At 43.5% G+C, this 144179-nt stretch overlaps 1 long non-coding RNA gene across 4 annotated transcripts; it reads left to right on the top strand.

Annotated features, from left to right (window-relative positions):
• Positions 1–28663: 28663 nt before the first annotated feature.
• LOC117367484 lies at positions 28664–130075 on the top strand. Of its 4 annotated transcripts, none has more exons than XR_004540770.1 (7): positions 53752–53869; positions 61685–61908; positions 88133–88381; positions 105973–106044; positions 112474–112624; positions 127688–127820; positions 129526–130075. It is a non-coding gene; the product is annotated as an uncharacterized LOC117367484 (long non-coding RNA). The 4 variants fall into 4 exon arrangements; XR_004540772.1 differs by having other exon boundaries at positions 112471–112624; XR_004540773.1 differs by lacking the exons at positions 53752–53869; positions 61685–61908 and adding an exon at positions 28664–28808.
• The last annotated feature ends 14104 nt before the right edge of the window (positions 130076–144179 follow it).

Genomic DNA, 144179 nt, shown 5'->3' with positions numbered 1-144179 from the left:
GGGTAGAGAGTACTGGGGTGTTTACCATAAGATACAAGATATCAACAAAAGAACAGTTACAGGATGTTTACATTAAGATACAGGATGTTATACTAAGTTATAGGATGATACAATATGAACAGTTACAAGAGATCAATGCTGTTTACAGCTAGATATATATAATGTGCGTAAGATGTGCTTACATTCGCTGAGTGCTGTTGAGCGCAATTCTCTATTGTGTGTCTATGCTTAATAGAATCGCGCTCAGCGTGGTGCTGCTGGACATCTCAACAATGCCAAACTTTTAGGCGTTCTTTAAAGAATTTGCCCCTAAGGGCCTGATTCTGCAAACGTGTGTCCCAATGGTAGGTGATAGTAGGTGTCCTATCACCGTCTCTCAGCCAACTGGGATACTTTTTTTTTTACTGAGAAGGACCCCTACATTGTAGGCACGAGTCAGGCGACTGTGGAGATGTATAGGGATGCTTAAGCATGCTCAAGGTGGAGCATGGGCATGGTTTTGCCCAGATGTGGCCTTGGGCATGCTTAAGCATCCCTGTGCATCTCCATAAGTGCAAAATGCTGGCCTACATTTAAGTCGTCTATTCAGCAATGCCTCTTAGGCATCCACTGAGATCCTAAAGAGAATTAGATCCTAAGTGTCAAAGAGGCACCCAACATGAAGTACTCAAATGGAAGTTTGGCGCCCAAATAGGGGAAATTGACAGATTGGCGCCTAATTGCACTTAGGCTCTATTCGAAGTGTTTCAGTGTGTAACTGTAGGGTATGGGCAGGTCACTTTCATAGACTCCAAATATATGGCATACTGTATGTTGTGTACCTAGATGGCAATATCTACACTGCCTTTGGGTGTAAGTGTTGCTGCCTAAAGTTAAATGCCAAAATGTCAACCTGAACTGTATTCTATAATATAATCTGGGTACCCAGATACTATTACAGAATACCATCGTAGCACACAGATTTTAGGCCACTAATTTTTAGTGCTCTTTACAGAATGGCTCTCCCTTAAGAGGCAAATCTACAGGGTGGGTGCCAAAAAACTATGCTCTAAGATTGTGTTCTATAACAGTGTTTCTCAAGTCAGTCCTGGAGTACTCCCTTGCCTCCCTGGTTTTCAGGATATCCACAATGAATATGCATGGTAAAGATTTGCATGCAATGGAGGCAATGTATGCAAACCAATGTAAGCCAGGGTAATGTAATGCCATGTGCCTATGGACAGGGCCAACCTAAGATTCCAGTAGGCCCAGGTGCCTAAGTCCCCTCCTACAGGCTGGGCCTTAGGCACCTGGGTCAATCTGGCCCTTAGGCCCCTCCCCAGTGCATCCTACAATGCAGATCCACGTCATTCAGATAAAGGCAGGCCTGCTGGACGGATGGAAGACCCATCCGTCTGGTCTTCCTACAAGGGAGGTCCAGGGGGGTTTGGGTGGAGTAAGGGGTCCAGGGGGGTTTGGGTAGGGTGGGCAGCAATGCAATCTACAGAGGGGTGGGGGTTCTGGCATGAGAGATTTGGCATCCCTCCTGCTACTTTCATTCGGGGGGGGGGGGGGGGGGGGATGTTCTGGGTAGGAGGGACTGGGTATCCCTCCTGTTGCTTTCGTTTGGGGGAAGGGTGTTCCAGGCAGGAGGGTCTGGACATCCATCTTGCTGTGTTCATTTTGGGGGGGGAGGACAGGCGGCCACTAAACTTATTGTGGCATGGAAATCCTTTGCCCGCGATAAGATCAGCGGCTGCGTCTACTTACAATGTAAGCCAGCATTTTGCTGCCCTACATTGTACGCGTCTCCCACTGGCCTAGAGAGATATGTTCGGTCGCCTAGGTCCGTCTAAGGCTACTTCCGGGCCAATCCATGCCTGCACCTAGCCTTAGGCGGACTTGCACACCTCCCTAGACTCCCAGAGCCGCCTCCAATGTAGGCGGCCTGCCTCGGGAGCTTTTTCTTTAACAACGTGCATCCCGATTGGCTGGTTCGACAGCAGTAGGACACCTACCGCTGCCTACAATCGGGACGCCGTGTATAGAATCCGGGCCTTAGTGCCTCCTCTTGAGGTGTCGCGAGGTACAGCTACCTCTAGCGGATGGCCACATTTCTGCACTGCAATGCATTAAACAGCTAGTGTAGATTTAGCGTAGAGCTTTTTATAGTATGCTTTAGAGATTAGCATGGGTCTAATGCAGGGATCTCAAAGTCCCTCCTTGAGGGCCACAATCCAGTCGGGTTTTCAGGATTTCCCCAAAGACTATGCATTGAAAGCAGTGCATGCACATAGATCTCATGCATATTCATTGAGGAAATCCTGAAAACCCGACTGGATTGTGGCCCTCAAGGAGGGACTTTGAGACCCCTGCAATAGTCTATGTCAGGAGTAGGCAATTCCTGTCCTCGAGAGCCGGAGCCAGGTCAGGTTTTCAGGATTTCCCCAATGAATATGCATTGAAAGCAGTGCATGCACATAGATCTCATGCATATTCATTGGGGAAATCCTGAAAACCCGACTGGTTTGCGGCCCTCAGGGAAGGACTTTGAGACCCCTGGTCTAATGTATGGTAAACCCAATGGTAGCTGCTTAACACAACTTAGCTGAAGGACCCCTATGCGTCTTTCTATAAATATGTGCTTCAAATTGCTCGCCGTCAGCAAAGCAAGACAACCTTTTCTATTGACATTAGCTATTTCTAGATACACATCCTCTGCTCGGATGGTGCTTATACTTGAAATTAATTTTTAATGCATTGTTTATCAAACAGCTTGGAACCCCGCTCCATTGGCGCCATTTTTAATCAGCGAGCATTTACTCAAAGCATCTCTCTATTGGGCCATCATTTCTAGACAAAAAAATCCTCACTAATAAAATCATAATTATCTTTTATTAAGGACTGCTGACATTGAAACTTTTAAACTTCGGTAATTAAAACTCCAAATACATGGGCAGTGAAAAAAAAAAAAATGACCTGTTACTCGGTTAAACTCAACTAATGAAACTCAATAAAACTCAACCAATTAAAACCTTAATTACATTCTAATGGCTGACGGATCTGGCATTTATGGGGAGTTAATGCTCTAGCATCTAGGTCTTAGCTAGAGAGATCCTGACTTCGGGGCTTTAAGCATGACAGAATAATTTCTACTTCAAAAATGAGATTAACAGCATGTCAACTTGTATTGGGGTAAAAAAAGATCATATTATTAATGCTGCCTATATCACTAATAACGCATGTGTTGACAGCTTCCAGTTTGTCTTGCTAGCAGTGTTCAGTTACCAGGGCAGAAGTCCTAAAATGTTCATCGCGAAAGAAAAAAAAAAAAGCTCATTTCATAAAAGGAAAAAGGAGAAACATTACTGAGTTGCTATAGATCAGCGGTCTCAAACTCGCGGCCCAGGGGCCACATGCGGCCCGCCAAGTACTATTTTGAGGCCCTCTGTATGTTTATCATAATCACAAAAGTAAAATAAAACAGTTTATTGTCATTTAGCTATAAATGACAATATTATTATTAAGACTTAGCCAAAAGGAAAGATTTATAAACTATAAAGAGTTTTGCCTCATGCAAAATTGTCATTTCTTTAATAAGACATTAACTATTTTTTCTGAGGACCTCCAAGTACCGACAAATCCCAAATTTGGCCCTGCAAAGGGTTTGAGTTTGAGACCACTGCTATAGATGGTCTAAATGCAGTATTTAAAATAGCTTCTTTCTAACATTCCTTTTTGAAGATTAACATGGCATGGAATATATCTTCATATCTGCTGTAGCTCCAAATTCATCTTATCTTCACTTGTGAGTGTTTTCTCCCTTTGGATAAAGTGACCAGTGCTTCTGTTACACTGCAAGGTTATACATACAGTAAATGGTGTTCAAAATGCACTAGAGGTTTTAAAAACACACTAACTCAGGCCCTCTTTTACTAAAACTGCAGTAGAAACATAGAAACATGATGGCAGATAAAGGCCAAATGGCTCATCCGCAGCATCCACTATCTCCTCCTCTCCCTATTGGCTAAGGCTTTTTACACTTGCATTGTGAGGTCATAGAATTTTATAGAAAAAAAAATAACTATTTGCAAGCAGAATATCAAAAACTTATATAACCACCAAAAGATATTCATACAATAAACCCCCTTACCAGAAACTTTAGTAGAGCAGGTATCAGAAAAATACGGAAAAAAAGACCTCAATGTTCCTTGAGAAAAAACTCAGAGAACTACTATGACAAATACAAAATTGTCATAGAAAACACATCTTTGGTCTAAGACATGGGTAGGCAATTCCGGTCCTCGAGAGCCGGAGTCAGGTCAGGTTTTCAGGATATCCACTATGAATATGTATGAGATGGATTTGCATGCACTGCCTCCTTGAGATGCAAATCTATCTCATGCATATTTATTGTGGATATCCTGAAAATCTGACCTGGCTCCGGCTCTCAAGGACCGGAATTGCCTATCCCTGGTCTAAGAAAAACTGTTAGAATTCAATAAACATAATTCACAAGAAAAGATATTTCCAAAATTCTTTAAATAAGATAGGAAACCCGTGAAAAAAAAATCACCCAGTGCTGTTTCTTTCAATCTGGGAATTCTAACAGAGTTTTTCTTAGACCAAGGATGTGTTTTCTATGACAATTTTGCATTTGTCATAGTAGTTCCCTGAGTTTTTTCTCAAGGAACATTGAGGTCTTTTCTCCGTATTTTTCTGATACCTGCTCTACTAAAGTCTCTGATAAGGGGGTTTATTGTATGAATATCTTTTGGTGGCTATATAGAAACATAGAAACATGATGGCAGATAAAGGCCAAATGGCCCATCCAGTCTACCCATTAGCAGTAACCATTATCTCTTCCTCTCTCTAAGAGATCCTACGTGACTATCCCACACTTTCTTGAATTCAGACACAGTCTCTATCTCCACCATCTCTTCCGGGAGACTGTTCCATGTATCTACCATCCTTTCTGTAAAAAAGTATTTCCTTAGATTACTCCTGAGCCTATCACCTCTTAACTTCATCCTATGCCTTCTCATTCCACAGATTCCTTTCAAATGAAAGAGACTCGACTCATGTGCATTTACATCATGTAGGTATTTAAACGTCTCTATCATATCTCCCCTTTCCCGCCTTTCCTCCAAAGTATACAGATTGAGATCTATAAGTCTGTCCCCATACGCTTTATGATGAAGACCAAGCACCATTTTAGTAGCCTTCCTCTGGACCGACTCCATCCTTTTTATATCTTTTTGAATGTGGTTTCTACTGTGGCCAGGGGCACTAAATGCTCTGACGCTCATAGGAATTCTATCTGCGCCAGAGCATATAGTGATCCAGGCCGCAGTAGAGATCTCTACCGAGGCTTAGTAGAAAAGGGGGGGTGGGGTGTTGAGTATACCCTAATGAACCCATATGTCTAGTAAAATCGAGAGGAAGAATTTCAACCACCTAACCAAGTTTTTACTGTTCTTTAGTTTTATGAAAGCTCAACAGATGAATTTTGAAGAAAATTTTGAGTCACCTAGTAAAGGCTATTTTAATTCAATAGATCTCTGGAGTGGATCTTGGAGCTTTATGTTAAGGCTGAATGCTTGAAGAAAGAGAGGGAAGAAGATGTCCAGTGAACTATGCCAGGGGCTGGGAGAAATGATCTCCTCCTTCCATAGTCAGGACCAAGAGGAGAAGTTTCATTTTTCACATGCGCTTGTAGCCCTTGAAGTTGCCCTGCACCAAGCCCACCCACGGATCTAGTAGCAGTATGGGCTAGTGCAGACATGGGCAACTCCGGTCCTCAAGGGCCAGAATCCAATCGGGTTTTCAGGATTTCCCCAATGAATATGCAGGAGATCTATTTGCATGCACTGCTTTCAATGCATATTCATTGGGGAAATCCTGAAAACCCGATTGGATTCCGGCCCTCGAGGACCAGAGTTGCCCATGTCCAGGGCTAGTGAATCCAGTAATCCCATTTTTCTATTTCTGAGTCCACTAGCAATTCAGGTGGCACCAGTTTTACAAATGTAGTCACTGGGGAAGGCATGACCAAGGATCATTCTGAACCCCCTAGATCTCTAGATAGAGGCTGGAGGAGTTGGGCGCTTTGTTGCTGAGAGGGAATTCTTTCATTTCATAAAACAAAGGTTAGGGAATTTTGGTTGATTTTACCATACCACATATGCCAGGGCTGCCCAAGTCCGGTCCTCGAGATCTACTGGCAGGCCAGGTTTTCAGGATATCCACAATGAACATGCGTGAGAGAGATTTGCCTGCACTGCCTTCTTGGTATGCAAATCTCTCTCATGCATGTTCATTGTGGATATCCTGAAAACCTGGCCTGCCTGTAGATCTCGAGGACCGGTCTTGGGCAGCCCTGACATATGCCCTTCACCGCTATTCCACCAATGATTTTGAACAGGTGTGTGTGTGTGGTGGGGGGGGGGGTAGTCTTTTTGTTTTTATTTTTATTTCAGTTAATAGGCCGGTTCCTTTAAGTTGTTTCCAGGGAAAGTTAATAACAATCCTGAAAGTCCTTTTCATTTCATATGAATTACCCTGCTTGCCAAATTTATTGCAAGTTACATTATTCTTTATGCATAATAATGTGCTACATTGCCTGAATTTTTAAAAATCCAGGTTAGAGGACATTTCATTTATAATAATTAGCCTTTGCTGTTGCCAAATAATGTATAAATTGTACCAAAATGAATTTTATAGGCATTAGACATCATGGGGAGTGTGTGGAACAGTGGTTAGAGCTACGGCCTCAGCACTCTGAGGTTATGGGTTCAAATCCCATGCTGTTTCTTGTGACCCTGGGCAAGTCACTTAATCCCCCACTATCCCAGGTACATTAGATAGATTGTGAGCCCATCAGCAGAGATAGGGAAAATGCTAGAACAACCTGAATGTAAAGCACTTAGGTTAAAAGTAGTATATAAATGCTTAAATAAATAGCAAATAGACCCCTTGGACAGCAGGCACTCTGAGGCAGTGAAATATTTACTCTACCTAAATGTAAACCATATCAAACTCAGATTTGAAAAAGCAATTAAATCTGTCATAAGGCAGGGTGCTTCCTAGAACAACTAGAAGCATGCATATTATGAAATAATGTATGTACCATACACTATATACTCAAATATAAACCAAGATTTTTGGGACAAAAATGGGGGTTCTCAGTTTATATTCAAGCCACCTTGCGATGATGGTGCTTTTTTCCTCCCTTCCCCACCCAATGACCAACGCTGTTACCTCCCTCCTCCTCCATCCTCCCCCGATGACCCATACTATTATACTCCACCCCCTCCGATGACCAGCACTTCTATTCCCCAATGACTGACATCACACTTACAGGCCCAATGTTCTGGAAACCATAGCTGACCTTCTGTGCTGGTGAGGTGAAGGGCCTTGAGCATCTGCACATGCTCAAGGCCTGCTGGCTCCTGCCATCTCTGGGATTCTCAGAATCTAGCAAGTCTTGAGCATGCACAGACGCTTAAGGCCCTTCACCAGCAGAGAGCGTGGGTGACGGTTGCCAGAGCATCGGGCCTGTAAGCAGGGTAGGATTAATTCGTTGAGGGCCCCTAGGCACCCAAGTACACTGGGCCCCTGCCCGCCCCACCCCACTATGCGCCCAGGCGGAAACAGGAAGCTGCGTCAGAGGGAAGTTTTGGGCAAGCAGCACCGCTTGCACAATTACAGTTCCCGTTGCCTTTCTTACTCACGTTGCTTGCTTGTCTTACTTTCCGTCGATGGTGGGGGCTGCGTTGCCGATCGGGAGGGGGGGGCCCATCACCGTTTGGAAAAAACAATGTTGATGTCCTCCTTCATCGGGCCCCTCTGACCATTTCGGGCCCTAGGCACGTGCCTACTTGGCCTATTGGTTAATCCTGCCCTGCCTGTAAGTGCGATGTCGGTATGGGGCAGGAAGGAGAGGGTATTGGAGGATAGGATTGCCCAAGTCACTGTTCTTCGATTCTCCAACGCTGCCGGTGGCCTCCTCTGTACTTCCTGTTTCAGCTTGGGTGGACTGCAGCAAAGGTAGCATGGAATGCTGCTACTCTTTGGGATTCTAGAATCTTGTCACTCTCTGGGATTCCGGGATCTTGCTATTCTTTGAGATTCTGTATGGAATGTTGCTACTCTTTGGTATTCTAGAATCTTGTTACTCTCTGGGATTCCGGAATCTTGCTATTCTTGGAGATTCTGTATGGAATGTTGCTACTCTTTGGTATTCTAGAATCTTGTTACTCTCTGGGATTTCGGAATCTTGCTATTCTTGGAGATTCTGTATGGAATGTTGCTACTCTTTGGTATTCTAGAATCTTGTTACTCTCTGGGATTCCGGAATCTTGCTATTCTTGGAGATTCTGTATGGAATGTTGCTACTCTTTGGTATTCTAGAATCTTGTTACTCTCTGGGATTCCGGAATCTTGCTATTCTTGGAGATTCTGTATGGAATGTTGCTACTCTTTGGTATTCTAGAATCTTGTTACTCTCTGGGATTTCGGAATCTTGCTATTCTTGGAGATTCTGTATGGAATGTTGCTACTCTTTGGGATTCTAGAATCTTGTCACTCTCTGGGATTCCGGAATCTTGCTATTCTTTGAGATTCTGTATGGAATGTTGCTACTCCTTGGCATTCTAGAATCTTGTTACTTCGGGATTCCAGAATCTTGCTACTCTTTGGGATTCTGCCAGGTACTTGTGACTTGGACTGGCCAGTGTTGGAAGCAGGATACTGGGCTAGATAGACCATTGGTCTGACCCAGTATGGCTGTTCTTATACATGTTCTCCTCTAGAATATTTGGTGACGGGACTAAATCGCGCGAGACAACAGCGCGCCGACAACTGAGCGCAAGGTTGATGGCGCGCCGAAGAAAAACACTATTTTAAAGGGCTCCGACGGGGGTGTGGGGGGGAATCCCCCCACTTTACTTAACAGACATTGCGCTGGCGTTGTGGGGGGTTTGGGGGGTTGTAACCCCCCACATTATACTTAAAACTGAACTTTTTCCCTAAAAAACAGGCAAAAAGTTTGGTTTCAAGTATAATGAGGGGGGTTGCAACCCCCCAAACCCCCCACAACGCCAGCGCCATGTCTGTTAAGTAAAATAGGGGGGTTCCCCACCAACACCCCCCGTCGGAACCCTTTAAAATAGTGCTTTTCTTCGGCGCGCCGTCAACCTTGCGCTCAGTTGTCGGCGCGCCGTTGTCTCGCACGATTTTGTCTATGAACCAGTATATTTTGTTCTTCTAAACACCTCTGCTCTGCTACTTCAGAAGGGGGATTAATAGAAAAAACCCCACAGTCCTCTGGAAAGGAATATCAAAGTTTTCTGGGGTCACAAGTCCTATGAATACTTATGAAGTCAGCACCCATGCAATAGAAAGCATAAGACATGAGCATTGCCAGTAAATAAGGGCAACAGCTTCAACAGATATCCACACAGTTGAAATAATTACTGAAATTGTTATCCATGGCCGGTACAAAGCAAAAGGAAACAGCTTTCTTTCTATACTGAGTTCCAGTCACAATTGAGTTCCCCCTCCCCCCCTCCCAAACACAGCCTTGCTCCATTGTGACCTGTTCATTTTTCATTTCAAAGATTAATAACAAGTATCTTAGCAACAATGCATGCATTGTCAGCCCATGCAAGACGCTCGGCAGACTCAAGGTTGCCGTTTCGAAGCTTAAGCCTGAAAAGCAATAAAACATGGGCTATTTTGCCTCTAAAATTGATTAGTATTTTTTTTTTATTCTAGAAGCAAATACCGGGTTGAGAGGTCCTTTTAGGCTCAACTTGAAAATGTAATAACTCTCTAATTCAAGAAAGCATACAAGCGTGGAAGACAAATTACAAAACTTTCTATTTTCTCTCTCCCTAAAAAATAAATAAGTAAATAAATAACATCTTGTAGGTAGTGCTGCCCGATTCAGGGAAAAAAATGTTTTGATTTGATGTGATTTGGCCTATTGAATCTATTTGCTTTTTCCACTCAATTGAACTTTTGGGGTTGTTTTTTTTTTTTTTCAAACATCCTGGCAGGTTTATTTTGTAGCCTCTTCATCAACCCCATCCACTTTTGCCCTCTCCAACCTATGCCGGTGCTGTGGTATAAACAAAAATTTAAAAAAAAAAAGATTTTTCCTCTTTCTTTTAGGGCCTAGCTCACGCTCGCTGTCTTAACACCAGCTCTGGCAGGATACACATTTCAAATCTGACATATTGTAATCACAAAATAGAAAATAAAATTATTTTTTCTACCTTTTACTTTCTCGCTTTTTATTATTCATATCAGGTTGGTCCCAGGCTCTGGTTTCTCTTTGTATTCTATAAACTTGCTTGCTAGGGTCAATTACCCATTTGATGTTTCCTTCTTTCTCCATGCTCATCATCCTTCTTCCATCTCTGGATCTTCCCTTCCACTGTCATATCCATTTGTTTCTTTCCCACTGTCTACCATCTCTCTTTCTCCCTGCCTTGTGCCCTGGGTCAAACCTTTCTATTCCCCTCCATGCAGCATCTCTCCCTTCCTCCCTTCCATTATCATGTGCAACATTTCTTTCTCTCTCCCCATGCATCATCTCTCCCTACCCTCCACCCTCCAACATTTCTCTCTCTTCTCTATGCACGTCTCTCTCTCCTCCACCATATGCAGGGTTTTGCCTTATCACCCCTTTCTACCTCTTTGTTGCATCTCTCCCTTCCTCTCCTCCACCCCATATCCAACAATTCTTCCTCTCTCTTCTGTACCCCATGTGCAGCAGCCTTCTATCCATCCTACCCCCTCTTCAGCTCTTCCCTACCAATACTCTCCCCCCTCCCGGTGAGACCTAACATACCTCGGGCCTCTTAAAGCAGCAGCAGCAGTGGTGGTGGTTGACCGGCAGAGGCAACACTGTGAACAGGCTGCTCAAGGCTTGCCCCACCAGGGCTTCCCTCAGCATCATCATCAGTGAAGTCATCAGTGATATGACAGAGGGAAGGCCCAGAGGGGCAGACCACGAGCAGCATGTTCAGAGTGCTGCCTCTGCTGCTTGCTGCTTTAGGAGGCTCAGAAGTAAGTCAGGTTTCACGGAGGAGGGGGAGGCTTGGTCACTGCTTTGGTGAGTCCAATATTTTGGGAAAGCAAATCGATTCAAATTGATTCACTGAAGTGAATCGGTGAATCAGGCAGTGCTACTTGTAAGTGCTTTAATGTCTTTATGCATTCTCATTGCCTGAAAAAAGTATAAATAATTTCATCTCTTCACGTTGGGCCCTTTTACTAAGCAGTACTAAAATATGTCCTGCACTGTCCTTAGTACGGATCTTTCCCAGCACTGTCACTTTTAGCGCTGCCAAGAAATGGCTGGTTTTCCTATTTCTTCCTGACATTGCCACAGGGGGAAGTCAGAAGCACAAATGGATGGTGGTCTGGCACATAGCTGAGGAAAGGGTTTTGGGGCTGCAAGAGAGGGGGAAAGGAGGCTGGTAGGAAAGGAAGGGACTGGGTTAGGGTTACCAGACGTCTGGGAAAACCCAGACATGTCCTCTTTTTAGAGGACTGTCTGGGTTCCAACAGGGATTTCCAAAATCCAGCAGTTTGTCTGGGTTTTGGAAGTCCCCCGGCTCAGGGTTACGTCTGGAGGCCCTCTGCACATGCGTGGATGTTGACATGATGATATTATGCATGGGTCATAGGTAGTTCTAATCAGGATAGAACAGGGATAGGAAAATGGGAGGTAGCTGAAGGTATAGAGGGACAGGGGTAGCTGCATGAGGAGAAGTCTAAGAGGCAGTGTCAAGGGTGTAGACTAAGAACATGAAGAGGAGAGTTTGCAAGTGCACAATCACCATTTTGCCTGCAGTTCCAACTGCTCTAAATTTTTGCTTCTACCCATTTCCTTTTCTTGCCTGCTACACAGGAACCAGCCTACTCCATGGTGCTTCTATCTATCTTAGCCTAACAAAGAAAATCCTTCAAAGACTCCAGCGGATTCAGAATACCGCTGCTAAGCTTATCTTCGCAAAAAGCAAATTCGACCACGTCGCACCACTTTTATCCAAGCTCTACTGGCTTCCGATTATCTCCAGAGTCCACTTCAAATGTGCCTGCCTCACTTTCAAGATCCTACACGGTATTCTCCCTCCCTTCATTCCTCTTTCTTGGAACTCCTCTAACCCCAATTCTGCCAGATCCACCCAAAAACTGAAACTTTCCTTTCCGTCTCTAAAAGGCGTTTCACTTGTAGGAAAACTAGGTTCTTCCCTCCCTTTCAGAATTACTCAGCTCTGGAACAACCTTACCTCCCCTCTTAGGAATCTGAGCTCCCTCCAACTCTTCCGTAAACATCTGAAAATCTGGTTATTCTCAAAAATGTAACTCCTCCTCCCTCTCTGGTTATTCTAGTCTTCTAAATTTTCTCTTCATTTTGCCTCTTCCCTCCACTGGAGTTCCTTTCTCTTGTTAACAGTGTCAAGCTTTACGAATGTAGAGATGATGCAGTATACAAACCTAAGGTTTAGATTTAGATTTAGGATCCTGAAATGCCAAATCAGTCTGCAGATACACCCTGTTGCTAGATGTACACTTCTCAGCACAAAAACAAAAAAACACTGTGGATACAGATATTCTGGAGATAATTTATTATACCCTGGCATATAAAAACATGAAAATTCAATGAAAAAAAGTACAATGATAAAAAATACTTCTTAGTACAGGCTGATGTTCAGAACCCCCAATGCTGGCCCTAGAGCCAGTTAGCGCCAAACTAGTGCCAGTGTTCGGCTGCACACATATTCAGAGGGCAAAAGCACAGGGGAACAGCGTAGGCGCTGAAGATCAGCATAGACAGCAAGTAAATGCGGTTCAATGAGCTACTTAAATAGTCCCTTCCAGTGCTCAGAAGCAGCGCCCTAGAAGAAATTCTGCCCTACCGCAGGAACAAGCTGGCGTTAGGATTTTGGAAGGCTGAAACAGGATGTGTCTGATCTATAATCTGAAGGAAGCTTGCGATTTAGCAGACGGAGTGGAGAGCTCTTCCTGTTCCTCTGTGTGAATGAAGCCCTGCTGGCTCTGGATTAGCGATTGCTGTTGCTGGAGGAGGTTGCTGGGATTTGCAAAATCCCCGCTCACCTGTTTGTTTGTCCAGTGGGGACAAGTGTTGAGACGATCGCAGACAGCCTGTGGCAGATTAGAGCCTGTGGTACTGCCCGGGCATGCTCAGAAGGGCCTTGCTTACTGTGCAGCTCTTGCACACATGAGCAAGGCAGGTTCTGAAAAATAACTTCTCAATGTTCATCACTGATAGCTTACATACGATTTGTATGCTATTAGTGCTGAATGTTAGGAAGTTTTTTGTGTTTTTTTGGGGTGGGGTGGGGGGTTTGCATTGTTCCCGCAGTATTCTCCTACATTGTTCTGAGCATTGGCCTATAGATTCTGTAAGAAAAAACTGCACATGGGTTGAAACATAGGGAGAGAGCTGTGCCTTGTGCTGCAGATCAATGTAAGGATCTAACCATGCTCTTACAGCATGTTGCAGTGCAGGATTCAAAGAAAACCTCTTCAATGAATCCCAGCTCATTAACAGATACGCCGGAGGCATTTCAAACAGAGCATTGTGTGTGAGGAAAGGCGGATGAAGAGCAGAGCTTTCCCCTAGCTTGTGGGGATTTTGAGGCTCAGGATTTAAATTTTGAGCATTTCTTTTTTTTCCATTTTCACTAACTGGAGCAAGAGAGAGCTTTGCCAGCAGGACTTTTGTGTTCAAGGTATGAATGTTGAGAGGTTTTTTGTTTATTTTTTTCCCTTTTTTCCCCCCAATAGCAGAAATAAACAAAGAAAGGGCCCAGGTATTCCACAGTCAAAGAATGGAAGTCCAGACACAAAAGGAAAAAACTGTGGAATGCAGTGATCTTAACAAGTCAAAACAGGTCTAAGTGCCAAAAAGGGGCCGCTGAGCTGATCGTGGCCTACCCCCTACGGCAATGATCGCGGCAGGAGAGATGGCTCATCTCCCCTGCCGCGATCCACCCTTCCCCCCACAACGATCAGGGCAGGAGGGAGCCCAAGCCCTCTTGCCTCGCGGCACTCCCCGACATGATCAGGCAGGAGGGAGCCCAAGCCCTCCTGCCCTCGACGCAAGGGGCCCCTCGAACCCCCGATCGCCCCCCCGCCGGGTTGGGCCCATGTGTCTAAGGCCCCGCCCATAGGAGGGGCCTAAGCCTACTGGGCCTATTCCGGTTGGTCCAGGCGTCTCAGGCCCCACCTGTAGGCGGGATTTGAGCTGCCTGGGCCTATCAGATCCTAAGGCCAGCAATTCAGCGGATGGCTGCCCTGTCAAACAGATGGGCTTGGCACCCGTCCATCCGACCAATGTTTTTTAAGGTACAGGGAGGGGGGGTGGGGGTTGGGGTGGGGGGGTCGTGGGGTCGGAGGGGGGTTGCGGGTCAATGGGGGGGCGATCAGGGATTCAGGGGGTCCCTTGCATCGAGGGCAGGAGAGCTTGGGCTCCCTCCTGCCCGATCGTGTTGAGAGGTTCGGGGGTGCCACAGGGCAAGAGGGCTTGGGCTCCCTCCTGTCCCGATTGTGTCGGGGAGTTTAGGGGTGCCGTGGGGCAAGAGGACTTGGGCTCCCTCATGCCCCGATAGTGTCGGGGAGTTTGGGGGTGTCGCAGGGCAAGAGGGCTTGGGCTCCCTCCTGCCCTGATCGTTGGGGGGGGGGAAGGGTGGCTTTCCTGCCGCCATCATTGCTGTAGGGGGTAGGCAGGTTGCTGGGGCCACTGAGCTGAGCTGATCATTGTAGGGGGGGGATTCTGATCATTGGCCCCGATAATTGTAGGGGGGGGATTCTGTAACCGGTGTTGTTTTTGACAGACACCGGTTACAGAATCCAGCTTTTAGGTGAAGGACTAGCTCCTCCTTCGCCTAAAAACCCTTGTTTTGGATGTTTGGGACTTAAGCTTTTTTTTAGGTTGATTATATGGTGTTAATGTAGACGTAGTGGTGGTCTGGGCATTTAAACAGCTGAGCGTAGAGGCAGGCCATTATAAAAAAAAACCTCCTTTTGGACTTTTTTTGATAATGGACATTTTCCCTGCTTCTGCTTTCAACGTTTAAGGCCTTAGGCCAAAAGGGGACTTTTTTTTTATTATGCCCTTCCACGCCTGCCTGCATACACGCATATAAGAGAACTTCCTGCGGGTTTAAAGCGTGTTCTGTTCTATAATCAAAGTATGTTCTTGTTCCATAATCTGGCTGCACAAATTGAAATGATTCCTTTTAAAATGTCTACTCATAGGGCAAGCAAGTAAACTTCACCCACCCATCCCCATTTATTTTGACCTCGCTTGGGCGAAGAGCAAGCACATGCACATACACAAATCGCATCTACAACCAACAAGGATAATCTGTGCATGCGTCTCGATCGCTCTACAGCGATCCATGGGATCGCATGTGGGCCTGCGTCGGATCAGATCATTTGCATGAAGAATCTGTAGTGAATCGGTCGCTCAGCAAAACTCGACCAAGAATCGCCCAATAACAAACCAGATCGGTGAGTTTAGTGAATCTAGATCACTGTCAAATAATCCAGCAAAATGCCATAAAGGCCCTGAATTCGAAAAGGGGACAGCAAGGTAAATACTCCAACGCTCATTCTATTCCTATGTGCGTCAGAGCGTTTACCTTGCCGGTTCACGGCAAGATGCTCTTCTGTGGTCTAGTAAAACCCAGTAATATTTTTCAGGAACACATCCTGATTTCCTTAATCTGCATCTTGGCCTATGTTGATATGGGAATTTATTGGATTACCATATTTGTCTGTCCTCCTAATAAGCTTTGAAAGATTCATCTACTTTCATTCAAAGTTGTTCGACAAATAGCAGAGCATCTGGTGACCCTCGGTTTGTACTTTTCATGTGCCCTTTTTCAGTTTCAGTCTAGAATTCAGGGGTCTCAAAGTCCCTCCTTGAGGGCCGCAATCCAGCCGGGTTTTCAGGATTTCCCCAATGAATATGCATGAGATCTATGTGCATGCACTGCTTTCAATGCATATTCATTGGGGAAATCCTGAAAATCCGACTGGATTGCGGCCCTCAAGGAGGGACTTTGAGATCCCTGGACTCTAGATAGACCACTTCAATTCAGTTCTACATCTCAAGGAGGTCAGAGAGCTGATACCTGGTGCTATGAGCCATCATCCCCTTCTCCTCCCCCAACTTACTCAAGCCTAGTCATATTGACAGTCCCTGATCAGAAGCCATGAGTGTTTCTTTTGGAACCTAGCAATCATCTACAATGGAATGACTCGGAGTCCTCTTGAGGGTTAACACCACTTCTATGGCATTCTCAACCACTGAAGACCCAGGAAATGAAAGATCTGACCTGATAATCAATTCTAGATCTCTCCACGTAGTATATTTTAGCACTCCCTGTATGTATATTTCTGATTGCTGCACAGAGAAATTATTTTCATATATTTATTTTGTTTTTCAGGCTTTTAAACAGATTCCACAGCAATTAGTATTTGTGTGTTTTAGGGAGGATAGCATTCTGTTTTCTAGCAGCTCTGGGGCTATTTTAAGCTAAGAGAATGTACTTGGAAGTTAATTTAGTGTGTAATCACATGAGAATAGCAATTACATGATTGCATTGGCTCTGTATCAAAACTTGCTTTATCCAAGCGATATATCTAAAATATCTTATGGTGGAATCTATGCATTACGATATATGGTTTGGTTTAATTACCACAACACTTAACAATAAAAATAATGGCCTGATAGTCAGCAGATAGAGGTAGAGCCAAGACAGAGTTGGAAATTATCCAGGTATTTTTTTGGTCTAAGCTTGCCCAGTTCGTTGTTGTTATTAAGTCCTGTCAAGTTGGCGTTGAGTCATGGCGACCCTCTGAATTGTCTTCAGTCAAGTGGATAATCATTGACAGAGTGACATCCATGGTAATTGTTTATTGTATTGAGCCATTTCAATGCTGGTCTTTCTCTTTTGCGTTGACCTTCGACCTTTATATGCATGATGACTTTCTCTAATGTCCAAAGTATGAAATTCAAAATCTTATCATTTCAGCTTCTAAGAAAAGCTTAGATTTTATTTCCTCCAATCCCAATTGATTTCTTCTTTAAGCAATCCAGAGTATATGTTTATGTTTAAGATTTGATATACTGCTCCTGCATTTTACTGACCTAAGCAGTTTACAATATATCAAACTAAAATGAAATGAAGTACTTGAGAAAAACTACCCTATCTGTCCCGAAGGCTCACAATCTAGCTAAAGTACCTGATAAACTAAAAATAAGTAATAACAACATATAATACATTTCTAAAATCAAGAAATAGAAAATAGAAATATGTAATATTTTGCCATTCAGTAGCCCACACACAGTTTGACCTCCGGAGTTTGCTTCCACACAAGCCATAGCTTGTTTTGCCTGATTTCTTTCTCAACTTGGGACCCCTGATGAAGGTGTGTTTTCTGAAACATGGACCATATCGGGTCCCCTGGTTTGTTTGTTTTTAGATGTTTATAACTGCATTCTATTTATTGATATAATAAACTTTGCCTGCATCATTGTACGCCCGTCTGCAGTTTTCTTTGTTTTGTCTTCGTACCCCTGACTGCAGACCTTGTTGGTTCCTCTTCCGTTGTGTATTCTTCTCCAACACCATCATTCAAAAGTATTGATTTTCTTCCTATTTTGCCTCATCACGGTCCAACTTTCACATCTATATGACATTTTTGAAAATACCATGGCTAGGATAAATCACACCTTTAGGTGCTAGGGGTTCAGCACCACCCTGTTGAATGATGGTGGCATTGGATGCAGGAGCAATCAGGCATTGCACCTGCCTTTAGAAGGTGGGAGGGTGGAAGAGTGTTCAAGGGATGTTGGTGTGGGGGAGAGGGAGTGTTGGGAGTGATATCCAGGGCAAATGGAGAGTCTAGGGGACTGGAAGAGCATCTGGGTGGATGTTCAGTGAGGAATTGGGGCGGGGGGTAATGTCTATTCTCAAAACTGTAACACTTCCCCCCTCTTAGGCCTCTCACCTTCCCCCTTTACACCTAACTCTTTAATCTCTCCACTGTAGTTCTTCTCTCATCTTTCTTCCTGTAAACCGTGCCGAGCTCCGCATTTGTGGAGATGGTGCGGTATATAAACCCAAGGTTTAGTTTAGTTTAGTCTGGACAAGCCAGAGGAATGTCAATGAGAGCTTCTTAGAGGTCTGCGGGAGATGCATGGAGGTTTCTTAACGCTTTTATGAATGTAAGTGCTGGAACAATTTTATAGATTTTTTTTCAGTGTCAAGCTTTATTTGATTGTTTATTTTGAAGATTTTTGGTTTTATTTACTCCTTCTTTTTGACTATTTCTTTTATACGAATCATTGTAGTTCTTTTTCATTCTGATATTATTTTTAAATCCCTTCATGGTGTCCAGTTCTCCATGTTTTCCTCTTCAAAAGCAAATCAATCGTCTCAACACCCAGACCGACATAGCACTGTGCTGTTTGAGGCAAGATGGTGGAAACGGAGTATACCAGCTGATCACCCACTTTGGAATTAAACCCGATCTCAGGCTGCAAAGTAGGAGGAGGGAGACACCTCCCCCCCACCCCTGACTTCAGCTCCTGGAGGCGCATTGATTGCGAAACGTAGAACTATGTCGGGCTAAGTGCTGAGACGATTGATTTGCTTTTGAAGAGGAAAACCTGGCGAATTGCACAAAGACTTTTAGCAGGATTTGCAGAATGAATGAATGAACTTTGGGATGATTGAAAGGAATGGGAGGGTTTCATTTAGAATAGTTGGGCGAATGAAAGGGTGTATATTATAAATTATATTATGTTATAACTTATTAAAAAAAATAATAAATATTTGAAATTTAAAGTAATAGAGTTGGTGTAATACATTACATTACATTAGTGATTTCTATTCCGCCATTACCTTACGGTTCAAGGTGGATTAAATAAGAATTGTCATGATATTGCTGAAGAACATACGGTGGATTATATAAGAGTTGTCATGATATTTGGAAATATAGAAGGGATTAAGTGAACAACTTTTGATTTTGCTAAGATAATCTGGTTGTGTTATATAAGTTTTATGTATCTTTTGAAAAGTAGGGTTTTTGTTTCTTTTTTGAAGGTTTTGTAGTCTGTGGTCGAAGACAGCAGATTGGTGAGTTGTCTGTACAGTTTCGCCGCTCTGGTGGCCAGTAGGTTGTCTACAGTTTTCTACGTTTGACATTTTTGGTTGGCGGGTATGTGAATAGTGTGTGCGTAATAACAAATTTGAGTAGGCACAATGCATATTCATTAGGCGTATTCTGAAAACCAAGAACGTTTGTGGCCCTCGAGGATTGCACTTGAGCATGCCCAGTGTAACTAGCTGCTGGATCCTTCACTCTCATAAGAAATCAGAATCTTCAGTGCAAAGGCACTTGTATTGCTCGGCGATATATCTAATTGTTCCATCTTTCAGAAGCTTTATTATCATATTCTTTCTCTGCTTTCTAAGGTCACTGCTAAATTATCTTGGAGTCTCTGCCTTGCAGACGAAGAAGATCTTTAATATATGCACATGCTGCAGTTCATCAAATATCTTCTAGCTATACAACAATTTGTAAAATTAATTTGTGGCATGTAGGTGTATTGTACTGAAGAGATCTGGAGCTGAGCTGTTTCCCACAGGGCTTCCTCTTCTCATCAGGCAAAGATATAAGCTTCGGCAGATGAAAACAGTTTAAAAAATTCAGCCTTTAAAAAAAAAAAAAGAAAGTTTGACAGTTTTTAATTTCCCTTTTTTTCTGCTGTAAGCATATTACATCTTACTGTCTTTCATCAAGACCATAATAGAACACACAGAGACCAGGCAACCGATGTTTAATGAACCCACTGCTCAAACTGCACATTAACACATAGGTTCTATTTACTAAATTACGTATGTTAATCTGTGAACTGCTGTGATGAAGAAAAACAGCCCCTCCCAAACCTCCCACCAACATATCTGTCCCCCTCCCGAATCTCCCTAACATATGAAGCATCCCACCTCAAACCCCAGACCAACACAAGCAGCCCCCTTCCTGAACCCTCATGCAGATCAGCCTCCCCCCTCCCCCCAAGATACAGTAGACCTCCATAAATCCCATACCAACACAAGAAGCACTTCCATCCAAAATCAGTCCTCCCCCCCCCCCTCAGAGGGTCCCCACTGACCTACTTGAGAGAGCCTGTTCGTGGCGGCTTTGTAACATATCACTGGACAACTGTTAAATTATTAGACACTGGCAGCAATACAAGCTTTAGTGTTTCTCCTGAAGAAGCCCGTTGGCGTGAAACGGACTTGGCCTCCATCGTCAGTTACAAAACAGCATGCCAGATTCTATGTCCTATGTTATATTCTGATTGCTGCTAACTCTTTAAATTCCTATACATGGGAGAGATAGGAATTGTTGAAATATATTTAAAAATATATAAATATTCATAAAAATAATATGTTTGAAAAATTAATTAAAATTAAGTTATTGATAAATCATTGATAAATTTTCACAGAGGTTTTGATCAATGATGATACCCTAACCCCAAAATTGGCGTCCTTCTACTGATTTTACCCCAGGGGTGTATTGAGATCTTTTTACTCTGTTAATATTATCGTGCATTTTTATCAGCTGAGTGTTCTACATTGTATGATAGTCAGAAGATATTGGATTTTGAACACTCCATTAAGGTTTCCACTTTTTGGCTCAGGTTTCAAAATAACGACTGCTAAGCAGTGACCTTCCAGCATCTTCCTCCCTCTCTGCATCTTTGTAGCCCAACTCGTTCTCTTTCCCTACCTTCATAACCTCACATCTCCCTGTCCCTTCCATTCCACTCCCAACATCTTCCTATCCCTTTTCTCTTCTCTCCTGCCCCCTTCCTTGTGGTCCAACATCTCTACCTATGTCCTGCTGACCTTCTCACCCTACTGTGGTCCAACATTTCTCCATCTTTCTTCCCTCCTTCATCCCATGCTCTACCATCTCTTTCCCTCTCTTGTACCCGGGTCTAATATTAATATTTTCCCCTCTCTTCCATCCCTCCTTCCTATTGTCCACCATCTCTTCCTCATCCCCTCTGTCCCCTGATCCAGCATTTCTCTCCCTCCATCGACCTCTCCCCCTTTCTGTGTGCAGTCTGGCATCTCTCTCCCTCTATTCACCCCTATCTATTTTAGTCTGTATAGGTGTCACCAGCAGCAGCAGCAATTAGCATACAGAGGCTGCAGCTCACCCCGAAGCCTTCCCTCTGCTACATTCTGCCCAGGCAGAAACAGAAAGTTTCAGCAGAGGAAGTGACGCAAAGCACATGGAAGGCTTCCAGGTCAGATGTAGGCAGATCCCAGGTCAGATGTAGTGATCTTCATGAAGAACAACACCTGTTAAGGTAGACCAGGGAGGAGGGAAACGCCAGTCTTAGCGACCTCCCGTAGTGGTGTATCCCAGATTGCCTTCTCCCTTACTGTCAGCCCTGACAAGAGTCCACGACTGCTGAATGGACCTGAGCCCAAAGTGGGTGGACCTAGGTCCACTCAAGGCTACGCCACAAGCACATAAGTGTACACTTCTATGTGTAAGTGCTAGAATTCTATAATTTATAGTGTTCAAAAAGCACTTACATTTAAATAAAAGGGATAGTCTATTAGCAGTTGCCATGAAGGTCTCTTTGTAAATTTCAGAGACAATTTGTGGAAAAAAAAAATGTAACACTATCCTTCTGGGTTTATAATTCCTTTAGAAATCTCACCTTTGGCGGCACGAGTCAACTTCAAACTGCAAAACTATTAACCCAATCTGAATGAAGTTAATTGTCTTTCACAGGTATTTTTTATTTTTTTTTCTTTACTATTTGATGGAGTGTGAGAGTCACCAATTTCAGTTGTTCTCGGTAAACGAAAATAAAGCAGCGAGGAACAAACAAATTGAAATTTAGGGCTCATTTTACAAAGGTGCGTTAGGGCCTTAACACGCGGAATAGCTCGCACTAAAATGCCGCTCCATTGCCTAATTCGTATCCACCATCATAATAGGGTTTGATTAATGTTTGCTGATACCGTATCATGAGCAGCACAGCCTGCAGGAGAATCCAGGTCTACCAGCATTTAACTGAGAAAACCCGTAAGTCCTTGAATTGAATCTACGTGGCAAGCGTTATTGATATTTAAAAGCGAGATCGTTACTTGGAATGTACACAACATTACTCGGGTTCTTTGTAGGAAGCCAGAATTCAGAAAGGAGGGATTGACCCTAATCCAACGAGCAAATAAAATATTCAACTCAAATCATACTGGAGGACAATTAGAAAAAGTCTCTTGTGTTAGCTTGCTTCTGTTGTAGTGCTAGCATGAGAAACCCACAACAAATGGAGTGTTCATGTTAAAAAAAAATCTCAGTCCTTTACTTTCGGAACCTGGCCCTGGACTGAGCACTGTGCCATTATACAGGAGCCCCAGGTATAGATGGCCAGACCAGAGGCAGGATGACCAAGCCTCTTGACAGAGAAAGCCAGTGACTCCTACCATGTTGACCCTTGCTAACCAATGCTTGGATCTCAGAGTGAAGAAGGCAACCATTGAGTCAATCAGGCTCTCCTTAGCCATCTTGGGGGGAAAAGGGCAGTAGCAGAGACTGCTGAAGGAGAAAAAGAGGGAAAAGTGCAAATTATTGTCTACATAGAGTTATTTTTGATGCGGTTATTTATTAAGCTTGGAAAAAAAGGACAGTGTCGGAACACTCGATGAAGTTACAGGGAAATACTTTTAAAACCAATAGGAGGAAATATTTTTTTTCGCTCAGAGAATAGTTAAGCTTGCCAGAGGTTGTAGTAAGAGCGGATAGAGTAGCTGGTTTTAAGAAAGGTTTGGGCAATTTCCTGGAGGAAAAGTTCATAGTCTGTTATGGAGAAAAACATGGGGGAAGCCACTGCTTGCCCTGGATCGGTAGCATAGAACGTTGATACTCTTTGGGATTCTAGAATCTTGTTACTCTCTGAGATTCTGTATGGAATGTTGCTACTCTTTAGGATTCTAGAATCTTGTCACTCTCTGGGACTCCAGAATCTTGATACTCTTTGAGATTCTGTATAGAATGTTGCTACTCTTTGGGTTTTGGCCAGGTACTAGTGACCTGGATTGGCCACCGTGAGAACGGGCTACTGTGGTTGATGGACAGTTGGTCTGACCCAGTAAGGCTAGTCTTATATTCTTACGTAAAGAAGCATGAGTCAAACACAGAGGATCTCTGAGGAAGAGGAAGGGTTTGAGGAGCAGAGCAATTGATGAGGCTGGACAGACCAGATGCTCTTTATCTACCTTTCTATGGTCATTAGGATTATAATAGTGCACATTATAGCAGAGTATTGCTATTTATAATGTCAATACACTGCAAATTAAAATGGCTTAACAGCAAAGAGGACAAGAGGAGATGGAACATATAGACAAAATAGAGTAACAGGACTTTAGATAGAGGATAAGGTGACAAACATGAAGAACAACTGCATATGAAGTCAGAATAGATGATCGCAATGCTGTAGATCTCATCTGAAATGCATGTGGTAGGCACAAGGCCAGATTAAGTCCATAAGACCATAAGAGTTGACATAAAAGAAGAGACTGAAGGTCCATCAAGCCCAGTATCCTGTTTCCAACAGTGGCCAACCCAGGTCCCAAGTACCTGGCAGAAACCCAAAGAGCAGCAACATTCCAGAGCTCAGATTGTGATGTCATAATGCCTCATTCCACCAATGCCTAAGAGACAGTCTCAACAGTGATGTCACAATGGCTGGATTGTCCTATACTTGGCTCACATAAGAACATAAGAATTGCCGTACTGGGACAGACCGAAAGTCCATCAAGCTCAGTATTCTGTTTCCAACAGTGACCAACCTGGCAAGATCCGAAGGCAGCTGCCATCCAATTAAGTGCAATTAACATCAATTTTAAGATGTCAATTGCTAATTATCTGCACCAATTAAGCATTCTAAACAATTAAGTTAGGTGCCTAGATTTGCTAGGTGCGCTGATCTAAGCACCTGACATTAAGCATCATTTATAGAATTTCCCTAAAACAGCACCCCCCAATCCTACCCTCATCCAGCATCAGCCTAATCTCATACCCCAAAGCCCTGATCAGCATCAGCATAACTTTCCCATCCTCCCAATCCATCCCAAATCAGTGTGAGCATAATTTCCCCCTCCCTCCATCTTTCCCTGCTTTTATGAAGGAAGGCACTGGTGGACTAGTAGGGCAAGAATGATCTCCTGCCTCATTACTACCTGGGTTCAAAATGGTGCTTGTGACCCTCTAGTGGTAATTTCATGATACTTCCATTAGGAGTCAATCCCCCAACTAAGAAGGCACCATAGAACAATGGACAATAACAGTTTTATATTTATGGTTATCTTTACTTCAGTATACCATATATCAGCCATAACACCCAGGCTGTTTACAATATTGAAAAAAATAGATCAAGTCAAAATACTATTTCATTCCCAGTTTGATATGCTTTTATTTATTCCATATAACTTCTGCCTACTGCAGTTCTACATTACTAGCCATATTGGTTCTGGACAAGGCAGTGTAGGTTGTGAGGCCTCTTTCCCGGATCAACAACAGAGATCTTTAGTATCCACTTTGGAGGCCACAAAGAGAATAAAAAGGTAACGTAACTTAGAAAGATTCTAGAAAGAATGAAGAGAGAGAAGAATTCAAAAGTCCAAATTGAAATAGTGGCGTAATAAGGGTGAGGGGGGTCCAGGGCAGTGGGGCACCACCACCACTGCGCTCACGCATCCTTCCCTTTCCCCGTACCCCCTTTGATGTCACATCCTAGGCGCGGGTCCCGTAAGTGATGTCAGAGAGAACGCCAAAACGGTACGAGGGAAGGAAAGGGGTGTGGGCGGCAAGGAGAGGAGCGGGCGGGGAGCAAATGGGTGAAGTGAGCGAGTGAGGGGGCAGAGAGGAGGAGGGGTGCCACTGCGCCCTTAGGAAGACCGTGCCCAGGGCAGACCGCACCCCCCTTACTATGCCACTGAATGGAAACACAACAGTTTAAGATTTTATGCAAATCTTGTCCCTGCGTCTGTTTCTGTCTCTGCCCTGCTTCATTGAAAATGCCGTATCCCCCTTTTTACAAAGCCGCAGTAGTGGCTGACGCATTGCAAGCACTCCCTTTAAATCCCAATGGGCATCGGAGCGATTAGCGCATCGGCAGCCGCTACCACGACTTTATAAAAGGAGCCCATAGTGCACAATCATTTTCTGGCATTAGAGAAGTCTCGATGGAAAGCCAGAATTAATTATCCTATACCAAATAAATTATTGCACACTAAACTGCTTTAAACCGATAAAGGAGTTGTGCCACCTACACTCAATAACTGGGAAAAATGCCAAGTCCAGTATTAAACATGTATTTAACCAGGAGGGAAGAACGGTATTTTAAAGAACTGACTGAAGGTCTGTGAGGAGACTATGGAATGGGGGAAATAGAGCTATAATTTTACACCTACTGCATGCTACGAATAAGATGGAGAACTGCTACTGTATTACCCCATAATGTGTGTGATTAATTCATAAAAGATGTGTTATTGTATGTGGGTTGTGCAGAATAGCAGTGAATGCCGACCTCTTCCTCTGAAAGCTAAGTTTGAAATAAAAATATTTGAAAAAAATATATATATTCTGACATTTTTAAAATTAAAATTATTTTGGAGCTAGTCTGCTTTCATTCCTTCACCAAGCTTTCTAATAGTGAATAGTAACATAGTAGATGACGGCAGATAAAGATCCAAATGGTCCATCCAGTCTGCCCAACCTGATTCAATTTAAATTTTTTTCTTCTTCTTAGCTATTCCTGGGCAAGAATCCAAAGCTCTACTTGCTACTGTGCTTGGGTTCCAGCTGCTGAAGTCTCCGTCAAAGCTCACTCCAGCCCATCTACACCCTCCCAGCCATTGAACATAGAACATAGAAAGATGACGGCAGAAAAGGGCCACAGCCCATCAAGTCTGCCCACTCTATTGACCCACCCCATTGAGTCTGAGTGCTAGTGACCTAGTTCCTTAACTTGACTCTCGTAGGGATCCCATGTGGATGTCCCATTTATTCTTAAAATCGAGCACGCTGGTGGCCTTGATCACCTGCACCAGAAGTTTGTTCCAGTGATCCACCACCCTTTCTGTGAAGAAATACTTCCTGGTGTCACCCCTAAATTTCCCTCCTCTGAGTTTGAGCGGGTGCCCCCTTGTGACCGAGGGTCCCTTGGGAAAGAATATGTCGTTTTCCACCTCGGCACGAACTGTGACGTACTTAAATGTCTCAATCATGTCACCCCTTTCCCTGCGCTCCTCTAGAGTGTAGAGCTGCAATTTGCCCAGTCTTTCTTCGTATGAGAGACCCTTGAGTTCGGAGACCATCCTAGTGGCCATCCGCTGGACCGACTCAGCTCGAAGCACATCTTTCCGGTAATGTGGCCTCCAGAATTGCACACAGTATTCCAGATGAGGTCTCACCATGGTTCTGTAGAGTGGCATTTTGACTTCAGGTTTGCGGCTGACGAAGCTTCTCTTGATACATGCCATCATTTGCCTTGCCTTGGATGAGGCCTTCTCTACTTGTTTGGCAGCCTTCATGTCTGCACTGATGATTACTCCCAAGTCCCGTTCCTCTGAAGTCCTAGCTAGTGTTTCTCCATTCAAGGTGTATGTTCTGCATGGATTTCCGCATATACTAAAGGAAACAGGTTGCACAAATTAAGAGCCATGCAATATCAATGTGCATTTTAATTCTAATTCTGTGCCATCCATGGCTTTAGCCACTTGCTTGAGCCTCTTTGCTGAATTTATCAGCTCTAGAAGCCATTTGGAACTGGAAAGAGTATAGTTCAGACTATATGTCGACATGCTGACCACAGTAACTTTCATCTAATGCTTAAGCTTACTTACAGTATGGAGCCAATATCCAGCCCTTAGTAGTCTGTGATTGTTACATTATTGACCACTATGGGAAGAGATTACTCTGGATATTCAGTGCTGAACCTATTTTTGGCATCAGCACGCAAAATTTGGATATTGCAAGTTTCCAAGTTTCTTAAAAATTTTGTTATCCCACCTATCAATGGATAGGCCCAGGTGGTTTACGAATCTAAAATAAGAGGCTGGCCAACGATTCAAACATGCGCATCCCGATTGCCTAAAATCGGAACGCCGTTTATAGAATTTACTGCTTATCTTTTTAGTTAGATGGGCGATCTAACAGCTGACAGTGATCTAACTAAAAAGATAAGTGCTTTAAATTATGATAAAGTCTTAATACAAGAAAGAAAAAAATGTATAATTTATACCATCAAAAGGATCGATGACGATTCATAAGCAGTCTTTCTGTACAAAACAAGGAAGGATTACTGCAAGGGTTTCCGATGATCCCCCCCAAATGTATGAGGTGATATAAAAGAATTTAATTTTTTCTAATCACTGCACTGTCTGAAAATTGTACCTAAAATAATTACATTTCTTCTCGGTTCTTTCTTTTTAAATATATGTGAACTACTTCACGAGGGGGGTCTGAAGAGTGTTTCTCTGTTACACAAAAACTCTTGACTGGCCTTGACTGGCTCATTCTCTGAACTTCCTGTATTGCTCTTTTTTCTCACAATATTGCATTCTGCGCAATATTTAACACTATCTTTTACAAAGGTAGAGGTTTCTACTGCAGGTCATTGAAGTAAATACTCTGACGCTCACAGAATTCCTACGAGCGTCGGAGCAATTACTTCGCTGACCCACGGTAGAAAGCTCTACCACAGCTTTGTAAAAGCTGCTCAGGACCGCCAAAACTAGGCAGTGGCCTAGGACAACCTTCTTTGAGGTGTTGGCACAAAACAGAATCAAAGTAAAATACAGTGGAACCTTGGTTGACGAGCATAATTCGTTCCAGGAGCATGCTCGTAAACCAAATTGCTCGTATATCAAAGCAAGTTTCCCCATAGGAAGTAAGGGAAACTGCTTTGATTGGTTCCACCTCCTCCCCTCCCCCCCTCCACGAGGCTACCGGCGCTGCTCCATTCTCCCCCCCCCCCTTGAGGAATCCGACGCTGTTCCAAACCCCTCCCCACGATCCAGCTTCCCCCCCCCGAAACCGGCATCCCCCCCCCCTCCCCGCTCGCGTTGCCCCCCTCCACCGCGATCCTACTTTCCCCCCTCCCGAGCAGTCAATGACACCCTTTACCCGACTTGGCACCAGTGCTGGTGCCCGAAGATCCTCCCTCTTCTGGCGCGGCTGGGCGGTGCGTCGGAGATCCTCCTTCTTCTGGGCTGGGCTGGACTGGCTTTGAGCATTTGCGCATGCTCAAAGCCTTCTGGTCTCGCTCTCTACGAGATTGAGAGCGAGACCAGAAGGCTTTGAGCATGCACAAATGCTCAAAGCCAGTCCAGCCCAGCCCAGCCCAGCCCAGAAGAAGGAGGATCTCCAACGCACCGCCCAGCCCAGGCCGCACCAGAAGAGGGAGGATCTTCGGGCACCGGCACTGGTGCCAAGTCGGGTAAAGGGTGTCATTGATTGCTCGGGGGGGGGGAAGTAGGATCGCAGTGGAGGGGGGGCAATGCGAGCGGGGGGGGGGGGCGCTCGTACAGTGAGGCAAGCTCGGTTTACGAGGCACCAAGTTTGCGAATGTTTTGCTCGTCGAGGTACCACTGTAATAGTTTTGACAGCTACACAAACTCTGAAGCCTATCGGTTGGTCCTTCTATGCACAAGGAATTTTCAAATAATCCACTGACCCAGGTAAATAGCTTTGCTCTCATTATGTATAAATAAAGTACAGCTTATTTTTTTAAACATTTGATGTTCAGTTATGCATTTTCACAAGATTGCTCTGGGAGGGATGAAATTGAAATGATCATGATTGGGTTCATCAGAATCTCAGGGGAGTGCCTAGAGGTTCTGAAGTTAATTGAGGAGGTCACGAGACTAAGGATTCACTCAGGGATGCTAATACCCTTGCGCTGGCCTCATGAAGCAGATGAAATCAAGCAGCCTATAATTCACACGCGGTCCTATGTTTCAAATTGAAGTTAGCCAAAATGTTTCAGGACAGCAGTCAGAGATAGTCACTCTGCAACTCGCTTTACAAATCTTATAAATGCCTCGTACCAAGGGTTACCAGATTTTCCCGAAGGAAAATTCGGACCCATGGTCACACCCCTAGGCCTCCCCAGTTCCGCCCATGTCCCGTCCCCGCCCCACCCCCGCCCTTTAACCTAATAAAAATATTTAAAACAAATGACACTTAGAGAAGGCATGAGAAGTAAAAAATCGATAATAATTCCTTGTGAATCTCTCCATGGCCAGAGCTCTCTTTATTGTTCTCGCTGGGGCGCCAGGGTGTGTGGGAGTCCTTGTACCTTTGTTCCTTTGTTTTGTTGTTTTTTGTTTTTTGGGGTTTTTTTCAGTGTTGGAGTTTTGCTCCTAGTTCTTGGCAGTGGGTTTTCAGAGTCCAAGCCTACTACTCTAAGATTTTTCCTTGCTTTTGGATCGGGAGGTTTGGGGTTGGGAAGGTTTGGGTGGGGATGGTTGGATCTGCTGCTTTGTATTTGGATTTTTCTACTGTTCTTTATTGTTGGCATTTGTGGGTTGGATTTTTGTTGTTTGACAATAAAAAATTGATTCAACCTAAAATCGATAATATCATAACATTAATGGACATCATTATCAGAGGTAAAGAGAGTAAAGGTGAAATACTTTAGCGGTGATTTATAGAGGAACAGAGTTCAAGAAATGTTGATAAATGATGTGAGAAATAAAAGATACGATGTGACACCTAAGGGTCAGTGAGAAATAAAGTGAATGTGAGACATGATCCAAATCAATTTTCAGAATCTTACAGGCCAATAAGCAAAATAATATTACCAAACTTTGGGGATCAGAATTAGTCCTAAAGCTACCAAATGAGTTACAGTAATTACCATAAGCAGCATATATATTGTTTAAACTAAACATTACCTGCCAAAAAGATATATTCCACTCAAGCTACAAATATGTGGTAATTAAAGGGAGCAGTCAGAAACAATCCTTAAGCTGTACAGTGAGTAAAACCAAAGCTTGAAGCAACATGTAAAACCCAATTTAGAGGTTCAGCTCAAACATTTTCACATTATAAAGCAGAGATTCAAACACAGTCTACCTTGCAGGGCGGCAGGGGTTACACCGCTTAAAACATGATAGTATTTAGGATACAAAGTGGTCTCCAAAATTCAATGAATGAGTACTCATAGGGTACCTAAAACTTCTAGGTATGACTATTGACTGAGGCTGCACCATGCAACCACCAATTAACATAACAATACAGAAATCTTTCGCAGTTATAAGAAACCTTAGACAAGTCTGAAAATTCTTCCAAAAAACACAATTTCAGCTCCTAGTACAATCTCTAATCCTAAGTATCCTAGACTATTGCAACATCCTCTACCTCCCCAGCCCTGCAATAATGATTAAACAACTACAGACAATTCAGAATACAGCTCTGAGACTCGTCTATTCATTGAAAAAACATGATCACATTACTGAGGCATTCATCAATTCTCATTGGCTTCCAATCCAGGAAAGAATACAATTTAAATTCTACTGTATACTATTTAAAACTATAAATGGAGACAGCCCAACCTACCTAAACGACCGCCTCATCCAAACCACCTCTACCAGGCATAGAAAAACACCCCCCCCTTTCACTTACCCCCCAATCAAAGAAGTAAAACGGAAAAAACTATACAACGGACTACTGGCCACTCAGGCAGCGAAGATAGACAACCAAGTCTCCAACCTATTGACAACAACCCCAGACTACAAGATGTTCAGAAAGGAAATAAAAACTATACTCTTCAAGAAATCCCTTAATAAAGCTTAATATCATGATAAAGCTTAACCCCCCTCTTACCATCCCATCCCTAACCCCAGATTCTACTTTTCCCTCTCTTGGAAACCTTCTCTGATCTAATGTTGTAACCCTTCTTCCATAACTCTTTTTGTAATCCGCTTTGAACCGAAAGGTAATGGCGGAATAGAAATCTGTAATGTAATGTAATGTAAATAGGGCTAACCCGAGAACACAGAAAGAAATCTCAAAGTCCTGTTTTACTTCAGCAGGAAAGTGAAAGCACAAAGCTGGGTATGCCTTCTAACGGCTTTTAAAAGTCAAAAAAAAAAAAGTGTATGAAATAAGAAGATGAACTAAAGTATCCTGGGATACATAGGGAGGAGCCTAAGGCCCTGATTGGCTCAGTCACCTAAGGTCCCTCCCCTTGGGAGGGGCCTTAGGCATCTGAGCCAGTCAGGGCCTTAGGCCCCTCTCGTGCATCACATGAGGCACCGGGGAGTGGAAGGCCCACCATTTTGGACTGGCGTGTCTCTTGGAGCAGAAAGGAGCATCTCTCCTGCTCCCAATGTCTTACGAAGGTATGGGGAGGTTCTGGGGTAGGGGTGGGGGTGGGGGTCAGAGTAGCATCCAATGACAGGAGCCTTTTGGGGGAAGGGAGGAGGATAGATGATGGGTCGGAGGGTGCCTGGGGGGGGGGCTCTGTTGACAGGAAGGAGTGGGCATCCATCCTGCTATTTTTTCTCATGGGGGGGTCAGCATGGCAGGAAGGAGTGAGCATCCCTCTTGCTGATTTTTTCTGGGGCAGGGGGATCAGTCCCCAGTGCAAGTTCGTCGGGGTATGTTGGGGAGGCCCATCATTGGCGGGGTCCTTTTTTTTTTTTTTTTTTTAATGAGACAGATATTGTGTGTGTGTGGGATAGTCGCTCTCACAGCGATCGAATGGACGGGAGAGACAGGAATTATAATGAACCTCCAATCAAATCATTTGCATGCAAACTTTTTTGTGCATCAATAGTTCTTTTGAAATCGGCCAAAATTCTGTTCCGAGTGGAGCCATGCCACCTTACCGACTCTGTTTAGTGCATCTAGTTCTTATAGGGTAAATAGGGCTAACCCGAGAACAGAGAAAGAAATTTCAAAGTTCTGTTTTACTTCAGCAAGAATGTGAAAACGCTGGGCAGGCCTGCAAGCGGCTATTTAAAACTGAGAAAAAAAAAATGTATGAAATTAAAAGATGTTGTTTTACAAGGATAATGACTGGAAGCCAACAACAGGGATTTGATTATACAGTACATATAGTTCAAACTAAAAATTGCCAGCAAAAAAGAAAACCTCAACAATCGGAAGCCATCCTTAAGCTGCCCAGTGAATAAAAAGTCACCGTCTGAAGCAACATATACACAATTGAATGTCATTTCAAGAAGGTTTAAAAACATGTTAGGAGGTTTAGCTCCAACTTTTCCACATTGCAAAGCAGGGCAAGCTATCTAAACTTACTGGTGTTTACATTAAAGCCCTTTGGAATTAAACAAAACAAACCCCCCAAAAGCACAGATTCAAGCACAGCCTAACTTGCTGGGTGGGAGGGATTATGCAGTTTAAACCAATGACGAAAAACCAGCAGCAAATTTGGGTTACCAGACATCCAGGAAATTAGGATTACCAGACATGTCCTCTTTTTAAAGGAATGTCCAGTGGCCTGGATGGACTTTCCAAAACCCGGCAGCAAAGCCCCGACGAGCTCCAGCTCCATCTGGAGCAGGGATCTCAAAGTCCCTCCTTGAGGGCCGCAATCCAGTCGGGTTTTCAGGATTTCTCCAATGAATATACATTGAAAGCAGTGCATGCGCATAGATCTCATGCATATTCATTGGGGGAAATCCTGAAAACCCGACTGGAATGCGGCCCTCAAGGAGGGACTTTGAGACCCCTGATCTGGAGGGACCCTGATCATGTGTTAATGATGTCACATATATCCGCGCATGCTCCAGGTCCTCCAGACACAGCCGGAGCTCATCAGGGAAGAAGAGAGGAGGTTTTTGGGGGTGGGGCTGGAGGCAGAACTGGGCGGGGCTTGATCAGAACGGGGTGAGGCCGGGGGCAGAACAAGGCGGAGTCATGTATCCGGGGTTTTTCAGCCTGAAATATGGTAACCTTAGATATAATCATATACAGTGTTCCCCCAGTCATTCGCTGTCAGTGGTTCATAGCCCCGGTCATTCGTGATATTTTCCGACCGCGAACCACCGACAAGGAGAGGGCAGCAAGAGAGGCAGGAGAGAGCAGCCGGAGCACCGGCAAGTGCAGGAAATCACTCGCTGTATGCTCCGACCGCCTCTTCCTGTACTAAAGCCGGGCCTTACCAATCAGAAGCTGCTTTGACATGCAGCTCCTGATTGGTAAGGCCCGACTTAGTGCAGGAAGAGGCGGTCGGAGCATACAGCGAGTGATATCCTGTGCTCGCCGGCGCTCCGGCTGCTCTCTCCTGCCTCTCCTGCTGCCCTCTCCAGTCTCCCCCATGAAAAACCGTATTCAAGAAGGTGTAAAAGCCAATTGAGAGGTTTAGTGCCAACCTTTCCATATTACAAAGCAGGGCAAGCAATTTAAAATGGCGCCTTAGGTTAGGTGCTGGTGGGCGCTCTACTGGTGTCTAACTTAAGTGCAAAATGCCGTTAAAAAAAAAAAAAAAATAACAGCGGTTAAGGAAAACGCGTAGGCGCCTGCATCATGGCGATGGAGGCGCTTGACTGCGCCTAATGCCACTGTAGTTGAAGTTGTGTCGCTCGCGGCAGTCGACAACATGCTTCTCACAACCCCGTCAGCTCTCCCTCTGATGTCATCTTCTACGCGTGGCACCTGGAAGTGATGTCAGCAGGAGAGTCAACAGGGTTGCTGACTGCCGCAAACAACAACTTCAACTAGAGATATGGGGGAAGGGTGTACACGTGGAGGGGAGAAAGAGGATGAGGCTCCCCCACCAACATGGAACCCAGGGCGGATCATCCCCCTCGCCCCTCCTCATACTACGCCACTATACCTTGTTAGTTTTCATTTATCTAAAACGATAATGATTGATTGCGCTGAACCACAAATTCTTTCCATTCTTGATGCTCTGAGTAATGATTTCCTGTTGGGACCCGAGCTGTCTATCCGGCATCCCACGTCAGTCCGCTTTTGCATCGGTTTATGCGGAAGTATATTTCTCTGCCACTCCATCCTATAAACCCATCAAAGTGGCTGATTGTATCAGTAAAGGCGTCTATGGTTTATATTAATCGCAGCAAGGTAAGTGTATTCCGCAAGTGTGAAACCATTTTCAAAGAAAGTATTATCTGTCCAAAATGATTGACTAAATTAGATAAACTGTCTATTATGGATAAGAATAAGGAAGGGTTTTGCACACATCCTGCTGGAAGGGCTAAATCCACCATTTATACTTCAAGCTGTACCAGATTGAAAAAGTATGCTCTTCAATAATATCTGGTAGATATTAAGAGCTTGGGTTGTTTTTCATTTATTACTTTAAGAAGCAGTTTGAAAAGGTATTTTTATGGATAAAGCCATGTTTTACATATAAAACCTTTTATAAAATTGCCTTGAGTATACAGCTGTAAATTTAGCCACATTTACGGGGGGGGGGGGATTCATCAATGGATGTTGCCCGTTAGCGTGCACAAATGAATTAGTGCGCGTTAACCGCTAAAGACGCCTTTAAAAGTTAGTACGCATGTAACGCAACTGCGCGCTCTAACACGCTCAGCACCCTTCGATGAATTCCCCCTCAATGCAAATAAGTTTGTCTGGTCACGAGCGAAGGTATTTATGGATGTGGGGTTAGCAGAGAGTTTGGGCTTCTATACATCCGTTATAAAATATTCAGTGCTATTTCACCAGCTATCTCCCGCTGAATATCCCGGCTAGATCGCGTGGTCGACGTTGAATCTGGAAATCCCAACGCCAGGGCCATATCTAGCCACCGGCGTTGAATTTCCAGGCGATGTTCAACAGCATTTGACATAGCCGGCCAAGCTAATATTCATTGACTGACTGGCTAAGTCTAGCGGCCAGATAGACCCACCTAAAAAAAAAAAGCAGGCCGATCTTTGTCTGCTATGACTTAGCCAGCCGGCCTATGAATATTGGCTTGGTTGGCTATGTCAAACGCAGCTGAACTTAGCCTAGAAATTCAATGCCAGTGGCTGGATACGTCCCCCGGCATTGAATTTCCAAGTTTGCCCCTGACCGCAAGAGTTAACTGGTTTGCCACCCGCATTCCGAATACTGAGCCCTTTGTATATAATTTAGACCTGGAAATTTTTGTACATCAAAGTTTATATTTAAATACGTGTATATGTATGTGAAAAACATGCACAAAAATTTGGTGTTCTAGAGCATTGGTTCCCAACCCTGTCCTGAAGGACCACCAGGCCAGTCGGGTTTTCACGATAGCCCTAATGAATATGCATGAGAGAGATCTGCATATAATAGAGGTGCCAAGCATGCAAATCTGCTCCATGCATATTCATTAGGGCTATCCTGAAAACCCGACTGGCCTGGTGGTTCTCCAGGACAGGGTTGGGAACCACTGTTCTAGAGCTTTATGAGCATATGTGGCATCTAAATGTGGGTACTCACCTTATAGATTTGCCCTCAAAATGGGGAAAAAGGAAATCAGACTTCTAGTTATCTGTTACACAAGTACAAAGTAGACCTCACAGGCACCTGTGAGCCCATTGTTTAACTCTTTTATATAATACTACAATGAGTCGGCAGTTATGCACTGATCTTTACGTGTACCTACTCATGTCATGTCAATAAGAACATAAGAACATAAGAAGTTGCCACCACCGGGTCAGACCATTGGTCCATCGTGCCCAGCGGTCCGCTCCTGCGGCGGCCCGTCAGGTCTATGACCTGTAATGTGGTTCCTGTCCATTTCTGTAACCTACCTCTTCTTTTTATCTGTAACCCTCAATCCCCTTATCTTTTAGGAACTTATCTAAACCTTCCGTGAAACCCTGCAATGTGCTCTGGGCTATCACAACATCCGGAAGCGCGTTCCATGTGTCCACCACCCTCTGGGTAAAAAAAAACCTCCTAGCATTTGTTCTAAACCTGTCCCCTCTCAATTTCTCCGAGTGACCCCTTGTGTTAGTGGTTCCCCACAGTCTGAAAAATCTGTCCCTGTCGACTTTCTCTATGCCCCTCAGGATTTTGAAGGTTTCTATCATGTCTCCTCTAAGTCTTCGCTTTTCCAGGGAGAAGAGCCCCAGCATCTTCAACCTGTCAGCATACGAAAAGTTTTCCATACCTTTTATCATTTTAGTTGCTCTCCTCTGGACCCCCTCAAGTACTGCCATGTCCTTCATGAGGTACGGCGACCAGTATTGGACACAGTACTCCAGATGCGGGCGCACCATTGCACGATACAGCGGCATGATGACTTCCTTCGTCCTGGTCGTGATACCCTTTTTAATGATACCCAACATTCTGTTCACTTTCTTTGAGGCCGTCGCGCACTGTGTTGATGCTTTCAATGTTGTGTCCACCATCACCCCCAGGTCTCTTTCAAGGTTGCTCACCCCTAGCAATGATCCCCCCCATTTTTAAACATAGTAAACAAAGGTACACATTTTTAAATGTTGAACTTACTGGCATAAATTACAGTATTCTATAAGTTATTCGTCTAAGTGGGAGACACACCTACGATGGTTTTAAGAAAGGATTGGACCATTTCCTGGAGGAAAAGTCCATCGTCTGTTATTGAGAAAGACATGAGGGAAGCCACTGCTTGCCCTGGATTGGTAGCATGGAATTTTGCCACTCTTTGGGGTTCTAGAATCTTGTTATTCTCTGGGATTCCGGAATCTTGCTAATCTTTGAGATTCTGTATGGAATGTTGCTACTCCTAGGGTTTTGGCCAGGTTCTAGGGACCTGGATTGGCCACCGTGAGCACCAGTTACTGAATCTAGTCCTTTTAAATTCTACTGTATAATTTATGTGCACAACTGGGGCTGATTCTCTATAGTGTGCCTTAGCACACCTACATTGTAGGCATTGAGGCGCATGCAGTCAATCAATCGCTTGGTGCGCATAATAGAATTGCGCCTACAGTTTTGTATAGGCGTGTGAAATGTAGGCCTGCATTTTGCATCCTTACATTTCATGCACCTACCTCACGCATTCAGAGGCGCATAGCGATGCCTATGCACACGTAAGGCAACTTCCGGCAGGAACCACACCTCCGCCTGCCATACGCATGCTTAGGCATCACTATGCACCTTTATACTGCTGAGGTAGGTGTGAGGTAGGTGCGTTAGTACACCATGCCTAATTTTTTTTTTTTTTTTTTGAAACGTGCTCTACCATTGGGTAGTTAGATGGTGGCAGCACGCCTACCGCCGCATAACTTTAGCGCACGCTATAGAGAATCAGCCTCTTGGAGTCTAACTTTAGGTGACCTGTTATAGTATGAAGGGGGCATGTATGAAAGTAGGTTGTTCGTAGCAATGGTGTAACGAGGGTGAGAGGCACCCCTACCCCACCCTCGTCTCCACTAGCGCTCCTTCCCTGATCCTGCCTGCTGTGCATGTCTTCACTTCCCTTCCCTTCCCCCATACCTCTAGCTGAAGTTGTTGCTCACTTCGGTCAACCTTATGCTTCTCACACCCCATCAGTTCTCCCTCTGATGTCATTTCCTAAGGCGGCACCCGGAAGTGACATCAGTGGGAGAGCCGGAGGGGTAGCGAATAACAACTTCAACTAGAGGTATAGGGGAAAGGATGGGGGCACGCGCAGAGGAGAAAAATGGAGAGAGGCAGGGGATGGAGAGGAAGAGGGGGTGCCAGCGCCCCCACTAACATGGCACCCAGGGCGGACAGCCCCCCTTGCCCCCCCTTACCATGCCACTGATTCTTAGGTGTGTAGTTTGTCATCAGTCTAAAACTCTATACATACTTCCATACTACTGTATATACAAACTTGTTTTCATTAGAAAGAAGCCTTCTCAGGGTGAGGAGAAACATGGTAGAGTTAGCGTGTTCTGTAGTCAAGTATGAAGGGGCAATTTTCAAACATATGGGTAACATATCTTTTGAAAATAGCTCACATTGTATGCAGGTATGTGCATTGTCCTACAATTTGTGCACACAAGCAGATTTTCACAGAAATGCCTGTAGCTTGGAGTAAAGTCAAGGAAAACCACAAACACAGTCTCAACCCTATTGATTTGTAAAGAACTACATCTGTTAGCCATTCCCTCTGGAACCCCCCCCCCCCCCACACACACACACACACACATACACACACCCTATCTACCTCTTCTCCCTTTGTATTTCTCTACATGAGCAGGATAGTTGTCCAGTGACTCTTCCATAATTAGATTGAAAGCTTTTTTGAGCAGGGACCGTATATAGTGTTTTAATGTATAGCACTGTGTGTGTCTGGTAAAACTATAGAAATAATAAATAATAGTAGTAGTTTTACATTTTCAATATTATACATAAGGGTTTAGGCAACAAAAAATGTATCCACAGGAAAAGCTGATACACCTGATCACAGTTTCTTCTTACATATTGTTAAAAATTGCTTTTTCAAACTACGGCAGATAAGATCTATTGCCAAATTTCTTAATTCCTCCTCTTTAAAGATCTTAATCCATTCATTCATCATAGCAAAAATCGACTATTGTAATGCCCTATTTTTAAATATTACTCAAAAAGAAAAAAGGAGACTCCAAATTGTTCAGAATACGGCCATAAAACTAATTTATAACGCTAAAAAATTTGATCACGTATCCCCATTGTTAATAGACGCGTATTGGTTACCAATTAACCATAGGATTCTGTATAAACTGATGCTTTTAATCTTTAAGTCTCTTACATTTAGCGAGCCACAATTTATATCTAAATCACTTATCCCATACAAACCCCAAAGATCTCTGCGTTCTTCCGATCAAAATTTATTAATAGTGCCCTCTTTGAAAATCATTGGAACGAGAAGAGCAGATATGTTTACTGTTGCAGGTCCACAATGGTGGAATTCCCTTCCCCAGTATATTAGAATGGAACGTGACATTTCAGCATTTAAAAAGTTTTTAAAAACTTACTTGTTTAGGGATGCTTTTGATCTCTAAAATTCCAAATTTTTCAATTCTATTTTAATTAATATTTATGAAGTGTGCTTTGAATAATTTTTACCCTACCTTTTGTACTTCCCTTTTTTTCTATACCCTTATTGTAACTCTACCCCCTTTCCTATCTCTCATGTTAGTCATTATTGGATTTTATTGTTATTATGCTAAAGTTTTCTTATTATATTATGTACATCGCCTAGAAATTTGAAATAGGCAATTCATCAAAAGTGAAATAAACTTGAAACATATTGTACACACATGCACTTCTTGGGTCCTTAGTTTGTTCTGGTACACACACACACACTTCTTGGGTCATTAGCTTGTTCTGGTACACACACACTCGCACTTCTTGGGTCCTTAGTTTGTTCTGGTACACACAGTTGATTTATAGGCTGATTCAATATGTTGCTGAAAACCGTGTTGCAAATTTGGGAAACTCAAAAGATGATGAAAAATGCTTCAAGAAGCAATATTGTGGATCTTAACAATCGCTTGTTTCCTATATTTCTTCCTCAAAGTACTTTCCTTTTATAGGTTAGAGCAAGCACATCTTAACAAAAATCAATAAGCATCTCACATAACAGAAGAGGATGGGATTAGATTTTGGATTTATCTTGTGCCTTTTTCAGTTGTAGTTCAAGGTAATCTCCCTCCATGTCGAGTGGGAATGTGAAGCCTGAAAACTTTTGTTTCATTTTACCCATATCATTTATATGAATTTTTATTTCATTCACATTTGTTTGTGCAGGGTAAGGTGTGCTATATCGTTAAGAATGCACACTATTAATGACAGATTAAAACAAAAACAAAAAAAAAATCAGATTTTCTTCCTATTATTTCTGGCAAAAAAAACTGCATGAAAGGATGTAGGAAAACTTGTTGACATTTCTCATGTTGTTTCAAATAAATGTGCATCCCTAATATATGGTAGGGTATTTCCCTGTCCGCAGACGTTTACAATTTAAGATGGCAATTCTATACTTCAGAAGGGGCAGAGGAGTTATGATATAGACGTTTAAATACTTGAAAAGCATTCATATAGAACCAAATCTTTTCCAGAGAAGAAAAAATGGTAAAACTAGAGGGCATAATTTCAGGTTACAGGGAGGAAGACTTAGGTGCAATGTTAAGAAATTCTTCTTCACGGGGAGGGTGGCAGATGCTTGGAATGCCCTCCCGAGGGAAGTGGTGGAGAGGAAAACGGTGATGGAATTCAAAAAAGCGTGGGATAAACAAAAGGATCTCTAATTAGAAAACAAAGGATGTAAATTAAGGAACTACGGCTGGTATTGGACAGACCAGCACAGTCTGTGTCCCATATATGGTGATTCGGTGTAGGATGGGCTGGGATGAGCATCAATGTTAACTCCACTAATATGGAACATGAGGATGTTACTGGTAGATATCTTACATACAACGGGATGGTTGGATAGGCTGGAGCGAGCTTGGACGGCAACTTGAGCATTTGGAACCTAGGACAATACCAGACTTTACAGTCTACGGCCCAGAAATATCAAAGAAAGGCAATTTAATCTAATTATGTTTTTTTTAATGGGTATAAACTGATGGGCAGACTGGATGGACCATTCAGGTCTTTATCTGTCGTCATTTGCTATGTTACCTGGCAGAAATCCAAAGAGTAGCAACATTCCAGAGCTGAGATTATGATGTCATAATGCCTCATTCCACCAATGCTTAAGAGCCAAACACATCAGTGATGTCACAATGGCTTGATTAAATGGCAATTTCAGCATTCGGAACCTAGGACAATACCAGATATTACAGTCTGCGGCCCAGAATTATCAAAGAAGAGACAAGTTAATCTAATTATCTTTATAAATGATCTGGACATAGGTATGACGAGCGAGGTGATTAAATTTGTGGATGATACGAAGTTATTCAGAGTAGTAAAGATACAGGGGGATTGCGAAGATCTGCAACGTGACATAATCAAGCTCGAGGAATGGGCATCGACATGGCAGATGAGGTTCAACGTGGATAACTGTAAAGTGATGCATGTCGGTAACAAAAATCTCATGCACGAATACAGGATGTCTGGGGAGGTACTTGGAGAGACCTCCCAGGAAAGGGACTTGGGAGTTCTGATCGACAAGTTGATGAAGCCGTCCACACAATGTGCGGCGGCAGCAAAAAGGGCAAACAGAATGCTGGGAATGATAAAGAAGGGGATCACGAACAGATCAGAGAAGGTTATCATGCCGCTATACCGGGCCATGGTACGCCCTCACCTGGAGTACTGCGTCCAGCACTGGTCGCCATACATGAAGAAGGACATGGTACTATCGAAAGGGTCCAGAGAAGAGCGACTAAGATGGTTAAGTAGCTGGAGGAGCTGCCGTACAGCGAAAGATTAGAGAAACCGGGCCTCTTATCCCTCGAACAGAGGAGATTGAGAGGGACATGATCAAAACATTCAAGGTACTGAAGGGGATAGACTTAGTAGATAAGGACAGGTTGTTCACCCTTTCCAAGGTAGGGAGAATAAGAGGGCACTCTCTGAAGTTGAAGGGGGATAGATTCCGTATAAATGTAAGGAAGTTCTTCTTCACCCAGAGAGTGGTGGAAAGCTGGAATGCTCTTCCAGAGGCTGTTATAGGGGAAAACATCCTCCAAGGATTCAAGACAAAGTTAGACAAGTTTCTGTTGAACAATAACGTGCGCTGGTAGGGCTAGTCTGAGTTAGGGTGCTGGTCTTAGACCAGAGGGCCGCCACGTGAGCGGACTGCTGGGCATGATGGACCACTGGTCTGATTCAGCAGTGGCAATTCTTATGTTCTTATAAGGGCGCACCTAAATTCCAGAAATGTCCCTGACTTGCCCATGCCCCTCCCATTGTCACAATTCCTTTGGAATTGCACGCTATGAAAATTTAGGCATGCATATTATACATTTTCTCAGTGGACAATTACGGATGCAAAAGCTGGACACTGCGGAAGCATGACAGAAAGATTGACTCATTTGAGCTTTGGTGTTGGAGAAGGATTTTATGCATGTCCTGGACCGCCAGAAGAACTAACAAATCGATTCTGGAAGAAATCAAACTGGCCACCATGAGAACGGGCTACTGGGCTTGATGGAACCATTGGTCTGACCCAGTAAGGCTATTCTTATGTTCTTATGAAGTTACGACTGTCTTATTTTGGCCATACTGTCAGAAGAGAAAGATCATTGGAGAAGGACATCATGTTTGGGAAGATCGAAGGAACCAGACGAAGAGGCGAACTGCAATCAGGTGGCTGGACATGTTGAAAAAAACCATGAGGATGGCGCTGTAGGACCTTTCTGGACTACCATCTAACTGATTTCTTTTTAGATCCGCAATTCATCAAGTCACTAGGATTCGAACACAAGTCAATAGCACCTAAAGAAAGAAGGATTATACATTAGGAACTAGAGCAGATCCTCTTCACTGCCATTTTAAGTGCTCGGTAGTTACAATAATTGTTAGAGCCTAACTGGCTAATTAGTTTATGTGCAGATCTGTGATCAACACCCAAATTTGGGTGACCTATATAGAATCTGAAAGCTTGTGCACACCAGAAATAGAAGAGTACCTAGCACTTTTGTGCATACGTCTGAAACTCTAGTAAACTACAACTTACATGGACGAGCTTTCCGCGCTCCTGCCCCGTGCTGATCCCCTCCCTGAATAGCAGCCTCAGTGGTGTACCGGGCATGAGCGAGCTTTCTTCCCTCCTGCCCTGCGCTGAGCTACTCACTGAATGGCTGCCGTAAGTTCTCACGAGTCCCACGAGAACTCGGGGCAGCCATTCAGCAAGCGGCTCTGTACCTGACAGGAGAGAGGAAAGCTCGCTCATGCCTGGGTACACCGCTGTGCCTTGAGAACTCGAGGCATCCATTCAGGGAGGGGCTCAGCACAGGGCAAGAGCGCAGAAAACTCGCTGGACCACCAGGGATTCAAAAAGGTATGTGGGAGGGAGGTAAAATATATTGGCAGACTCAACCAGGACAGGAGATGGACGGAATCCCTCCTATCTCGGCCTACTCCACCAGGCCATATGGCATACCCGGCGGAGGCCTGCAACAAGTCTGGGCGATGATCCGAATGTAAGCATTTATGGGTCATTTTATTGGCCCAAAAATCTCGGTTTATATTTGAGTATATATAGTAAGTTGACATATCTTGGTTAAATGCAAACGGCCAAGCATTTCTTTTAGATCTTTACTTCTGCTATACACTATTTCTTTAATATTTCTCTGTAAATCCTAGATGTATTTTTCAAACAATCCCATATTTCCAAAGCAGGTTCAGTATCCTCAGGGCACCTGTAAAGCAGTTCAATACACATGTCAAATATTGATCCATCTGCTTTCCAACAAGTTCAGTATTCAACAGAGTTACCTGAAATATATGATTATCTGCGTAAAGATTTGGTCATGAGTGGCAGACATTTTAAATGTGGAATTTATAACATTTGTGAGATTATGATCCAACTGACATATTTTTTACCAATTTGGTGGATCGGCAAACTTACGTCTTAGAGCATCTTACGATGTGTGAAGCAGACCTTGTTGTGTTTGTAATAAACTACTAGGGCGAACATCATGAAAGTTCAAAATCTGCATGTATGAATATCATAGCAGCTTGAAGAGACAATGAATTGATGCTTCTATGATACAATATTACATTAAAAAGGTCACACTTTTGAATTACTGCAGTGCTTTGTGATAAATTAAATCTCTTTAAATTCTGTGTCAAAAAGCAGCAATGGCTATTTCACATGGGCATGGTAGAACACAATGAAGTTTGAATATTTTAGTTTCATAGATTTTTCTTAGAATATTCTTTTTTCTTTAAATTGTAAACCACTTTAATAATTTGTGTGCTGAACAATATATCAAGTAAATCAATCATTTCATAGCAAACCAAATCTGTTTCTGATTAGTCACTTTTCTGACAAAGTCCTATTTAAATGCATCCACCATCTTTGTTTGGAATCTATGATTTTGCACCCAGCTAAGAGTGAGCATAATTTTTAATATGCTGATATAGAAGTGAAATTCTAAAAAAATAAAAAAAATATATATCTACTAGTGTTTAAGCCCGTTACATTAACAGTTACTATTAAAGCCTACTTCCCTCACATGTCCCCTATTTTCCGGCCCATCTCTAGCTCCAGCTCCAAACCCATTTCCCCCTCCCCCAGCCCTCTTCTCCCATCTTTTCCCTTTCAGCCTCAGCCCGCTTTTCTCACCAGCAGCATTTCCCTCCACACCCCACTTCCCTGTACAGTAGCAGCATACCCTCCCCCTCCATTTCCCTGTGGAGCAGCATTTCTCTCCCCCACTCCACTTCCCTGTGCTGCACACCCCTTCCGTGCTCCCCTGTCCCTCTTCCCTGCTCCCACAGTCAAGCAGCACCTCTTCCGTGCTTCCCCTATCCCTAGAAGACAAACTCACCGAGCACGTCCGCTGTCCGGTGCCGGGCCACGAAGCAGGCATCGTCCCAGTAGCACTTGCTGCCCGCGGAAGAGGAGCAGAGCGCGGGGAAGAGGGTGGGTGAGCCTGTGAGAGCCGGTTCCTGCGCATCTGCCGTGAGGTGAGCCAACCCACTGCCATCTTCCACTTTCGACGTCGTGGCCCCCTACGCCCACGCTCCGTTAATATTCAGATGCGATCATCTCTCTGCCTCGCAGCGGGCTTGCCGGCTCCGGCCAGACAAAGTTCATTTTTTTAGTTCAAAGCCGATGCTGCGTCTCCTCTCTCGGTCCCCGCCAGAGTCGGAAGTCTTCTCCGACTCTGGTGAGGTTCGATAGAGGAGCCGCGGCAGGGGCTTTGAACAAAAAAATGAACTTTGTGTGGCCGGAGCCGGCAAGCCCGCTGCGAGACAGAGAGATGCGTGGTAAGCGCGCATGCGCACTCTGCCGGCCACGGAACTGCAGATCAGGCAACATGGCATTAAGAGTGCGCATACGCGCTTAGCGTTTTATTATTATAGATTTGTAGAGATGTTGGTCCTAAAATGTTATCTAATACAGCCATTGTAGATGGTCTGAGTCAAATTGATTTATAGTCATTTGAATTAAATCTCAAATAAGTATTTTTTTTGGTTAACATAAGAATCGCCATTCTGGGACAGACCGAAGGTCCATCAAGCCCAGTATCCTGCTTCCAGCAATGGCCAACCCAGGTCCCAAGTACCTGGCAGAAACCCAAAGAGTAGCAACATTCCAGAGCTGAGATTGTGATGTCATAATGCCTCATTCCACCAATGCCTAAGAGCCAGCCTCATCAGTGATGTCACAAAGGCTATACTATACTTGGCTCACATAAGAGTTGCCGTACTGGAACAAACTGAAGGTCCATCAAGCCCAATATCCTGTTTCCAACAATGGTCAACCTAGGTCCCAAGTACCTAGCTAGATCTCAAGTAGCAAAACAGATTTTATGGTGCTTATTCTAGAAATAAGCAGTGGATTTCCCAAAGCCATCTCAATAGTGGCCTATGGTGTGGGGTTTAAAAGAAGGTGTTTTATGCTATGACTGGGATTTTAAAGTATGTTTGAAGATTTAATAGTGTTTTATCAACATTTCTGAGACTTTTTCCTTCCTTATATAAAAGCTGAAAGATTTGAGGCATACTCACATTCTATTCTACTAGTGGAATAAAATGTTTTGTGGGGCCTTTTGGTAATGTTATAACCCAGATTTGCACCTAAATTGGTGGGCCTGTGTGGTGCAGTGGTCAGAGCTATAGCACCCCAAGGTTGTGGGTTCAAATCCCACACTGCTCCCTGTGACCCTGGGCAAGTCACTTAATCCCCATTGCCCCAGGTACATTAGATAGAGTGGGAGCCCACCGGGACAGACGGGGAATAATGCCTGAGGACCTGAATAATTTGCAATCCATATAGAATTGTAGGATATGCAGAATCTAAATTATTTAAATAAATACAAAATTCTGTTTTAGGCCGGTAAATGAGCTCTGATAAAATTAATCACAGCTACAATTGTGTATGGTGAAAGCCAGCAAGTACTTTTACAGTCGATATGCTCAGGGTGGAGTCACAATTTATACAGCTATTTTATAAAGTGTGCTCAGGCATACTAACATTTCCATCTTCTTTTGTGCTTGCATGACGTCTGTGCCTTTATAGTATCGCTACTAGATTTATTCTTGTATTTTATAACAATAATAATAATAATAATTTTATTCTTATATAGAAACATAGAAAAAAGCAGCAGAAAAGGGCTATAGCCCACCAAGTCTGCCCATTCCAAGTATCCCCTCTCCTGAATTTACTCCCTTAAAGATCCCACGTGAGTATCCCATTTTCTCTTAAAATCCGTCACGCTGCTGGCCTTTATCACCTGGAGTGGGAGTCTGTTTCTATAACCATAAAGCCCTATGACCTCACAATGCAGATGTAAAGAGCTTTAGCCAATAGGAAGAGGAGATGCAAATGTTAAGAGCCTTAGCCAATAGGGAGAGGAGGAGATAGTGGATGCTGTGGCCATTTGGCCTTTATCTGCCATCATAGAAACATAGAAAAAAGCAGCAGAAAAGGGCTATAGCCCACCAAGTCTGCCCATTCCAAGTATCCCCCCCCCCCTGAATTTACTCCCTTAAAGATCCCACGTGAGTATCCCATTTTCTCTTAAAATCCGTCACGCTGCTGGCCTTTATCACCTGGAGTGGGAGTCTGTTCCAATGATCCACTACTCTTTCGGTGAAGAAGTACTTCCTGGAGTCACCATGAAACTTCCCTCTCCTGATTTTCAGCGGATGCCCTCTGGTGGTCGAGGGTCCCATGAGCCAGAAGATATCATCTTCTGACTCGATGCGTCCCGTGATGTACTTATACGTTTCAATCATATCTTCCCGTTCTCTTCTTTCCTCAAGTGAGTACAGCCGCAATTTTTTAAATCTTTCTTCATACGTGAGATCCTTGAGCCCCAAGACCATCTTGGTGGCCGTTCGCTGAACCGACTCTATCCTCAGCACGTCCTTACGGTAGTGTGGTCTCCAAAACTGAACACAGTACTCCAAGTGAGGCCTCACCGAAAAAGTTCTATTATATAATTATTATTATTATTATTATATATGTATTTTTTTTTTCAAAACAGTTTATTAAATGATAAAGACCAAACAAATCAAGTACAATAACATTTTTCCGGCTACAGAATACAGGAACAAAACAACAACAGTAGCAAACCACCCAACGGGCAGAGCTCGGTAGAGTCCAGGCTGTGTTCTTAAACCCAGACTCGGCCTAGTCCCACCCAACAAGAAAAGCCGCCCCACCCCTCCCCCCCCTACCACCTCCCAGCACAACCCCCCACCCACCCCGTTAACCCACTGGCAACACAGGCACCACTGGCTTCCGCAACCGGTTAAGAACTTGGCTTTTAATCAGAGGGGAAAGAGTGTCCAAATAAAGCGCCCAAACGGACAAAAAAAGCTTACTCCGAGGACGAGAAAACCGAGCTGACAAGGACTCCCAGACCATGAACAGATGGAATTTATTGCGCCAATACCAAAAGGTGGGTGGGGAGTCCTGGAGTCAATGATTGAGAATACATTTCCTTCCCACTATATAGCCCTTGTGTATAAGTAAAGAATCTCCAGCAGAGAGCCCACCCAGAAAACCCGTAGCCAAAAAGAGTACCCCCTCCACCTGAGAGGGAAGTGCATAGCCCACCAGGGACTGCAAATAACAACGAATCTCCAGCCCAAACCGCACAAGACCAAAGACCATGTGCCAAAGAGTTCTCAACCCGGCGGCACTTCAAACAGATAGAGGTAGAGACACAGCCAAAGTGAAAGGCTTGCTTATGAGAAACATAACCCCTATGAAGGACCCGAAATTGACATTCCTGGAGCTCGTATAACAGTGGTTCCCAACCCTATCCTGAAGGACCACCAGCCAGTTTGGTTTTCAGGATAACACTAATGAATATGCATGGGGCAAATTTGCATGATTGTCACCTCCATTATATGCAAATATTTCTCATGCGTATTCATTAGGGCGACCCTGAAAACCCGACTGGCTGATGGTCCTCCAGGACAGGGTTGGAAACCACTGTTGTAAAATACATATTTAATAATAATAATTACATAACATAGTACATACATTATAAATATTATATAATATACTATTAAACACTGAATTGGGCAGGGAAAGTGCAGGGGCTGTATCCTGCACTCAACGTCCAGTAAAGTCGCATATGTTAACTTTTGACGCATCAAATAACACTGAACATATAGGGAGAAATGATATATAAGTTGGTAAAACTTAGGGTTCCTTTTATCAAGGCGCGTTACGGGGGTTAGCGCGTCGGACATTTCATCACGCGCTAACCCCTGCGGCAAGCAAAAAAACTAACGCCTCGTCAATGGAGGCGTTAGCGGCTAGTGCGGCAGGCGGTTTAATGCGCGTTATTCCACGCGTTAAACCCCTACCGCACCTTGATAAAAGGAGCCCTTAGGTGCCTTAGCACCCTAATTTGGGTGGGATCCTGAGATATGTGCACAAATAATAACAATCAGTAGTTGAGTGCTAATAAGCAATTGTTACCCTAATTGTCACTAATTTGGATTTGCGCTTGGACCTGGCTGCACAACCCAAAAGGGGGCAGCCCCGTGGAAGGGGTATGGGCAAGTCAGCAGCGTTCACAAAACATGCGCACAGAGTTCCAGAATTGCGAGGATTCACACTCAATTTGCATAATTGGATTTATATCGGGTCTCAGTTGGCGTAAGTCCTCATACGCAAATATCGGCAATAGACTACACCCCTGATGGTGTGACTAGCTCAGGGGTGTCAAACTCAAATCACGTAAGGGGCTGAAATTTAAAACACAGGCTAAGTTGTGGGCCAGATTTTTTATTAAGATACTTACCCCCTCCTTTGCTGACGCACAGCGTGGGCCCCAGTGCCGGTGGCGGCTCCGATGCTCATAGGACTTCTGTGAGCATCGGATCAATCACCGTCGCTGGCGCCAAAACCCACGCTGCATGCCAGCAAAGGAGGGGGTTAGTCTTAGTAGAAGTATAGGGATGCAACCTCTCCAACCCCACACCGGCTACAAAATAAATAAAGACGACTTTTCCTCTCTTTTAGGTCCTAGTTCACGCTTGCTGTCTAACACCAGCTCTGGCAGGATACACATTTCAAATTTGACATATTGTAATCACAAAATGGAAAATAAAATTATTTTTTCTACCTTTTGTTGTTTGGTCATTTTGCTTTTAGTCCCAGTTTCTCTTTCTAATTTTGTCTGTCTTCTAATTTTCTTTCCAGTGTCTGCTGTACAATTTTTTTCTCCTCTTCTCTCTTGCTCCAGTCCCTGTTTACAACATATTGATTTTTCCCTTTCAACTTTTCTCCTTTTTTCTTTTCTGCCTCTGTCCACTCAAATCTTGCCCTCTTTCTCATCCTTCTCCTTTTTAAATTTTTAGCTACCTATCAATTTTCCATCGCTAGATCCAACTTCTCTCCCTTTCTCTTTAGTTCTTTAATTTAAACCATTAATTTTCTAATTAGAGATCCTCTGTGTTTATTCCATGCTTTTTTTTTTTTTTTTTAATTCCATCACCGTTTTCCTCTCCACTTCCCTTGGTAGGGTATTCCAGGCATCCACCACCCTCTCCGTGAAAAATAATTTCCTAACAGTACTCCTAAGTCTCACTCTTTGCAACCTCAAGTTATTCCCTCTAATTTTATCATTTTTCCTTCTCTGGAAAAGATTTGGTTCTATATTAATACCTTTCAAGTATTTAAATTTTTATATCATATCTCCCCTGTCCCTCCTCTCCTGCAGACATATTTAGGTCTTCCAGTCTTTTCTCATACTTGTTTTGGTTCATTTTTGTCACCTTCCTCTGGACCACTTCAAGTCTTTTTATATCCTTCACCAGATATGGCTTCCAAAACTGAACACAATACTCCAAGTGTGGCCTCACCAATGATCTATATAGGGGCATCAACACCTCCTTTCTTCTGCTGGTTACTCCTCTTTCTATACAGCTTAGCATACTTCCGGCTTTAGCCATCGCCTTATCATACTGTTTAAATGCTTTTAGATCCTCAGACACAATCACCCCAAGGTCCCTCTCTCGATCTGTGCTTATAGTAACATATATAGTAGATGACAGCAGATAAAGACCCGAATGGTCCATCCAGTCTGCCCAACCTGATTCAATTTAAATTTTTTTTTAAAAAAAATTTTCTTAGCTATTTCTGGGCAAGACTCCAAAGCTTTACCCGGTACTGTGCTTGGGTTCCAACTGCCGAAATCTCTGTTAAGACTTACTCCAGCCCATCTACACCCTCCCAGCCATTGAAGCCCTCCCCTGCCCATCCTCCACCAAACGGCCATACACAGACACAGACCATGCAAGTCTGCCCAGTAACTGGCCTAGTTCAATATTTAATATTATTTTCTGATTCTAAACCTTCTGTGTTCATCCCACGCTTCTTTGAACTCAGTCACAGTTTTACTCTCCACCACCTCTCTCGGGAGCGCATTCCAGGCATCCACTACCCTCTCCGTAAAGTAGAATTTCCTAACATTGCCCCTGAATCTACCACTCCTCAACCTCAAATTATGTCCTCTGGTTTTACCATTTTCCTTTCTCTGGAAAAGATTTTGTTCTACGTTAATACCCTTCAAGTATTTGAACGTCTGAATCATATCTCCCCTGTCTCTCCTTTCCTCTAGGGTCTACATATTCAGGGCTTCCAGTCTCTCCTCATACGTCTTCTGGCGCAAGCCTCCTATCATTTTTGTCGCCCTCCTCTGGACCGCCTCAAGTCTTCTTACGTCTTTTGCCAGATATGGTCTCCAAAACTGAATACAATACTCCAAGTGGGGCCTCACCCCTTCTTCCTTCTACTGACTACGCCTCTCTTTATACAGCCCAGCATCCTTCTGGCAGCAGCCACTGCCTTGTCACACTGTTTTTTTGCCTTTAGATCTTCGGACACTATAACCCCAAGGTCCCTCTCCCCGTCCGTGCATATCAGCCTCTCACCCCCCAGCACATAGGGTTCCCTCGGATTTCTCCTTCCCAAATGCATGACTCAGCAGTTCTTCACATTGAATTTTAGTTGCCAGGCGTTAGACCATTGTTCTAACTTTGGCAGAACCTTTTTCATGTTTTCCACTCCCTCCGGGGTCCACTCTGTTACAAATCTTGGTATCATCTGCAAAAAGGCTAACCTTACCTTCTAACCCTTCAGCAATGTCGCTCCCTAATAGTAGACTACAGATTTTTTTAAGAGTTCATTAAGTTGAAACTGCAGTGCAAGCATATGGCAACAGACTTTACTGTAATTTGTAAAAATAAATCCCAGACTGATTGAACTGGTCAATCTTCTCTACCACTTTGAGTTCAGGTGAGCTGGCTATATATACGAGGGAGTGCTGAAAAGTTCTCAGCCCAACCAACTGACTTGCTAAATTCTGAGCGTTATTTTGCCACTGTAACTGAAAAGAGTATCTTATTTCGTTAAGTGCTAATTTGCAGAAACAAAATTCTGTGTTTTGACATTGTTCAGATCATTGATTGAACCATATCCGCGTCATTCTCTTCTTGGTTGGGCCGAGAACTTTTCATCACCCCCCTTCCTAGCAACATTCCAGAGCTGAGATTATTATGTCATAATGCCTCATTCCACCAATGTCTAAGAGCCAGCCTCAGCAGTGATGTCACAATGGCTTGACTGTCCTATACTTGGTTCACTTTTATTACATATAAGGGGGTGCTGAAATGTTCTCAGCCCAACCAATCAACTTCCTAAGCGTTATTTTGCCACTGTAGCTGAAATTGCCAATTTGCAGAAACAAAATTCTCTGTTTTGATACTGTTTCATATCATTGATTGAACCATATCCACGTCATTTTCTCCTTGGTTGGGCTAACTTTTTATCACCCCCTTGTATATAGTATACGGTGTTAGAAAAATGTATGAAATTTGTCACATTGGTAGAAACACTTAATAAATGACACCCCGCCAAGCTTCATTGGGCAGAGCTCTCTAGATATACCAATTAAATATATCACCAATGATTTTCCATGAAACAACTGACTAATCAATCCAGATTAACAACTGCTTGTCTTTCTTTAAAAAAAACTCAGAAGCACTCCCAAAAGGTCACACTACAAACCAAAAGTGTTTTTGAAGAAGGAACTATTGATTGTAAATCAGGAATGATTAAACATATGCTGTGTCTTTTTACTGCAGAGGTATCATGTGTCAACATAATCGTAATTCTTTGTATGAAAAATGTACATATTTGAAAGCTGGCAGGGGCCATGACACCGGTGACAGCTGTGTTGTCAGGATAATACTTACTTTGGCTGGATAGAAGGCTTGGTGTGACCTTGAATTCTTAATTGAATATATTTCACTCAAGGTATTTCAGGCACTGTTTCTGATTTATAGACCTTTTCACCAAGGCAACTGAGTTTGATCTCAGCAACTTGCAAGCATAATGATAACCAGATCTTCGTAGGATGTATTTCTCCATGAAAAGGATGGCGGAAGCAGACAACAAGCTCCCAGCTGAAGCGCCGGAGGCAAGAAGTGATGTTGCAATTCTGTAATGGCAGTAGCCGGTGACAGAGGATCTTTGGCAAAAGAAAAATGATCACTCACCCCAAAAATTCATTCGACCTTTGGCGATGTCCAAAAGAGCTGTGAACAGTTAACTTATTAGGCAGAGTTGGTTGGCTCCATTGGATCTGTTAATCAGATGACCTCTCCGTAGCCCAAATTCTATTGTCAGAAAATTCCCGTTATCCATAAATATCCACAGTCTGGAATGGCTTCTGCATTTCTAGGTTCAAACAGGGCACGATGCTACTGTATATCTAAAACCCCAGACTGCCAGTACATAGATCCTAAAGTGAAAGCTTTTAACAAATAAACCTTTAACTCTTTTTCACCAAAATCCTGGCCATGATTCTATAAATGGTGTCTAACTTGTAGGCGCTCTTGAGTGCAATGTCAATTATCCGTTAGGAGCCATTGATAGAATCATGCTGATAAGTGTTGAAACTTTGGGCTTTCTCCCATATAGGCTAAGATTTTCTTAGCCTAAATGAGTGAGTCTAAGTCAAACCGTGCCCCAAATTTGCCCAGAATATGCCCTCAACCACACCTACTTACTGATAGGCACCTTGATGTAGACGCCTACCTTGAAATGGTAGGCGCGTAATGTTTTAAATCGGTTTTTTGTTTTTTTATGGCACTTTCAAATATCATCGCCAATTAAGCCAAATTGAATAATTAACCCCCACCTTCCTTTTATGGTCATGTTAGCGTTTTTTATCGCTGGCCGTGGTGGTCAAAGTTCTGATGCGAATAAGAATTCACAAACTACCTGCTTGTGTATATATAAGCAAGGGTGCTAGCTGTCTCACACTTGCCCATGAAGCAGTATTTCCCGGCCTTCCCTGTGCAGCATCAGCATTTTCCGCCGCCCCCTTCCCAGCCGCCGCGTTGAAATTAATAGAAAAGCGCTGCAGGCGCTACCGCCGACTTCGGCATCTTCTATCCACAGCAGCCAACCCTAGCGGAAACAGGAAGTAGTCAGAGAGGGCGGGCCACAGTGGACAGAAGACGGCGAGGCCAGCATTAGCGCGGTGCAGCGCTTTTCTCTTAATTTAAAGGCGGGTGAGCCAGCCAGAAGGAGGAGGCTTTGGCGGTGGTGGTTTGGGCAGTGAGGGAGGGCGGGAGGGGGGAGTCGGCGGCTGTGCTGTTTCTACGAGTTGTCTGACCGCCGCATCCGCACTCCTGCTTGCCACGGCCCTACTGATCACAGATCAGAGATCACGGAAGCACGCAAGTAAGTGCGCATGCACGGCTAGGGTTTTATTATATAGGATAAGTGTATATAAGCAAGCGTGCGTGTATATATAAGTAGGATGATTATGATTTAACTATCCTGTTTTACAAAGATGCGTTAAGCTTTTTAGTGCGCACTAAATATTACCGTGTCCTAAACACGCGCTAAATGCTAACACATGCATGTTATCCTGTGGACGCGTTAGCGGTTAGCGCATGCTAAATCCATGCTAAACGTTTAGCGCGCCTTTGTAAAAGACGGCCTATGTCTCTATTGAAAACCATCTCATAAAACGCTAATTCTGTATTGTAACATCTTTACAGAAGCCCATGCGTTGATTAGGGTTCAATAATATCAGTACTGATAATCTTCCCAGAAAAGAAAAAGATCTCATCTCTTTTAAAAAACTTTTAAAAACATTTTTATTTAATGATGCTTTTACTGGGATCCGGAAGGTTCGCCCCCCACATTTCGCCCCCAGCAATTCGCCCCTCACATTTCACCCCCCACATTTCGCCCCCAGGTATGTTTCGCCCCCACACATTTCGCCCCCACACATTTCGCCCCCCGGATGTTTTGCCCCCACACATTTCGCCCCCGCACATTTCGCCCCCGCACATTTCGCCCCTGATTATGTGTACTGCACATTTCGCCCCTGAGCCCTGCAGCCCTGAAATCAACCTGCTCTCTGCCTCCCCCAACTCACTCTCTGGCTCCCCGGCTCTCCAGTGCATCGCGCCCTGCCCGGGGCCGGAGCAGGGCGGCTGGGAGACAGCGACGCGGCCGCCAGGGTCAGAAACCCCAATCCCCCCTCCCACACAGCCGGGCCGCCCAGGGAGGGGAAGGACGCCAGCCACGCTGAGCAGATGAGACGGCGGCAGCCACACCACCCCTTCCCACCCGGGGCCGGAGCAGGGCGGCTGGGAGACAGCGACGCGGCCGCCAGGGTCGGAAACCCCAATCCCCCCTCCCACATGCACATTTCGCCCCTGAGCCCTGCAGCCCTGAAATCAACCTGCTCTCTGCCTCCCCCAACTCTCTCTCTGGCTCCCCGGCTCTCCAGTGCATCGCGCCCTGCCCGGGGCCGGAGCAGGGCGGCTGGGAGACAGCGACGCGGCCGCCAGGGTCGGAAACCCCAATCCCCCCAATGCGTCTTTGTAAAAGACGGGGGCGAAATGTGCGGGGGCGAAATGTGTGGGGGCAAAACATCCGGGGGGTGAAATGTGTGGGGGCGAAACTTCCGGGGGCGAAACATACCTGGGGGCGAAATGTGGGGGGCAAAATGTGAGGGGCGAATTGCTGGGGGCGAAATGTGGGGGGCGAAACTTCCGTGAACCGCTTTTACTAACTAATCATTCAAGCCTATGATCATTTTTATAAACCAATTTTTTTTTTCTCTCTCTTTTTTTTTTCTCTCTTTTCCTTTTTATTCTTTCCCCCCCCTTGTGTTTTTACCCCTTTTATGTTTTTTTCCAGACTGAGATAATTGTAACTTTTCCCCCTTCCTCCTTGTGTATCCTGTTTGTCACTAAACCACATACATAAAGAAACCTTATGTGTTTTAATATTGTTTGTTTTCTAAACTAATGTTTTTAAAATTTGTTAAAACTTGTTTTAAGATTGTTTGTTCCCCCATAAGCTGTTTTTAAACTGTGCATCGCTTAGAATATTTTATATAGGCGATTTATCAAAAACTTGAACTTAATACGCTAACTTGGTATTGTAACACCTTTACAGAAGCTCATGTATTGTAACACCATCACAGAAGCTCATGTAAACCGCTCTGAATTGACTTCCCAGTCATTAGTAGCGGTGTAGAAGCTTTCACCAATCAATAAACATGTGTCCGAGCAGGTGTTTAAATGCCAATGTCTAGATTTGACAAAGTGTGCCGGTATTGTCATTGTAAAATCAGAAATAAGCACCCACTTTTAAGACCCAACGCAAACCATGCCCCCCTTCAAATGTTGTGCACCGCAGATCAGCACAAATACAGAGCAGACATGGAGAGATGTTTCCAAGGGTATCTCTATTCAAATACTGACTCTACGTGGCCAGCGTTTCGGCACTAACCAGGCGCCTTCTTCAGGACTCTGTAATGTCACAGATATGAAATTTTTGTTTCCATCCAACCCTTAATTCTTCAGTATATGATCGAATTTCCCTGGACATGTCGTCCCTTTCGAGGACATGCCCAGGGGTCCGGATGGCTTTTCAAAACCCGGCACTTTGTCCGGGTTTTGAAAAGCTTCCGTCCACATCGCGTCGGGAAGGGTGCGCGGATTCAACACGGTGATGTCGCATGCACACAAGCATGCATGGGATGCCATTGCATGACATGCATGAATGCCATCTGGGGGTGGGGCTGTGGGGGGGGCGGAACGGGGCAAAACTGGGAAGGCCTGGGGGCATGCCCATGGGTCCGCATTTTTCTTCAGGAAAATCTGGTAACCCTTATTGCATGGACAGTGCGGCCCATTTGAGATTTCTCAAGATCGTGACTGCATAGGAACCGGCTCTGTGGGTGTCTGAGCACCCCCAATATTTTTCTTTGTAAATCTATGGACCTGAGGCAGCAAGCTCCACGAAGAAGGCACCTGGTTGGTGTCGAAACACTGGCTGTGTAGAGTCAGTATTTGAATAAAGATCCCCTTGGAAGCATCTTTCCATTTCTGCTCTGTATTTGTGTTTATAGTATTTGTATCCCGCTTTTTCTAAGGCGGGTCACAGCAAATGTATACATAATCATCAACATAGAAACATGAAGGCAGATAAAGGCCAAATGGCCCATCTAGTCTGCCCATCCACAGTAACCATTATCTCTCTCCCTATTGGTTAAGGCTCTTAACATTTGCATCTCCTGTTCTTATAGGCTAAGACTCTTTACACCTGCATTGTGATGTCATAGAACTTTATGGTTATAGAAACATAGATAATCCCTTCCTGAGGAAGCACGTATATACCGAAACTCGAGTCGAAGGGAGGACTTGTGTTTCTTGGCTTCCAGGAGCTATTTTAAAGAATGCACGAGCACTTTATAACGCTGCGCTGTCTGATACGTGACCATCTGTGTGACTTACCACCAGCAAAGATAAGTTTTTAAAGATATTAGTCACAATAGATTATTTTGGTAGACATATGGTGGTATAAGACATAAAATGGTGCTATGATGGTCTAATGGCAGCCGGTGTTTTGTTTCATAAACTTAAACACTGAAGGTTGTGGGTCTGAGCACTATTTATAAGAGTGTTTTAATGAAAGATATAAAATATATAATATTGTGATATATTTGTAGTTATTTAGTATACTATCACAATTATAAAATATCATTGTCCCCTAGTAGTAGAAACGATATAGAAACATAGAAGCATGATGGCAGATGACCATTATCTCTCTCCCTATTGGCTAAGGCTCTTAACATTTGCATCTCTCTTCCTATAGGCTAAGGCTCTATACACCTGCATTGTGATGTCATAGAACTTTATGGTTATAGAAACATTGTAACATGATGGCAGATAAAGGCCAAATGGCCCATCCAATCTGCCCATCCGCAGCAACCATTATCTCTTTCTCTCTCCGAGAGATCCCACGTGCCTATCCCAGGCCCTCTTGAATTCAGACACAGTCTCTGTCTCCACTACCTCTTCCGGGAGACTGTTCCACGCATCTACCACCCTTTCTGTACAAAAGTATTTCCTTAGATTACGCTGGAGCCTATCACCTCTTAACTTCATCTTATACCCTCTCATTGCAAAGTTTCCTTCCAAATAGCAACTCACATTCATCAACAATTTCAAACAATAAAAATACTAAAGCGACCAGCGGTTCTTCACGAAGTAAGATACAAAATTAAATTCCAGTATCGTAGAGACTGTTCTCTGTCTTTCTTTGGACTATTCCTTTTTGGTGGACTGCAAACCTACACATAGAAATAGTGGCTTTCTGAAGTTGCTATTTATATGCATAGGCCATTTACATATGTAAATGATGATATTTCCATGCATAGATGACACACAGGCTCCATTATGCATTATGCTCTAACACATATTAGTCCAGGAGAAAGTATCTCATTAAAAACCTTTCATTCATTAAACATTAACATGGTGTTCTTGATTATATAAATAAGGAAATAAATACACCTAATCAGTACTGCAGGATTGTAGCTCGCAATCTCAGCACCGCATGATTTTCGAATTAGTAACATTAATTTAGCATTGTATTTTCTGCCTGCTAGAATCCAGTAAGTAAATAAAAGCTGAACAAGCCCTATGAAAACATCAAACAAAGGATATATTGCTTTAATTTTTTTGGACCCCCCTACTTCCTTCTGCATGCATTGACCCATTTTCCCTGATGTTCTCCGTTTGCAGGTGTGTTTTGCTTCAGGCCTTTTGACAAGGATCAATCCACCTGTCTGTCTGTCTATCTGCTCAACACACTTTCAGCTAGCACCCAAAACTTTACATTCATTTTCCAAGGGTATACTATCAAGTGCTTTTCACACCTCTCATACTCTCAAAGACCTCGGAGGCACCGCTGTGCGAAACAATGGGTTTTTTTCACGCATAGACCCTTGGCACCCAGATCGTCATCGGTCTTATTTTTACAGCGATGTGGGATTGATAAACTCGGCTGCATAAGGTGAACTTCCTTGAGAAAGCTACGGCGAACCACAGTTCTATGTCGGAACTTAACCCCCCTGCTGTGTTGACAGCAAAGATGAGTCTTAACCTTAAAAACTAACTTATTTAAAAGAATAATTTATTTAAAAAGTATAACAAGAAGTTAAATATAAAATTAATAAAAATAATAAGACTGGTGACGATCTGGGTGCCAAGGGTCTTCATGTTTTATGTTTATTAAAATTTGATACAAACGCTTACAACATAGCTTCAAAGCGAATTACAAATGTAAAAAAAAAAATAGGGTAACAAAAACATTGTTTCGCACAACGGTACCGCCAAGATGTGTGAAGAGTGTCTATCTGTTCCTCAGTATGAATAGCTTTGTTGGCAAATGTGGAATGTAGAGGAGACCAGAAGCAGCGAGAATCGGTAGAGAGAAGCAGCACCTGACAGAAATGTCTTTCTCTGCAACGGGGCCCATGAGAAACCGAGCACAACGGTTGGGAACATCAAAAAGTAAAACCATCAAAATAAAACATCTCCCGTGTGCAAAAAGCGCCCTGCTGTCTGTCCCCCTGCTGTCTGCTCTCTGCCGCCCTGCCTCTCTGTGAGCCCGTGGTTTTAACCCTTGGTTTTAACCCGCGGGCTTAAAGTGGGGCTGCACTATTATGGCGTGTTCTGTTCCAATGATTCTCATGGGGCCAGCAAGTGCAGCCTCCCTTGCCCCCCATTTCATTTCAACCTCAAGCTTGTGCAGAAAGCAAGGCGCATGCGCGGATCACATCTTCAGGCAAAGAGAATGGTCTGCGCATGCGTCTGGATCGTTGTGCAGCGATCCGTGGGGGTCGGTAAGGGGCGTGTGTCCGATCACTTCATGTGCATGAGGACGCTGTAGTGAATCGGTCGCCCAAGGATCGCCCAGATCGGGGAGATTAAGGCCCTCTTTTACTAAGGTGCGCTAACTGATTAGCACGCGCTAAACGCTAGCACATGCATGTTAGTCTATGGATGCATTATTGTTTAGCGCATGCTAATTTGATTAGCACGTGCTAATCGGTTAACGCACCTTAGTAAAGGGGGTTATTGAATCTAGGGTGATGGGATAATCGTGCGCCAGACACCAGTGCGCCAACAAGCCAGCACTGACAATTTGGCACAAGAAAGAAGCGCGCCACTAGAAAAATTCATTTTAAAGAGCTCCGACAGGGATGTGTGGGAGGGGAAACCCTCCCCCCCACACACACACACTTTACTGCATCGTGTTCACGCTGCCGTGGGGGGGGGGGTGCAACCCCCCACATTATAAAGAAAATGGAACTTTTCCCGAAAAAAATCAGAAAAAGTTCTATTTTCTCTTTAATGCAGGGTTCCAACATCCCAACCCCCCCCCAACAGCAGCGCGAACACTGTGCAGTAAAGTGTGTGGGGGGGGGGGGTTTCCCCACTCACACCCTGCTTCGGAGCTCTTTAAAATTAAGTTTTTCCACGGCGTACTTCTTTCTTGCGCTGAATTGTCAGCGCTGGATTGTCGGCGCGCTGGTGTCTCGTGCGCGACAGACTATGAACCGAATCTAGGCCAAAGTGTTAGACAAATTTCCCCCATTAGTATCTCTAGTTTGTAAGTTCTCTGCTTCTGCTTTATCATACTTGATTAGATGTATTGTATGTAAGCGTTATATTCTTTAACTAGTCTTTAAGCATGTTACATTAACGGGTGCTAGAATAGATATGTGTGTCTGTCTTTCTTTCTCTCTCTCTCTCCTTGGCCGCTTTCTTTCTTTCTGTTTCTCTTTCCTCGGCTGTCCACCACCACCCCTTGCCTGCTCCCCCTGTCCAGCAGCAGCCATTTTACCTCCCCTGTGTCCAGTAGCCTCTTCCTTGCTCCCCCCTGTATAGCAGTAGGCCTTCTCCCTTCCTTTTACCTCCACCCCCCCTGTCCAGCAGCACCTCTTCCCTGCTCCCCCTTTACAGCAGTAGGCCTTCTCCCTTCCTTTTACCTCCATCCCACCTGTCTAGCAGCACCTATTCCCTGCTCCCCTGTCCAGCAGCACCCCTTTTTCCTCCCCCGTGTCCAGCAGCACTTCTTCCTTGCTCCCCCTGTACAGCAGTAGGCCTTCTCCCTTCCTTTTAGCCCCCCCCCCCCTGTCCAGCAGCACCTCTTCCCTGCTCCTCCTCCACTTCCCTGAGCATTTGAGAATGTTTACCAGCATGGGATACCTCACGACACCCTCCACCCTCCAGCAGCAGCTATCAGCAGTGAAACCGCCACAGGCGCTCAAATGCCTGCACCACCGACAGCCGGCGCAAGCCACCGACAGCCGTCATGCGCCTTAAATAGAATACAGCCACGGAAGGACAAAGCACGCTGTCACGGATCACAAAACCCTAAGAGCACATGCGCGCTTAGGGTTTTATTATAGAGGATGTGTCTACACCTTTGTATTATCTTGCAACAATTAACATCATTAGAAAATATATTAATATTTTCATTTCTCACACTTGCTAGACAAGAATGAATACAGGGTGGGGAGAAGAAAGGAGGACTGTCCTCCCCCCCCCACACACACACTCATACACTGCTTGGTGTGGGATAAAATCATTCCCCTCCTTCGCCCTCTATTAATACTGCTGACGGCACTGCTCTTTTTCATTTTTCCGTGCGCTCCACTTTAAAATAGCGTAGACTAAAACCAACCCAAAGAAAACAAAACAAAATCCCCCCCCCCCCACCAACGATACAAAATAAAACAATCTCCCTTGCCATGGGTACTCTTAAAATGCCAAGCTTCTCCGTTAATTCCTTGTGCAAGAATAACTGCACGCCATCGGTGTCTATATTATCTGATGAGAGCAAATGACAAATCAGTGGTAGGACGGTTACTTAGCAACCGGAGCTCTAACAACACGGAGCATTAGTGACCCCGCCGAACTGCCTATAATGAAGTTAAGGGACTGAAGAGCGTGATAGATACTCAGTGAGATTTAGAACCTTTCCACGGTGCCAGGTCAAATCAAGCTTTGACGAGGTGCTGAGTAGATCTGAAATTTAAAAGTACAATTTAGCTGTGATTATTTTTCTGATAACAGTTTTTAAGGCGCGATTCTAGATGTCGCAGTTGGCTTGCCAGCAAATTGCAATTATGAGAAAATCAACTCTTTTTTTTTTTTTTTTTATTTAATTTCATTTCAGATACATTGAACCCTGACTCTTAAGAGCTATAGTCAATACGGGGACACCACGTGCAAGAGAAGAAATGTTACAGCTAGACCTGGTTTAAATGGTATAGACATAAGCATAAAGACGTTTCTCAGATCTTGCGCTGTCTATTTCCATGGTAAAAATTCCCACTCGCAAAACTCCTGATTAGAAAAAGGTCTAGTTACCCATGAGACCCTTTTATTCCAATGAGTTAGGTGGGTGCTAATGCATGCTTAATACAGCTAAAAATGGAGTACCACAGAATAGATTCAAGCATCCTGTGGTAACTCTGGAGTGTGCATGAGGGGGTGCTGAAAGGTTCTCAGCCCAACCAACCAGCTTTCTAAAATCTGAGCGTTATTATGCCACTGCAGCTGAAAAGAGTGCTATCTTATTTCCTTAAGTGCCAATTTGCAGAAACAAAATTCTCTGTTTATGACATTGTTTCAGATCATTGATTGAACCATATCCATGTCATTCTCTTCTTGGTCGGGCTGAGAACCTTTCAGCACCCCCTGATAGTATAAATAGTTTCAGTCTCTGGTAACCAGAACTGATACTGTGATGTCATAATGCCTCATTCCACCAATAAGAGCCAACCTAGTCAGTGATGTCACAATGGCTTGTTTGTCCTATGCTCGGCTCACTTTTATTGCATATCAGGGATTTAATGGACGTCAGGGTGTTTTCTGTGCAGCAGCCGCTTTGTAAAAGGAGGGGGGGGCAAGTTAGGCACCTAGATCGGCTAGACATGCCAATCTAGGTACCTAACTTCAGGTGTCATTTTTAGAATTTGGGTCTAAAAGCCTAATTCTATAAATTATGTCATGTCAATAGTTTCTTAATGTATCACTTAGGGACTGATTCTACAAATGGTGCTTCAAGTTAGGTGGTGGTACGTGTCGCGCCGCCACCTAATTTAAGTGACCAAACCTCTTAAAAGCTCTGAAAACAAAAAATCTAGCTGCCTGCCAGCACCACCTTCACCAGCCACTTCCTGTTCCTGCCTAGGCGGGCAGCTGCTGAATGAAGGCCGATGGCAGAAGTCTCATCTGGTAGACACTGAATCGTGGCTGCCGGAACATTTAAAATGGGGGGAGGGCAGGTGTGGGGAAGTCCGGAGCTGATGACAAGGTCATGCTGCAAGGTCTCGCTGGGGAGGGGGGGGGGGAAAGAAGGACAGATGCTGCACAGGCTGGAGGGGAGGGAGACAGGGAAGAACAGATGTTGCACGGGCTGGGGGATTGGAAAGGACAGATGCTGCATAGATGGGGTGTTGGGAAGGGAGGGAAAGAGAGATGCTGCCAGTGGGGGAGGGAAGAGAAAAAGAAAATTTCTGTACATAGGTGCATAAAGTGGGAGGGAAAGAGAGATGGTATACATGGAGGAAGGAAGAAGAGAGAGAATTGTTGGACATGATAGTGGTGGAGAAGAAGGAAAGAAAAATATTACATTGGGAGGGAGGCAGATGACTCAAAGAAGGGAGAGATGTCAAACCACTGGAAGGGAAAGAGAGATGCCAGATCAGAGAAAGGAAGAAGAGAAGAAAGAGATACCAGACTGTGGGAAGGAGAGGAGAGAGATGTTAGACCATTGGAAGAGGGAGGGAAGGAGAGAGAGATGCCAGACCATATGAGAGGGTAAGGGGGAAGACAGATGTCAGACCACTGGAGAGAGAGGGAGGAGATGGTACACAGCAATGGGTGTGGCAGGGAAGATAGAGCGAAGAAATGCTTATTATGGGATAGATAGGGGAGAAGAAAGAGAGACGATGGTACCCATGGATAGATGGGAAGGGAAGACATGGAAAAGTAGATTTTGAGAAGAAAGCAGAAAAATGTAAGAAAGTTGAATATTATAAATTAATGCCAAAGATGAACATAGGGCAGAAAGTGAAAAAGGAGAGAAAAACAGCAAATAGATAAGAAGGCCATGGAAACACAAGAACACAGACAGAAAAAAGTGCAACCAGAGATTGGGAAAAGATGATTAGATCACTAGACAACAAAGGTAGGGAATATGATTTTATTTTCAATTTACTGATTGAAATGTGTCAGTTTTGAGAATTTATATTTGCTGTCTATATTTTGCCCTGTTCAGGAAGAAATGATTTTCTTTCTATTTCTCAGGTGTTATAATGCATGTAGAGTCTGACATCTTAGGGTTTTGTTTGTGTATATTAGTACTTTTAGTTTGTGGTCCTGTGTTTGCATAGGGGTTATTATCTGTGTTCTGCATGTGTCACCGAGGCCAGGTGTTCTGGTAGGAATGAATGTTGAGAAGCATACAGTGTGCTTTGCATAGATTAATGTTGTGTTTAACCATTATGTGTTGTTAATAAGATTATATTGTGTGTATATATGAAAAATGAATGGAAATTAAATGGTATTACAATTAATACTATCATTATTATGGGCGTAGGTTCAGGGGAAGAGCTTGGGTGGAGTCTGGGCGGAGCATTTGCCCCCCCCCCCCAACAAAAAAGCATTCTGCTGCCTATGCGTAGGATGATTGATTTTGTATAAAGGTATACATATAAGTAGAGTGATTGATTATGGTATAAATGTGCCTGTATTGAAAGCCATCTCAGAAATCACTAACTCCGTATTGTAACACCTTTACAGAAGCTCATATATTGTAACACATTTACAGAAACTCACGTAAACTGCTCTGAATTGATTCCCCCCAGTCATTAGTAGCGATATAGAAGCTTTCAAACATAAACACCTATTTGTAGACAAATTCTGGAGAAGAAATATTGGATGGAAGGGATAGGAGATGTTTAAGGTCAGGTTTAATGCAAATATAAATATGAGAGTGACAATATGCTGTTACAAGTCCCCTATAGCATATAAATTGGTGGAGGGCAGGGAGCAGCTGAAGACTTACATTAATTGTCTCCCCAATACAATTGAGTATCCAAAGATAAGGGTAGTATAATATGCATCTGGGTAATTATTGATGCAGATACATGGTTAGAATGGCAACATGACCAGAGACACTGCTTTCAGTTAGGTGCCTAGTTGGGTTGTGTGGTCTAGAACAGTGGTTCCCATCCCTGTCCTGGAGGACCACCAGCCAGTCAGGTTTTCGGGATAGCCCTAATGAATATGAATGAAAGGAGATTTGCATGTAATAAATAGGAGTGCTGATTTGCTCCATGCATATTCATTAGGGCTATCCCGAAACCCCAAATGGCTAGTGGACTCCAGGACAGGGATAGGGACTAGAGAATGACACAGTGACAAAATTCATCACCGTTCCCGTTCCCGCGGATAACCGCGGGAAACCATCTTCATGTCATTCTTTAAGGAGAGAGGGAAGAATCAGAGTATGAATGGCCACAACCACTGACCCGCAAGCTTTGCTTTGAAGAATGCTGGTGTAGAAGGACTGAGGTTGAAACAGACACTACAGAATGACAGTCTCTGGTATCCAGAGCAGATATTGTGATGTCATAATGCCTCATTCCACCAGTGCCTATGAGCCAATCACATCAGTGATGTCACAATGGCTTCATTATCCTTAGCTCACATAAGAATCAGAGTATGAATGGCCACAACCACTGACCCGCAAGCTTTGCTTTGAAGAATGCTGGTGTAGAAGGACCGAGGTTGAAATAGACACTAGAAAATGACATGGGATTATTTCCCACGGTTATCCGCGGGGACGGGAACGGTGATGAATTTTGTCACCCTATCATTCTCTAATGGGGACCACTGTTCTAGAAGATAAAGGCTTCTAAAAAGTGGTTTGTTTCAATTTAGCTTGTTAATAGCATTGAGGGGGAAAAAATAAAGCTGCCGTCATGATTTTCCAGAGACTTAAGTAATGAGCTGATGCCAGGAAAACGGGGAAAGAACGATGCACGGGTTAAGGCAGCAATAGGCCATCCACATTCCTGAGTTCTCTCGACTGATCAGTGCCTAATCAACCTGCAGCCCAAAGGTTTATGATAGGCTTGATTTATAGAAGTTTACCGCCATCACAGAATCTATAAAACAGCTGAAATGCAGCTGGAATAATAGAGTGGAATCCCTCATACCCATTATACTGTGTAAGTGAGGTGACTCTCCGGTGGCTTACATTATCGATCATTAACTTTACTGCATATTTAGCATAATTAGACAGAAGAAGGGCAATGCAAATATTCCCAGAACTGATTCAATTATTCCTGAAAAGTCTCAACACATTTGCTGTTTTGAGAATAAATATTAGAGACAGCTTTTTTTTTTTTTAACTTTATTTAGTTTTTAATGCCAACAAAAAGTGCAATACAATTTATATACAAATAATGATAATTAACCAAGCACTTATAATCAATCAGTATCTATACAAAAGATAAAAATTCCCTCCCCCATCCATCATTACTATTTAATATCTTCGTAAATGATCTAGAAACAGGGACGAAGTGCGAGATAATAAAATTTGCGGACGACACTAAACTATTTAATGGAGCTCGGACTACAGAGGAATGTGAAGAATTGCAAAGGGACTTGAACAAACTAGAAGATTGGGCGACGAGATGGCAGATGAAGTTCAACGTTGAGAAATGTAAGGTATTACATGTGGGGAGCAGAAACTCGAGGTACAACTATACAATGGGAGGGATATTATTGAATAAGAGTACCCAGGAAAGGGACTTGGGGGTATTGGTGGACATGACAATGAAGCCGACGGCACAGTGTGCAGCGGCCGCTAAGAGAGCGAATAGAATGCTTGGTTTAATCAAAAAGGGTATTACAGCTAGAACGAAAGAGGTTATCCTGCCGTTGTATCGGGCAATGGTGCGCCCGCATTTGGAGTACTGCGTCCAATATTGGTCGCCGTACCTTAGGAAGGATATGGTGTTAGTCGAGAGGGTTCAGAGGAGAGCGACGCGTCTGATAAAAGGTATGGAAAACCTGTCATATGCTGAGAGATTGGAGAAGCTGGGTCTCTTTTCCCTGGAGAAGAGGAGACTTAGAGGGGATATGATAAGAGACTTATAAGATCATGAAGGGCATAGAGAGAGTAGAGAGGGACAGATTCTTCAAACTTTCGAATAATAAAAGAACAAGAGGGCACTCGGAAAAGTTGATAGGAGACAGATTCAAAACAAATACTAGGAAGTTCTTTTTTACCCAACGTGTGATGGACACCTGGAATGCGCTTCCAGAGGACGTGATTGGGCAGAGTACGGTACTGGGGTTCAAGAAAGGATTAGACAAATTCCTACTGGAAAAGAGGATAGAGGGGTATAGATAGAAGATTACTGCACAGGTCCTGGACCTGCTGGGCCACCGCGTGAGCGGACTGCTGGGCACGATGGACCTCAGGTCTGACCCAGCGGAGGCATTTCTTATGTTCTTATGTTCTTATGTTACCAGAACAAAAGATATTACAAAAACCATAGCAAATCTAAAAAAGACGTCAATGGACCCCAAACTAATTTGAATATCTTATTATGCCCCAGCATGTCAGCATTCATTTTCTCATATTTATAAGTTAAACATAAGTTCGCCCACCAAAAAGGAAAACTAAGGTGATCCCAATTCTTCCAATTGTGAGTAATCATTTGCATGGCTATCCCGGTCATAATAAGGAAAAGCTGGCATTTATAGCGGTCCATGGGGGGGCTTAATAGGCAATAACGTTCCGCAAATAACTATCTTGTACGGCAGTGGAATTGATGCCTCCAGTATGGTATTAATCTGTCCCCATATTGACTTCCAAAAGGTAAGTATCAAAGGACAATAGAACAGCAGATGATCCAATGTCCCTACATTGAGATGACAGTGCCAGCATCTATTAGATTTAGAACTACCTAATTTTTGTAAACAAACAGGGGACAGCTTTTCTTTATAATCTCACACAAGATATTGAGGGGTAGATGGTCAGATGACAGTGGTAGAAACATCGAAACATAATACAGTGAAGGCAGTTAAAGACCCTATGGCCTATGTAGTCTGCCCATCCATACCGTCTGCTATCCCTTCTTCTCCCTGAGAGATCCAACGTACTTAAGACCATAAGAATAGCCTTTCTGGATCAGAACAATGGTCCATCTATCCCAGTATCCCGTCTTCACGGAGGCCAATCCAAGTCACAAGTACAGGTCCTCGTCGACTTACGACCTCAATTGGTTCCAACTGACAGGTCGCAAGTTGATCTGGACGTAATTCGGCCTATATTAATACAGGATGTATATCCCGCATAAAAATAAGGTGATACCCTCTTTTTATCAAACTAACTTAGTATTGTGCTGGATTGGTGGAGTTAAATAAATAATTTATAAAACTAACTAAACTAACTCTTTTTTACCCCTCCCTGCGTACCTTTTCCCCGGTGGTCCAGCGGTGTATCCTGCACTGAGCCCTTCCTGCCGATGTCAGCGGTCAGAAGCCAGCAGCACCCCCGGGCCGGAACATACAGGAGCAAGCTTTTGGAGCACCTGCCCGGCCCTAAGCAGCTTTCTGAATGGCTGCCGTGAGAACCAAAAATCCCGTGAGAACTGGCGGCAGAGTTTCAGTGAGTGGCGCAGGGCGGGGGCGGGAGTTCCCATAGCTCACTCCTGCGCGTGCCAGCCCAGGTGTGCTGCTGGCTTCTGACCGCTGACATCGGCAGGAGGGGTTCAGTGTGGGATACACCGCTGGACCACCAGGGAAAAGGTACACGGGGAGGGGTAAAAAATAGTTAGTATGGGCTGGGATGGGAGATGGGGGAAATGCGTCGTAAAGTCGAACCGTCGTAAGTTGCATAGGTCGACAAGGACCTGTACCTGGCAAAAACCCAAATAGTAGCAGCATTCCATGCCACTGATCCAGGGCAAGCCGTGGTATCTCCCAATGTCTGCCTCAACAGCAGTTTATTGACTTTTCCTCCAGGAACTTGTCCAAACCTTTTTTTTAAACCAGCTACATTAACCGCTCTTACCACATTCCCTGGCAACGCATTCCAGAGCTTAACTATTCTCTGATAATAGTTTTTGAGGCTTTTTCTCCACCTGATTTGGATCTTAATGTTAGATCTTGGTGAGTGACATTTTTGAATTTTTTATTTCAACATCTCTATCATACCTCGCCTCTCGCACCTTTTCTCCCAAGTATATAAACTGAGATCTTTAAGTGTATCCCCATGCGCCTTATGAGGAAGACCACCAACCATTTTAGTAGCCTTCCTCTGGACCAACTCTATCTTGTTTATATCTTTTTAAAAGTGCAGTCTCCAGAATTGTACACAATATTCTACATGAGGTCTCACCAAAGTCTTATATAGAGACATCGATGTCTCTTTTTTCCTACTGGCAATTTCTCTTCCTGTACGCCCAAACATTCTTTTCTAGCTTAAGATCTTAAGCTATTAAGCTTTTATTTTGCAAAATCCTAATCACTTTCAGTTTTGTCTTTAAACTCTGAGACACACAGTCTAATTAAAATTATGATTCTCCATAGGAAAATAACACTTAAATAAAACACCATTTTTTGTTAGACATCCACGAGCTTGCCAATGCTTATCAAACGACTGCATGGGAGTATCTTTGCATTCCTCAGTTTGGCAAGTCGCCCGTGCCTTTTCAATGCTGGTGAGACGCAAAATGATTGAAAATAATCACCATCTGTCCGAGAAAGAAAGGAGCAACCATCGAGAAGAAACATCTTTTGGTTTGTTGTGGAAGCAGTCCTGTAGTTGAGTTCCCTTAACAGTATTTGATTAGTCAGACCAAAGCTACAATTGGTTTCAATCATAACGTTTTCCATCATAGCTTGACTGGAACCTCGCCGTTTTTGTGTACCCAGATTGGGTTTTAAGAAACTATTGAAAACCTATTTGTTTGTCGACGCATTTATGTAATGGGGTGTCAGGACAAAGGCGTGCGCAGATAATTGAGCGCAGTGCAGAGGTGCACACCGCAGAAAATTACAGTTTTTACGGCTCCGACGGGGGAGGCGTGGGGGGAACCCCCCCCCCACTTTACTTAATAGAGATTGCGCCGCATTGTGGGGGCATTGTGGGGGGTGGGGGGGTTGTAATCCCCCACATTTTACTGAAAACTTCACTTTTTCCTTGTTTTTAGGAAAAAAGTTAAGTTTACAGTAAAATGTGGAGGGTTACAACCCCCCAAACCCTCCACAACGCCGGCGCTATCTCTATTAAGTAAACTGGAGGGGCTCCCCAACAAAACCCCCCGTCGGAGCCCCTAAAAGCTCTAATTTTCTTCGGCGCGCGCCTCCGTTTTGCGCTCAGTTGTCGGCGCGCGCCTTTGTCTTTCGCCGAGTTGTCTATGAACCATGTAATGGAGTGTGAATGTGATCAAGACGTGAATCTTTGTACATGGTCAAGGATCTGATTTATGTTTACAAGTTTATTTAAAACTTGATAAATCGCCTAAACAAAATTTCTAGGCGGTTTACAGTTAAAATAGCAGAATGCTTCACAATAACCAACACATTTAAGAACAAAATTGACATTTTGACTTATTAGAACAAGAGGATAGGAAGGGAGAACTACAAAATTGTATAGAAAAGAAAAAATAGGGTAAAAACAGAAGGTAGGGTAAGGAAAGAGAGGAACAAAAAATATGTAGGATTTGTTTTATTAACAACTAGCTGATGCCCTGGCGTTGCACGGGTATTTAATTATAGCAATAACACTGTAAATGGATTCAAATAAAGATACTTTATAGTGGTGAATGAAATTATTTTTTTACAGCTTTATAAAAAGTACAATATTCAAATTATAATGTGAAATATTTCACAAAATGAATACAATACAACTAACGCAAAACGTGATTATAAACAACATTTTTAGTTTCACCTCCAGGAGCAAGAACATATAAATTCTTGGGTGAACCCACCCTTGAGCAAGCAACATAGAGTTGTCCATGGGAAAAACAGGGGGATCTTAAATCCACTCCACAGTATGTAATAGTCTGTCCCTGTGATTTGTTGATTGTGATAGAGAATGCAAGTCTCACTGGAATTTGCAATCTCTTAAACTGAAAAGGAAGATGTGTTGCAAGTTTCGTTCAAATCGGGCAAGCCGTTTTTGCGTTGGCAGCTTTGTACAATTTTTCCATTGACATGAATGGGTGAAATCTGATTTTCTGTTTGTAGCTCCGCCCACGTGTGCAGGTGGGCCGCGAGACCCCCAGAACATATCACCCCAGGTAGTGAGGGATCAGCATACCAAGTTTCGTTCAAATTGGTCAAGCCGTTTTTGCGTGATCGCGGCACATACACACACACATACATACCTCCGATTTTATATATATATATATAGATTATGTTGTATTGTCAAATTTTGTGTATGTTACTTTTGTAAACCGTATAGGTCATATGCAGTATATACATTTTTTTAAAATAAATAAATCAGTCATATACTAAGCTAGTAGATGATGGCAGATAAGGACCTGAATGGTCCATCCAGTCTGCCTATTGACTGCCTTTATGAAGAGATTCAACTAATGAAGTGTACAGCAGGTACATCTTAACATAAAACGTACAATTTTGTTAACAGAATAGCAATAGTAAAATGACCAAATATAAACCAATAGACCAAATATACGTTAAGTTCAATAACCCCCTTCTTTACGAGCGCATAGCGGTAACTGCTCTGATGCTCATAGGAATTCTATGAGCGTTGGAGCAGTTACCGCCGCTACCGGCGCTAAAACCCACGCTACGCGTTCGTAAAAGAGGAGGTAAACGAGGTACACTTGAAAACAGCAGATTGAAACCTAATACTATGACTAACCTGAAACAGCATCAAAAATATACACATTTAAAATAACAGAAGTATAATACAATGTCAGCGCAGTACTAATGGAACACTTACCCCCTCTTTTACTAAGGGCTCCTTTTATACCGCGCGTTCAACCGCCTGCCGCGCTAGTCGCTAACGCCTCCATTGACGAGGTGTTAGTTTTTGGGTGTGCCGCGGGGGTTAGCGCGTGATGAAATGTCCGACGCGCTAACCCCCGTAGCGCACCTTGATAAAAGGAGCCCTAAGGTGCACTATGCTTTTTAGCTCGCGTTAAATATTAGTTTAACTTCCTTGAATGGTGGAACCATCTCCGTTTTATTTGGAAATATGAGGAAATAATAGCGATTAAGCAAAATACTACAGTATTCCCCCAAAATTTGCGGGGGTTACATTCCTGGAGCACCCGCAAATTTAACCCCCCCCACACACACACACAAATGCTGTACTCTATTGGATGAGGGGATCGGAGGCGGGAGAGGGCTGCAGAACAGTTCTGGGGAGTTGGCATTTCTCACTTCTTCATCCTGCTAAGCACAGGAAACCGAGCCGGAAAGAATTTTGGCATGCTTTTCGGTCTGTCATCGGCTATTAGTCTGTGTCTCCTGTCAGCCCCGGGACTTTCTCTGGAGTCATTCTAATTTAAAAACACATACGAAAAAACCCCGCGAATGACTGAGTCGGAAGTCGGAACCGCGAATTCCTGGAAGAATACTGTATTGCTAATTTTACTAGAACGTGGACCCCTCTAGATGAGTTCTGTAAGGACTTCAATGATAATCTTAATTGACCCTATTATGCTTTGAGAGTATACAGCATATTCTATTGTAATATTATATTATTGATATGCTTTATGTACATTTCTGCAATGTAGTACTGTAATTCTGTTATGTTTATCTATACATTTCCATATTTTAAAAATTTAATAAAATATTATTAAAAAACAAACAAAAAAAAAAACCCTTTACCATTAACTGAGCATACAAAGATTATAGTGTAGGGCAGGGCTTGCGAGCTACTTTTAAAATGACCAAGTCAAAATGATCTACCAACAATAAAATTAAAAAAAACCACAAAGCACACTGTACACAAAGAAAATGCTAATTATCATTTGTATTCGGGGTTTTTATCAGAGGTCAAGGCAGTTGACTTTAAAATATGTAATGTCACCTCAGTAACAACTATACAAAAATAGACAAATATACCCCTCTCCTATTAAACCATGATAGCGGTTTTCAGCACAGGGAGCTGCGCTGAATGCCCGGCGCTGCTCCCGACGCTCATAGGCTCCCTGCGCTAAAAACTGCTATCGTGGTTTAGTAAAAGGGGGCCATAATGCAAAATATAGACAGCAGATATAAATTCGGACACATTTAGATCATTAAATTTAAAATAAAATCATTTTTCCTACCTTTGCTGTCCGGTGATTTCATGAGTCTCTGGTTGCACTTCCTTCTTCTGACTGTCAATCCAATATTTCTTTCTTTCTGCCTCCTGCATGCTTCCTCTCCTCCAGACCTCATTCCATTCCCAAACCAACATCTCTCTCTGTCCCTCCATGAGTCCAACTTTTTCTTCCTCTCTCCCTGCCCCCTTCCCTTTCTTTCTATTTGTCTTTCTTTCTCCCTACCTCCACTTTCTTTTTTTATTTTTATTTTAACAAGTTTTATTGAATTTTCACAATGGCAAATACACCAGACAGCCAAATCCCCACCACAAAACATAAACAGTCATACTGGTACTCTTCAATATAAGGCAATACTATCCAACCCCAAATTTATGCCCCTCCCTGTCTTTCTTTTTCTTTCTCCCTGCCCCCCCCCCCCCCAAGCCACTGCAGCTGATTTCTCCCTGCTTCCCCGACAGGCCTGGTACGTACAAGCGCCGGGCCCACAGCCTCCCCCCCACCCAATGTCAATTCTGACGTCAGAGAAGAAGTTCCGGGCGAGCCAGGCAGCGATTGGCTGGCCCAGAACTTCATCTCCGATGTCAGAATTGATTTCGGGTGGGGGTGGGGGGAGAGGGGGAAGGCTGTGGGCCCAGCGCTGTACACGCTTGGCCTAGCATTGGAGAAGCAGGAAGAACAGAATGCAAAGGCAACGCGAGTCTAGAATGGAGCCCTGGATGGGCTCCGCGATTGACTCACATTGTCTTTGCGATCTACTGGTCAATCGTGATCGATCTTTTGGGCACTCCTGGTGTTAGGATATGTTTATAAACTACCACTTACAAAAATCAAGCTTCCTATAAAGGCTGAGTGTCATACAGTGGTGTAGCGAGGGTGGAGGCACCCAGGTCAGTGGCACCCCTTCCCCACCCTCTTTTCCAACCCCACCCGCTGCTTTCCCGCACCTCCTGCAGCAAACGCACCCCTTTCCTACCTCATTAACGTTCTCAGTCCGAGCAGCAACCCCAACCTGATGCTCACGCCAGCATCGACTCTAACTCCAATGTCACTTCCTAGGTGTGGGATCAGGAAGTGATGTCAAAGGAAGAGCTGACGCTGGCACGAGCAGGTTGGGGTTGCTGCTTGCGCCATGAACGTCAAAGGGCTATGATGGAAGGGAAGGAGCACATGCGTGCAGTAGTGGGGGGGGGGGGGGGGGGTCAGGGAAGGAATGAAGGGGGTGAAGAGCAGGATGGGTGTTGGTGCCCCCACAAAGACGGCACCTGGGGCGGATCGTCCTGCTGTCATACCAGAGGCCATGGAGGTTAAAGTCACTTGTCCAAGGTCACAGAGAGCATTGATGGGAGAAGCTGGATTTGAATACTGACTGCAGGGCTTATCATTCTGTTTTTTTATTTCGTTTATTAGATTCTTGATATACAGTGTTCCCCCGGTTGTTCGCGGTCGGCAGTTCACGGTCCCGGTCATTCGTGGTATTTTCTGACTGCGCACCGCCGACAAGGAGAGGGCAGCGGGAGAGGCAAGAGAGAGCAGCCGGAGCGCCGCGAGTGCAGGAAATCACTCGCGGTACGCTCCGACCGCCTCTTCCTGCACTAAGTCGGGCCTTATCCAATCAGGAGCTCCTGATTGGATAAGGCCCGACTTAGTGCAGGAAGAGGCGATCGGAGCATACCGCGAGTGAATTCCTGCACTCGCGGCACTCCGGCTGCTCTCCTGCTGCCCTCTCCCGCTGCTCTCTTCAGGCTCCCCCATATTTTTGAGATTCTCAGGGGGTTCCTGGAACGGAATCCCGCGAATATCGGGGGAGTACTGTACTGCTTTTCTGTGTTAGAACCGAAGCTATTTACATACTTTCCTGTCCCTAAAGGGATCATAATCTAATTTGATTCCCGCGGCGATGGAGGATTAAGGGATTTGCCCAGTATCACAAGATGCTGCAGGTGGGAATTGAACCTGGTTTCACCTGGTTCTCAGCCCACTCCACTAACCATTAGACTAGGGGTTCCCAACCCTGTCCCAGAGGACCTCCCAGGCCAATCAGGTTTTCAGGATAGCCCTAATGAATATGCATGGAGCAGATTTGCATGCCTGTCACTTCCATTATATGCAAATCTCTGCCATGCATATTCATTAGGGCTAGCCTGAAAACCTGATTGGTCTGGGAGGTCCTCCGGGAGAGGGTTGGGACAGGGTTGCATTAGACTATTCTTCCCGCAATAAGCTGTTTTAAGACGTTGGCGTGGAATTTTCAAATGAAAATAAAGAAACTACAGTGGTTTCATACATGTTATGGGGTCCTATAATTTGTAATTCTGCACCACAAGGCTGTTTCCAAACTCTAGTAGACTATTCCGCTTCAGTGCTTTCATTTATTCACATTCATCAAAGTAAAATATGACACAGCAATTGGAAAAGTATGAACTGATGCGAAGTAAAATAAATAATACGCTGTTCTAATAAGCATATGATATATGTCAGGCTCTTAAAAACATTGTTTATTCTGAAAGCAGAACAAAAAGTTTTGAGTTTCACATAGAACTGTTGCAATGGGTATAACTCTTCCCCAAAGGTATCTTTCTCTAAAGTAGCTTTGCTACCATTATGTCAGCTGCTTTGATATAGTGCAACATATTTCATGGCCAAGAAGTATAACACCCAAGTCAACACTTTAGATGATACCAAGACTGCAGGAGACATAGCAAAGTATGCACAGTGGAATTTGATTTAGCATCACCTACATGTTTGGACTGCCCTTCGGACATACCTTACAATATACCAATATACTTTGTCTCATGAGTATATGGATTGTGAGTACCACTTGGCCATAAACAGCAGGGCTCAGTGGCTCAACTGGTCTGTGTTGATGAAAATACAGTAAAATGTTTATATACTCCTGCCTGGTGGTACGTTCCTCCCAGGGGTGGTCTGTGTATCCAAAACTCACTTTAGTGCCATTATGTATCGGCTGCCCTGGTACAGTAAAACACGTCTCAAGGAGAGGCGAATATTTATTTCAAATCCCCGATAAAAGAGTACAGATGCTATCGCTCCCATGAAAACTTACAAGCAATGTAAACAACCTATCAGCGTTTTCTCTTTTGCCACATTACTTGCCCTGCTGGGGCTATGAGGGGATGCTGGAAAGTTCTCAGCCCAACCAACCAGCTACCTTAATTCTGAGCGTTATTTTGCCACTGTAGCTGAAAAGAGTTATTTTTGTTAAGTGCCAATTTGCAGAAACAAAATTCTATGTTTTTTTGACACACAGTTTCAAACCATTGATTGAACCATATCCATGTCATTATCTTGGTTGGGCTGAGAACTTATCAGCACCCCCTTGAAGCAACATTCCAGAGCTGAGATTGTGATGTCATAATGCCTTATTCCACCAGTGTCTAAGAGCCAGCCTCAGCAGTGATGTCACAATGGCTTGACACTTTTATTACATGCAAGGGGGTGCTGAAAAGTTCAAAGCCCCACCAAGAGCGTTATTTTGCCACTGTAGCTGAAAAGTGTTATCTTATTTTGTTAAGTGCCAATTTGCAGAAACAAAATTCTATGTTTTGACATTGTTTCCGATCATTGGTTGAACCATATCCATGTCATTCTGTTTCTTGGTTGAGCTGAGAACTTTTCATCACCCCCTCGTAGCAACATTCCAGAACTGATTGTGATGTCATAATGCCTCATTCCGCCAGTGTCTAAGAGCCAGCCTCAGCAGTGATGTTACAATGGCTTGATTATCCTATACTTGGCTCACTTTTATTACATGGAAGGGGGTGCTGAAAGGTTCTCAGCCTAACCAACCAGCTACCTTAATTCTGAGCCTTATTTTGTCACTGTAGCTGAAAAGAGTGTTATTGCTTCAGATTGAACCATATCCACATTATTCTCCTCTTGGTTGGGCTGAGCACCCTCCTTATATACCTTTGTCTAGGACACTAAGACAAACTGTCCCAAAATATCAGAATTATTTTGCGTGACTCAGTGTCTATGTGGAAATCTCAGTTGGGTTATATCATTTATAGACTCCTGACACGGTTGTTGGCTCCACAACATTTTCTTCTTGGTTGGGCTGAGAACTCTTCAGTGGTCTCTCATATGTTTACGCATGGATTTTCTAGTGTTTTAAAAATATGTTCCTAATAAAAATTGCCTCACCATAAGAGTCAGCACCCAATAAAAAGATCTAGGTGTCATCTTCTGCCCAGTGTGCAATGGTGGCCAAAAAGAGCAAACAGAATGTCAAAAATTAGGAAAAGGATGGAAAATAAGACAAACAATATTATAATGCTTCTGTATCACTCCATGGTGCAACCTCGCCTTGAGTATTGCTTACAATTCTGGTCACCATGCCTCAAAAAGACAGAGCAGAATTAGAAAAGGTTGTAAGGGTGACCAAAATGATGTCTGGAACTTCTCTCACATGAGGAAAAGGCTAAATAAATTGGGGGTTCTTCAGCTTGAAAAAGATACGTCTGGGTCCACCCTGGTGATAACATGCATGAGCGAGATGGATAAGATGTTAATAATGAAACTTTATTTTAAAAACAGGTTAATGAAATTTTGTGGGGATTTAGTTAGGATTTTTCCGGATGTCTCTAGAACCACTCAATTGAGAAGGAAAGAATTTCTGAAATTGAAGAATAGAGTTTTGGCCCTAGAGGCATCTTTTTACCTGAAATTTCCCTGTAAATGTTTGGTTAAGTTACAAGATATTGAGTATGCCTTTTGGGATCCTATATAACTACAACAATTTTTAGTTGCGAGAGAACAGAAATGAGTTTGTTTCATCTAGCTGAGAATATGAGGAGAATTAATTTAAAATAATATCCCATTTAGTAAGGAATGATTCAAGGTTCTTTAGTGCGAACCGAAAATTATTGTCCTTTAGTTTTCTTGAATATTATTTGATTAGAAATAGTAATATGTTCTCCCCATTAATGTGGGCTTAAAAGGAATTATGTATGTATGATTGATTATGTATTGTTTTGTGTGATTTTTCCTTTTTTCTTTTGAAATTATTGGATATTGTAATGTATTCAAAATTATAAATAAAAGAAAAAGATACGTCTGAGGTGGGATATGATTGAGAGCTACAAAATCCTGAATGATGTAGAATGGATAAAAGTGAATTGATTTTTTTTTTTTTTTAACTCTTAAAAAGTACAAAAAATAGAGGTCACTCAATGAAGTTTCATGAAAATATTTTTAAAACAAAGAGGAGGAAATATTTTTTGTTCCAATTAATTAAGAGTTAAGCTCTGAAACTCTTTGCCAGAATATGAGGTTACGGTGGTTAGCATATCTAGGTTTAAAAATGGTTTGGACAAGATCATAAAGGAAAAGTCCATATTCTGCTATTGAGATAGAGATAGGGGAAGCCACCAATTGCCCTGGAATTGGTATCATGGAATTTTGCTGCTCTTTTGGAATTCTGCCAGGTATTTGTGACCTGGATTGGCCATTGCTGGAAACAGGATACTGGGCTAGATGTAGGGTTACCAGACGTCCTCCTTTTCAAGTTTCAAGTTTATTCAAGTATTTGATTAAACGCTTATTGAAAGATACAAAGCGATTTACAAAATATTTAAAAATAACATAGAGACGAATAATTTTGACAAGTTAGACATACATGACTAATTAACGAGTATACTTGGATTAGCTGGCTCTCTTTTGAGGACGTGTCCGGGGGTCCGTATGGCTTTTCAAACCCAACACTTTGTCCAGGTTTTGAAAAGCTTCCCTTTATGCAGGAGGGCATCTGCGCATGCGCGGATGTGTTGCCTGATGAAAACAGGCAGCGGAGGCGGGGTTTTGGCGGGATTGGAAGTGGGGCTGGGGCAGGCTTGGGGGTGTGATGGGGCAGAACCGGGGCATGATGGGGCGGGGATGGGTGGGACTGGGTGGGCCTAGGGGCGGGTCTAGGGGTCTGGATTTTCCAGATGGAAAATCTGGTAACCCTAGCTAGATGGAACATCGGGCTGGCACAGTTTGGTTATTTCTATGTTCTTATTGTGTTGACCGCTCTTAGATGAAGCTCATTTTCCGTAGTTGAGTCTCAGGCCCATTCGCAACCGTCCTCCCAAGTTCAGATCCAAAAGTTGAATCTTTCACAAAAATTATCATTCTCCCGGAGAGATGCACAAATCAGATTGAATGACAAACTGAATTGCTTTCAGCCCTGATTGAAAAGCACATTTTTATGCATATTAATCGCTGCCTTCTCCCTTCATCTTCCAAATCACTGCTCTTCAAAAGGTAAAGAAAACGCTGAGGAGAGATGCCATAAAAGCAATGGGGCATATGATACTTCTAAAGGGACCTCGTAAAGATAACAGGACTAAGGCTTGATGGACCTCTGACACTGTTTCTCAGTCATTGATCAAAAGTTCAAAGATAGACACCGAAATGATCCACTCTAAAGCTTGAATTTTATAAAGGTAGTCCCATGTGAAACTCTTTTTCTAAAACACTAAGGCCATCTTTTACTAAGGCGTGCTAACCTATTAGCGCGCGCTAAAAGCTAATGTGTGCGTTACCCCCCTGTTTTACTAAGGTGCACGCTAATCGAATTAGCGTGTGCTAAACGTTACCGTGTCCATAGACTAACATGCACGCATTAGCCTTTAGCATGCGCTAAATCAATTAGCACGCATTAATTGGTTAGCGCACCTTTTAAAGAGGAGGTAAGTCATATTTTATGCCTAATTACTACTGTTTAGGCACAGAAATGGAAGTGCGAGTATTCTATAACTCTACACCTGAATCCTGGGGTTTCTTTTGACCCGCCCATGCCCCTTCCTTGGCCACGCCCTCTTTGGAACTGCCTGCGAGATGAATTGGGCACTCAGGCTATAGAATAGGCACAGTGCTCATTAGCCCTTGTTAAGACCAAATTATTGATATTACTGTAGAACCTGCAATTTATGTCCAAAATAGTGTGCCAAACTTTGAGTGATCTGTGCAGATGCGGGGAGTTAATAAACATAGAAACATAGAATAAGACGGCAGAAGAGGGCCGGCAGCCCAACAAGTCTGCCCACTCGAGAACCCTCCCTCCCTGGTATACCCATCCTTTATGCATAACTCTGTAGCACCCCCACCTGTTTGTCCCGTCGACTTTTGAAGTCGAGCACGCTACTAGCCTCGACCACATGGCATGGAAGTTTATTCCATCGACCAATCACCCGTTCGGTGAAGAAGTATTTCCTGGTGTCACCATGAAATCTTCCCCCCTTAAGTTTTAGCGGATGCCCTCTTGTTGCCGTGGGGCACGTAAGAAAAAATAATTCTTCCTCCACTTCAATGCGACCCGTAATGTATTTGAATGTTTCTATCATGTTCCCTCTTTCTCTGCGCTCCTCGAGAGAATATAGGTGCAGTCTGGTTAGACGTTCTTCATATGATGTCTTTAAGTCCTGAGATCATCCTAGTGGCCGTTCTCTGGATCGAATCCATTCTCTTCACATCTTTTTGATAATGTGGCCTCCAAAACTGGACACAGTACTCCAGGTGAGGTCTCACCATGGATCTGTATAACGGTAGTATGACTTCAGGCTTTCGGCTGATGAAGCTCCTTCTGATGCAACCCAGCATTTGTCTAGCCTTTGCTGAAGCTTTCTCCACCTGATTGACAGCTTTCATATCTTCTCGGATGAGAACTCCCAAGTCCCTTTCTGTAATGGTCCTTGCTAAGCTTTCACCGTTCAAGGTGTATGTTCTGCATGGGTTTCCGCTCCCAAGGTGCTTTACTTTACATTTTTTGGCATTAAAGTTTAGTTTCCAAGTACTAGACCATTGTTCCAACAAAAGCAGGTCCTTCTCCATAGTACTGGGCCCGGTTGCTCTGCCCACAATGTTGCATAGTTTAGCATCATCAGCAAACAATGTAATTTTGCCTTGAAGTCCCTGAGTTAGATCCCTAATAAAGATATTAAATAGAATCGGGCCCAAGACCGAGCCCTGTGGCACTCCACTGGTCACCCTTGATGTTTTTGAGGGGATACCGTTCACCATTACTCTTTGAAGTCTGCCGGTAAGCCAGTCTTGCACCCATACTGTTAGTGTTTTTCCTAGTCCCAATAAGTACTTGTTCAATAACCTACGGTGTAGAACACTATCAAAAGCCTTGTTAAAGTCTAAATACACGATATCCAGGGACTCACCCCATCCAGTTTTTTCAATACCCAGTCAAAGAAGCTTATCAGGTTGAATTGACAAGACCTTCCCTTTGTAAAGCCATGCTGGTGGGGATCCCTTAATCTTTCATCATCTAGAAAGGTGTCCAATCTGTTCTTGATCAACTTCATGAGTTTACTCACTATTGATGTGAGACTCGCCGGTCTATAATTTTCAGCTTCTGACCTGCATCCCCTTTTGTGGAGTGGGATAACATTGGCGGTTTTCCCGTCCTGGGGAATTTTTCCCTCACTCAGGGACAGATTGAAGAGCACAGCTAATGGCTCTGCTAGGACATCCTTCAGTTCTCGAAGTACTCTAGGGTGTAGATCGTCCGGGCCTAATGGAAGCAAAATCAGGCAAATATTGAACAAAATTAAATTTAGTTTTCGCATATCATGAATTCAAGCACATGGGTTTCAGTGGTGAACCACAGAAGGATGTTCTGGCTCCATTAACAGATTTATCGTCCAGTGTCCCATGTACAGCAGAAGTAAGTAGTGAATGCTTAGCGGAAACGCAAAAGGAGGTGATCTATCCGCTGATGGCATGACATCCTTGACAACAGGGTTGTTCCAACCATTAGACAAGACTAAGCAGTCACCTAGGGCTTCTGAGAAATGCCACACAGCAGCTGCAGTCAGTCAAACAAAGATCCAGACAATGACACAAAATGTGGGGCTCATTTTCAAAATGTCCCCAAAAATGGCATAAATTGACACTTGGACGGTTAAATCGCCAAAACGTTCAAGTACATTTAAGTACCTCACGGGACGTGTCGAAGTGGAAGATGATATTTTCTTTCTCAAGGGACCCTCGGCCACAAGAGGGCACCCGCTCAAACTCAGGGGCGGAAAATTTCATGGCGACACCAGAAAGTATTTCTTCACAGAGAGAGTGGTTGATCATTGGAACAAGCTTCCAGTGCAGGTGATCGAGGCAGACAGCGTGCCAGACTTTAAGAATAAATGGGATACCCATGTGGGATCCCTACGAGGGTCAAGATAAGGAAATTGGGTCATTAGGACATAGACAGGGGGTGGGTAAGCAGAGTGGGCAGACTTGATGGGCTGTAGCCCTTTTCTGCCGTCATCTTCTATGTTTCTATGTTTCTAAATTGCCATTTTCGAAACCTATTTTCTAGATTGTTTTCTATGCTAACCATCTAAATTCCAAAGGGGTGTGTTAGAAACGTGGTTTGGGCGGTACTAGGGCAGGCTTAGGAGCTGGACAGGGCATGATTTGGATACTTAGGACTAGACCTGTTTTAAAAATGAACACGTACCCAAAAAAGGTGCCCATACTGACCAGGAGAGCACTAGGGAGATGTAAATATGACCCTACCACATTCCCCCCCAGTGGTTGGGTCACCAGATTTACATCAGTAAAATCCGGACCCCTCAGCCGCTTTGAACATCTACCTCTCCGTGTTTGCAAACTGCTTTGCCAACTGGTCATTTTAAAGGACTTTGCTTCAGCACACATCTCACTTTCTTTAAATTATGAAAGCACGATGCTTTAGACTTTAAGAAAATGAAAAAAAATAAAAAAAAATGCTAAGAGGCAGGAGGCCCCCAGTCCTAGGAGAGAATTGGTGATTTATTATCCATTAAATGACCTGTCAATCAAAGAGGGCTGACAGAACAATAAACATTAAAACAATCTGTACAGCTATGTCCGTGCTGCCTGCAGCTATAAAAAAAAAAAAAAAGCAGGTTGAGTGAGATGAATGGGTTCCTCTAGCCCAGGCCTTTGATTTTTTATTTCAGCTTTCAGGATTTTTCCCAGCATTTGATAGTTACAAGCAGAGTTCACATCGCTGCCTTTGAAGAGCCACTCACAGTTAGAAACCTCACCTTTAGCATTTTAAAACGTGGCAATATATTATAAGATGACTTCCACCTGAATAACTCAAGTTATTAAGAACGGTGTTACCAAAAGCCGTATGAATCACTAATTTCTCTGGCTGCAGCCATTTAAGCTCTGCATTTCTGAGATATAATCCTGAGGCGGAGGACCTTTCAGAATCGCTTATTTGTGGAACATTATTCTAGTTCTCGGTGACGGTCTCTCCCACCACTCTCTGAACTTAGGGCTCCTTTTACAAAGCCGCGCTAGGGCCTTAACGTACGGAATAGCGTGTGCTAAATTGCTGCGTGCGCTAGCTGCTACCACTTCCTTTTGAGCAGGTGGTAGATTTCTGGCTAGTGCGCGCTATAGCACGTGCTAATCCGGTGCGTGGGATAAAACCGCTAGTGCGGCTTTGTAAAAGGAGCCCTTAGTCTCTCGATTTCCCGACTTTCAGCTTTTCGCTATATAGGCCCCAATTGTTTTGGAATAATTTACCCTTATATATTAAGAATATTTCAGCTATCACAGCCTTTAAGAAATCCCTAAAAACACATCCGTATACACAAATATTTGGTACTCAGTAATCGTAAATACAGAAAATACTCAGCTCCTATAGAAAAAATTTTTATTACAATAACCACGCTTATTCTGTAACCTTTAATTTTATTTTTTTTTTCCTTTTGTGTGTGGTTCTTGCTTTTATTATTTTTTCATGATGTATAGAAACCACCTTGATGTGTTTTTAGGCCCTGTTTGCGGTATATCAAATGTAAAATAAAGATATAGATTAGCATTCATTAACCTAGAACATGCTAACCTATTCATTAATGTGTGTAAAATCAACTTGCACGGTTATATTTGTTTTTAGCAACATAGCTTAAAACAAATCACAAGGATGACTGAAAATTAAGGAACAAAGTCCAAAACCTTTTTCTGTTTCTCAGGTTGTGCACTGATGTTGCCATCTGTGTGTGGTACTTGCAAAAAGATAGGGCCGTATTCTATAAACGGCATCCCGATTGTAGGCAGCGGTAGGCATCCTACGACTGTCTAACCAGCCAATCGGGATGTACGTTTTCTAAAAAAAACAAAACCTGTAAGTGTCTGTCGTGGTTGAGGGAGACGCGTAGGGATATGGTTTTCAATAGAAGTGGCCTTAAGCAAGCTTAAGTGGCCCCAGGCGTCTCCCTAGGATCATAACAGACACCTGAAATGTAGGCCATTGAAATGCTGGCCTACATTTCGATTAGACGTGGCTGCTAAACTGATCGCAGCAAGAAAATCTTCCTGCCATGATCAGCTGAACGGACGTAGCAAGGAACTCCTGAACCCCACTGCAAGTTGGCCAGCAGGATGGATGCCCACTCCCTCACGCTGTCACCCCAAAACTCCTCCACACACTGTCTGCTGCACTCTCTTCTGCCACAAACCGCGAAACAATCCCCAGTAGGAGGAATGCCCAATCCCTCCTGCCGCAAACAGTGAAACAATCCCCGACAGGAGGGATGCCTACTCCCCATACCTTTGAAAGCAAGGCTGGCCAGATGGATGCCTAATCCCTCTGGCAGGCAGGCCTGCCACTTCAGAATGGTGGGCCTTCCCTTTATCGGTGCATCCTGGGATGCACTGGACAGGGGCCTAAGGCCTCGATTGGCCCAGGTGCCTAAGGCCTCTCCCATAGGAGGTGCTTTAGGCAACTGGGCCAACCGAAGTCTTAGGCCTCCTTCCTAGCACATTTTGGGATGCACTGGGAGAGGCCTAAGACTTCAATTGGCCATATCCCTAAGGCCTCTCCTATGGGAGGGGCCTTAGGTGCCTGGACCAATCAGAGCCTTAGGCCCCTCCCCCAGGAAAGGGGAAGGGGAAGGCCCACAATTCTAAAGAAGTGGGCCTTCCGGTCAGAGGGAGTAGGCATCTCTTTGGCTGGCCTTGCTTTTAAAGGTACAGGGGGTTCCGGGTGGCCTTGGGGGGTTTGGGGTCAGGGTTTCAGGGGGGCAGTGTTTCAGGGGGGTGCCATCAGAAGGCAGTGGGTATCCTTTTTGCCAGGATGTTGTGGAGGGAGGGTGTGCCGGCAGAAGGGAGTGAGCATCCATCCTGCCGGGGATTGTTGCGCAATTTACAGCAGGAGGGAGTGGGCTAGACCGGGGGGGGGGGGGGGGGGGGGAGGTCAGGAGGTTCCTGCTACTGCCGCTCAGCTGAGCATGACAGAGAGATTCCCTTGCCGTAATCAGCTCAACGGCAATGTGCTTTTCTGAATTGCATCTGTGACGGATGTCGGTTAGAGAATCGAGGTGGTTAGGTGGGGTTAGGCGTCTGTCCGTTAGGACAGATGCATTTCTATATAGGATGCCAATGTGCGATTCTCAAAAGCCGCTTAGGCGGCTGCTTAAATCGGGCGTCCTATACAAGATCAGGCCCTTAATGTGGGAGCTCTTACTACTTCCTGTTTAGGAAGTGGTATGTGCTCCAACATTAACCCAGCGTTAATCAGTTAGTCAATATTTTATAAACATCGCTGTTTTTTTTTAGGCACCAGAAGATGCTCTACCAGCCCCTAAGCTAAGAGAAAAACAACTTAAACTGATTTTCAAGGTGCCTAAGGCACCTAAAAAACAGGCACCAGAATCATGCCCCTATAGATGCTTTACAGCACCTAATGCCTACAGTGGCTTTAGCTGCCATAAAGCACCTACGGGGGCCGCGATTCACTTCAAAGGCAGGTGCCGGAAATGTAGGCCTCGAAAACCCCGGCCTACATTTCCGGTGCCTACCTTTGCCAGACGTCCGGATTTCTCCGGACATGTCCTCCTTTTCGAGGACATATCCAAGGATCCGGATGGCTTTTTGCCATCCGGCACTTTGTCCGGGTGTTGTAAAGCTTCCCGTCAACATTGCATTGGGAAGGGCCCTCCACGCATGCGCGGACACAACGCGGTGACGTCACGCGCGCGCGTTCACGTGACATCATCGCATCACATCCGTTCATGCACGGTTGCCATCTGGGGGTAGGGCTGGGGGGGTGGAACAGGGGCGTGACACAGGCAAAACGGGGCAGAACTGGGTGGGCCTGGGGGCGTGGCCATGGGTCCAGATTTTCCTTCGGGAAAATCTGGTAAACTTAGCCAGAGGCCCGATTCTCTAAACGGCACCATCATTGCCCATTTAGAGAATCCGGGCCTTAGTAATAATAATAATAATAACAGTTTATATACCGCAGGACCGTGAAGTTCTATGCGGTTTACCGTGATTAGAAAGATGCTACAGATTGAGTGGAACTTACATAGTTGGAGATTAGTGGCTAACAGTTTAAGATATCAGTTGTTATGGGAGAGATTGAGACGGGAGATTGTGATGGGAGCGATTGTGCAGATCCGCTACCTAGGTACTTCAAGAACAGGTATGTTTTTAGATGTTTCCTAAATTCACCATAGTTATTTGCGTGCATAATTAGTTTTTCCAGGTCTTTGCTCCATAATGCTGCTTGATAAGAGTAAAGATGTTCATGGTGTCTTTTAAATTTACATCCTCTAACCGGTGGGGAGACGAACTTCAGGTGTGTACTTCTCTTATGTCTACTGGTTGAGAAGTAGAAGAGGTCAATTATATATTTAGGGGCTAAACCGAATAAAGCAAAAACATCCCAGCTTGAACTTTGCACGTGCCTCCATCGGCAACCAGTGCAGGAGTCGGTAGGAAGGGGTTATGTGATCGGACTTTTTCAACCCAAAGATCAACCTGACCGCCGCATTCTGCACCAGTTGTAGTCTCTGCATGTTCTTCTGGGAGATTGCCAGATGGGCGATATTACAGTAATCAAGATGGCTTAGTATTAGGGATTGTACCAGAATTCTGAATGATGATGCGTCAAATCATGCTCTACTTCCAGAGAGTAAAAAAACCCTTTCTTTTTTTTTTTTTTTTTTTAAGTTCAATATTGTTTATTAAAAGTTTTCAGAAACAAAATACTAAATACAGACAACATAACAACAGCAAAAGTCTAGAAAAATACACTTTCCCAATATGGTGCTCCGGCACTGTCATTACAATTAGATAAATATGAAGATAAATTACTAAAATGTTTACTTCTAATCGCTATAAAAATAATACTCTCACACTGGAAAGACTTTTCAAAAAAACCCTTTCTGACTAGGGAGCTCACTTGGTCTTTCATGGTTAGGCCTTGGTCCAGTATTACTCCTAGAACCTTCATTGTAGGTTGAATAGGGTAGCTGAGTTTGTTGATGCATAGTGGTGTTGTAGTGACAAATGGGTGTGGCGAGGCTATGCAGTAATCCTTAAAGGCTAATTGGTTAACGATTTCACATCCATTCTCTACCCATGACACGAAAAAAACATTTTCAAAAAAATAAGTAATGCACAAGCAAATATGTAAATACCTGTTTCCATGCGCTACGTATGGATTTGGACTTTCAGACCTTTGATAAAAGGGCTGCAAAGTTAGTAACAAAAAAGCTCTTGACTACATGCTAGAGAATGACACGGTGACAAAATTCATCACCGTTCCCGTCCCCGCAGATAACCACGGGAAAGCATCTTCATGTCATTCTTTAAGGAGAGAGGGAAGAATCAGAGTATGAATGGCCACAACCACTGACCCGCAAGCTTTGCTCTGAAGAATGCTGGTGTAGAAGGACCGAGGTTGAAACAGACACTACAGAATGACAGTCTCTGGTATCCAGAGCAGATATTGTGATGTCATAATGCCTCATTCCACCAGTGCCTAAGAACCAATCACATCAGTGATGTCACAATGGCTTCATTATCCTTGGCTCACATAAGAATCAGAGTATGAATGGCCACAACCACTGACCCGCAAGCTTTGCTTTGAAGAACGCTGGTGTAGAAGGACTGAGGTTGAAATAGACACTAGAAAACGACATGGGTTTATTTCCCGCGGTTATCCGCGGGGACGGGAACGGTGATGAATTTTGTCACCGTGTCATTCTCTACTACATGCTTTGAACATTTGCTTTCGGCTGGTTTCTTATTCCATTGCATTCCTGTCTGCTCAGACAATTATATGAGCAATTTCAAAATATAAGCTTGTGAAAATCGGCCCTCTCTCTCTCTCTCTTTTTGTATATAATTTACACAACCCATTGTATATTGAAGTACTGTCTCCAGCTATGCCAAAAAGTATTATTGATACCCTGTACTTTGACCTATTTGTACTGTATTTAAATGCCATGAATAAGGTCAATTGATAATTCATGATTTGGGATGTTCTGCTCTGACAGGTCAGAAGAATGATTGATTGGCTCACGGAGGATTTGCGCTATTTATCCTACAATCCAAGGTCATTGTGCATACGAATGAACTTACGCTCGTCTTAACACTCTACTTGCCTGACGGTGATGCTCGCTGAATTAGTTCCATAACTGAAACGAGGAGCTTTACATCTGCTAATGGAATTCTTGAAAAGCAATATGAGATGGTGGAAACAGATTTATTTCTAGTGGCATACATTTTGGGGCCTTTCTTCTAAGGTGGGTGCACTAAGCCGTAACAGAGGCTTTTAGGGCCAGATTCTGTGTTAGGTGTCTACATTAACACCCCCCCCCTCTTTAACTAAGGTGCGCTAACCAATTAGCGCATGTTAATCAAGTTAGCGCGGGCCAAACGCTAACGCATCCATAGATTAATTTAGCATTTAGTGCGCGCTTATCGGTTAGCGCACCTTAGTAAAAGAGGGCCTAAGTACCTAAACAAGCTTTAACGAGCTCATAATTAGAAAAAAAAATTAATTGGCAGATAGGCGCCTATAACAATTCTATAAATGGTAGGTGCCTAGCGGCGCCTAACACCTAAATGGGAGCATTTGAGGGGTAGAGACAGCCAGTAGCCTAGCGAGGGTGAGAAGCACCCCTCCCCCCACCCTTCTCTCCGCCTCTCCCCACTCCTTCCCTGCTCCTGCCTGCTGCGCATGCCCTCCCTTCCTTTCCTTTAAACCTCTAGTTGGAGTTGTTGCTCGCTGCAGTCAAAAACATGCTCCTCACGACCCCGTCGGCTCTCCCTCTGACATCATTTCCTATGTGAAGCACCCGGAAGTGACATCAGCGGGAGAGTTGACGGGATCACAAAGAGCACGTTGTTGACCACCGTCAACAACAACTTCAGTTAGAGGAATGGGGCAAAGGAAAGGGGGCGCGCATGGAGGAGAGGAATGGGAAGAGGTGGGGGTGGAGAGGAGGAGAGATGCCGTCACCCCTAGCAACAATGGCGTCCAGGGCGGACCGCCCCCTCCCCTTACTACGCCACTGGAGACAGAGATAGGCGCCATGAGGCACAAGTCCTGCAATATAAGCCAATAAAACCTTGGCCTACATTACTGGTGCCTAAGTTTTGTGATAGGCGGCACAAGGTGCGGTTCTGTAAATGGCACCTAAGCGTGACTGACATGCGGCCAGCACCTTTTAAGGCCTGATTCTATACATGGCGCCTATGCGTACCTACATTGTAGGTGCCACTCTGTACAGTTGTCAATCAACTGCTAGGTGCCGCTTATAGAATCAGACTTAGGCGTCACTTAGGCGGACTTAGGCGTCACTAGGTGCCGTAGATGTAGGCACCAGTACATTAGGCCAGGTATTTATCTGGCCTAATTTACCAGCGCCTAAGTCGGACGCCTAGCGATGCCTAAGTCAACCATGCCTACTCTCCACCCCCTAACCACACCTACTTTTTCAGGGAGGCATTGTTAGGCATCAGAGGGCACCTTGACTTAGGCATCACTGGGCGACGTTTTGAATTCTATGCAGAGCCCTTAATTTTTAAAATCAAATTTATCCAACTTTTTATCCAATTTACCAATACAATACAAATACAAGGAAACTTCAATACAAAATTGGCCCCCAAAGCATTCACTCTTGGTCTATAGGCCAAGAATGACTGGCACCTTTTTTTGTGCATCTGTAAGCGTGCCTACATTGTAGGAACCGCTTGACATGGATGTCAATAAACCACTAGGCATCCTTTATAGAATCCCGCCTAGGCATGCTTAGGCATCACTAGTCATCCTTGAGGTAGGCACCAGTACATTAGGCCAGGTTTTACTTGACCTAATATACTGGTCCTAATTCGGACACCTAAGTCAACTACATCTATTCTCCGCCCCTACTTTTTAGGTAGACATCATTAGGTGTCGGAGGACCCGCCTCGACTTAGGCATTACTAGGCATCCTAAGATTTCCATGTGGAACTCTTAATTGTTGATTCCTTTTCTTTCTTCTTTTTGATTGGCTGAAAACTGCCGCAGTTAAGCCAGTTAAAAATAAAAGTTTAATGCAGATTCCAAAGTTAGGTGTCACTAGGCATCCTTCATTAGGGCATCTAGTGGCATCGAATGTAGGCATCCTATATAGAAACTGACCCTGCGTTAACGCTTTACAGGTACTGCAGGCTATTGGGAACATTAGCACGCAACTCGCAATAAAAAAACAGTGGGAACTCCACCAAAAGGTACAGCATAACATCATATTAAAATAACTGCAGATATTATCATGATTTAGTAAAAAGGACCTTAATGATTATTGTGAAATTCACAGCTTATGTATTTATAATCCCCTGTCATATAAATAAGATGCAAAAAAGGTTCAGGCCCTTTTTGAACTTGATTTTTTTTGCTGTAGATATAGCACAATGGATAAACATTTACTTCCCCCTTTTATGAAGCCGCGTTAGGCCTTTTTACCGCCGACCGCGACGGTGTTAGCTCCGAGGTTCATAGAATTCCTATGAGCGTCGGCGCTAATACCGCCACGGCCAGCGATAAAAGAGCCCAACGCGGTGTCATGAAAGGGGGGGGGGGTTACTCTTTGAGTTTTTTCGATTCAGCACAAGACCAGAGTTCTCTGGTAGCTCAACACACCGCAAGAAAAAAAAATATATTGGAATGACTCAAGAGACGTCAACAGAAATTTCTTAACTGGTTTTTGATTAGCATTAATTTACAAATGACAAGGTTTTAATTTACAATTAACATGATTTATAATGAAAGCCTCATTTTCTTAGCTGTTTTCAGATTTAGGAAATGGCAGTATTTCATCATAAGTGATACAAGCTTCTTCTGCTCGATATAAATAACTTTGAAATCTGGTCTTGATTGCACTTAGACTGGGTTCACTACCTACTGCATCAAAAGTGTGAAATGTGCTTTCCTCTGCATTTTGTACATTGTGCTGGATTATTAGCAAGACAAGGGGTCCTTTTACTAAGCTGTGGTAAGCATTAATGCGCGCTTACAGCACTTTCAAATGGCCGACTGTGGGGGGTGCGCTTAAGCATGCAGTGGTAAGTTTTGCATATGCGCATATACCTACTAAAAACTAAATGTTATTTATTAGCTCAGGGAGTAAGTTTGGGGTAGGGAGTGGGTGCACCTATGCTAATCAGATGGGCTTGGATTCTTTAAACAGCACCGTCATCGGTGACTTCCTTAAAAAAAAAAAAACGTCGCCAATCGTGTGTAGCTCACATGACAGCGCCAAAAGGAAAGATGGCAGACTCCCAGGGGAGGGAAGGGAAACGGAAGGGAAGAAAAAAGAAGGAGACCCTAGCAAGCGAGTTATCAGAGGACAACCAGAGCCTGGGACCAACTAATGACCAGACAACAACAGGTAGAAAACATAATTTTTTATTTGCTCTTTTGTGATTAATAATAATAATAACAGTTTATATACCGCAATACCGTTAAGTTCTATGCGGTTTACAATAGATTAAGCGAGGTACAAATTGATTGAATTTAAGAGGGGGGAAGAAGAGAGTTAATAGGACCGGAAATGCGTTGTTGAGGAGAAAGAGATTAATAGGACAGAGGAATCACCATGGAGGAGAAAGGAGATAAGTGGGTCAGTTGTCTAGATACTTTAGGAACAGTTGAGTTTTTAGACGTTTTCTGAATTCCTCATAAGTAGTGGGCGAAAGCAGTTGATCTAGGACTTTACCCCACAATGCACCCTCCTGCCAGCGATCGGTCAGGGGGCCGCGGCCCGCTATACTTATAGCGGCAGAGAGATCCCTTGCCGCGATAAGTGTAGCGGGCCGTGTCTAATCTAACCCGATTCTCTAACCAGCGTCTGTAACATGGACGCCGGTTACAGAATCGGGGTTTAGTGTAGGCCGATTCTGAATAGGACGCCTCTCCCGGGCGTCCTATACAGAATCAGGGCCTAGGTGTCTTGCAGGCCTCGCCTTCAATATAGGCGGCCTGCCTGGGGAGCATTTTTTTTAAAAAAACGTGCATCCCGATTGGCTGATTAGACAGCTGTAGGACTCCTACAGTTGCCTAAAATCGGGACGCACTTTTGGAGAATCTGGGCCTAAGTGTTTTAGCGCAGATTTAGCGTACACTATATCAACGCGTGCGCTAACCGCTAACGTGTCCTTAGATTAACATGCTTAGAACGTGCTAAAAAACTTAGCGCACCTTTTTAAAAGAGGGGGTAAAACTACTGCGTATTTAAAATTCTAATGCATGTTAAAAAAAAAAAACATTTGAGAAGAAACAAATTGAAAAAAAAAAAAAAAAAAAAGTCTAAAATCCGTGGGATAAAGCCCAAGGAAACTGAAAACAGACACATTTTACCCTTTGTACATCCCTAGTAAAAGATCTTAACACCAAGTCTTTGTTTTACAATGAACATTTTTTTTTTTTTAATGATTATTTATTCATAATACCCATTCAATTTGCAAAGATTTGAGCTCTTGAAACCGCTCTAGAATCTACCACTCAAACCCAGGGGCTTGAAGTCTTAAGTGCGGCCAACTCCTTCAGATTTCCCACAGGACCGTTATCGCTACAGGAGCACATGTATTCATACTGTAATGGCTTAACCAGGGGGCAAACAGAGATTACTGTGATACCGTAGCTGTGTGTTTTTCATTTTGGAATAGCAGTAAGTTGGCATTTTAAATAGCATCTTCGTTTGAGCTGTCTACTTCACACTGATTAATGCAACATTAAAACGTTTTCCGCCTAGTCAGAATGATTCCACAGTGGATGGCACTTAACGTTATCAAATATTTCATAATCACTAAAATTGCATATCGGGTGCCATCAGTCAAGGTGACGCACCGCGCAGAATTATATAACGAATAATCAATGCAGTGGAACATAAACTAGCCATCTTTTATCAGGTGAACCAGCTAATGGATAGCGCGGGTTTCAGCGCCGGCAGTGGTGGTAACTGCCCCAACGCTCATAGAACGACGGCAACTGCTCTGTCGCTCATAGAATTCCTATGAGCGTCGGAGCAGTTACCCCCGCTGCCGGCGCTGAAACCCGTGCTACGCATTAGTAAAGGAGGAGGTAAAATTTTTGGCAGTGTACAAAAAGACCCCTCCATAATAAATACAATATAATCAAAACTTACCAAGTCACAACTAGATAGCAAATTATGTGGTATTATAACTTTTAAGGGCCAATTTTCAAGTAATTTTCATACATAGAGGGTGCTTTACCAATGCATTGGTTACCTATCCAAAAGCGCTGCGTCTTTAATAATAATAATAATAATTTTATTTTTGTATACCGCCATACCCAGGGAGTTCTAGGCGGTTCACAACAAATAGATGAGTTACATACAGTGCAGTTGAAAAAGTCAATTGAAGGGTCAAACTAGTTTACATTGACAATTTAAGTAAGGAAGGACTAATACAGAGCATATATGGTATTTACCGTAAAAGAGTTCAATAGAATTTGTGAGAAGGGGGAGCCAAGCATAATGTAAGAGAGGAGGGGACAGGGATCGTTGGGAGGGGAGGGAGGAGGGGGAAAAAGTAAAGAAAGGTGGGCCATGTTGAGGGGGGGGAAGAGGATGATTTGGTCTGATGCAGAGGAGGGAATTCGATCTGTTTTCTAATGAGGAGAGGGGGAGCGTTAAGGTGGAAGAGGGGAGCATTAAGGATTTGGTCCATGGAAAAGTAGAGTTTTGAGCTTTTTTCTAATGTGGAGGTATGAGGAGGCGTCAAGTATAATTTGGGCGAGCCATGAGTTTAGTTTGGCCGCTTGAAAAGAGAAGGTTCGTTCAAGGAATCTTTTAAGATGACATGCTTTCAGTGAGGGGAAAGCGAACATAGTTATTCTGCGGGAGCTCTTATTATTATAGTTCAGGTTGAAGTGGGGGTAAAGATAGTCAGGTGACATACCCCATACGGTTTTGTAGCAGATACAAGAGAACTTAAATAGGACCCTGGATTCGAATGGCAGCCAGTGCAACTTGTGGTAGAAGGGGGATATGTGTTCCCATTTCTTTAGGCCGAAGATAAGGCGGATGGCGGTGTTTTGGACCAATCTCAGCTTTTTGGTGACTTTCTTGAAGGCGCCTAGATAAATGATGTTACAGTAGTCCAGGACGCTAAGAATAGAAGCTTGGACCAGCAGACTAAAGGAGGTTTCGTTAAAGTATTTTTTAATGGTGCGGAGTTTCCAGAGTATCGAGATGCATTTTTTAAACACTAGGTCAGTATGTTTCTCTAGTGAGAGATGTTTGTCTAAGGTGACTCCTAGAATTTTTAAGGATTGCTCGATACAGTAGTCTAGGCCATTGATATGTATCGCAGTTTCCTTGATTTTGTCGTTTGGGGATGCTAAGAAGAATTTAGTTTTTTCTGGGTTTAGCTTTAGCCTAAACGCTGTCATCCAAAGTTCGATCTGATTTAGGGTGAGAGATAGCGAGTTGAGTAGCTCTGAGGTAAGGTAGGAGAGCGGAATGATTATGGTGATGTCATCTGCATAGATGAAGAATTTGAGATTCAAACTCTGCAGGAGGTTTCCTAGGGAGGCAAGGTAGATGTTAAATAGGGTGGGGGACAAGGGGGAGCCTTGTGGGACCCCACAGGGGTTGACCCAGCTGTAAGAGGTAGTGTCGTCCTTGAACACCTTGTAGGTTCTTGTTGTCAGGAATTCGTGGAACCAGTTGAGAACATGACCTGAGATTCCAATAGATGTTAGGCAGTCTAGTAGAGTGGCGTGGTCAACCAAGTCAAATGCGCTACTCAGATCGAGTTGCAATATAAGAGCGCTTGAGCCTTGGCTGAATAGTTGATGAAGGTAATCAAGCAGAGAGGCTAAAATTGTTTCAGTACTGTGGCCTGATCGGAAACCGGATTGATTGTCATGTAAGATATTGTGTTTTTCTAAGTATGTGGTGAGTTTGGTGTTTACTATCCCTTCTGCTATTTTGGTGATCAGGGGGATATTGGCGATTGGTCTAAAGTTGGATGCATTGTTAGATGGCTCTTTAGTGTTTTTCTTAATTGGCAAAATCATAATGTGCCCTTGTTCAACTGGTCATAATGTGCCCTTGTTCAAAATCATAATGTGCCCTTGTGCCCTTGGTCCTAGCCTTCAAGACCTTCCATAAGCTGACACCAAACTACATGACATCAAAACTACAAATTTACGTCCCAAGCGGACCACTGAGATCTCAAACAGAGAGACGGCTCACACTACCGCCTGGTCATTCACTCAAAGCTGAAACAGCCCGCAAACGCTCTTATTCACAGTTTATATCCAGATTCTGGCACATCATCCCCACATCCATTAGGTCGCTAGACAATCTATGGAACTTTAGGGAGGCCGTGAAAACCGTCCTCTTCACAAATCCAGCTTCTTAATGTCTAACGCTACTCACGAGCTCCAAAATAATAGTGCGCGCATCTTTAGAGAACTCCCTGACCCATCTATGCCTCTCCCTTAGTCATGTCCTCTTTTCTGTGGCACATTGAAAGATTTATGCATGCAGCTTCATAAAACAGTGCCTAGCACGATATGCACGTAAATCCAAATTGTTGCCAATTATCACCAATAATCAATTGTTAGCAACCAATTATTGACACTAATTGGCTAATTATTCAATTAAATTGCACACACAAATTGGACATGCACTCAAATTTGTACATGCAATTTTTAACGCCATATATAGGGCTATATTCACTAAGCAAACTGATCGTGTACCGATCGGTTTGCAACCCCTTTGCGACTTGATTTTGCTCAGGCCCGATTCACTTACCTATCTGCCGACCATCATCCTATCTGCGCATGCGAATGAGGGGAACAGCATGCAAGGTAGGCAGGGACACGATTCACTAACCAAAACCCTGCAATACCGACTGGGCTGGCCGATCACAAACAAGCGACTGCTAAGGACCAGTCGCTCAAGCCCTTTCCAACTGCCCTGCCTTCTGCCACCCTCCTCTCTGCCCTGTCAGCCTCGATCACCTGCCTGACCTGATCTCCTGCCTGCCCCGATCCCCGCAGTGCAAGCCCGTGGTCTTAACCCGCGGGCTTAAAGCGAATTAAAACCACGGGATCCAAAAAAGGTTTCTCATGCATCCCCTGACCATAATAGTGTCTCGTTGTCAAAGAAAGGATCTGGAGCATTTCCTTCCAAGACTTCTTGATGCCAAGCAGGAAAGCCATCCTCTTCAAACACTAGATAATTTTCATAAATTCAAAAAAGATCAAAAAAGATCAGTGCGCTTTCTCAGTGGTATAGCCGAGGTAAGACAGTTCTAATTTAGCATATACGGGATATCAGATTGACCTTATGAGTTTACTAACTCGTCGGGTCTGCCAATTCTTCATTCATCCCTATTCAAGGGAATAACTTATTAAAGTAATCCCCTAGATTCTATGGGCTAGATTCACTAAGGACACGGATCTGATCTGATCCATGAGGGACCAGAAATGAACGCAATACTCCAGGTGAGGTCGTACCATGGAGCGATACAGAGGCATTGTAACATTCTTAGTCTTGTTAACCATCCATTTTTAAAATAATTCCCAGCATCATGTTTGCTTTCCTGGCCCCCACCGCACACTGGATGGAAGGTTTCATCATATTGTCTACAATGACACCCAGCTAATGTATGTCAAATAAAACTATGAACTAACAATCAGGGGTAGACAATTCCGGTCCTCGAGAGCCACAACCTAGTCGGGTTTTCAAGATTTCCACCATGAATATGCACGAGATTAATTTGCACAGACTGCTTCCATTGCATGCAGATCAATCTCGTGCGCATTCATGGTGGAAATCTTGAAAACCCGATCGAGTTGCGGAATCTCGAGGACCGGAATTGCCTACCCCTGAACCAACTCTACAGTGCCAGAGCACGAATGAGCGGACTGGATAAACTCTGCAGGACTCATGTGCCGTGTTTCTTTTTTTTAAGGTTCAGTGATCACAATTGCTGTCCTCTGCTTAACAGTGCGTGTATTACACCGAGAAAGTGTAGTTACTTACCTGTAACATAGGTTCTCCGTGGACAGCAGGATAGTCAGCCACATATGGGTGTTGTCCCAACACCTTCCAATTTGCGGATAAGCTCTCCAATAGCTCAGAGAGATTTTTTTTTTTTTTTCCTTTCTCTGAGCATGTGCAGTGCCCGGGCTCCACTGGGCATGCCCGAGCCCTACCCATTTCCCCCTGCTTCCCCCTAATCCCCAGGATGTTCCTAGCTGTGGCCGGGTCGGCCGTATGGGGAGGCAGATGAGTTGTGTGGCTGACTATCCTGCTGTCCACGGAGAACCTACGTTACAGGTAAGTAACTACACTTTCTCCTAGGACAAGCAGGATGAGTCAGCCACATATGGGTGACTCCCTAGCCGAGGGATGTACCGACTGGACCTGCGCCTTAGCCTGGCTGTGGAGGCCGAGCCGGGCAGGGTAATCAGGCAAAGCAGGTAAAGTTGTGGAAACAAGGTTTTAGATAATACTCACAGAACAATGAACTGGTCAATGACAATCAATGAACAGTGAGAAACCAACTGGTCAACAGTGACCATTCGTACTTGCATGTGAGAATTCATACTTGCCTATTCCACATTCAGTCTAGACAGGAGTGCTGGACGACCTACTTAACTCACAGAACAGCGAAAACTGGTCAATGATAATCAATGAACAGTGAGAAAACCAACTGGTCAACGGTGACAATTCATAACTGGTCAATAGTGACAATTCGTACTTGCATATGAGAATTCATACTTGCCTATTCCACATTCAGACTAGACAGGATTGCTGGAAGACCTACTTAACTCACAGAACAGTGAAATTGGTCAATGACAATCAATGAACAGTGAGAAACCAACTGGTCAACAGTGACAAATCGTACTTGCATGTGAGAATTCATACTTGCCTATTCCACATTCAGTCTAGGAAGGAGTGCTGGAAGACCTACTTAATCAATATCTATAACACCCTACTTGAACAGTGTTTGTCGATATTTATAACACCCTACTTGATCAGTGTTTGTCAAGGCTGTGCTAGTGGTTGCTGTCCCTCCCGGGAGGGAAGAGCCACTTCCAAGACTGCTCGGCCGAATGCATTTGGAGCGTGGAATGCTATGTCGAGGCAGTAGTGCTTGGTGAAGGTGTGCATGGAGGACCAAGTGGCTGCATCGCAGATGTCCCCTATTGGTGTGTGGTGCAGATGTGCCGTTGTGTTGGCTATGGTTCTGCGCTGGTGGGCTTTGGCTCCCACCTGCGGTTGATGCTGCGCTTTTCTATAGGTGAAGGGGATGCACTCTTATATCCAGCGCGAGCGCCTGCGTTTGGTGGCGAATTGTAGACTCTGCAGGACCCCAAGAGGGAAAGAAACATCGAGTTGTTGTTTTTTTGTTTTTGTTTTTTTTTTTAGCATGTCCTTTATAAGCTGAACTCTGGGGCAGCATGTCTCCTACTGGGGAGAGAGGTCTGCAGGTCCCCTCCAAGGGAAAGAAGCATGGGAGATTCTTTCTCCTTAAATTCAGATTGGGAGGAGGGTGGGGCAGAGCCCTCGGGGCTGCAACAGATTATCAGAGGTTTTCCCAAAAACAAGCAGATAGGACTTACCTTTGAACCCCAATCGGCTCCCTGCAGAGGCTGGCTGTAAGAGGCAGCATGCCGTCTGGAGGGTGAAAGCCCCGATCTGTTGCTTGCAGAGGCTGAGGATTTACGCAGCAGCATGCAAAACTCCTATCGGCTGCCCTGCAGAGGATGGCTGTGCGTGGCAACGTGCAGGGATTACTGGAGAGATCTCTCGGTCTGGCGAGACTCCTATCGGCTGCCCTGCAGAGGCTGGTTCTAAGCGGCAACATGCAGGGACTCCGGGAGATATTTCTCTACCGGGCCAAGTGCAGGCGGGGGGATTAGCTGAGCCAGGGCATCCTGGAGGCTCCTTGCCACTGTAGCATGTGGATCCCCCGATGCTGCATTCTGATGAGGATGGCTGCTGGAGGAAGATTCTCGGGCCTCACTTCTCTTCATGCCCTGCGGAGGCTGGCTGTAAGCAGCAACATGCAGGAACCCCTGGAGAGATCTCTCGGTCTGGTGAGACTCCTATCGGCTTCCTGCAGGGGCCGACGGCTAGCGACAGCATGCAGGACTTCCGGTAGAGATTTCTCGACCGGGCAAGTTGCAGTCGGGGGGGTTGACTGAGCCAGGATGTCCTGGAGGCTCCTCACCGGATTCGTCTGTGGATCCCCTGCTGCTATGCTCCGATGAGGATGGCTGCTGGAGGAAGATTCTCGGGCCTCACTTCTCTTCATGAAGTCTCTCAGTGCCCTCTTCCTTAGCTTGCGTGCACGTGGTGACATGTGCGCACAATGCAAGCCACACGGAAACCTCGAGCGCCGGATCCAATCAGTGGGCGCACAATTCATGAGGATCCAGTGTGTTCATCCTCCTCCTGCATCCCAGTTGTTTCTTTAGATGATTCAGGCATCTTCAAGTTGATGAGTAGAAAAGTTGTAATGGAGAGCTGTAGAAAAATCCGAGCGATGGGAACGGGCAGAAACTAAAGACTGGGGATTAGGGGGAAGCAGGGGGAAATGGGTAGGGCTCGGGCATGCCCAGTGGGGCCTGGGCACTACACGTGCTCAGAGAAAGAAAAAAAAAAAAAATCTCTCTGAGCTATTGGAGAGCATATCCGCAAATTGGGAGGTGTTGGGACAACACCCATATGTGGCTGACTCATCCTGCTTGTCCTAGGAGAACAACATTTTCCATTTTGCACGGCGCTTTCTTCTTTTCATTTACTCTGCTACATTAAAATATTGATTTAGGAATTAATTTCCTTCAAAAGCTTTCTTGTTTCAGCTTTCTTCACCTATGCTTCTCTGTACCTTAACTTTGCCTGATCATCTATTGGCAGGAATCATGGAATGCGGGTATTTCTGCCCTGTCCACCCTTTGCAACATTTTCCTCCAGTATGAGCAGTGACATATGCCTAGTGGTACAATACCTCTATTACGATGATAATTCTAAGGCTCTCTCAGAGGACCGTTCCACATGTGACGGGTTTCTCAAACCTGGCCAGCATATTGATTTCCTGTCTGAAAATTTTCCAAAGATGTACACTCCTAGCTGAAATATTTCCATGAACGTGTCTCTCTCTATTTAAAGAAAGATCCTTTAAAGGTTTAAATGGCAGATTCCCAAGACGTCTGCTTCAAAAGGATTCTAAATGAACAAATGATCTGACCATTTCTTTCAGGGATAAACAAGATTAAAATAATAATAATAATAATAAATTTTATGGTTCCCTTTTTTTTCCCTACTTGGTGGAATGTCCTTTCATTAGAAAAATGACCCCCCCCCCCACCCCATGGCAGTAACAGCTCCGACGCTCAAAGGAATTCTATGCGTGTTGGAACTGTTACTACCACGGACAGCGCTAATAAAAACACGCTACGGTTTTGTAAAAGGGGAGATAAGAGAAGATTATATTTTTTTCGTTGGTGGAACCGGTGATGTGGAGTGCCTTTCCTGAGAGAATTAGTGGAAAGTTATCAATGCAGGCTATCGTTAAGACGAGTTATTTTAATCCCACCCCCAATTATTTGACCATAAGAACAACTCTGGAATGTTCTAGTTAATTCCATCAGAGCTGAGCAATCTTTTCCCTATTTCAAAACTCTATTAAAAACAGTTTTTTCTCCCAACTGAATAAACAATTTTATTTGTTTTTAGTGACTTTATTTTATTATTTTTTTTAATGTTGAATGTTTTTATGTGTGTTCTCTGGAACCTCTCTTTTAATATTGGCAATCCTTTCCTTGTGTTTGTAATTTTAATAATTGTGCTCACCGCAGTATATCAAATCAAAAAATAATAAGAATAGCCATACTGGGTCAGACCAATGGTCCAACAAGCCCAGTATTCCATCTTCATGGTGGCCAATTTAGGTCACAAGATCCTGTTAAAAATCCAAATACGAATAGCAACATTCCATGCTATTGATCCAGGGCAAGCAGTGGCCTCCCTCATGTCTGTCTCACTAGCAGACTATGGACTTTTCCTCCAGGGACTTCTCCAAACCTTTTTTGTAACTAGGTTTCATTGTAGAAAATGAAGCCTGTGCTAAATTAGCATGAGTTAGTGGAAAAATAACCCATATTGATAGAGCTGGCCTATTTCTTGGGCGCCTCCAAAATAGGTTCCGCTCAGCGTGATTCACTAAACAGCACCCCATTGTGCTTGAATCGCACTGAACAGTGCCTAATTAGGAACTTCTTATAGAATTTGCCCTTAAGTGACTTGCCCAGGGTCACAAGGAGCAGTGCAGGATTCAAACCCACAACCTCAGAGTGCCAAGGCTGTAGGTCCAACCACTGCACCACACACTCCCAACCAATTATATTGACACAATCATGGGGGGGGGGGATTGGTTTAACAATTTTGGTTGCGGCATAGTCAAATTCATTGTCAATACTTGATTTTAAACCAGAGCGCCAACAACATTTAATTACTTTTTAACTGCTTGTGTGTTTTTCGAGTGGGGTTTTGGCATCTGCAAACTGTGGCTATTTCACAGGAGTTGCAGACTCCTGAGCATAAAATACCCATAGGTCTGCAATCTGTGCTTGAGGGTGGGGGTAGGGCAGGAGTGTCAAAGTCCCTGCTCGAAGGCCGCAATCCGGTCGGGTTTTCAGGATTTCCCCAGTGAATATGCACGAGATCTATTTGCATACACTGCTTTCATTGTATGCTAATAGATCTCATGCATATTCATTGGGGAAATCCTAAAAAACCTGACTGGATTGCGGCCCTCGAGGAGGGACTTTGACACCCCTGGGTAAGGGAAAGAGAAATCATACCTTAAACCACAGGTGTCAAAGTCGGTCCTCGAGGGCCGGAATCCAGTCGGGTTTTCAGGATTTCCCCAATGAATATGCATGAGATCTATGTGCATGCACTGCTTTCAATGCATATTCATTGGGGAAATCCTGAAAACCCGACTGGATTGCGGCCCTCGAGGAGGGACTTTGACACCCCTGCCTTAAACTATACTTTTCCTGATGAACAAGTGAAAGGAAAATAAGAGAAGGAACAAAGAGCCTGTTAGGATGGAAGGCCTTGATACCTTTTTTCTGGTTCTCCTTCGCTGCTCTCAGATAAAAGGTACAGAGTCCAATTCGAGAGAGATTAATGCACCATTCACTGGCAGAGCCCAGGGAGCGCATCAGAAATGAATACAAGTTGCTGTTTCATTATTTATTGAAAATCTCATCTTCAGTGCACGGAAGACAAGGCTCCACTTTATTGGAGAGACCAGAAAACCTTGTGAGGTGATGGCGCAAACTGATAGAGGAATCACTATTTTAAGGTAGAAATAAGATATACTGCATATATAACTAAGGGCTCCTTTTACCAAAGTTAGGGCCTTAATGCGCGGAACAGCATGCCCTAAAATGCCGCACGCGCTAGCCGCTACCGCCTCCTCTTGAGCAGGCGGTAGTTTTTTGGGTAGCATGCACTATAGCGTGCTAATCTGGTGCGTGCGCTAAAAACGCTAGCGCACCTTTGTAAAATGAGCCCTAAATTTATATGCATCCCCCCCACCCCATATATAAGATTGATATTGCTACTCTTTGAGATTTTTTGCATGGAATCTTGATACTTTGGGATTCTGGAATGTTGCCCCATTTGGATTTTTGCCAGATACGTATTCTTATTTTCTTTTTTTTTTTTTTTTTGGTTTAAATCTTTATTGATTTTCAAACTTTGATAGTGCAATACAATTGGTAAATCATAAATACTGCATAGAATGCACTAATAACTATACAGTCATTACATTAAACAGTCATTTACTCCCATCCTCATCTTTAATTATTAATACAATAATACATATGATGTGATTTCAATATTATAATTAAATAATTTAACTTCTCAACGTACATTTCCCTCTCCCCACCCACCCACCCTCCCTGGATGTGTAAAGAAATCTAATGAAAAGGGGAGAAACATGACCCTTATATAATGCAACAAAAGTAGTCAATGGACTCCATGCATCATTCTTATTTTCTTATTCTTATTTTCTTATGATTTTCAGTAGTTGTATGAAATTAAGTTCCTCCTGCCCGATGTTGATTTCATAGAAGTTTTCAAAACCCGGACAAAGTACCGGGTTTTCAAAAGCCATCCAGACTCTAAAGGAGGTCATGTCTGGGGGAAATCCTGATGTCTGGTAACACTACCTTCAATATGACAGCCTAATTTCTTTTAAAGATTTAGACATATATTTCCATAAATGTGGCATGTGGAGTAGAACTTAATGATTAAAGTAGGGGCTGATAAGTGGGATAGCCATGGTTGAATAACCCACTGTTATTTTTTGTAATCGAGGGCAAGATTCACTAGAGGCAGGTGTTGTCAGGCAAATCTGATTAATTTCTTTGGGTGACCAGAGAATTGGATAGAGGGAGAGAGCAAGGCGTGATGTATTCAGATTTAAGCAAAGCTTTTGACAGTGTTCCACACAGGTGTTTAATAAATAAAGTGAGTGCCCTTGGTACAGGCTCCAAAGTGGCGGACTGGGTGAGGAACTGGTTGAGTGGAACGCGACAGAGGGTAGTGGTCAATGGAGATCGTACTGAGGAAAGGGATGTTACCAGTGGTTTGCCTCAAGGTTTGGTTCTTGGGCCTGTTCTTTTTAGCATTTTTGTAAGTGATATTGCCGAAGGGCTGTCAGGTCAGATTTGCCTCTTTGCAGATAATAGCAAAATCTGCAATAGAGTAGACACCCTTGAGGATGTGAATAACACGAGGACGGATCTAATGAAGCGTCTGAAATTTGACAGCTAAGATTTAAAGCTAAGAAATGCAAGGTTATGCATTTGGGCTGCAAAAACCCACAGGAATGGTACAATTTAGGGAGTGAAAATCTTTTGTGCACGAAAGAGGAGCGGGGCTTCGGTGTGATAATGTGATGGGCTTAAGGTGGACAAAAAGAAATTGGTCTATACTGAAATACCTAAATCACTTGATTATTCAGGTGTAGTGGAGGAACAACCACTAACGGGGGAAACACGAGATATTACCCTTAAAGATTTGTGGTTAGGTATTACTAGAGTTGAAGGGTTTCTCAGGTCAACGATGAAACAAACAGTGGACTTTTCACAAGCTGTTTCTCATAAACTAGTAAATGTGGATTCCAATTTGAGTTGTTTGGATAAAAGACTAAATGTGATGGAAGCTCAGTGTAATACCCTTCAAGCTGTCTCAGTATCTGCTGTCAAAGATTCTACTGTGATTCATTCTAAAATGGAATTAATGGAAAATATGTATAGAGCGAGGAATCTCTGCTTGGTCAATTTCCCAGTAACTCATCTATTATCATCTGAAATCTTATTAAGGAAATTTTTTAAAGAAATACTGGGAATGCCCAATGCGGAGAATTTTCCAATCAATAACTATTACTATGTTCCTCAAAAAAGAATAGAATCTGCCCAGGAGGTGGACCATTTGGTCACAACCGAAATTGATTTGACTGAATTTTTAGAAGATAGTCAGGATGTGATTCAGAGTCGGTCTACTCTGGTGATAACATGCATGAGTGAGATAGATAAGATGCTAATAATGAAACTTTATTTCAAAAATAGGTTAACAAAATTTTGTGGAGATTTGGTTAGAATTTTGCCTGATATCTCTAGAGCTACCGTACTCAATTAAGGTGGAAAGAGTTTTTGAGGTTAAAAGCTAGAGTTTTGGCTCTAGAGGCATCTTTTTACCTAAAATTTCCATGTAAATGTCTTGTCAAATTACAATTCAAGCATTCATATGAGGCCAATATTAATATCTTGGAATCCTACTCAGTATCTTTCAACCAAATTCCAAGATTTACAATATATACAATATTAATCTTCTTTCTCCGTCTTCCAGCTTACTTATTTCTTATGAATGCCAAAGACCTCAGAAACACCCCTCCTCCGTCCCATTAAAGGTAAAATTTTTCGGGGAGGATCATGTGTTCCAAGTTTCCAAGTTTATTATAAGATTTGATTAATCGCCTATTCCAGATTCTAAGCGATGTACAGCTAAAAGTTACAAAGTTAGGGGAAACATACATGACTAATAAAATTAATATTAAACATTAAATATCGTAAAAATACATAACATAAAATAACATTACTAAACATAACTAACAAGACTGTTTAACATACATGATCAAATAAAGGGAAAGTTGTAGGAAGAAATACAATTAAATATAAAAGAAACAATTAAGGTAAAAAATAACATTGGGAAAAGGGGAAGAAATTTAATATAAAATATTAAAAACGAGAAGAATTCAGTTAATCATTACCTCCTCACTGGTCCAGGCTTAGTTTTCTATCTTCTATTTTATTCTTTTATTAAACTTTTTGCTAAGTAGTTGATATGCGGGATGGTTGACAGCGGCTATGTGTGGATCCCTGACGAAGCGGAAGCGAAACATGTCGGGTCCAACCGCTTAGTCACCGATTAAGATAAGTAGAACATAAAATGTTTAACAAAAAGTTTACTAAAAGAATAAAATAGAAAATAGAAGATAGAAAATTAAGTCTGGACCAGTGAGGAGGTAACACATGATCCTCCCCAAAAAATTTTACCTTTAATGGGACGGAGGAGGGGTGTTTCTGAGGTCTTTGGCATTCATAAGAAATAAGTAAGCTGGAAGACAGTGAAAGAAGATTAATATTGTATATATTGTAAATCTTGGAATTTGGTTGAAAGATATTGTCAAATTACAAGACATTGAATATGTTTTTTGGGATCCCATTCAACTACAACAATTTTTAATTGCTCGAGAACAGAAATGAATTACATTTTTCTTAAAGTTTCAGAGCTGAGATTATGAGGAAAAAAATTAAGATCCCTTTAAAGTAAGGAAAGGTTTCAGACTCACATGGGTAAGTCGAGAAGTACTTCCTTTATCTTTTCTTATAATTTGTTTGTAAAAATGTATCATGTCTCCCCATTTATGTGGGTTTAAAAAGGAATTGTGCATGAATGATTGATTATATATTGCTTATGAGATCACCTTTTTTTCTTTTTGTATTATTGGATATTGTAATATTCAAATTTATTAAAAAAAAATAAAAAACATGGTGGACAAACAGGTTGAAAAGGTGACAGTGAAAGCTAGAAGGATGCTAGGCTGCATAGGGACAGATATGGTCAATAGGAAAAAGGCGGTATTGATTTTCCTGTATAAAACTGATGAGACTTCATTTAGAATATTGTGTACAATTCTAGAGACCACACCTTCAAAAAGATATAAACAGGATGGAGTCTGTCCAGAGGAAGGCTACTAAAATGGTCAGTGGTCTTCATTATAAGACATATGGAGACAGACTTAAAAAGATCTCAATATGTACTGTATATTTTGGAAGAACTAACATTCAATGGTCCGATATGACGGTGTAAAACTTGTTAAGGGATGATAAGCCTTGAAAAAAACCTGTGGGTAAAACATGTTGGCTCCTATATCCCTGAAAGGAAGACCACAATTAAAAGTTAAGTACCCTCAAGAATAAAGTATGCTAGAGGGGGTGTTCAATGAGAAAAAATAAAAATTAAAGTTTAATAGAAAAATTAGCTATTGGCTCCAGTGAAGAGGTAGTACATAAAGCCCAGGACAATGAAAAAGTTTGAGCCCAGGTGGTACTTTTGAGGAGCTGGGTTGCACACATTGGATGTGAGGGCTTGGAGATTTGTACTGATTCTGGTGCATATCTGATGGGATACTATTTTGGAGGAAAGACATAAAAGGGGAAATATGATAATAGGAATAATAAGAATGACAATAGACAGATGCTGTACCATGCAACCACAAATCAACAAAACAATACAAAAGTCATTTGTGGTCATGAGAAACTTAAGGCAAGTTCGAAAATTCTTCGAGGAGAACACAATTCCAGCTCTTGGTCCAGTCCCTAGTCTTAGGTCTTCTAGACTACTGCAACATACTCTATCTCCCCTGCCCCACAACCATGATAAAACAACTACAAACTGTTCAAAACACAGCGCTAAGACTTATCTATTCACTGAGGAAACACGACCACATCATGGCGGCGTACCTCAATTCACACTGGCTCCCAATACAAGCAAGAGTACAATTCAAATTCTACTGCCTACTATTTAAAACCATAAACGGAGATAGCCCAGCCTACCAAAACAACCGCCTAACCAAACTACCTCAACCAAACACAGGAGAGCGCACAAACCGTTCACGCATCCCCCAATCAGAGACGTCAAATGAAAAAAAAAACTGTATAATGGCCTTCTAGCCACTCAAGCAGCAAAACTAGACTATCCAACTCTCTCCAATTTACTGATAACGACTCTAGACTACAAATCGTTTAGAAAAGAAATAAAAACCATCCAAGACATCCTTGAAGACAAACTAACACCGCAAGACTCATCCCAATTCTCTGAAGCAATTTGCTCTACTCTTTAATTCCTCTGGAAATGGCCAGATAACTTCTTTTGTAATCCGCCTTGAACCGCAAGGTATTGGCGGAATAGAAATCACTAATGCAATGTTTCAATTAGAGAATGGCATGGGGACGGGTTCCTGAGGTAAATCGCAGAAAATCTATGGGAACAGTACATATTTTGCTCCTGCAGCAAAAAAGAAACTGTGCCCGGATCGGCATCTCCTCCCCAGCTCTCCTCTACTTTACCATCAGGAGCCTCTGCTACATGACAGAAAAGAATCTTTAGAGGTCTGCACTGAAGCCTTCCTTCGGCCCAAATCCCGCCTTGATGTAACTTCCTGTTTCACGAAACTGGAAGTTACGTCATGGAGGGACTCGGCAGAAGGAAGGCCTCGATGCAGGCCTCCAAAGATTCCTTTCTGTCTTGTGACTGAGGCTCCTGAAGCTAAAATAGGCTTGAGATCCCTTCTCTTGTGTCTTTCTGCTTGCTGCAGGAAGCGACTAGCCTGTTAATCCTGTAACCCAAAGAGAGCTGGAAAGAGCCAGTTAAATAGTCAGGCAGTCACTGGCCCTACATTATATACTGCTTTCATCAAGGTGTCTTACTCACTTTTACTTCCCAATAACCAAACAAAGCCTACGGTGTTCCTTTATAAGAGAGAGAGAAAAAAGCTTCTAAGTTATAAAATCTGTCTTCATCTGTATTTTGCTTCACGTTCACATCATTCATGGGACTTTAGTACCTTTCTTCCTTCAAGTGATGCAATTAACCCAGTGGACAGTGGCATAGGCAAGACATTCAGCCCGTGTGGCTTTGGCTGGAAGCAACTAGGCACCGGCACGAGGCTGGGATTTCAACTCATCTAGGGTTACCATATGGCTCCAGAACAAGGAGGATGGATTGAGACATGCGAGTTTTACTTCTATTGCGTTCAGCGGAAGTAAAACCCAGATGTCTCAATCCATCCTCCTTTTTATGGAGCCATACTGTAACCCTAGTTCTCATCGACAAACCAGAATTCAAGCTCCCCTAGAGAAGAATAAGATAGATCCCGTCTTTGAGGTAAGCAGGATTTCGTTTTGTGCTGGTGGTGCAAAGATGCCCACTTCTTTGCTAAGTGAAAATTCATAATTTGTAAAAAAAAAAAATTGAAATTGCATGGAACATCCTGAATATTTGCTTGCAGATATTGTAAAATATATATAAATTTATTTACTCTACAAAGGAAGATACTTTAAGAGGGAAAATCTCTAACTGTAGTTTTTATTTAAATATATGCAACTATTCCTTTGTACCCCAGGTCCAAATTCTGCCTTGGGTTTGCAAGTAACGTGGTTTGCGAGTGTTTTTGCAAGACGAGCAAAACACTCGAGCAAACTGTAACTCACAAACCGAGGTTAACCCAAGGGTGGACAGGAGGGAGGGAGAAAGGCATCCCGTTTGCCATCTCAGTCCTGATTAAGCCACTAGACACCAAGAAAACATGGTCCGGTGATTGTAAGAGGAGGATGGGACAGTGCAGAAGTGGGGCTGGAAGCAGATGGGACGGATGCCAATGGCAGAAATTCAGTGCCAGCCTCAGAACTGGCAGTAGATTTCTGGCCTTGAGCTCCTATGGTAGACATGGTGTCAGGTCAAAAGCGCGCCGGGACAAAGGCGCGCCCAGACAATTGAGCGCAGCGCGCACCGCTCTAAATTACTGTTTTTAGTGCTCCGACGGGGGGGCGTGGGGGGAACCCCCCCTCACTTTACTTAATAGACATCGCGCCGCGTTGTGGGGGCGTTGTGGAGGGGTGTGGGGGGTTGTAACCCCCCACATTTTACTGAAAACTTCACTTTTTCCCTGTTTTTAGGGAAAAAGTTCAGTTTACAGTAAAATGTGGAGGGTTACAACCCCTCAAACCCACCCATAACGCCGGCGCGATGTCTATTAAGTAAACTGGGGGGGTTCCCCAACAAAAACCCCCGTCGGAGCCCCTAAAAACTGTAATTTAGAGCGGCACGGCGGCGCGCGCTGCGCTCAATTGTCAGCACGCACTTTTGTCTTTCGCGCCGTTGTCTATGAACCGGTAGACATTGCTGATGTCTGCGGGGTAGCTTAATTGGCTCTTTAGCATGCATTTTGATGTGCTGCGTGCTGATGTCTACCACGGAAGGGCCAATGCCCTCGCAGCGCACAGTGGCCATTAAAGAGCAAATAAACTAATCATTAAGGTAGCTTTCTCCATCGGCCCCTGTGTGAGCAGCAAAAACTCCAACACTAAATACTAATTTTAATGTGCTTCTCCTCCAAGCTTTTCTTTTCACTCTGCTGCATCTTGATTCCAGCTTCCTTTCATCTCGAGTTTTACTCTGAGCACAGAACGGTTCCTTTCCACATTCCGCTGTTAACCCTGAGCTACAATAGTCAAGAAAAAACTCAGAACTGGAAAGTTTCAATTTAGAAAACAAGTGACCCCAATCTTCATGCAGCCTTGATCTCCCCATCCTATCACACTGTAAACAAAATGATTTCTTGAAACTGTAGATACACAATTCTCAGTACAGTCTCATTTCCATAATTTAGATAAAAGTTCCATTTATTTTAACCCCTTCGGAAGCAATACCCTTACCAGCAGCTCTAGACAAACAATTTCAAAGGACACTGGAATTGCTGTAATGTTGTGGGTGCATTTGGTTTATTGTAAATATAAAAATATCGATATTCAGTCCATGATATTTGGTGTGTTTTCAAATGCTGGTCTCCAGAGTCTGATTTATACCTGGGGTTTTAGTGCTGGACCAAGCTTAGGATGCAGGATTCCACATTAGGAGTCACCCAGTGGCATACCAAGGGGGGGCGGGGGGGTGCAGTCCACCCCGGGTGCAGCCTTAGAGGGGGTGCACAACCAGAGAGGTCCAGAAAATTCCTGGGCTGCGACGGCTTTCAGCGGCATCGGCGCTCCTCCTGCCCCGTGACAGCACTCAAGTTCGGCCTCCTTCTCCCGGTATCAGCAGAACTTCAGATCGGCAACAGGTGCTCAGTCAAAAGCTTCCCCTGACTCAGTTTCCTGTTTCCGCCCAGGCAGTTCAGTCAGGGGAAGCTTTTGACTGAGCACCTGTTGCCGATCTGAAGTTCTGCTGATGCTGGGAGAAGGAGGCCAAACTTGAGTGCTGTCACGGGGCAGGGGGGGCGCCGATGCCGCTGAGTGCCGTCACGAAGGGGGGCGCCGATGCCGCTGAGTGCCGTCACGGAGGGGGGGGGGGCGCTGATGCCGCTGAGTGCCGTCACAGCCCAGGAATTTTCTGGACCTGTCCGGCTGTGCACCCCCCCCCTAAAGCTGCACCCGGGGTGGACCGCCCCCCTGCCCCCCCTTGGTATGCCACTGGAGTCACCCACTTTGAATTCTATAATTCAAATGAGAATACACGAAGAACCTACTGGTTTACGTTTCCATCAGTAAAAGCATGTCGTAATATGAGATTCTTTGGAAAAAACCTTGGCATTTCAGGCTAGTGTAATGAATTCATGTTGGAATGTTCTGATTCCCTAAGCTCAATCTTATTATCCATTTCGAAAAACTTTTTTTTAAATTCTTTATTGATTTTCCAAATATTAACAGTGCAATACACAAGTATATAAACATATAATAAATCAAGAAAAGCACTTTCAACTTACAGACATACATGAACAACCATTTTATCCCCCCACCCACCTACCCAATGAATCAATCAATAAAAACACAAATACATAGATTCTTTCAATAACCTTTCCCTATTTAAAATGGTAATGTAAACCCACTCGGGATGTATATATTCAAAGGTCTAAGATTAAGATAGAAATAGCCCCCCTCCCCCCATCCTCTCCCCCTTTCCTTGGATGTGTGTGGAAATAAAAATTTTGAAAAACTCTTAAAACTTATTTGTTGAAGAAATATTTGGCCTAATTGCAGTTTGTATTTTTTGAGAAACATTTGATATTTATGATTGTAATTCACTGTCCAGCTTTTTCTTGCTGTGAACTGCCTTGAATTGACAGTTTGGCGGTATATAAGAATAAATTATTATTAATATTATTATTGTTGAGGATATGCTGAAACCCTTAGCTTATTGTGTGGTGGCAGCGAAGAAAGCAAATACAGCGGTACCTCGGAATCCAAACGAATTGGAATCCAAACTTTTTTTTGTAGTAAATTTTGCCCCAGAATCTGAACTCTGCTTTGGAATCCGAACGCCCTGCACACTGTATGTGTGTTTTTCTGCCCCAAAATCTGAATGCTGCTTTGGAATATTTGTTAATATTTTACCTTAAAATCCAGTGTATTTACTGTTAAAATTTGAGTTTGTGGGACCCAGGAGCGGATTAATCCAACTTCTATTATTTTCAATGGGAAATATTGGCTTGGAACTCGAACGCTTTGGAACTCGAACAGGGTTCTGGAACGGATTAAGTTCGGATTCCAAGGTATCACTGTATAATGGTAGGAATTATCAGTAAAGGAACAGAAAATAAAGATGAAAATATTATAATGCCTTTGTATCTCCCTATGGTGCCACTGCATTGCTCCTTGTGACCCTGGGAAAGTCACTGAATCCCCCATCACCCCAGGCACATTAGATAGATTGTGAGCCCACCAGGACAGACAGGGGGAAATGCTTGAGGACCTGAATATAAACCAATTAGGCTACAAGTGGTATAGAAATAGTAAAAATAAATAAATAAAATACATAATGTGTGCAATTCTGGTCACCACATCTCAAAAAAGATATACACTTCTCCCTCCGTATTCACGGGGGATGCGGTGCGAATATGGAAAAACCGCAAATAACTTTTTATGTTTTTATTATTATGTTTTTATGTTTTTATTGAAACTGTGAATAACTTTTCTACTGTTATTTGCGGTTTTTGAAATAAGCAGCGATTGCAGAGCTTGGAACAGGCAAGCAGCGATTCCCAGCGATTTTCTCCATGCATGCTGGGAAGAAGCCTTTCTCTCTGTGGATGCTGGAAGCAGTGTTTTCCTCAGTGCACACTGGGAAGCATGGAAGCAGCGATTTTCAGAGTGAATGGTAAGCGATAGACTTTTTTATCGGTAAAGTAAAAGGAAAAAGAACTTTAATGATGATGTAATTTGGGGGGCGGAGTCAGCAGCCAAAAAATTGCGAATAAGCGAATCTGCAGATACGTAAACCGCAGATACGGAGGGAGAAGTGTAGTGGAATTAGAAAAGGTTCAGAGAAGGGCAACAAATGTATATGTATGTAAGTGACATTGCTGAAGGGTTAGAAGGATAAGTGTGCCTTTTTGCAGATGATACCAAGATTTGTAACAGAGTAGACACCGAAGAGGGAGTGGAAAATATGAAAAAGGATCTGCAAAAGTTAGAGGAATGGTCTAATGCCTGGCAACTAAAATTCAATGCAAAGAAATGCAGAGTAATGCATTTGGGGATTAATAATAGGAAGGAACCGTATATGCTGGGAGGAGAGAAGCTGATATGCACGGACGGGGAGAGGGATCTTGGGGTGATAGTGTCCGAAGATCTAAAGGCGAAAAAACAGTGTGACAAGGCAGTGGCTGCTGCCAGAAGGATTCTGGGCTGTATAAAGAGAGGCGTAGTCAGTAGAAGGAAGAAGGTATTGATGCCCCTGTACAGGTCATCGGTGAGGCCCCACTTGGAGTATTGTGTTCAGTTTTGGAGACCGTATCTGGCGAAAGACGTAAGAAGACTTGAGGCGGTCCAGAGGAGGGCGACGAAAATGATAGGAGGCTTGCGCCAGAAGACGTATGAGGAGAGACTGGAAGCCCTGAATATGTATACCCTAGAGGAAAGGAGAGACAGGGGAGATATGATTCAGACGTTCAAATACTTAAAGGGTATTAACGTAGAACAAAATCTTTTCCAGAGAAAGGAAAATGGTAAAACCAGAGGACATAATTTGAGGCTGAGGGGTGGTAGATTCAGGGGCAATGTTAGGAAATTCTACTTTACGGAGAGGGTGGTGGATGCCTGGAATGCGCTCCCGAGAGAGGTGGTGGAGAGTAAAACTGTGACTGAGTTCAAAGAAGCGTGGGATGAACACAGAAGATTTAGAATCAGAAAATAATATTAAAGATTGAACTAGGCCAGTTACTGGGCAGACTTGTATGGTCTGTGTCTGTGCATGGCCGTTTGGAGGAGGATGGGCAGGGGAGGGCTTCAATGGCTGGGAGAGTGTAGATGGGCTGGAGTAAGTCTTAACAGAGATTTCGGCAGTTGGAACCCAAGCACAGTACCGGGTAAAGCTTTGGATTCTCGCCCAGAAATAGCTAAGAAGAAAAAAAAAAAATTTAAATTGAATCAGGTTGGGCAGACTGGATGGACCATTCGGGTCTTTATCTGCCGTCATCTACTATGTTACTATGGATGGGGCCACTGCCCTGCAAGGAAAGGATAAAGCGGCTAGGGCTCTTCAGCTTGGAAAAGAGATGGCTCAGGGATGATATGATAAGGGGTCTCAAAAAGTGGAATAAAGTGGAATGAGTAAAGTGGAATGAGTAGATGTGAATCGCTTGTCTACTCCTTCCAAAAATACTAGGACTAAGGGACATGTGATGAAGCTACTAAGCAGTAGGTTTAAAACAAACTGAAGATATTTCTTCACTCAATGTGGAATTCATTGCCAAAGAATGTGGTGAAAGCAGTTAGCTTAGCAGGATTTTAAAAAGGCTTGGCTAATTTCCTAAAAGAGAAGTCCATAAGCCATTATTGAGATGGCTTGGGGGAAATCCACTGCGTATTTCTAGGATAAGCAGCATAGAATCTGTTTTTTTCTTGAGATCTTGCCAGATACTTGTGACCTGGGTTGGCCACTGTTGGAAACAGGATACTGGGCTTTATGGACCTTCAGTCTGTCCTAGTATGGTAGCGCACCAGCAATGCTCTAGCACTGCTCGCGGGCTTACCCCGGCAATCTGCCACAATTTGCCCAGGTGGAAATAGGAATTTGTATCGGAGAGGGGTGGACTGTGGCAAAGGAACAGCGCTGAGGAAGCTGTGAGCAGTGCTTGAGCATTTTAAAAGGTGGGGAGGCTTTGGAATGGGGTGGGGAGAAGGGAACGACATCCTGGCCCTTGGGGGGGTCCCCTGAAGTTGTGGGACCAAGGGCAACTACCCTGTTAGCTCCCTTCCCTAATGCTGGCCCTGCTTAGTACGCAGGAAGATCCTGCATTAAAAGCACGATAAGCTCAGATTGTACTTCCCTTTAGTAAAAGGACCCCACAGGTGGCTATGCATCTTTATAAAATAGCTCCTAAGTAGACACCTACTTGCTATGTTAAAATAAGCACCCTGTTATAAATATACCCTTCAGTATCTGAATCAACTTTCCAAGTCATGCAAATATTCTCAGAAGAACCAATCTCAACAATATTATAGCTTGCTCTACACCAGTGGTCTCAAACTCGCGGCCCAGGGGCCACATGCGGCCCGCCAGGTACAAATTTGCGGCCCGCAGCCTGTATTAGTGCTGTCTGTACTAGTGCTGCCCGCTCTTTTCAGCGTCCTACGGCTTCTCCTCAGCCTCCCCCGCTCTTACCTTCAGATAATTACCGCAGCTTGCAGAGAGGATTGCCGGTGCTGTCATTCTCAGCAGCATGTTCCTTCTGCCGCGATTCTGCCCCTGAAGTCAGAAGAGGGGCGGGATCGTGGCAGAGGGAACGTGCTGCGGAGGCCGATGGCAGCTTGCAAGGAACGCTACAGCACCGGCGATCCTCTCTGCAGGCTGTAGTAATTAGCTGAAACTATGACCAGGAGGCGGTGGAGGGGGGGAAGCTGGAGGATGCTACAAAGAAGGGGGGAACATGCAGGCCTTTGGGGGGGGGGGAAAGATTTATAAACTATAAAGAGTTTTACCTCATGCAAAATTGTCATTTCTTTAATAAGACATTAACTATTTTTTCTGCAGCCCTCCAAGTACCCACAAATCCAAAATGTGGCCCTGCAAAGGGTTTGAGTTTGAGAACACTGCTCTACACCAATGTCCCACAAACTTTGTGAAGCCGCGGCGCGAGGCATCAGTGCCGTTGTCAAAAGCTGTTTTTGTAGACTACGGATGATCAGATCACTCGCAAATTTTCTTGACACCTCTTCTTTAAAAACCCTAATTCATTCACTAATAATATCAAAACTCGATGACTGTAACTCATTATATAAGGGAATTACACAAAGAGAAATAAGACGCCATCGGATTATTCAAAATACCGCAATAAAAATGAACACCAACAAAAGAAAATTTGATCATGTCACTCCACTTCACTTCTGGCTGCCCATAAACCGTAGAATATCGTATAAAAAAGCCCTAATAATCTTCAAAGTTCGAATGACAAAAGCACCCTCCTTTTTGGAAAGAACTCTTACTCCTCACATTCCATCCAGGTCATTAAGATCCCAGGAGGAACACTTTCTTTCAATCCCTTCTTTAAAAACCATCAACACCCCAACGGGATACAATATTTTCTGTGACTGCCCCCCCCCCCAGCCTCTTCCCCCCCATCTATGGAACTCACTACCCGCTCATCTAAGAGAAGAAACTAATCTAGCTAGATTTAAGGGTAATTTGAAATGCTTTCTTTTTAAACATGCATTCGAACAGTAAAGCTAAGAGAACCCCCCCTCCCCCACTCTAGATGGATTTAAAGGTAAATTAAAATGCTGCCTTTTTCAAGATGCATTAGAACAGTTGAGCTACAAAGTAGAGAATGACACGGTGACAAAATTCATCACCGTCCCCGTCCCCGTGGATAACCGCGGGAAACCATCTTCATGTCATTCTTTAAGGAAAGAGGGAAGAATCAGAGTATGAATGGCCACAACCACTGAGCCTCAAGCTCTGCTTTGAAGAATGCTGGTGTAGAAGGACTGAGGTTGAAACAGACACTACAGAATGACAGTCTCTGGTATCCAGAGCAGATATTGTGATGTCATAATGCCTCATTCCACCAGTGCCTAAGAGCCAATCACATCAGTGATGTCACAATGGCTTCATTATCCTTGGCTCCCATAAGAATCAGAGTATGAATGGCCACAACCACTGACCCTCAAGCTTTGCTTTGAAGAATGCTGGTGTAGAAGGACCGAGGTTGAAATAGACACTAGAAAATGACATGGGATTATTTCCCGCGGTTATCCGCGGGGACAGGAACAGTGACAAATTTTGTCACCATGTCATTCTCTACTACAAAGTCAACAGGTTCCAAGTGCTTTCACCTATCGCTACTTCCCTATTTTTTTTTCTTATCCTCAAGAATTGTATTTCTACCCTCCTTCCTCTTGTTCCTGTTATTGTACTAGTCTACGTTTTAGTATTTTTTTTACCCAAATACTATCCCCCCTCTTCTACGAAACTGCGCTAGAAACTCTATGAGCGTCGGGAGCAGCGCGGGCCATTCAGCGGGGCTCTCTGCGCTGGAAACTGCTAGCGCAGCTTCATAGAAGAGGGGGGTATATATGATCATGCGTTTTAATCAAAATTTTATTAAACTTGAAACATGATCCGAAAGTGCGCGGGCAGCAATGCAATGACGTCAAGAGCATGTGTGAAATCATCACATTGACGTCCGCGCTTGCGCGAAGACCTTCCAGACAGGGCCCAGAGCCGCCAGCGGGGGGTGCTGGAATGGAAGGAGGCACAGAGAGAAGGAGAGGCGCTGGCGCCGGCTGACTGCCTACAGGATGCGCCTATCGCCGTGAGAGGCGTGTCCTGTAGGCAGTGCGCCGGCGTTTCTCCTCCCCGGCATCTCACGGCTTACCTGGAATCTTGGGCAGCACACTAGTGTGCCATGGCACACAGTTTGCGATACACTGCTCTACACCAGTGTTCTTCAACCCCCGGTCCATGGACCAGTGCCAGTCCACAGAAATTTCCTGCCTGTCCACAGGGTCAGCACGTGCATCAGGCCCAAAACAGTGTTCTTCAACCACCGGTCCACGGTGCGATCGATGCGGCATTATCTTCAAGCCAGCTCCCTCTTCCTAACTGATTCAGTGCACAAAGCCACGGGCAGTGGCTCCTACGCATGTCCTGCGCCTGAACCAGAAGCCTTCTCTCTGACGTTGCAACGTCAGAGGAAAGGCTTCCAGATGAGGCACAGGACGTGCAAGGTGCAATTAGTACTATTAAGGAGGCAGTGTCTGGGGAGGAGATTGGGTAGAGATGGGTGGGGTCTGGCCCATGACTTACCCCGTGTTCTTCAACTGCCTGTACACGGACCGATGCCAGTCCACAGAATAATTATTTTATTTTGGCCGGTCCATAGGTGTAAAAAGGTTGAAAAACACTGCTCTTACCGTGCCATTAGCAACGATATCAAGGTTATCTGTGCCACCTCTGTCTCCCACACTGATTTCCCAAGTGTTTATAACTTGATTCTTGTTTCGTTTTTATGGACTCAGAAGGATAATTGAACCAATCCATCTGCTGCAAGGCCGTCTTATGCTGGAATGAATTGTTTCTTGTTTTTATGACCTTGGATTTAATTATTGGACATTCAGCTAGAGGCCAAAGCAAATAGCTCCTGAATGGTAGTTACAACTCTTTACAAGACTGGTGGGATGCGCCATATAGAGAGAGCAATTTTCAGAAAGACTTAGCATGATACAGAGCTTCCTCTGCTACCGTGGTTGAAAATTGTAGCTAGAAATAGCAGAGAGCTTTCACATCCTGTATACAGCGCTTTCAAATGGTTTAACTGAGGCATCATTGGGAAAAGGGAGGGTTAGACATTGTCATTTTCAACTGCATGTATAATCCTTACCCTGATCAGACATCTTATATATGGCTAATTGATAGGCAGATTTCACTGGGGTAACTAACTGGTTAATATTACTTTCAAAATTAGCTGCGTGAAATGATGTGGTGGCCGGGTTAGTCCACTTTCCAAGGTAATATATAGAAATAAAACAAAAAAACAAAGGAAATAATACCTTTTTTATTGGACTAACTCAATGCATTTTATGATGAGCTTTCGAAAGTAGCCCTTCTTCTACAGATCAGAAAATCAGCTGCAAGGGTCATGCACATACAACATCTCAGGCTGTTCAAAATGATTCCCTATTTTGTCGATATTCAAAGTGAGTTAACTGGCCGGGAACAGCCACTGACCAATTACCTCACTTTGCAGAGAGACGTAACCAGTAGAAGAACGAAGGTGTTGATGCCCCTGTATAGGTCATTGGTGAGACACCACTTGGAGTATTGTGTTCACTTTTGGAGACCGTATCTGGTGAAGGACACAAAAAGGCTTGAAGCAGTCCAGAGGAGGGCGACAAAAATGATAGGAGGTTTGCGTCAGTGAGGAGAGACTGGAAGCCCTGAATACCTAGGGACAGGGGAGATACGATTCAGACGTTCAAATACTTGAAAGGTATTAACATAGAACAAAATATTTTCCAGAGAAAGGAAAATGGTAAAACCAGAGGACATAATTTGAGGTTGAGGGGTGGTAGATTCAAGAGCAATGGTAGGAAATTCTACTTTACGGAGAGGATGGTGAATGCTCTCCTGAGAGAGGTGGTGGAAAGGAAAACGGAGACGGAGTTCAAAGAAGCGTGGGATGAACACAGAGGATCTAGAATCAGAAAATAATAGTAAATATTGAAGAACTAAGGCCAGTACTGGGCAGACTTGCAGTCTGTGTCTGTATATGACCGTGTGGTGGAGGATGGGCTGGGTAGGGCTTCAATGGCTGGGAGGGTGATGGACTGGAGTGAGCTTTGACAGAGACTTCAGTAGTTGGAACCTAAGAACAGTACCGGGCAGAGCTTTGAATTCTTGCCCAGAAATAGCTAAGACGAAGAAGAAAAAAACCAACAACAAATTTTTAGATTGAATCAGGTTGGGTAGACTAGATGGACCATTCGGGTCCATCATCTACTATGTTAAAATGCAGCAGCTATTCGGTCATTTGCAGTGGCATTTAACAGATTATCTTTGCTGAAGATGACTGGTTAACACCAAATTTCAAGACGGCGATACTGGCAGTGGTGTAGTAAGGGGAGGTGGGGCAAGATGGACAGTCCACCCTGGGCATCATGTTTGTGGGGTTGGTGGCACTCCTCCTCTTCTCCGCCCCCTGCCGCATGGATCGTTGGAGAGCGATCCTTGAGCATGCACAGACTATCTTCCTTGACTGTAGATGGTCTGCGCATGCGCTGGCCCTCCGTGCTTGGCAGAGCAAAAAACTTTTTTTTTTTTGCTATTTTTTTCTTTGCAAGCCCATGGTTTTAACCTGCTTTAAGCCCGTGGGTTAAAACCATATCTTGCTGTGTCGTATGCACGGAACAAACTGCCCGAGTCGTTACGTCAGGCGCTGTCTCTGGTAGTATTCAAATCCAAGCTAAAAGCCCACTTTTTCAATGCTGCCTTCAATTCCTAATTCCCACTCACCATAACATTACCTGTGTCCATCCTATCATTTTTTCTGCAAGAAACTCCCCAGCCCCTATAAGAACATAAGAATTGCTGCTGCTGGGTCAGACCAGTGGTCCATCCTGCCCAGCAGTCTGCTTATGCGGCGGCCCCTAGGTCAAGACCAGGGCTCCAAATGAGTCCAGTCTCACCAGTTTAGCATGAACTTGTCCAACTTTGTCTTGAAACCCTGGAGGGTATTTTCCCCTATAACAGACTCCGGAAGAGCGTTCTAGTTTTCTACAACTCTCTGGGTGAAGAAGAACTTCCTTACGTTTGTACGGAATCTATCCCCTTTCAACTTTAGAGAGTGCCCTCTCGTTCTCCCTATCTTGGAGAGGGTGAACAGTCTGTCTTTATCTACTAAGTCTATTCCCTTCAGTATTTTGAATGTTTCGATCATGTCCCCTCGCAGTCTACTCTTTTCAAGGGAGAAGAGGCCCAGTTTCTCTAATCTCTCACTGTACGGCAAGTCCTCCAGCCCCTTAACCATTTTAGTTGCTCTTCTCTGGACCCTTTCGAGTAGTACTGTGTCCTTCTTCATGTACAGCGACCAGTGCTGGATGCAGTACTCCAGGTGAGGGCGCACCATGGCCCGGTACAGCGGCATGAAAACCTTTTCCGAACTGTTCGTGATCCCCTTCTTGTTCATTCCTAGCTTTCTGTTCGCCCTTTTCACTGCCACAGCGCATTGTGCAGATGGCTTCATGGACTTGTCGATCAGAACTCCCAAGTCCCTTTCCTGGGAGGTCTCTCCAAGTATCGCCCTGGACATCCTATCTGTCTATCCAATTAGATTGTAAGCTTTTCTGAGAAGGGAACATCTATTACATGATGATTGTACAGTGCTGTGTACATTTTTCAGCACTACAGAAATGAAAAATAGTAGTAGTAGGGTTTAGGATACCCACCAGCTCAGGTATTGTAAAACTTAAGTGTGTGTGTGTGTAGGGGGGGCTGCCTATTTCTTGTCTAGACCCACCCAAAATCTGCTGTCTGGCTATTTCTCTGAAGAAGCAGTTTACAATAAATTAAAATTACTTTAAGAGGAGCTCATTCATGGAATATCATATTTGGGCAATAACTTATAGAAAATTTCCACCAGTATGAATAATTATCAGTTATAAATTTCTAAAAATTTCTTCATACAAAATGATTCAACAGTGTGTCATTTCAGCTGATTTTTTTCAACACAAATTCATGCTTCGATCTTCAGTCACTCTGTTTCAGGAAGGCCATTAAGTCACAGATCCTCTGTGTCAATTTTTCTGCTGGTGTCTAAACCGAAAGAAAAAAAAAAAAAAAAAAAAAGCCTCATTCTTAAATGCCAAACAGCTAAACAATCAACCAGTCAGAAAGTGAAATTGAAAATGCCCAATCAGCAAAAGTAAATGTCATAGTTATAAAGAGATTTAATACTTAATCCAATAGGATGTATTGATTTTTGGTCAATTCACACAAATGGAGGAACTGGAGTATCACGAATACAAACACGCCATTCAAACCCCAGCTGCCTAGGCTGAGTTTACTGCCTTGTTTCCTGCCTAAATGAAACACTTCATCTAAAAGGAGTACAAAGGCCTCAGAAGCCGCGGAGCTGTGAAGGAAGGAGCTACATGTGCACACTTTTATCACTGGCCGCTGGAAAAACCTCCTTTTTCTATTAGGCGTAGATTTTAAACGTGAATTTTAAGCATAAGCTTTGCACTGACTGAAATTTGAAAAAAATGTAGAAAATATAGAAAATGCTTATCTTAATGCTGGAGAACAAAAAAATTGACCCAAAGATTTCACAAAGAAAAAAAATCCAAGGGAAACCAAAGAAACACTGTGGAGAGATGATGTTCCTGAAATGGACTTTATTCAAAATGCATACATATGTAGCAAGCCACATTAACACCTTAAGGACCTAGTCCGCTGGGAGCACTAGACCCAACACAGTCCGTGTTTCAACAAACTTGTCTTCCTCAGGGGTCCCTGCTAGACCTAGGGTGGAGGATACGTGGAAAGGCTAAACAATCCAAAAATACAATTGCGTAGACGCTCCGTATGAAATGCGCTTCAATAACCAAGGTTTAATGCCTGCTGATGATCTTTGGGCATCCCTCCTGCCGGAGGATGTCTTTGGGGGGTGGCGGTAGGAGGAATTGGGTACGCCTCCTGCCGCCAACATTCGTGGATGGGGGATGTCTTTGGGGGTCCCAGCAGGAGGGACTGGGCATCCCTCCTTCTCACAATTTTCGTGGGGGGTAAGGGTTACTTGCTATAGCCGCTGAACTGATTGCAGCAGGGAGAGTCCCTTGTAGCCAATCAGCTCAGCAGCAACACAGTTCTCTAACCGGCGCCAGTTAGAGAGTCGTGGTGGTTAGACAGCTTAGGGTGATTTTGTATAGGCGGCCCATATGTGATTCTCAAAAGCCACTTCGGCAGCTTCTGAGACCAGGTGCCCTATACAGAATACGGGCCTCAGTCCTAATGGCTGGACCGTCCGCAATCTAAAGATCCATTGTTGTTCCTGTCTCAGGAGCATAAGCTTCCGATTCCCTCCACGCTGTTGTGATGATCTATGATGAAGCATCTCAAATCTTGAAAACCATGGGAGAGTTGTGTACAGTGCTGCACCATTGGTGCCTCCATTAAGCCTTGCGATATGGCACTACAATGTTCGTTGACCCTGATGCGAAATTTGGAACAAAATGATTAGAAAAATACAATCACCAAGCAACAAAAGTAAGACAAATGATTTATTTTCATTTTAGTAATTAAAACATGTTGGTACTGAGAATTTTCTTCTGCTGTCTTTATTTGCCACTGTACGAGTATAGAAGAAAATGTAAGGAGGGACGTTTTATGTGATTACAATGTTAATTGTGATTAATCATGATTAATCAATATGCAGCCCTCATTTTTGATAAAATAAAATTAAAATTTGTTCTCTATAGTTCAAATGCCAATAATGATCCAACTCTCTCTCTCTCCCCCCCCCCCTCCCCGGCATGCCAACAGGTACATGATCAATTACACTCCAATAACAGTCTCCCATATAATAATAATAATAACTTTATTTTGTATACCGCAATACCACAAGCAGTTCAGAGCAGTTTACAGAGGAAGAGACTGTACACAGATAGCGATATTATAGAAAAAACTTTCAAATTACATTAGTAAGCCGAGAGTAGTTAGGTATATCCGGAAGCATTTCAGAGATACGATGAGGCAGGAAGGAGTCAGAGAAATTTATCAAAGAGATAGGTTTTAATTGATTTCCAGAAGGATTGGTAGGAGGGTGAATTGGAAATGAGGATGGTTAGACATTTATTCCATTTGTCTGCTTGGAATGACAGTGATCTATCAAGGAATCTCTTGTAGATACAGCCCTTCAGGGAGGGGAAGGCGAACAGATAGGCATGACGTGTGCAAGTGGTGCCTGGAAATTCAAAATGGTGTGACAGGTAGACTGGGGATGAGCCAGTTATGGTTTTGAAGCAGAGGCAGGCAAACTTGAAGATGACCCTTGCCTCCATCAGCAACAAATGTAGTTTTCTGTAATACGGGCTTACATGATCTGACTTTTTGAGACCATAAATGAGGCGGACGGCAGTATTCTGAATGATTCTCAATCGTTTGATGGTTTTCTTAAAGGATCCCAAGTATATGATATTGCAGTAATCTAACGTGCTTATGATTAGAGATTGAACCAGCAGTCGAAAAGAGAGGAAGTCAAAATAGAAACATAGAAACATAGAAACAGACGGCAGATAAGGGCCACGGCCCATCTAGTCTGCCCACCCTAATGACCCTCCCCTACCTTTGCCTTGTGAATAGATCCCATGTGCGATCCCATTTGGCCTTAAAATCAGGCACGCTACTGGCCTCAATCACCTGCAGTGGAAGACTATTCCAGCGATCAACCACCCTTTCAGTGAAAAAGAATTTCCTGGTGTCACCTCGTTGTTTCCCGCCCCTGATTTTCCACGGATGCCCTCTTGTTGCCGTGGGTCCCTTGAAAAAGAAGATATCTTCCTCCGCTTCGATGCGGCCCGTGAGATACTTGAACGTCTCGATCATGTCCCCCCTCTCTCTGCGCTCCTCGAGCGAGTATAGCTGTAGTTTGTCTAATCGTTCTTCGTACGGGAGATCCTTAAGTCCCGGGACCATCCTGGTGGCCATTCTCTGCACCGACTCCAGTCTCAGCACATCCTTGCAGTAATGCGGCCTCCAGAATTGCACACAGTATTCCAGGTGGGGCCTCACCATGGATCTATACAAAGGCATAATGACTTCCGGCTTACGGCTAACGAAACCCCTGTATGCAACCTATGAGCTGTCTTGCCTTGGATGAGGCCTGCTCCACCTGACTGGCAGCCTTCATGTCCTCACTGATGATCACCCCCAGGTCTCGTTCTGCTACCATTCTTGCTAGAATCTTTGATGGTACGGAGTTTCCAGAGGGTGCAAAAGCATTTTTTAACGTGAGCGTTGGTGTGGTCTTCAAAAGTCAGGCACCGGTCCAGGATGACTCCAAGGATTTTGATGGTAGAATTGATTGGGTAAATTAACCCGTTTAATTTCAAAGAGGTATTCGATAGCTTGCGGTTAGGACTTGCCAGGAAGAGCTTGGTTTTTTCTGGGTTCAACTTTAGTTTGAATTGTGTAGTCCATTGCTCTACCTTAGTGAGAACAGATGAGGTGAATTGTTCTGTCTCTTGTGTCAGTGAGGTTACGGGAATGATAATTGTAATGTCATCTGAATATATGTACGATTTCAATTTTAAGTCAGATGGCATATGTCCCAATGATGCCATAAGAAGCTACTATCAATTTAGGTTCAACAATTCAGGGTCTGTTGATTTTTCAGCTGAAAAGAGCCACTCAAAACTGTTATTAGTCTTGGCAAAGTCTCGGCCCTTCTGGCAGCGGATTCCAGAGCGTTGGAACTAGAGGTCTGCACGGGAACGGGGATCGCGGGGATCCCGCGGGTTCCCCCCCTGGCCCACGGGACTCCCACGGGGACGCCCCCTGGCCCACGGGACTCCCACGGGGATGCCCCCCTGACCCACGGGACTCCCACGGGGACGCCCCCTTGCCCACGGGACTCCCACGGGGATGAAAACAACCTACCTAAATTCTGGCGATGCAAGCATGCAGCTTACATTACAAGTCTGGCGTCGCGTCGGGAAATAGCCATGTTGAGCAGTGAGCTCAGCACGTACACAGATGAAAGCCTTGCTTGCTGATTGGTCCGGCGGCCCCGCCCCACCGTGCCGCCGGACCAATCAGCAAGCAAGGCTTTCATCTGTGTACGTGCTGAGCTCACTGCTCAGCATGGCTATTTCCCGACGCGGGCATTAGGCTGTTTTTTGTCATTTCGGGTGGGGGATGGCAGCGGCAGCAGCAGCCTGAAAAAGAAATCATCCTGGCCGGGTTCGGTGTCATGCTCCGGAGCTTCTACAGCCTTCCTATCTCCCTCTCCCTTCTACCTGCGGCTCTCTTCGGCAACGATTGACACAAGCTTCTGGCGTCGGGGCCTACCCTCTGCGAGTCCCGCTTGTTTCAACTTCCTTTTTCCACAAAGGTGGGACTCGTAGAGGGAAGGCCTCGATGTCGGCAGCTTGTCTTGATCACCGCTGCTGACGAGTTGCTTAAGAGAGCCGCGGAGCAGGGGGGTGTTGCCAGGTGCAGGTAGAAGGGAGAGGGCCAGATGCAGGACTCGTGGGTGAGGGAGGAGAAGAGAGAGGGGAGAGAAACAAAAGGAAATATTTCATACTGGGTTGGGCCGGAGTGGAGGGAGGGTGGAAAGATTCTGGCTACAGGGTGCATTAACAAAGGAAAAGGGGGGAAAGCTGAAAATGGAGATAGTGGCACAAAGAAGAGAAAGAGTAAGCAGGACCTACTGAATAAGGATAGAGATACAGAGGGGACATGAAGAGGAGGTGAAATAGAGACATAGAAGTAATGCTGAAAAAGTATGTGTGGGGGGGGGAGATAAAGACATTGAAAGGGCAAATGGTGAATATGGGGTAAAGACAAGGACAGAGACAAATGAAGATTCTGAAAAAGTGGTGAGATAGGGATATAGGTGAGATGGACACAAAGAAGGGTGATGCTGGAAAATAGGTGGAATGGTAATTCTGACAGACACAGAAGGGAAATGCTGGATCAAGGAGAGATGGGGCTCAGGCTGGATGGAATGAGGAGAAATGCCTTGTTGGCCCGGAACTTCCTCTCCTACGTCAGAATTGACGTCAGGGAGCGGAATGCTGGTCAGCGCGACGCTTCTGCAGGGAAAGCTTGGGACAGCGGTGGCTTGGGGACTATTCCCCGATGGCGGTGGCAGCAAACCGAGTGGCTTGGGGGAGGGCACGGAGAAAGAAAGAAAGGGGGCAGACAGAGAGACAGAAAGAAGGGGGAACAGGGAGACAGAAAGAAAAAGTTGGGGGAGAGAATGAGGTCTGGAGGAGAGGAAACATACAGGAGGCTGAAAGAAAGGAAGAAAGATTGGATGCACAGTCAGAAGAAGAAAGTGCAACCAGAGACTCATGAAATCACCAAACAGCAAAGATAGGAAAAATGATTTTATTTTCAATTTAGTGATCAAAATGTGTCTGTTTTGAGAATTTATATCTGCTGTCTATATTTTGCACTATGGCTCCCTTTTACTAAACCGCAATATTGTTTTTTAGCGCAGGGAGCCTATGAGCATTGAGAGCAGCGCGAGGCATTCAGCGTAACTCCCTGTGCTAAAACCTACTATTGTGGTTTAGTAAAAAGGGAGGGGGTGTATTTGTCTATTTTTGTATTTTGTTACCGAGGTGATATTGCATAGAGTCATCTGCCTTGGGAAATGTATATGGCAGATATCTTTGTTTTGTGTTCAAAAGAAAAGGAAATGCATTTCTGGTTTTATTTCTACAGTGTTGAAGTACTTGTTGGCCCTTGCTGTGACTGGTGGGGATCCCCAAGCACCGCCAGCAGAGGACCTCCTCTAGAGATGGTCAGAACTCCCCTCCACCAAGCGCAGCAGTCGCTGGCAGCATCCATGAGCCACTGAGGTGCCAGCATCTGTGACTCAGGGACGCTACTGCTGCCTGCCAAGCTTGGCAAAAGGGACCCCAGGCCAACTGCAAAGGAAGTCCTCAGCTGACAGTTTGTGGGTTCTCATCAGCTGAGTATTTATATTTTATATTTACATTAGAGGTTCTGGTAGAAACCCATTTACAAAGTATGTATTCTTCCCAATTAATATTTCCAAATTAATAGTCTCTTTGCTTATTTGTAAATGGGTCTCTACCAGAGCCTTTAATTCAGTAGCATAATTAAATAAAATAACTATTTCTGAAGTTTATAGGGAAGGATGGTGACGGAGGGGATTCCTCGCGGGGACGGGTGGGGACGGAGGGGATTCCTCGCGGGGACGGGTGGGGACGGAGGGGATTCCTCGCGGGGATGGGTGGGGACGGAGGGATTCCTCACGGGGACGGGTGGGGACGGAGGGATTCCTCACGGGGACGGGTGGGGATGGGTGGGATTTTGGCGGGGACGGGTGGGGACGGGTGGGATTTCTGTCCCCGCGCAACTCTCTAGTTGGAACTGCTACCAAAAATTCTGTCTTGTTGTACATCCCAAGATGCCTCTGCTCTTCTAGAGCTCATCGGCAAACTTCCTTCTGTTACCTCTTCCAACTAGGGCATACTCCTCTGGTCGATCTGAATCTTTGCAGGACTTGAAAATCAATGAAACAGTGATTGAAAGGCTATGGTCAATCAATGCTTAATGGAGAATACGTGATGCAGTAAACACAAACCCCCAATAATGTGAGGTGGGTTTTTTTTGTTTTGTTTTTAATGAGCAGAATACATTTAATAGCCTTAGCTGGTCACCCCATATAAGCAGAGTTGTAATAAACTGCTCATAATCATCGTAAAACTTCCACCGCATCCCAGGCAACCCAGTCACCATATTATTTGCACTGGAAATCAGACCTTACTAATCTAATTCTGTGCATCAATGCCTGCTGAGCTGGGCCAGTCTTAAATTTTAAGTAGGTGTATCACAGTATTGTGCAGCATGAACTAAAAATATACACGTTACCTTTTCCCACCGATATGCTGCTTGTTTTAACACCATTGGGCTTTTTGTCAGTGAGATGCTTTCTTTGCATGCAAACAATAATGCTTGCATACAATATGAGCCTTCTCCAGCACATTACAATCTTAGAGGTCCTTTCACTAAGGTGAGCTAATCAATTTAAAGACCGCTATATGCTAAGGTGCCCCTTATATTATATATGCATCGTAGCATTTAGCGCATGCTAATCTTGAGCGCGTGCTAAATCAATTAGCGTGCCTTAGTAAAAGTTCCCCCTATAGTTATATTGCAGGGTTCATGAATTCTCAGTCCAGCGTAAGATCATCAGGAAATACGAGGGTCATTTCATAAATAATGCACACTATTTTTAAAAAATATGCACGTTTATTTTTTTTCAACTATTTCTTTACAATCCTTCAATATAGTCTCCCTGCTTTGCAATGACTGAGTCCCAATGTCCGGGAAGCTTCATTATTCCATCCAAGATACCGTTTTTGTTCAGTTGCCGAATGGCTCTGGTACGGGCGGAAAAAAGCTCTTCCGGAGATGCAAAACGATATCCACACCTAGGTTGTTTCAACTTTGGAAAAAGGTCGAAGTCTGGTGGACTCATGTCTGGACTGTAGGGAGCATGAGGTAACACCTCCCAGCCGTATTCGCGTAGTTTTTCAATGACTAGTGGAGAGCTCCATCTTCCCCACGACCAAACTCAATCAAAACTCAAGCAAATGATTTTTGCTTATGATCATGGAGGCATCATCATTACAGACAAAGTTCCATGTGGAAGAAGTGTCACAGCAGTGTATTATTGTGATTTTATTTTTGCAAAAAATGCATAAAATCCAACCTCAGTTGCTCTTGGCTGGGCCACTCATTCTTCACGACAACGCTCACCCACACATAGGGAATGTCATCATTGAAAAACTACGCGAATACGGCTGGGAGGTGTTACCTCCTGCTCCCTACAGTCCAGACATGAGTCCACCAGACTTCGACCTTTTTCCAAAGTTGTAACAACCTAGGCATGAACATCCTTTTGCATCTCTGGAAGAGCTTTCTTCCGCCGGTACCCGAGACATTCGGCAACTGAACAAAAAACGGTGTCATGGATAGAATAATAAAGCTTCCCGGACGTTGGGACTCGCTCATTGCAAAGCAGGGAGACTATATTGAAGGAGTGTAAAGAAATACTTGAAAAAAAAAAAACTCCCCAAAACACGTACATTAAAAAAAATAGTGTGCATTATTTATGAAATGACCCTTGTATTTTAAACAGAGCATCTGTTTTTGAATAGCGTTTTTCAAGGCATTGCACAGGCATCTTGTCCAGCAAGTCAACGTCTCAGGAGAACAATTTCATTGGATCTTTGGGTTTGTGACAAGAGATGCTAGAAAGTTATTCCACAGGCATTTATTTTATTTTTTGCTTGTTGCAGGTTTCCGGGTCTCGCTGCAAAAAGCACAATGCCAGCTGTGGAAACCCTGAGAGAACTTTTTTTGGGGGATCATTCCTAATGCCCTTTTCACCCCCTAGAAAACTGAATAAGTGTGGGAAAAACTCTATAAAGTAGGAGTTTTAAAAATGACAGTGAAAAAGTTCAGGAACATGTCCAATGTGTCGACGTGTACCTCACATGGGATCAGAGGCTTCTGACAGAACGATTGCATTTCCCATCATGTCTTAATGCTAGGATTTCAACCCTCCTGGTAAAGGGCTTGTCTGCCTGAAACACACGCTCTTTATTTATCTGACAGTTTTGCTGCAGGGACATAAGGGATATCATAGCTTGACAAGGTTCAACAATGTTTGATTGTTTCACCATCATTCTTCATGCCATTTGGCTCCTGGGAGGGAATGCAGCGCACGCCACGTTTTGCAAGTACCACTACAGCGCAGGATGTAAAGCAGGGGTAAGGAACTCCGGTCCTCAAGAGCCGTATTCCTGTCGGGTTTTCAGGATTTCCCCAATGAATATACATGAGATCTATTTGCATGCACTGCTTTCAATGCATATTCATTGGGGAAATCCTGAAAACCCGACTGGAATACGGTTCTCGAGGACCGGAGTTCCCTACCCCTGATGTAAAGGGATTCAGAATCTAGCCCCAAGTTCTGTGTGTAACTTCTAATTAGTGTCAATTAGCATCAATTATGACATGTTAATTGCCTATTATTGGAGTCAATTGATCTCATTAAACAATTAAGTTGTGCATGCAAATTAGCTATAAGTACCCATTTCCATGCACAATTTGAGGCGCCATATACAGAATTGGGGGGATAGTGCATAATATCTCAGCCCAACCAAGAAGGTTGGGCTGAGATATTATGCACTATCCCCCCATGCATATGGTTCAGTCAATGATCTGACACAATGTCAAAACAGAGAATTTTGTTTCTGCAGATTGGCACTTAATGAAATAAGGTAATACTCTTTTCAGCTACAGTGGGACAATAATGATCAGAATTTAGAAAGTTAGTTGGTTGGGCTGACAACTTTTCAACATCCCCTCGTATATAATAAAAGTGAGCCATGTATAGGACAGTCAAGCCATTGTGACATCACTGATGAGGCTGACTCTCTTAGACATTGGTGGAATGAGGAATTATGACATCACAATCTCAGTTCTGGAATGTTGCTAGGAGGGGATGCTGAAAAGTTCTCAGCCCTAACCAAGAAGAGAATGACGTAGATATGGTTCAATGAATGATCTGAAACAATATTTTTTAAAAACCAGAGAATTTTGTTTCTGCAAATTGGCACTTAACAAAATAAAGTTACTCTTTTTAGCTACACTAGGAAAATAACCCTCAGAATTTAAAAAGTTGGTTGGTTGAGGCTAAGAACTTTTCAGCACCCCTCGAAGAATCCTAGCATAAGACAACAATTAGGCACCACCACTTAACACCTGTAGAGAATTACAAAGGGACAAATTTTCCTTGTCCCCATGGGAACTTATCTTCCCGTTCCTTCCCAGCGAGTTCTTTTCCTGCCCCTGCCCCATTCCTGCAAGCTCTGTCCTCATCTGCACAAGCCTCAAACACTTTAAAACCATAAGTAGCAACATTCTAGAGCTCAGATTGTGATGTCATAATGCCTCATTCCACCAATGCCTCATCTGCACAAGCCTCAAACACTTTAAAGTCATAAGTGTTCGAGGCTTGAGCGGTTAAAGCAGAGCTTACGGGAATGGGACAGGGACAGTGACAAAACTTTCAGGGACAGGACGGGGTAATTGAGTTCTGCGGGGATAAGGACAAATTTGTTCCCGTGTCATTCTCTAAACACCTGCTCTATTGCGGTGTAAATGTGAGCACCTAACTGGCAGAATTCAATAAAGTGCTCACTGAAATAGTCACAAAAGTCCTAGTCACATAAAATATCCAAAAATACTATCCATATATCACATAAGATAACACAGTTTATTGATAAATTTTCAAGTTTGCCACGTGTCTAGTAAAATTCTATTGTCCTTATACAATCTAGGTCAGTGGTTCCCAACCCTATCCTGGAGGACCACCAGGCCAGTCGGGTTTTCAGGACAGCCCTAATGAATATGCATAGAGCAGATTTGCATGCCTGGCACCTCCATTATATGCAGATCTCTCTCATGCATATTCATTAGGGCTATCCTGAAAACCCGACTGGCTTGGTGATCCTCCAGGGCAGGGTTGGGAACCACTGATCTAGGTAACTTGACACTTAGAACGTGACCTAATCGCAGCGGAGACATGAGTTACCATTCCAACCATAACCAGCCTGGAAGATTTTCCACTCTGTTATTTGGTACTTCAATGAGTTCTAAGAGCGAAATCTCTTCTAATAATAATAATCTTTTGCTCATTATAACAGGGGTTGCCATACAGCAAATTATGAAAAACTGGAAAAATTGGGATCGGCTGAATTATGATTTTTGGTGGAATTTGTTATGCCAAATTTTTAAAATGGAACGGGTAATAGCCATACGGCAGGGGCATTTTAAGAAATTTAGGGATGTTTGGGAGCCTTGAACAAAATATTGTACAGAATGAATAGTGTTTTTTCCCTATGTTCATACACATCCAGGGTGGGAAGGGGGGTGGGGATACTTTATGTTTTCATATGCTTAAGAACAATTGTTGGGTATAAGAGGGGGGAGGGATATTTGATGTGAATTAGATTTTGATGGTATATTAAGTGAAGTTGAAGTGCAAAATGATTGTATCTTATGTTGCACTTATTATAAGTTTTAAAAATGAATAAAGAATTAAAAAAAAAAAAAGATAACACAGTTTCTTGAAAATATAATATTAGCTTTATATGTTTTATAGCAGGGGTCTCAAAGTCCCTCCTCGAGGGCCGGAATCCAGTCGGGTTTCAGGATTTCCCCAATGAATATGCATTGAAAGCAGTGTATGCACATAGATCTCATGCATATTCATTGGAGAAATCCTGAAAACCCGACTGGATTCTGGCCCACGAGGAGGGACTTTGAGACCCCTGTTTTATAGGGATCCCATCTTCCCTAATCCTCACCCACCTACTCCATTTTCTGTTTTCCTTCTATAGATTGCACTGAAAGCAGAGGACTGATCTGCTGCAACTTTGTTCTGTCAATTCCACCCAGCTGCTTTAGTTCCCTCAAATCACACCTTTACTATTAGAGCAGGGGTGTCAAAGTCCCTCCTCGAGTGCCGCAATCCAGTCGGGTTTTCCCCAATGAATATGCATGAGAGCTATTAGCATACAATGAAAGCAGTGCATGCAAATAGATCTCATACATATTCATTGGGGAAATCCTGAAAACCCGACTGGATTGCGGCCCTCGAGGAGGGACTTTGACACCCCTGTATTAGAGCATTTTGGACCCCAGTTTGTTTACAGAAATTAGATAGTTCAAAGTCTAATAGATGCTGGCACTATCATCTTGAAGCCGGGACTACGGATCATTTATTATACTATTGTCCCTTGATACTTAAATTTTGGAGGTCCATATGGGATCAAGTGAACAACATATTGGAAAATCCAGCAGCATTAACATATGACACCATTTTATTTGGTACATTGCTGAGAGCTAAAAGTCAAATATCTAATAGAAATAACAAACTTCTATTTATAATGACAGGGGATGCCATACAGCTCATTTTAAGGAACTGGAAGAACTGGGATCGATTTAAGTTACAATTTTTGGTGGGAATCTCTGTGTTACATTTTTAAAATGGAACGTTTCATGGCCTTACAGTAACGGCGTTACAAAAAGTTTATGGATATTTGGGAGCCATTGGCGAAATTTTGTAAGGAAGAATAATTGATTTTATTTTATAGGCTTCTAAACATACACATCCAGGGTAGGGGGGGGGGGAAAGGGAGTTGTATTGGAACTTGATTCAGGGTATATATGGATAGTTTCTTGTGGGTTTTATTTTATTGGAGTATTGGGTGGGAGGGTGGGGGAAAATTTAATTGTATGTTAATGTCTGAGAGTTTATTGTGCTTGTCTTGCGATATTTTATGCATATTTATTTATTCGATTTTTTTAGCCCGTCCTCCCAAAAGAGCCCAGAACGGGTTACAATGAATATATTGGTGCATTAAAATTATAAGTAAGATAGGTACTTAGAAATTCCCTTACTGTCCCGAAGGCTCACAATCTAACTAAAGTACCAGGAAAATGACAATTAGAAGAGTAATAAAGAAAGAAAATAGAGATAGAGGAGAAAAATAAGAAAATAAACATACTAATAAGATTACAATGATCTAAAGGAATTTGAAAGGTTAAAAAGAGGGGAGATAAGAATAGATGCAGAGGGAGAACCGTTGAAGAAATAGAATTCTGGGGAAATTTAAATGAAATTTGAATGCTAAAATAAAACAAAATAAGTGGTAAAACAATAAGTGAGATTAAAAAATATATCATAAACTAAAAAGAAGTGAAAATAAAATCAAAACAGTCAAAACTGAAGTCCTGCTTGAACGGGCCCCCGAGCCAACCGTTGGTCTGATGGCCAGACTGCAGCCCTCCTCCGTCGGCTCTCCCCTGCTGGAATGGGGGAGGAGCGAAGACAGTGTCGGGTCAACTGTAGTTTGAAAATCTAATAAAGATATATATATAAATAAATAAATATATATATATATATATATAAAGCTTACACCGGACAACAAATTTTTCCAAAGGTTTAAACAAACTGGTGATTATGATAGACCCCTTCAAAATAAACACAAATATAATCTCCCACTGTCTGTGTCATGTAGGAATTTTGAGAAACATGATTTAATTTAATTTAATTTAATTCTTATATACCGCTAATAACCGTGAGGTTTCTAAGCGGTTTACAAAAATGATGCATTAAAAGATACAATAAATAAAAATAAATAAGATAGGTACTTGGAAATTCCCTAACTGTCCCAAAGGCTCACAATCTAACTAAAGTACCTGAAGAAACAATTTATGAAAAGTAAAAATAAAAATATAAAGACAGAGGTAGAGATAGAGATAGAAATGAATTTTCCAACAAGATGGTGGCCAGTTAGGTCATCTTCTGTGCTGTCTCTCTTATCCTGCTTTTGTTTTTTTTTTATTTTACCTTTGTTGATTTTTCTTTTAAATTTCTTTTTTGTTGTTTTTTTGTTCTGTCTCTGCTGTTTTCATTTGGGACTTCCAGTCTCGTTGGTGTTTGCTTCTTTTGAGCTCACCTACCGATGGTATCGTTATGATGGTATCGTTAATCGACTATAACATGTTTAAATGCACAGTTTCTGGTTCACCGTGGCTAAAAGCGTTTTTCTGCTGATTTTCGTTTGTACTCAGTGCCCGGTGCATCTCGTTTCAGTGTCCAAAAATAGTCAGCCACCATTGATGGATTCCATAGTGGCAATGTCTTGGCGAAAACATTCGCCATGTTCTTCACTGACTGCACCAAAATTTGCAGGCAAGAAGTCCAAGTGTGAAAGTAGAAAGTGCGTCTTCAGTGAGATGTTGCACTTCACGGTTTTGTATGCTCTAAGAAGTTTGTCAACGAGTTGAATATGGTTTGGTGCTCTGTAACTACCAAGAAAAGTATCAACGACCTCATTGAATGCTTTCCAGGCGATTTTCTCTGGCCCGACTAACAAATCTTCAAATCTCTCGTCATTGATGACGTGTCTGATCTGTGGAATGACAAAAATGCCTTCCTTATTAATTATTAATTGCATTAACCTGAAATATAACAAATTGTAAAAATGTACCTTTTTTGTTAAAACACTATGTGATACATAATTTTAAATGCAATTTTCGTGATCAGCAACCAAAAATCTGTAAGCTACACCAGAAAGTGTTGAAGAAGCAAAAACTTTGTTGTCCAGTGTTATTTTTCTCTTATCTGGGTTTCTTGTTAGTCTGTCTTTACTAGTTTGTGGACTCCATGAAGCAGGAGCTGTCTGTTTTGTGTCTGTAAAGCTCTGCATATGTTTGGTAGGTCTATACATATGGAAGATAATATTAATAATTTGTGTGATGTGGCCTTAATTATGAGGATGCATTTCAAAAATAAACAGGCAAAAGTTTGTGGAGATAAAGTTTTAATATTTCCTGATGTGGACCGGTCTGTACAGCTCAGGAGAAAAGCCTTTTTCACATTGAACATAAGAACATAAGAATTGTCACTGCTGGGTCAGACCCGTAGTCCATCAAGCCCAGTAATCCGCTCATGCGGCAGCCCTCTGGTCAAAGACCAGTGCCTTAACTGAGACTAGCCCTACCTGTATATGTTCTAGAGCTATTGGGATAGGAGCCCCGTTCTTCCTGAAATTCCCATGTAAGTGTTTGATACATTTTCAGAGTAGGGAATACATCTTTGGGGATTCAACACAGCTGGAACAGTTTCTTAATGCTCACGAGAAATAGGCTTTGTGTTATTTTTTTCGGATTAAGTAAAAGGAGATCGCCAAATCTTTCAACGGTTCCATCTCTCCATATTATTAGCCCTACGCGAACAACAAACTTCTCCGTCGCAGCCCCATCTCTTTGGAACTCATTACCCTTGGAACTACGGGATAAACCCATACCAGATCGTTTCAAAATAAAACTAAAAACGTTTCTTTTTAAAGATGCGTTCAACCTCTAATGCGCTTACCTTATGAAACAGATGGGATCCCCTTCCTTTTGTGTTTCTCCTATATAGCTCTCGTTCCTATTATATAATGTACTTCTTTATCTTAATCCTATCATTCCAGTAGATTCTATATGTTTTAATGTATGTTACCCTATTTTACTATTTTTATTATGTACAAACCACTTAGAAGACTGATAGGTGGTATACAAATTTTTATTAAACTTGAAACTTGAGATAAATAAGAAATGATAGTACCTATATAGTTAGGAAATTTATCCTATAACTTTTCCTTTTAGTTCTGGATAAGAAAAAGGCATTTCCTCTCATTAATGTGGGCTTGATGGAATTTAGGGATCCTTTTACTAAGGCATGATAACTGATTTAGCGCGCACTAAATGCTAAGACGTCCATTGAATATAATGGGTGCCTTAGCAGTTAGTATACGCTAAATCGATTAGCGCACCTTAGTAAAAGGATCCCTTAATTTGGATACTACCTGTAAAGGTTTATTTTTTTCTCATTAATTGGTGATGTACAATATATTCATTTTCCTTGAAACCAAAAAATAATTTGTGTTGCTCTTGAGGAAACTGCTAAACCAAATAGTGAAGTTCTCTGACACAGCAAGATACAGGTGTCTGACTGATGCTGCCTGCAACCAATGTCACCAGGCAAGGTTAATGCATTTATAACTTTCTGCAGAAGCTGTAAATCACGCCGGCGCTTGTTATTCCCCAGCTGTCCGGTCACCTGCTTGCGTCGGCCTGCTTGAGAATTCCTCTCATATCCAGGCGATAGTGGGAAATCCATTTGTGATCATGCTTAAAACCAATTGCCTGAGAATCCACAAATATAACTGATGCACTTTAGCCAGAGACACAGATTTACGATGATCTCCTCAGCTGAGACTCGACTCCTGGCAGCACCTCTTGGTTCATATCTGAGCTCTGCTGCAACACAATGTTTGCCATCCTGTGGCTCAGCCTTTGTAGTCTGCATTCTTTGCCTCTCCTCCTGAAGGCTGTGAGAGTAAAACGCTTGGGATGGTCATATAATTTTCAAGACTGAAATTACAGGAATTTGCATATTTATAGTGCTCTACTTTATTCTCTGCTGTGATCTGAATTCAAGAAGCAAAAATATATATATATATTTTTCCTTTTTTTTGTAACTGGTGATGCTAAAACATTTTATTTGTTCAGACTCTTCAGATTCTCATTAGTAAAGGTTCTTATGCTCTTATGTTCTTCCTATACAAAGATGGTTCTTGGAAGTACTAACATAAGAACATAAGATTTGCCGCTGCTGGGTCAGACCAGTGGTCCATCGTGCCCAGAAGTCCGCTCACGCGGCGGCTCTTAGGTCAAAGACCAGTGCCCTATTTGAGTCTAGCCTTAGCCCAGTAAAGTTAGTGGTGAAGCAGGAGACCAGCGTTAAAGGCTAAACTGGTAGCAGGTAGAAGGAAACCTACTCTTTTGCTTTGTGCGGTGTGGTGTGCTTTGAGAAAAACCCCTTTTGCTAATACCACAAAACTCCTGCTACAAACCGTTGTTCATATAAATTTTACATTAGGTTGCCAATAAAGTGGGTTTGAAGACCAGGTGCACTCCGTTCTCTTCTATTTGACCATTTTGAACCCAGTACTGGCAAGGGCAGGAGCAACTGGGGATTAAGCTAAACTAAACCTTAAGTTTAAATACCGCATCCTTTCCATAATTATGGAGCTTGGCACAGTTTATAAGAGCTTAATATAGGAAGGAAAAACATAATGGGTTTGGAGGTTGAGTACAGGGGGGGGAAGAAAGCATTACATTTTTGTGAAAAGCCAAGTTTTCAGGTGCTTATGGACTAGTTGGAAGCAGCCCTGATTCCGTAGTGCGGCAGTAAGATTATTCCAAAGCCCTGTGATTCTGAAGAAGAGAGATTTTCCCAATTTTCCCGCATAGATACCTTTTAGCGAGGGGAAGGATAGTTTAAGTTTTTGGGTGGGCCTGGTGGTGTCAGGACTCGAGGAGTTCCAAGCTAGAGGGATTAGGGGAGGGAGGATGCCGTGTAGGATCTTAAAAGCTAGGCAGGCGCATTTGAAATGAACCCTGGAAATTACTGGGAGCCAGTAGAGTTTGCGTTTTGCGAAGATCAACTTGGCCGCATTGTTCTGAATTAGTTGAAGTCTTTGAAGACTTTTTTTTAGTTAGACTTAGATAAGATGGAATTATAATAGTCTAGTCTGGAGAGGATGATGGATTGAACAAGGACGGCAAAATGTTGTTGGAAGAAGCAGGATCTCACTTTCCTCAGCATGTGGAGGCTAAAAAAGCATGCTTTTACCAAGGAGTTGAGGTGGTCGTTGAAGGAAAGAGAAGAGTCGATAATGATGCCTAGAACTTTGATTGAGAACTCAAGCTGCAGTGTAGTGCCAGAGGGCAGTGCGAAGAGGGTAGGCAGCTGTTCTAATTTTGGGCCGAGCCAGAGTAGTTTCGTTTTTGGACTCGTTCAGTTTCATTTGAACTGAGAGGGACCAGGATTGATCCTGCCCCAAGAGACCCAGGGCTGTTTCAATGTAGATCCAGGGGAGCCTATGGAAAGGTGGAGAGGACATTTGTCTGTTTTAAAGAATCATCCCCATATTGGGTGTTAAAATATGTAAAAACCCATTTTCACATATAATGCACTGCTTTAGCCATTGGTAATAATCTTATCTTAATGAGAACCTACAATGTTTTTATTGCACTGAATGAACCCACACAATGCTACCTACTTGCAGAAAATGAAACATTTAAATTTTATGCCAGCTACCAAATACTAGGTCATCTTATACTTAAGGTTATACATACTAAAGGCCAGGATTCTCCAAAAAAAAAAAAAAAAAAAAACGTTAAAAAGCGACGGTCTGCTTACGCAGCTGTTTTGATAGCGAATTGAAAAAAGCGAGACATTTTACAAAAATCACACATGCAAATGAGGTCGCCGACAGCAGCAAAGTTTTACTAAATTTGCATGTGCCTATCGCTGGTGATAGCGATGGGCACATGCACAGAAAAAATGCGTAAAGAAAAAAAAACCCTCAAAAACACAACGGGAAGGACCTTATACAACCTGAGCCAATCAGAGCCTCAGGCACTTCTCTAGTGCATCCCAAGATGCACCGGGAAGGGGAAGTCCCATTTTAGATGATGCAGGCAGGCCAGCTGGGAGGAGGGAGCCTGCTGCACCCTCCATGCATCTATTGTGGTAAGGGGAAGGAGGCGTCGGAGGCGGGGGAGGTCACTTGGCAGCAGGGAGAGTGGGCATCTCTCTCACTATCGGCGGTGTGTGAGGCTGAGCGGTGGCAGGTGTTTTGGCAGTGGGGAGAGTGGCTCGGCATTTTTTAAGAATCCACCAGAGGGCTCAAGAACCTATTCGCATGTCATTGTCGGAGACTGCTAGAAAGCTCGCTATTGAAAGAGATAATCCGTTTTGATAATCCGCTGCTAAAATGCGTACAGGCTAAACCGTTGGTAAACAGTTTAGCGACGGCGTTAAAGTTTTGAGAATCTTCCCCTAAGTGACTGCATCAGTCCTTCCTGGTTCTTTCCTTTCATTCTTGCATATCGGCTAACTGCTTCGTTCATGATTTCACCGCGTCGGCTCCGATCGCCTTGTGCGGGCAGTCGTCCATTCTGCTCGTGCAGTGTGATAGAGCAGGTGCTTCCTGCTCTTTGCATTAAATTGTTTTTGTTCTTTATAGTTCCCTGCAGAGGTGCTGACAGGACATGCCAAAAAACCCTCCCTGTCATATGCTATGCTTTCTAATCAGTAATGGCTAGTTAAATGAGTATTTAAAATGATACATTTTTAGTAAAATGGACCCCAGTGCCAGAAACCTGCAAACTGACATGCAGGAATAGTTGAGCAAATATTACCTTTCATGTTAATGCTGCATAATAAAATCATAATGGCTAATGATATAAGTGTCCTTAAATGGCAATTTTCCACATATAGTGCTCAGTAGAGCCTCTCTCCTTCCTTTTATAATAGATTAATGAAGGGTATCTGGCTTTATATCATCTTGTATTCCGGAAAGATTGCTCTGTACTGGCACTCTATCTGATTATGCTTCACTCACTTCGGCGAACAATCTGAACACCATTTTCCATCGCTAACAGCAGGCTCAGATCTTCAACAGCCATTGCAACATCCTCAGCACCTTCTTGAAGACGGCTGAGGGGAGATAGAATTGAAATCTACAAAATCCTGAGTGTTGCAGAACGGGTACCAGTGGATCGAATTCTCACTCCGTCAAAAATTGCAAAGACTAGGGGACACTTGAGGTTAAAGGGAAATACTTTTAAAACCAATAGGAGGACATTTCTTTTTACTCAGAGAATTGTTAAGCTCTGGAACGCATGGCCAGAGGTTGTGGTAAGAGCAGATAGCGCAGCTGGTTTTAAGGAAAGTTTGGACAATTTCCTGGAGAAAAAGTCCATAGTCTGTTATTGAGAAAGACATGGGGGAAGCCACTGATTGCCCTGGGTCGGTAGCATGGAATGTTGCTACTCTTTGGGATTCTAGAATCTTGTTACTCTCTGGGATTCCGGAATCTTGCTATTCTTTGAGATTCTGTATGGAATGTTGCTACTCCTTGGGTTTTGGCCAGGTACTGGTGACCTGGATTCGTCACCGTGGGAACGGGCTACTGAGCTTGATGGACCATTGGTCTGACCCAGTAAGGCTATTCTTATGTTCTTAAGTTTAAGTCTGTGGTTGACCAGAGACAAACCTTAGGCTTCCCTGCAACAGACAGAGGCTAATTCGTGCCTTTATTTTCTATAATTGTCTACAGTACCTGTATTTTTACAAAAGATATCCAAGTGGTGGTGGTTGGGGGGGGGGGGCATTTTAGTTTGTATCAGAAAAAATGACAAAGGCTTAGAAACACCTAGGCTAGTAAATTTATTGACACAGTATACAGTAGTTAGTTTATTGGATGAATCCAGCTTCTTTGTCATTTGCATAGAACAGTATTTTTGTTTTTAAATAAATGGGTCTAAAAGTGGAACTGTGGAGCCCTTTTCCTAAAGTGCTTTGCATTGACCTTACATTAGATGCAAAAATTAACATGTCAGAAATGCAAAGTTGCAAAGGTCGCATCATAACTATTTCCATGTACCACACCAAAAAAGGAGTCGAAAGGGAGTGCCGCCTAAAATTCAATGGCGGTAGAAGTGGCGTAGTAAAGGGGGGGAAAGGGGGCGCTAGCACCCCTCCTCCTCTCCACCCCCACCCCCCGTCTCTTCCTACTTCTCCCCTCGCCACACACGCACATCCTTCCCTTCCCCCGTGCCTCTGGTTGTTCACTGCGAGCAACAACTTCAATGTGATCCTTGTGACCATATTAGCTCTCCTGTTGATGTCACTTCCGGGTGCTGTGCATAGAAAGTGACATCAGAGGGAGAGCCACCAGGGTCGCGAGGAACACGTTGAAAGTTGTTACTTGCGGCGGTGAACAACTAGAGGTGATGGGAAGGGACAGGCAGAGGGGATCAGGGAAGGAACTGAGGGTGGAGATCAGGGGAAGGGCACCTCTCACCCTAGCTATGCCACTGGGCGGTATGCCACTGGGTGGATTTCTATGGATCTCTGAAGGGAAAGAGAATAAAGGCATTACTCTCACACAAAATATTAATGAACAAAGCCCCTGTATTTTTAGATAGACTCTTAATCCCTTATAATCCTATAAAATCTTTAAGATCGGAAGAGAAATCGCTCCTCCTAGTCCCCTCATTAAGAGTCATTTATTCTAGGAGAGACACGATCTTCTCCATCATGGCCCCCCCAAATCTGGAATTCGCTTCCAATTAATATAAGGGAAGAAAAATGACTTGGTAAGTTTAAAAGTCTCCTGAAAAGCTGGCTTTTTAAAGATGCTTTTAACTGAGTCATGCATACTTTATACTTTCAGGATGCTCGTTTGAGTAATAGTAGGAGGTTAAGCAAAAATAGAGTGGGTAACCTTTCCCCCATCCTTTTGTTTCATACCTTGCCCTTTTTGATTTGATTTATAAATTGTATTTAATCCTTTTTTATTTTTTCCCTCTTGTGTTTGTCCGGTCCACAGTTGTCTTAATTGTCTTGTTTGAGCAATATGTTTTGGGGGTTTTTTACCCCAATTTTACTAGTACAGGTACTTGTAAATCGCATTGAACTAAGATTTTGCGATCAAATCAAATTTTTATTAAACTTGAAACTTTTACAAAGCTGTGCTAGAGGTTTCTACCGTGAGGGAAATGCTCTGATTCTCAGAGAATTCCTCTGAGCGTCGGAGCATTTGCCTCACCGGCCCTCAGTAGAAACCTATCCTGCGGCTTTGCAAAATGAGCCTAAAGTGTTCTGTTCAGGCCTTGCTGAGCATTCTCACAAGGTGACCTCATTATCTAACTTCTATCCTGAATTTTTTTTAAATTCTTTATTGATTTTCAAGCTTTGACAGTGTATTACAATTAATATAACTTTAACAGATTGCATAAATTACACCATATTACACAGATTATTAAAGAAAACATCCATTTTCCCCCTTCCTCCCAATTATTAATATATTAAATCATATTATTTATTACAATATTATACTTAAATGTTTTTAAACTCTTCCAAATACTTTCCCCTCCCTTCCCCCCACCCTGGATGTGTAGGGAAATCTAAGAAATAAAAGATATATCTCTATTATTGTATGTTAAAAAATGCAGCCAATGAGCTCCATACTTTATTAAATGTATTGCTAAGACCCAAGCATTCCGCATTCATTTTTTCATATTTATATATATTACGCACACTTGCCCACCAGAATGTGTAGTTAAGTCTGTCATAACATTTCCAGTTCCTTGTGATCATTTGGATGACTGTTCCTGTCATGATCAATAAAAGACGGCTCTTGTATTTATCCAAAACAGGCTTTAAGAACATAAGAAGTTGCCTCTGCTGAGGCAGACCAGAGGTCCATCTCGCCCAGCTGTCCGCTCCCGCGGCGGCCCATCAGGCCTATTGCCTGAGCAGTGGTCCCTGACTATTTCTATAACCTACCTCTACTCCTATCCCTATAACCTACCTCTACTCCTATCTGTACCCCTCAATCCCTTTGTCCTCCAGATACCTATCCAAACCTTCTTTGAAGCCCTGTAACGTGCTCCTGCCTACCACAGCCTCCGGAAGCGCGTTCCATGTATCCACCACCCTCTGGGTGAAAAAGAACTTCCTAGCGTTTGTTCTAAACCTATCCCCTTTCAATTTCTCCGAGTGCCCCCTTGTACTTGTGGTTCCCCATAATTTGAAAAATCTGTCCCTGTCTACTTTTTCCATTCCCTTCAGGATCTTGAAGGTTTCTATCATGTCTCCTCTAAGTCTCCGCTTCTCCAGGGAGAACAACCCTAGCTGTTTCAATCTGTCAGTATATGAGAGGTTTTCCATACCCTGTATCAGCTTAGTTGCTCTTCTCTGGACTCCCTCAAGTACTTTACCTGTAACAACATAGAACAAACATAGAAACATAGAAAAAAGCAGCAGAAAAGGGCTATAGCCCACCAAGTCTGCCCATTCCAAGTATCCCCTCCCCTGAATTTACTCCCTTAAAGATCCCACGTGAGTATCCCATTTTCTCTTAAAATCCGTCACGCTGCTGGCCTTTATCACCTGGAGTGGGAGTCTGTTCCAATGATCCACTACTCTTTCGGTGAAGAAGTACTTCCTGGAGTCGCCATGAAACTTCCCTCCCCTGATCTTCAGCGGATGCCCTCTGGTGGTCGAGGGTCCCATGAGCCAGAAGATATCATCTTCTGACTCGATGCGTCCCGTGATGTACTTATATGTTTCAATCATATCTCCCCGTTCTCTTCTTTCCTCAAGTGAGTACAGCTGCAATTTTTTTAATCTTTCTTCATACGTGAGATCCTTGAGCCCCAAGACCATCCTGGTGGCCGTTCGCTGAACCAACTCGATCCTCAGCACGTCCTTTCGGTAGTGTGGTCTCCAAAACTGAACACAGTACTC

Source organism: Geotrypetes seraphini, chromosome 10 (assembly GCF_902459505.1).
Source record: "Geotrypetes seraphini chromosome 10, aGeoSer1.1, whole genome shotgun sequence".
Taxonomy (NCBI): domain Eukaryota; kingdom Metazoa; phylum Chordata; class Amphibia; order Gymnophiona; family Dermophiidae; genus Geotrypetes; species Geotrypetes seraphini.
Note: the sequence above shows the minus strand (reverse complement) of the source record. Positions and strands in the feature narration are given on the sequence as shown.